The 144,179-nt window shown below is 42.6% G+C and overlaps 4 protein-coding genes across 8 annotated transcripts; 3 read left to right on the forward strand and 1 right to left on the reverse strand.

The window, feature by feature from the left end:
- Nucleotides 1–14,023: 14,023 nt before the first annotated feature.
- Nucleotides 14,024–75,371, forward strand: LOC118390833 (ubiquitin domain-containing protein 2). 2 transcript variants are annotated; one of them, XM_052457585.1, is made up of 3 exons: nt 14,024–14,141; nt 47,309–47,545; nt 73,326–75,371. In XM_052457585.1, the coding sequence occupies exons 2-3, from the start codon at nt 47,371–47,373 to the stop codon at nt 73,781–73,783; spliced, it is 633 nt and encodes a 210-aa protein (XP_052313545.1). In that variant the 5' UTR covers nt 14,024–14,141; nt 47,309–47,370; the 3' UTR covers nt 73,784–75,371. The 2 variants fall into 2 exon arrangements, with proteins under 2 accessions (XP_052313545.1, XP_035637408.1); XM_035781515.2 differs by lacking the exon at nt 14,024–14,141 and adding an exon at nt 14,631–14,892.
- A 3,783-nt stretch (nt 75,372–79,154) lies between these two features.
- Nucleotides 79,155–82,022, forward strand: LOC118390834 (interleukin-12 subunit beta-like). The gene is made up of 9 exons (XM_035781516.1): nt 79,155–79,266; nt 79,408–79,498; nt 79,812–80,090; nt 80,175–80,280; nt 80,512–80,678; nt 80,872–81,023; nt 81,319–81,449; nt 81,586–81,616; nt 81,720–82,022. Exons 2-8 carry the CDS (start codon nt 79,408–79,410, stop codon nt 81,611–81,613), a joined length of 954 nt encoding a protein of 317 aa, XP_035637409.1. The 5' UTR covers nt 79,155–79,266; the 3' UTR covers nt 81,614–81,616; nt 81,720–82,022.
- Nucleotides 82,023–82,170: 148 nt separating this feature from the next.
- On the reverse strand, nt 82,171–92,882 carry LOC118390835 (ubiquitin-like domain-containing CTD phosphatase 1). 3 transcript variants are annotated; one of them, XR_004827022.2, is made up of 12 exons: nt 92,693–92,882; nt 91,974–92,148; nt 91,620–91,711; nt 91,420–91,505; nt 91,138–91,253; nt 90,854–90,952; nt 90,729–90,766; nt 90,176–90,274; nt 89,947–90,063; nt 87,162–87,289; nt 86,770–87,014; nt 82,171–86,582 (listed from the first exon to the last, which is right to left on the reverse strand). XR_004827022.2 is itself a non-coding variant. In XM_035781518.2 (11 exons), exons 2-11 carry the CDS (start codon nt 92,125–92,127, stop codon nt 86,987–86,989), a joined length of 957 nt encoding a protein of 318 aa, XP_035637411.1. In that variant the 5' UTR covers nt 92,128–92,148; nt 92,693–92,882; the 3' UTR covers nt 82,171–86,986. The 3 variants fall into 3 exon arrangements, 2 of the variants coding, with proteins under 2 accessions (XP_035637411.1, XP_035637412.1); XM_035781518.2 differs by having other exon boundaries at nt 82,171–87,014; XM_035781519.2 differs by lacking the exon at nt 92,693–92,882 and adding an exon at nt 92,378–92,648 and having other exon boundaries at nt 82,171–87,014.
- Nucleotides 92,883–98,089: 5,207 nt separating this feature from the next.
- LOC118390836 (RING finger protein 145-like) lies at nt 98,090–123,731 on the forward strand. Of its 2 annotated transcripts, none has more exons than XM_035781521.2 (11): nt 98,090–98,232; nt 106,579–106,795; nt 112,034–112,142; nt 113,744–113,835; nt 117,877–118,112; nt 118,331–118,506; nt 118,778–118,918; nt 119,135–119,317; nt 119,909–120,056; nt 120,655–121,011; nt 121,430–123,731. In XM_035781521.2, the coding sequence occupies exons 2-11, from the start codon at nt 106,612–106,614 to the stop codon at nt 121,907–121,909; spliced, it is 2,106 nt and encodes a 701-aa protein (XP_035637414.1). In that variant the 5' UTR covers nt 98,090–98,232; nt 106,579–106,611; the 3' UTR covers nt 121,910–123,731. The 2 variants fall into 2 exon arrangements, with proteins under 2 accessions (XP_035637414.1, XP_035637413.1); XM_035781520.2 differs by lacking the exon at nt 98,090–98,232 and adding an exon at nt 98,353–98,576.
- The last annotated feature ends 20,448 nt before the right edge of the window (nt 123,732–144,179 follow it).

Raw genomic sequence — 144,179 nt, forward strand, 5'->3', positions numbered from 1 at the left:
TGGCAGCTCACAGTTGTGCTTCCCTTTCTACACTGTAATAGTTTTCAAGCCCTGCCACATCCGACGAGCATCGGAGCCGGTGTGGTACGATTAGATCTTAGTCCTGTACTGACGCTTTGCCTGTTTGATGGTTCATCGGAGGGAATAGCGGGACTTCTTATAAGCTTCCGGGTTAGAGTCTCGCTCCTTGAAAGCGGCAGCTCTACCTTTTAGCTCAGTGCCATAATCCATGGCTTTATGTTCCCTCCTCTGCTTCCTGATGTCAATAATCAACATTACCAAGGGAAATCTATCTAAATTCAGATTAAGTTTAAGTTTAGACATAATCAATAATGGTTAGTGTACACATTTAACATTCTGTTTTCCACAGAAATAGTACGTTAAAACTTAAATACATTGACAGGTTGTTAAATCAAATTAATTTCAAGATAATAATCAGAACCATTAAAATGTGACAGAAATAGAAATGTAATAGAAATTATGTTGAATTTTAAATTTGATTCGACATACTGTATGTTATTTGACATTGTTTCAATGTAGATATAATAAAATGGTATGTTTGAACCAACGTCATTGTTTCAACGTCATGCCATCAACCTAAATAAAGAGATTGGAGTAAAATGTGAAGCCACAGCCCAATGATTTCTGCTCTAACAGTGACTCCTACTGGTATATGAGGGGTAATGCACTTCATTGAGAATAAGTCTACCATCCAGAGTCGTATCGCTACAGTATGTACTCTGTTCAGTTCAGCTGAGCTATTATGTCAACCCATTTAGACATTGATCAGCTTCCATACCTATTTGAGTAGACTACCTAAATAACATTGAATAGTAGAAAGTAACTCCTCTAACTTTTCTTAAATCAAATAACATTTTATTGAATGCAACGGGTGTAGACTTTACAGTGAAATGCTTACAAGCCCATCCCCCATTCTAAGAGTAAGAAAATGTGACAAACATTTACTAAATAAAAAAGGAAATAGTAACACAATAAAAACAATAACGTGGCTTGATAAATAAATAAATAAATAATAATAAATTCTTATTTACAATGACGGCCTAGGAAGAGTGGGTTAACTGCCTTGTTCATGGGCAGAACAACATATGTTTACCTTGTCAGGTCAGTGATTCAATCTAGCAACCTTTCAGTTACTGGCACAAAGCTCTTGTAAAGCGGTGCGTAACTGGTGGCAGGGAAGCCAGGCGTAGGAGAGCAGAACTAGGTAGTAGCCGGAGCAGTTTAATCCAAAACCCAACGGCATAAAAATACAACAGAATATGGGTGCAAAAAACCCAACGTGCACCAGTAAACATGTGCATGCACTTACAACAAACAATTCCACAGAAAGACATTGGGGGAACAGAGGGTTAAATACACAACAAATAATGCGGGAAATGGAAACCAGGTGTGTAGGAAAACAAGACAAAACAAATGGAAAATGAAAAGTGGATCGACGATTGCTAGAAGACCGGCGACGCCGAACGCCGAACGAACAAGGAGAGGAAACGACTTTGGTGGAAGTCGTGACAGCTCTAACCACTAGGCTACCTACCACTCCAATTAAGGTCAATAAATAAATAATAAACGCGGTCAATGTAAATTGTCAGGGTAGCCATTTGATTAAATTTTCATCAGTCTTATGGTTTAGGGGTAGAAGCTGTTCAGGTGCTTTTTGGTTCCAGACTTGGTGCTCCGGTACCACGTGCCGTGCCGTAGCAGAGAGAACAGTCTATGGCTTGGGTGGCTGGAGTCTTTGACAATTGTTTGGGCCTTCCTCTGACACCTCCTGGTATAGAGGTCATGGATGGCAGGTGGCTCGGCCCCACTGATGTACTGGGCCGTACGCACGCCTCTCTGTAGTGCATTGCGGTCAGGATGCTGAGCAAATGGCATACCAAGCAGTGATGCAGCCAGTCAAGATGCTCTCAATGGTGCAGCAGTAGGAGCTGAGAATCTGAGGGCCCAACACTGAGGGCCCAACGCTGGTTGAAATTAAATGAAAACACTACTTGTTGATTACTTTTTTTCAAATCCAATGTGTTTTTCACATGGATTCCATGTCACAATATGTAGAAAAAATACATTGAAGCAACGTTGATTCAACCAATGGGTTGTACATCTTCTGACATAGTTATGGTGTTTGGATTGCTTGCTGCATCAACAGGGCAATTCAGGAAAAGCAGTGGGCGTCCACTAATGATGAATGTTTGGTCAGTGTGTTCAGATGCAAAGCTCTTCTCAATTACCTGACCACATATTTTTGTATCCATGGAAATGTGTCTTTGTTATGGTGGGTACACCGTGCAACAACACACTTCACTGTTGAACAGAAGTCCAAATATAACAGCCTTACTGCTAACCAATCAATGTGTTCAGCTACAAACAAGCTCTGTTCACAGTCCCCTTGTCAAAACGCTTGATGACAACATGGAAAGGACATGAGAAGGACCGTATGTTACTAGTTAAATGAGGATGATTTGGCCCACAAAGGAGACACATTATGTAACTAGAGATGGGGTTAAACTTGCTTCCCTTTAGCTGTCAAAAGAGGACATCGTCTCCTATCTGTCCTATCATGCTCCCATTGATTGCATTTCACAGATAAAGTAGCAAACCATTACAACAAAGACAGTACAGTATGAAGATACGCTAAAACGGCTTCTTCAATAGAAATCCCTGATCACACTTGTATGGGATGTCATGGCGGTGTTGGCTAGCTAAGCTCATGCATAGAAACACATCATCGGGTTTAACAGTTTTCTCTCGCCGAACTGCGCATGTGCAGGCCATCAAATCAAAGTCACTCCTTCGATATGAAATTGTTTTGATTCAAAACATTAAAACAGGTCAGTTTGTCACTTTCATAAGGTTAGAGTAATACAATGTTCAACTACTTAAGACATTGGCACACATCTAGGTTGTGCCTTTAGACATTGAGAAAATGAACAACTAAGGAAGAACTCTTGAATTCTTTCATTGACATCTCAAACCTCAAACCCTGGCCTGGTCTGTTTGGTCTGTTTCGCAAGCGTTCCCAGAAGTCTCGCAACGTTGCGCCTCTGAGTTTAGAAACTCTGTGATTACAGTGTTATCATCATAGAATTAGGAATTATATCATATTCTTAGCCTATATACAATGTTGCTTTCAGTCCTGTAAATAACTGACAATAAATGTATATTATAAAACAGATACATTAAATCCTTCCCGAACGATCTTAGACAGATATATCCATGAGGCAATGTCACTGTTTGTGTTTGGTCAATATACTGTATCTGACTTCTTGCAATGCAGTTGTGAAGCTTTTTTTCTGCATATGTTAGATAAAGTAGGGGAGTAATCTGCCCTCTCCAACTCTGCAGGATGAGAGTGAATTAATTAGATATAGAGCAGGAGATGTGAGGGCCTATTTTCGCCACCGGGGGACATTAGAACAGACAGCGAGCATCCTGGAGGTGCTGTTATTAAATCCTGGCTTCTTGTGTGAAAACAGCAGATTTATATGCACTGTTTGTGAGACAGGTGTTTTTTTGCTGCTGGGTGGCAGTGTGGAGCTTGTTTTGTACAACCAAACATAACTTGTATAAGATCAAGACCAACGATGGAAAAGGCAACAAAAAGATAAGAAACTCTAGGCCTAGTCTACATGGTCAGGGTTAATACACACAAAGTATTGGTTCACAGATTCACTACATAATTAAAACGCTTTGCTTTGCCCACCGTCGTTCACAGGGGATATGAGAGCAGAGCTAACAACACTCACTGACATCCCTGGCCATTTGGGTAGTAGTCTGACACAGGGTGTAGTCTGACGAGACCCTGTGGCTTCCCCAACTAGGCTACTTACTTCTCTTCTTCCTTCACGTCCTCCCTTGCTTTACGTAATGGATAGAATCTCTATTCAATTGGATGGATTTACTTCTTCTTTTTTTATACCCCTTTTGTTTCTCTAGTCCTCAAAATAATGTCATGGCTATTCACAGGCGACTATTATTTCCGCTCTTGCCTCAGGAGACATGTTTAAAAAAGCAGAAAATTCTCAGAGTGTAACAGAGACCCAGTCACATCAAATGCCATCTGAGTGGACATCACATTATCCACACTCATTCAGCCATTCATCATCAAACAGGAAGTGATTAACTGAAAGGAAACAATGGATGTGAGCCCTCAGCTCCTGTACCCAGGGGTCCTGGCACACGCTACTCACACTAATCTCTGTACAGCTGAATAGGTGCTTCCCATAATGTCCTTGGATATGACTATGCAATAAGAAGAATGACTGGCAGTGAGGATATGATAAGGATAAGCTTCTTACTGAATCAAAAACGGATTTTAAAGTACCAAGCATAAAGATTCAATCAAAGATCAAGCATGAGGCTTAGAAGATTGATTGTTGCTATCTGGTTCTGAGTGTCACAATAACGAGTGTCGTAGCGATAACTGCCTCCTTTTCTCTGATTGTCATGTGCGTCTTCTTTTCAGCTTGATATACAAGTGTCTCTTGCAATGCAGCCACGACAGATCATTCTACTCTACGCTCGCTGGTTTGGGGCTTGTTGACTGGGGTAACTGTAGTTACAACATAATCAAAAATGTACCACAACAGGAGTACATGACAATTACAACGCACAATATACTAATAATATTACAGATGTACCTGATATAAAAAAAACACATGTTTCCCTTTGTTCATTTCAGAGACAAATAATCCTGTTTAAAAAAAATAATGCTATACAGTATACGCCTCACTCTCAAAAAAATAAGTAGTACTACTAGGTTTTACTAATTTTGAATATTGAAATGTACAAATTATCCATTTTGTGATGTCAATATATTTATTTTGTATTTGTATTGTAATATGAGATCTGTATGTAAAACATGTACATTTGACATTTCAGTCATTCAGAAGATAATCTTATCCATTGCAACTTACAGTGAGTGCATTCATCTTAAGATAGACTACATGACCATAAGTATGTGGACACCTGCATGTTGAACGTCTCATTCCAAAATCGTGGGCATTAATATGATGTTGATCAGCCCCTTGCTGCAATAACAGCCTCCACTCTAGTAGAAGGCTTTCCACTAGATGCTGGAACATTGCTGCAGGGTCTTGTTTCCATTCAGCCACACGAGCATTATCAATCAATCAATCAAATGTATTTATATAGCCATTTTTACATCAGCCGATGTCACAAAGTGCTGTTCAGAAACACAGCCTAAAACCAATAACAGCAAGCAATGCAGATGTAGAAGCACAGTGGCTAGGAAAAACTCCCTGGGTCAGGCATTGATGTTGGGCGATTAGGCCTGGTTCAAAGTCGCCGTTCCAATTCATCCCAAAGGGGTTGAGGTCAGGGCTCTGTGCAGAACAGTCAAGTTCTTCCACACTCATCTCGACAAACCATTTCTGTATGGACCTCGCTTTGTGCATGATGGGGCCATTGTCATGCTAAAATAGGTAAAGGGCCTTCCCCAAACTGTTGCCACAAAGTTGGAAGTACAGAATCGTATAGAAAGTCATTGCATGCTGTTGCGTTAAGATTTCTCTTCACTGGAACAAAGGGGCCTAGCCGGAACCATGAAAAACAGCCACAGAACATTATTCGTCCTCCAGAAAACACATTATCCCTCCTCCACCAAACTTTACAGTTGCCACTATACATTGGGGCAGGTAGCATTCTTCTGGCATTCGCCAAACCCAATTTGAGGAACTGACTTGTTGGAAAGGTGGCAAAATGTAATTAAATAACTCAATCATGGACACTTACTGACAGTTGTGGCTGCTTTGTGTGATGTATTGTTGTCTTTACCTTCCTACCCTTTGTGCTGTTGTCTCTGCCCAATAATGTTTGTACCATGTGTGCTGCTAACATGTTGTGTTGCTACCATGTTGTTGCCATGTTGTGTTGCTGCCATGCTATGTTGTAGTCTTAGGTCTCTCTTTATGTAGTGTTGTGGTGTCTCTCTTGACGTGATATGTGTTTTGTCCTATTTCGTTTTTTTATTTTGAATCTCAGACCCTCGTCCCTGCATGAGGCCTTTTGGTAGGCTGTCATTGTAAATAAGAATTTGTTCTTAACTGACTTGCCTAATTAAATAAAGGTTAAATAAAAAAATACAAAATGACGGTGCCACGTTGAAAGTCATTGTGCTCTTCAGTAAGGCCATTCTACTGCCAATGTTATATGGAGATTGCATGGCTGTGTGCTCGGTTTTATACATCTGTCAGCAACGGGTGTGACTAAAATAGACGAATCCACTCATTTGAAGGGGTGTCCAAATACTTTTGTATACAGTGCACTCGGAAAGTATTCAGACCCCTTGACTTTTTCCACATTTTATTACGTTACAGACTTCCTCTTCTTTTTTTTCTCATCAATTTACACTCAATACCCCATCCTTTTTTGCCAATTTATCAAATAAAAAAAAACTGAAATATCACATTTACATAAGTATTCAGTCCCTTTACTCAGTACTTTGTTGAAGCACCTTTTGCAGCGATTACAGCCTTGAGTCTCTGGGTATGACGCTACAGGCTTGGCACACCTGTATAAGGGGAGTTTCTTCCATCCTTCTCTGAAGATCCTCTCAAGCTCTATCAAGTTGGATGGGGAGCGTTGCTGCACAGCTATTTTCAGGTCTCTCCAGAGATGTTTGATCGGGTTCAAGTCCAGGCTCTGGCTGGGCCACTCAATGACATTCAGAGACTTGCCCCGAAGCCACTCCTGCATTGTCTTGGCTGTGTGCTTAGGGTCGTTGTCCCGTTGGAAGGTGAACCTGCGCCCCAGTCTGAGGTCCTGAGCACTCTGGAGCAGGTTGTTATCAAGGATCTCTCTGTATTTAGCTCCATTCATCTTTCCCTTGATCCTGACTAGTTTCCCAGTCCCTGCCGCTGAAAAACATCCCCACAGCATGATCCTGCCACCACCGCGCTTAACTGTAGGGATGGTGCCAGGTTTCCTCTAGAAGTGACGCTTGGCATTCAGGCCAAAGAGTTTAATCTTGGCATCATCAGACCAAAGAATCTTGTTTCTCATGGTCTGAGAGTCCTTTAGGTGCCTTTTGGCAAACTCCACGCGGGCTGTCATGTGCCTTTTTGCTGTCTGGCCACTCTACCATAAAGGCCTGATTGGTTGTCCTTCTGGAAGGTTCTCCCATCTCCGCAGAGGCACTCAAGAGCTATGTCAGAGTGACCATCGGGTTCTTGGTCACCTCCCTGACCAAGGCCCTTCTCCCCCAATTGCTCAGTTTGGCCGGGTGGCCAACTCTAGGAAGAGCCTTGCTGATTACAAACATTGTCTATTTAGGAAGGATGGAGGCCACTGTGTTCTTGGGGACCTTCAATGCTGCAGATTGTTTTTGCTACCCTTCCCCAGATCTGTGCCTAGACACAATCCTGTCTCGGAGCTCTACGGACATTTCCTTTTACCTCATGGCTTGGTTTTTGCTCTGAGATGCACTGTCTACTGTGGGACCTTATATAGACAGGTGTGTGCTTTTCCAAATCATGTCCAATCAATTGAATTTACCACAGGTCGACTCCAATCAAGTTGTAGAAACATCTCAAGGATGATCAATGGAAACAGGATGCACCTGAGCTCAATTTCGAGTCTCATAGCAAAGGGTCTGAATATATTTAATAAATGTGCAAACATTTAGAATTTTTTTTTTTTTCATTTTGTCATTTTGGTATTGTGTGTAGATTGCTGAGAAAAAAACATCTATTTAATCCATTTTAGAACAAGATGTGGAAAATGCCAAGGGGTCTGAATACTTTCCGAAAGTACTGTATATAGTGTTCCTAGGTGACAAAACCACATATCACAGTCAAATATACAGGATACGAACATTCCATTCCAGCTAAACAGTGGATATATAGCTTTTGCCAGAAAATAACACATTTTCATACAAATCATAAATCTATTAATAAAAAAATCTGAGAACAGTAATATTTTACACACACATGAAGGTACTCATAAGCAATCAGTGCTGATGAAATAACATATGTGAAAGCGTTTTAGAAAGCGTTTTAAACTAGTCAAGTATCGACCAACTGATCAACAGCGGCAAAGATCCTCACGCGTCTCCTTAAACGCTAAGAGACCTCAAATAAATCAACACTTCCATTGATTGTGTTGATCATCAACTCTGTTCAAGCGGGAATGGGAGGATGAAGCCTGAGGGGTCTGTAGTTAATGTTTATCTTGAGATGTTGGTTAAAGGTGGAACAGATCAATTGAGTGACAGACTGTTTTTAATCTTCATCTCTCTGCCCCCACCGGGGATTGAACCACTGTCCATGAGCCCACAGCTTGTCAATGGTTTATGTATAGTTTCAGCCTAGCGGTTAACAGTGCTGGACCAGTAACTGAATGGTCACTGGTTTGAATCTCCAAGTCGACAAGGTGAAAGCTCTGTTGACGTGACCTTGAGCAAGACACTTAACCACAATTGCTCCTGTAAGTCGTTCTGGATAAGCATATCACTCTTAATGAAAATTAAATACATAAAATGTGAAACGTTTTTTTGTGTTTTATTTATCTGCTAAATTACTAAAATGTAGACCGCCTACAGAAATGATTCAGACCCCTTGATTTATTCCATATTTTGTTGTGCTAAAGCCTCAATTCTAAATGGATGACATTTGTTTTTTTTCTTTCTCACACATCAGCAGAAAGTGAAAATGTGTTTTTAGAAATGTAGCAAATTTGATTATGATGATACACAGAATATCTCACTGACATACTGTAAATACGTGATCTGTGAGTCTTTCTCAAGTAAGTCTGTAAGAACTCTGCACACCTGGATTGTACAATATTTGCACATTATTCTTTTAAAAATTCTCAGAGCTCAGACTAGTTGGTTGTTGATTATTGCTATTTCAAGTCTTGCATTAGATTTTATGTCAAAACTATAACTAGGCCACTCAGGAACATTCAATGTCATCTAGGTAAGCAACCAGTGTATATTTGGCCTTGTGTTTTAGGTTATTGTCATGCTGAAAGGTGAATTTGTCTCCCAGTGTCTCTAGGAAAGCAGACTGAACCAGATTTTCCTCTAGGATTTTGCCTGTGCTTACTTCTGTTCCTTTTCTTTTTTATCCTAAATAACTCCCTAGTCCTTGCCGATGACAAGCATACCCCTAACATGATGCAGCCACAACCATGCTTGAAAATATGAAGAGTGGGGTGTGAATATTTTCTGAAGGCACTATATATCCTCTGTAAATATCAGTGTCTAATCATGTAATCCATTAACTGATTGGGCTTTCTGGACTTGTCTGTGAAGTATTGTGAGTTATCCTTTGAGGGCAGGGTGCCAGGCTGTGGAGTTTTTACAACTTTTGTCCGTTGTTTTACATCTACTTCCACAATGATTACTTGGTATTCTTCAATGGGTTTCAGCTGACATACAAACATCTTGAGAAATGTTTGTTTTAAGCCCAGTGTTTGACACATTTCTATGATGAAAAGTTCTGCAATCCAGGTTTTTCTTTCAATAAATGGCAGACATGCAGGAGACTTTCTTGATCACCAATGTTTGCATCAGGACACCAACACAAGAGGGCGCCATATAACAAGTTCAGAATCCATTCCATGTATTGGTCTACTTTCTGTGGTAATGGAGAGTTTTCCTCAGTCAGTAATGAGTTATTGTTTAAATTGGGCAGAGGCATTGTCTCTGCAGCTGAAGGAATGCCAACCACACCCACAGCATGAGCAGACAACATTATGATTTATTATTTTCAAATTAATGTTTTCATGCCTGATGGATATGGCCCTCAATTACAGTGCACGTTCACTCTTTCATTGCTTTGACTGTAATAAGCAATGCAAGGGAAGACCTTGGGAACATATTTCTGTTGTCCGCTTTTCATTCTGAATGTTGCACCTCTGAGGAGAGTAAAATGTAGGTCACTTCAAGGAATTTGACATTATCCTGTCAGTTGTGTCAATTTTGGAGTGTTACCCACATTCCAACGTTTACACGGAATCTCCAAGTGAATTCAACAGTCTATTGTCTTTAGTTGCTATGGCAAATAATCAGGTGAACCTGGCTCAGAGAAGGTTGGAAAACTTTGAGCCAACATTCCAGGATTTTCCTGGAATTGTTGTAGATTATTCTAAATATTCTGATTTTCCAACCTCTGGCTGCTCTTTTGTAATTATGTTGCAATAACATCTGCCTCATCAGTATTTTCTCACATACATACTCACATACACACATACTGCTCTTTGTAAGGGACATATCTATATTTATGGGAAGGGGGTTGTGTGTGTTTTTTTTTTATGGGGCACAAGGGAGGGTAGTACATTTTTTCCCTGGTTTACATTCACCATTTTGCCGGTTTTACTATGTAATGTCTCCCATCGTAGCCAAATATCCTCATCTGCTTGCATGCACCTCCCCTGTCAAGGTGTTTTGGTAGATGTTTACTATACTGTCTATCCTACCCTCTGTACACCTATCATAGTGACAATAGTGGTAGGTGAATAGTTTGTCCAGATCTGCAATAGGCTAACTAGCAATCAGACCAAAGGTAAAAAATCATTCAAAGCTGCACCAATTTTCAATATAAATCCACAAGAACACAGAGGAATAGCTGATAGGCAGCGGAGAGGCCAGCTGCGTCGTTTGCGCATGAAAGAACAGTGAAGACATGAGACACGCAGATCATAAAGCTCCCCTATTGATCTTGTTCCGGAACAAATACATAGACTAGCCTACAACACCACAATGTAATGAATAATTGTATTTTTGTTTTTAAGTGAGTACAAAACTCTACTCTAGGCTGTAAACTGCAGTGAAAATGTCATTTGAATAATGGCACAAAAGCCCTGTTTCACTCCATTTGGATCAGTTATGTGGGTCTACTCTTAAACGTCTTTTGGACGCCATTTTCGGTGCTGCCCGGACCGGACATCTTTTTTTTTGGTGCAGTCCGGACCGGCCTTGATTTCCACACCAAAAGACATCGATTTTTTGTCTGTCCGTCCGGACGAATTCTGAACCAATCATAGACGTCTATGTTTGGTTCAGATTTGGTCCGGTCAGACAGGCCTTGATTTCAGCATCCACAGATATCAAGTCCGGACAGGCCTATATTTGGCCCAAACATAGACGTCTAAAGTTGGCAACGATTTGGTCCGTTCTGGACCAAATCTAAACCAATCACAGACAAGTTTGGACAGCACAGCACAGTACAGTACAGAAGAGCACAGAAAAGTTAAGTATAGTGTACCCTACTTTACTCTAATCTACTCTACTGAACTAAACTGTACTGTACTTCTACTTTATGGAATTAAACTCTACAGCACTGTACTCTACTAAATTAAACTATATTGTACTGTACTTTACTGAATAAACTCTAATGTACTGTACCACACTATACTGAAAAATCTGTACTCTACCGTACCATACTGTAGTCAGGAGTGGGTAGGTTACTTTCTATATGTAATCCAATACAATTACTAGTTACTTGTCCAAAATTGTAATCAGTAATGTAACTCTCCGCTTACATTCAGTTACTTTTAGATTACTTTCCTCTTAAGAGGAATTAGAAGAAGACAAAAATATATGTTTTCAACTGAACAACATCTATTGCAGGATAAATCAATGTTAAAGTTTACATAGCTGGTCATATATGGATGTTACATTTTCCTTTATGGGTTGGTTATGTAGTCTTCTTCTAATGCATCGCTTTCTACTACATATACATATACAATTAAATTATATTGTTACATTAAAAGCCCAAGTATATCAGAATTCCACTCATTCCAATAAATGTTATACCCCTTGATCTTCAAGAATAGGACTTGGAAATATGGAAGTATAGATTATCCAAATTGTTTTACCTGAGCATGACCCCAAAACGAAATACTTATTAGCCAGCCCTACTCCGTTGTTTATGATTTTGTTGTCATGGAGAACTGATTAGGATCATTGATTCAAGTTTAAAAATAAATGCTGTGCTCATGGAATGGCATGTTTTGAGCACTATAGAAAATAGCTATTTACATGTGAAAAATGAATGCCATATGCTGCATTTTCTATTGGCCCATTGTTTAACTTTTTGTTGGTGACACTTTTATATCTTGACAATATGCAGCTGTTTACAGGACAAATCCACAGGTGCAACAATAACAAAATGGTCTCTGTTTTGGTAAAATGCTGAGGGATGGGCATGGAGAAATGTAACCACTCTCAGATTAATAGGCAGAGCTATGGATGCAATGACTGACCATCCATGATATCAACATTGTTGTTTTAACCATGTTATGAGTCTATACAGTGTTTGTTTACATTTACAATGTTTACAAACATTGGAGAAATACATGCTTATATTTTGGGTTCTCATGGAGAGTGACAGTTGAACAGTTGAACTAAGTTATATTCTTCAAGAATCATAGTATATATAATTTATAAGTCCAAAAATGGATGTAGCAACTACAGATTGTGTCTTTAAGTGTATCAAAAATGTGCGAGTTTGGGCATGTGTCCATTAGACCTATGGATTTTTTGTGTTAATCTGCATGAATTAGATTAAAAGCCCCATTTATATCCCATAGGCTGGGATCCCCGCTATGCAGCTGTTGAAAGAGTGCGTTTGTCAGTGGCTGTCCACTGGTTTAAAAAACAATGATTGATAGGCAGCTTAAACTTCTTGAATTTAACCATTATTGGGTTCAAATACACATTTAGATGTGTGAACAGCCTACAAAAGCCTATTCCTGCTCTTTTCCATCAAACCCATTTGGTGTGTCATCATAGTGGTCTCTGATATGTGGTCAGACTTGCTCAGGTGGATCAAATTTACATGTTTCTTGTTTCAATGCTGATTTGAATGTCAATGAGAAAACAGAGAAGTGTCAAAAAAGATTTTTTCCAGCAAACATCCTTTCTGAATTTAAAAGTAATCCTCGAAATAATTATCTGGTTCTTCAAAAGTATCTGTAATCTGATTACAATATTTTTGCTGGTGACGTAACGGATTACAGTTACCGTTTTTTTGTAACCCATTACATGTAATCCGTTACTCCCCAACCCTGACTGTACTCTATACTGTGCTCTACCTTACTAAACTAAAATATGTATCTTTGCTTATTGGGCGGGAGTAGGACAGTCTGGTTGTATTTTTACTTCTGATGAGATGCGCTGTCAATTGTGTACCATCATTCTCTCAAATCGTTGTATAATAATGTGCCCCCATAGGCCCATGTTTACCAGCAGGCCCAGTTATTCAGGATGCGCAATCTGCGTCCTCTCAGACCGGAGCAGCTATTTCTCGCGCACCTAGAGCCATAAACGCCTCAATATAGTCCAACTATTTTTCCTTTAACCTTTAAAATGTACAATTCTACCATCCAAACTGTGCACCTGTCATTTGAGGAAAGAAAAGAGACATTAAGATCAAGATCACTTTATTGGTCGATTGCATGCAAGGTCCAACGGAAATGTGTACTTTCTGTTTGTTGAGATTGATACACTCTAGGCCTATTTGATTGTGGTGTTGAAAACTCAAACCATGACGTTGAAGTGCCCGAAGTCGGTAATCGGTATGGAGTTATTGTATTGCTTATTGGTTGTGTGTGGTGCATTGGCACAGAAACCTGTTAAAATAATAATTAGAAATATAGCATCAAAATGTTGAAAATCTGATTCACCCCGAGCTGATTATTTTCAGTCATCTCTGATTGTATTGTAATGAGACAGACAGGGAGAGTATTGTTGATGGTGGTCGGCGAACCTTCACCCTTCTGGCCCATAGCCTTGCGTAGCATCGACAGTGCCACAAAAGCAAGTTTACGTGGAAAATTCGATATCCACATTTAAACACAGTGTCGCTACAGTCAGGGGCGTCGTGTACTCATTATTTTAGATGGGGCACAATGTACATAAGGATGCATTTTTAAAACACCTGAAACTGTTTTTTTCTTGCAATATGGTGCCATAATCATTATGGCTAAACTGAAATTGAGAAAACAGTGTAGAATTTTAGAAACCAGGAAATTATAGAATGATTTCCACTAGATAACACTGCCACAAAGTAAGAACAGCTTTCCGATTTTGACAACAGATGCTGCACTGGCAGAAGAAATCAATAGGCGATTATCACAACCAATCACAACACTGGCGGGTAAAGTAATACTGTTTAACACTATCATAATGCCAAATATATTATGGACATTTTCTGAAATTACAATGCAAAAATGTAAATAAGCACCTTTAATTCAATGGGCTCCCATGTGGTGCAGGGGTCTAAGGCACTGCATCTCAGTGCAAGAGGCATCACTACAGTCCTTGGCTGAATCACATCTGGCAGTGATTGGGAGTCCCATAGGACGGTACACAATTGTTTGGCTGGGGTAGGCTGTCATTGTAAATAAGAATGTGTTCTTAATTGACTTGCCTAGTTAAATTTAAAAAAGTGGGGAGGGTGTGCAATTATTATTATTTTTTACAGTAGAGGGGGAGTTTCATGTGAAAATATGTTTTAAGGTGGGGAGGTGTTTTTTTTTAATGACACCTGGAGTTGGACCTTATAGATAGAACCTGTTCCCATCTCAGTTACACTATGCAATTCTCAGAGTCTTCTCCCTTTGTCCTCCCCTCTCACCCGCCCATTCCTTACCTATATTTCTCCCTTTCTCAGTCCCCCTCTTTTCTTCATGAGAAGCAGTCACCTTGTGATGTGTGCTCACTCCGCCTCTTCCCAGCGGATGCTCGCTCCCTGTCAATTTATTTTCTGAGATGAAGAGTTGAGGAAGGGGGAAAAGAAAACAAGAGGGTCTGCGGGGGTAGCGCAGTTAAAACATCCATGGGTGGTTGTGTGGGCAGTCACCATGATTCTTCAGGCAGTCTAAACGAAAACTCTGACGGAACTGGAGGTAGGAAATAAGTTACATAACGTCGGGGTGGTATTTTGGTCTGTAGTCGGTGCTTTTTGGTACATGCCAATTTCATGCGTCTTTGCCTCCGGGTGTCTTCCTTTATTACAGCCGCCTGGAACATCGTGGCGGCCACGACTTTTCAGCTCGATAGCCCACCTGGCCCCGTGCTAATAGCTTCATAGCTAGGCAACATTTTATGATCTTGAAGATGCCTACTGTTCGGTGTTAAACGACTGCCTTTGTCTGCTTTGAATGAAGGCGTTTGATGTTGTAGTTAGCCAGCCGGTTAGCATGCTAGCTAGCTATCTTGCTACATAATACGTCAAATGTGGGTCACCGTTTGGCTCAAGAATGTATAAAATCATAATGGTCAACACAAACAACAATAGTGCTTTGTTGTGTTCTCAGACGCATTTTTTTTGCAATCCTGTAGCCTAATTCTGTTTCAATTTCATGCGTCTTTCCTTGGGGGTCGACATTCTCTAAAGTGGGGGAGCGTACAATTTTTATTCTCAACTAACTGCAGGACTCAAGAGGATGGGGGAGTTGCACCAAAAACACCGGTGGTGGTGGGTCTAGATTTCGAGAGAACGCCACCGCTTGGCCCGTTCACGTCTCCATTAACTGTACTTTATCTCTGTATTCAACATTAACCAATATCTGCATATCTAAGTGACGCATAGTTAATGTTTTTTTTTTGTTGCCACTGTGTTCATTCGTGTAGCACACTGTATCCAAGGCTTTGTGAATGAGAGGCTGGTATGAATCTGCTGGTTGGTCTCCTATGACCCTCGGGTCCCCACTTCACGTTGTTGTTTCCTCACCTAGTCGGGATTTCCGGTGTCTAATGTTGCATATGTTGTTATTGTTATGATTGTAACGTGGTTTGATTGAGCTTGTGGTTGCGGGGATGAGGCTTGTACCGGCACAACAAAGAAGAAGTGTAAAGGTTGTCTCCTTGCATAGATAACCGGTATCTTCTTCATGTTTGCATGGCACACCGAGGCAATGCACTTGTCCCTGAGGTGGGCCTCCCAATGCAATAGTGTCTTGGGATCACTGTGTTACCACATGTTAGGCCCACTCTGTTATATTGCTATAACTTGGAAGCAAAGTTTTAGCCTGGGTACCTGTTAGTTTAGCTAACATTTCACTCCTTGCCATGAGGAGTTGGCAAGAGCGCAGAAACAGACTGGCATGCACCCAGGCTAGTGATGTTTGTGTTGTAACCAAATGTACACTGCTGAACATTTGTGGAGCTAATGTAACTTGCAACTGTCAAGATTCTACATAATAATGTAGAGCGAGATGAGGAGAGCAAGATAGGGATTCATCCAGGAAAAGGCTTAACCCAGGGGGGTTGTTCTATATGAATTCAATCACATTCTGACTGCACCCCTTTTGATTTGACAGAACTTTCCATACATGTTTGTCCATGGTAGAAGTGGTCAGAAAGTGACTTTTTGTACCTGAATGCCAAAACATTCAGGAGATAGAGGTGCTCAAAGTTGACCTATTTTTCCATATCCCACCCTACCATGAGACATCTGTCTTCGTCACTGAAAAATATAAACAGTTGAGTTTTATATAAATTAAAAGTTTACAGACAGGGTTGTCAAAATATTCTATGATTTTTTTTTTTTACCAAGTTTTTAAATAAATGTTGTGTTTTTTTTTATTTAAAGGGCCAATCCAGAGTTCGAACAACAACAAAGCCATCACTCCACCACTAGTTTTGGTAAATAGCTGAGGGAGGGACTTGAGAAATAAAACCACTCTCAAATTCATAGACAGAGTAATGGATGTAAGGACTGACCATCCATGAGATCAAAATGATAGTTTTAACCATGTAGCAGAATGAGCTCTATTTTAGTGGTACATTCTAATGCCTTGATTCCATCCGAAATACACAGCTAAATTATTGAATACTACTTTAACGACTTTATCTCCCAGATTGGTAAAAAAAAGTATTGAGTAGGAAGATGTGACTTTTATAATTTAAAATGACTGAATTCAGTGTGGTGTTTTGGATATCGTCTAGGCCTATTTGATAATATCATTTTTTAACATTAAACCTGTCTTCTCTTGAGATTAAAGCCATATTTAGAGTTTTACTGCAAGATATGAATTGTCACAATGATGTTTGTTCTTCAAATGATGTATTTTATTGACTCTGTGGCTGTGGACACTTAGGGTAAGGCAACCAATTTGTAATTTGGATGAACTATCCCTTTTAACACTTTGGCCTGTCAATCAATCACTGTGGGTGGGATTGTCAGTGAGGGGGCAGGATGTTTGAGTCAAAGTGGCAGGTCTGAAACCCTACCAAGTCAATCAATCACTTAATCTAGCCAGAAAAACTAGTCCAATCTATTCTTTGAATTTAATTTATTGCGGCAAAAACGTAAGAAGAAAGGTTGTGTTCTGTCAAGTACACATGGATTCCCTGTTGAGAACAATATAGAATTGCAGGAAAATGGTTTTAAAATTGCTAGAACAAGTCACTTTAGCAATCACTAGCAAGTCTCGACGTGGCCTTAAGAATCCTAGGACAATACAAACAAGATATTTGGTTTACTTGTCCCTATGCGATACAGTAACGGAGAAGGGCGACATCTTACGAGTTCCAACTTTGCTATATAGTTACTTTTGTGTTTATCGTTACTTTTTTTGTACAGTTCATACTATTATCACATATGACCGCCAAGCACGTCTCGACATCAGATCGACAGTTACTAACCTCAATTTCTACTTCCACTACAACTCGGCCTCAGCTGTTCCACTGTTCGTACCAGACCCTATTCCTTTCTTCCATGGGCTACCAAAACGCTACAGGGGTGGAGTCCTGGTGAAATTGAGGCGAAGAGAGAATCAAATGGCATTCCCCTCAGTTATATTGGCAAATGTCCAGTCACTCGAGAATAAGATGGGAGACTCTCGACCGACGCTTGTCCATCAGCGAGACTTGAAAAGTTGCAATATTATGTCTTACTGAGACGTGGCTGGTTGATAACGCTATGCACGTAGTACTCAGTAGATTCTTCATGCAGCGACGGAATTGAACGGCCCAGCTTCAGGGAAGTTAAAAGGAGGTAGTGTTTTTTTTTGTGTGGTGTTCTGCTTCAATTGTGAAGGAAATCTTGAGCTTTTGTTCACCTGATATAGAATACCTCATGGTAAGCTGCAGACCTTTTTTTTATCTACCAAGAGAGTTCTCATTTGTAATTATCACTGTTGTCTACATCCCTCCACAAGCCAACACCACGCTGGCACTCAACAAACTGTATGGAGCCATAAACAAACAAGAAACCGCTCACCCGGAGGCAATGTTTTGGTGGGCGGAGACTTTTAACACAGGGAGACTTAAAACCGCCCTACTTCACTTCTATCAACAAGTCTCCTGCGCCACTAGGGGCGCTAAATACCACTTTTATTCTACCGACAGAAGCGCATACAAGGTCTCTCTCCTCGTTCTCTCCTTGGAACATTTGACCATGACTCCATTTTCCTGCTTCCTATTTACAAACAAAAGCTCAAACAGGAAGTACCAGTGATATGCTCAATACGGAAGTGGTCGGATGAAGCAGACGCGTGGCTTCAAGACTGTTTTACTCGTACGGACTGAGATATGTTCCGGGATTCATCCGATTGCATTGAGGAGTTTACCACAATAGTCAGAGGCTTCATCAAAAAGTGCATAGACAATGTCATCCCCGCAGTGACTATAAGAACGTATCCTATCCAAAAACCATGGATTACAGGCAATATCCACACGGGGTTAAAGGCTAGAGCTACCGCTTACAAGGAATGGGACAAGGACGTATTCAAGACCTCTGACCTCCGAGACATCAAACGTGCAAAAGGACAATATAGGAGGAAGGTCAAATCCTATTACACCGGTTCCGACTTTCGTCGTATGTGGCTGGGCTTGCATTCGATAACTGATTACAAAGGGAAACCCAGCCACGAGTTCTGCGTCACTGGGCAACTCATAAATTCCTTTTATGCTCGCTTCGAGGAATATAATAGTCTGCCTTGCGTGGAATGCCCCTGTTTTTCCCGGATGACTATGAGCTCTCTCTCTGTGGCCGATTTGTGAGCAAACCGTTTACACAGGTTAACACACAAGGCTGAGACTGAATACCACAAGGCTGAGACTGAATACCACAAGGCTGAGACTGAATACCACAAGGCTGAGACTGAATACCACAAGGCTGAGACTGAATACCACAAGGCTGAGACTGAATACCACAAGGCTGAGACTGAATACCACAAGGCTGAGACTGAATACCACAGGGCTGAGACTGAATACCACAGGGCTGAGACTGAATACCAAGGCCCTTTCTCAAAGCATGCGCAGACCAGCTGGCAGGCGTCTTCATAGACATTTTCAATCTCTCCTTGTCTCAGTCTGGAATCCCAACGTTTCAAGCTGACCACCCTGTTCCCAAGAGGTCTAACATAACCTGCTTAAAGGACTATCGCCCTGTTGCACTCGCATATGTAATGATGAAGTGCTTTGAAAGGCTGGTCATGACACACATCAACACCATCATCCCAGACACCCTGGACCCACTCCAATTAGCATACCGTCCCAACAGATCCACAGATGACGCAATCTCAATTGCACTTCACACCACCCTCTCCCACCTGGACAAGAGAGGAAATAACTATGTGAGAATACTGTTCATAGACTACAGCTCAGCGTTCAACACCATACTCCCCACAAGCTCATCACCAAGCTAGGGACCCTGGGACTGAACTAACAGGCTCCGAGACTCTACCCTCAACCCATAAGACTACTAAAATAGCCAGACTACTAAATAGTCTATTAATGGTACCCAAACTATCTTGCACTGACCCTACACACACTCTCACTAGACTATATACATATACTGTACACACACTACATTGACACTGCCACACAACCCAGACACATTCACTACATACGCAAGCACACACACACGCATACCAACACAAACACACATGCATACACCATTTTTTTAATTTAACAAGGCAAGTCAGTCAAGAACAAATTCTCATTGACAATGACGGCCTACCAAAAGGCAAAATACATCCTACGGGGGCTGGGATTTAAAAAAAATTAAAAAGACAAAACACACATCACGTCAAGAGACAACACAACACTACATAAAGAGAGACCTAAGACAACAACTCACCAAGGCTGCAACACATGTCAATGCGGTAGTAGCACAAAACATCGTACAAACATTATTGGGCACAGACAACAGCACAAAGGGCAAGAAGGTATAGACAACAATACATCACACAAAGCAGCCACAACTGTCAGTGAGTAACCATGATTGTGTCTTTTGAATGAAGAGATTGAGATAAAACTGTCCAGTTTGAGTGTTTGTTGCAGCTCGTTCCAGTCGCTAGCTGCAGTGAAATGAAAAGACGAGCGACCCAGGGATGTGTGTGCTTTGGGGACCTTTAACAGAATGGGACTGGCAGAACGGGTGTCTCTGTAATCTAGCATGGGTAGGATGATCATTTGAATCAGGGTTAGTTTGGCAGCTGGGGTGAAAGAGGAGCTACTACGATAGAGGAAACCAAGTCTAGATTTAACTTTAGCCTGCAGCTTTGATATGTGCTGAGAGGACAGTGTACTGTCTAGCCATACTCCCAAGTACTTATCTGAGGTGACTACCTCAAGCTCTAAACCCTCAGAGGTAATAATCACACCTGTGGGGAGAGGAGCATTCTTCTTACCGTTCTTACCAAAATGTGTATATATATTTTTTTAAACAATAGCACATTTTACATAAGTATTCAGACCCCCTTTTTTCTTCTATCTTGTCACATCACTGCAACACACCAACGGGCTTGGGAGAGGCGAAGGTGGAGTCATGCAACCTCCGAAACATGACCAGCTAACTGCGCTCCTTAAAACCTGCCAGCTTAACCCGGAAGCCAGCGGCACCAATGTGTCGGAGGAAACACCGCCCTGGTCAGCCTGCAGGCACCTGGCCCACCACAAGGAGTCGCTAGGGCACGACGAGCCAAGTTAGGCCCAAACCCTCCCTTAACCCGGACGACGCTGGGCGAATTGTGCTCTGTCCTATGGGAGTCATGGCACAGTCCGGGAATGAACCCATGTCTGTAGTAATGCCTCTAGCACTGCTATGCTGTGCCTTAGACCGCTGCGCCACTCGGGAGGCCCTGATGCTGCAAGCTTGGCACACCTGTATATGGAGAGTTTCTCCCATTCTCTGCAGATCTTCTCAAGCTCTGTCAAGGTGGATGGGGAGCACCGCTATTTTCAGGTCTCTCCAGAGATGTTTGATCGGGCTCAAGTCCAGACTCTGGCTGGGCCACTCAATGACATTCAGAGACTTGTCCCGAAGCCACTCCTGTGTTGTCTTGGCTGTGTGCTTAGGGCCGTTGTCCTGTTGGTCCTGAGCACTCAGTCTGACCCAGTCTGAGGTCCTGAGCACTCTGTAGCAGGTTTTCATCAAGGATCTCTCTGTACTTTGCTCCGTTCATTTTTCTCTCTCCCAGTCGATGCCTCTGAAAAACATCCCCACTGGCTCATTATCCACCCTCCATCCCAGAAGCCCGGAAGGGATGACAGAGCCAAGCCAATGGGTTCGTAGCTGCTGAACTCTCAGCAGCACACACACTGCTGAATGTATATATTTTTTTCTCTTGCTTTGTTTTCTCTTTTCCATATTATGTCTATCTCTGATAAGCTACCCAGGAAAGGGCTTAAAATAGCCCATATGTAGCCTTAGAAATAAGGTTCATGAAATCAATAACTTTCTAACATCAGATACATTAATATATTAGCCATTTCTGAGACTTGGTTAGATAATTCATTTGATGCTACAGAAGTAGCAATATAACATCTATATAAGAGACATAAATGCTTATGGGGGAGGTGTTGCTGTATATATTCAGAGCCACATCCCTGTAATGCTTAGAGAAGATCATGTGTTATTGAAGTGTCGTGGTTGCAGGTTCACTTGGCACATCTAAAGCCTTTTCTTTTGGAGTGTTGCTATAGGCCACCAAGTGCTAACAGTCAGTATCGAAGTATCACATCCAAATCAAATCAAATTTTATTTGTCACATACACATGGTTAGCAGATGTTAATGCGAGTGTAGCGAAATGCTTGTGCTTCTAGTTCCGACAATGCAGTGATAACCAACAAGTAATCTAACTAACAATTCCAAAACTACTGTCTTATACACAGTGTAAGGGGATAAAGAATATGTACATAAGGATATATGAATGAGTGATGGTACAGGGCAGCATACAGTAGATGGTATCGAGTACAGTATATACATATGAGATGAGTATGTAGACAAAGTAAACAAAGTGGCATAGTTAAAGTGGCTAGTGATACATGTATTACATAAGGATGCAGTCGATGATATAGAGTACAGTATATACGTATGCATATGAGATGAATAATGTAGGGTAAGTAACATTATATAAGGTAGCATTGTTTAAAGTGGCTAGTGATATATTTACATCATTTCCCATCAATTCCCATTATTAAAGTGGCTGGAGTTGGGTCAGTGTCAATGACAGTGTGTTGGCAGCAGCCACTCAATGTTAGTGGTGGCTGTTTAACAGTCTGATGGCTTTGAGATAGAAGCTGTTTTTCAGTCTCTCGGTCCCAGCTTTGATGCACCTGTACTGACCTCACCTTCTGGATGATAGCGGGGTGAACAGGCAGTGGCTCGGGTGGTTGATGTCCTTGATGATCTTTATGGCCTTCCTGTAACATCGGGTGGTGTAGGTGTCCTGGAGGGCAGGTAGTTTGCCCCCGGTGATGCGTTGTGCAGACCTCACTACCCTCTGGAGAGCCTTACGGTTGTGGGCGGAGCAGTTGCCGTACCAGGCGGTGATACAGCCCGCCAGGATGCTCTCAATTGTGCATCTGTAGAAGTTTGTGAGTGCTTTTGGTGACATGCCGAATTTCTTCAGCCTCCTGAGGTTGAAAAGGCGCTGCTGCGCCTTCTTCACGACGCTGTCAGTGTGAGTGGACCAATTCAGTTTGTCTGTGATGTGTACTACTGTTCCATCGATGTGGATAGGGGGGTGTTCCCTCTGCTGTTTCCTGAAGTCCACAATCATCTCCTTAGTTTTGTTGACGTTGTTGTTGTAGGCCGTCTCGTCGTTGTTGGTAATCAAGCCTACCACTGTTGTGTCGTCCGCAAACTTGATGAATGAGTTGGAGGCGTGCGTGGCCACGGAGTCGTGGGTGAACAGGGAGTACAGGAGAGGGCTCAGAACGCACCCTTGTGGGGCCCCCGTGTTGAGGATCAGCGGGGAGGAGATGTTGTTGCCTACCCTCACCACCTGGGGGCGGCCCGTCAGGAAGTCCAGTACCCAGTTGCACAGGGTGGGGTCGAGACCCAGGGTCTCGAGCTTGATGACGAGCTTGGAGGGTACTATGGTGTTGAATGCCGAGCTGTAGTCCATGAACAGCATTCTCACATAGGTATTCCTCTTGTCCAGGTGGGTTAGGGCAGTGTGCAGTGTGGTTGAGATTGCATCGTCTGTGGACCTATTTGGGCGGTAAGCAAATTGGAGTGGGTCTAGGGTGTCAGGTAGGGTGGAGGTGATATGGTCCTTGACTAGTCTCTCAAAGCACTTCATGATGACGGAAGTGAGTGCTACGGGCGGTAGTCGTTTAGCTCAGTTACCTTAGCTTTCTTGGGAACAGGAACAATGGTGGCCCTCTTGAAGCATGTGGGAACAGCAGACTGGTATAGGGATTGATTGAATATGTCCGTAAACACACCGGCTAGCTGGTCTGCGCATGCTTTGAGGGCGCGGCTGGGGATGCCGTCTGGGCCTGCAGCCTTGCGAGGGTTAACACGTTTAAATGCCTTACTCACCTCGGCTGCAGTGAAGGAGAGACCGCATGTTTTCGTTGCAGGCCATGTCAGTGGCACTGTATTGTCCTCAAAGCGGGCAAAAAAGTTATTTAGTCTGCCTGGGAGCAAGACATCCTGGTCCGTGACTGGGCTGGGTTTCTTCTTGTAGTCCGTGATTGACTGTAATGTGTGAAATGCATGATAGTATGTGATGTAAACCAAGGGATCTACTTTCTTGGGGGCCTGAATATTGACTGGTTTTCATCAAGCTGTCTGCTCAAGAGGAAGCTTCTCACTGTAACCAGTGCTTGTAATCTGGTTCAGGTTATTAATAAAACTACCAGGGTGTTTACAAACACTACAGGAACAAGATCATCCACATGTATCGATCACATTTGTAGAACTTTGTTCTAAAGCTGTACCCATTGGATGCAGTTATCACAATGTAGTGACTATATCCAGGCAAGCCAAAGATAATACAAAATATTTTTGCCGTGACTTATGTGGATGATTTAAAATATTTGTTGCTCTGATGTGATTAATCAGGAGAATCCAGATGCTGCACTTGAGGGATTTATAAAATTCTTCTTCCAATTATTGAGAAACATGTTAGGAAACTGATTGTTAGAACTGGGTTGATGAGAAATTGAAAAACTGTTTGGTTGAAAGAGATGGGGCAAAAGGAGTGGCTGAGTCTGGCTGGCACTCTGACTGGCTGACTTACTGCAAATTGAGAAATGATGTGACTAAACTGGATTATGACTCCAAGATGAGTGATAGATAAACAACTTTGGAGTACTTTAAATGAAATTATTTGAAAATTCAAATTGAACTCCGTCGTTCATCGAATCAGATGGCTTATTCATCACCAAACCATTTGTTGTTACCAATTATCTTAATGATTGCGTCATTGGCAAAGTGGGCAAACATTGAGCTTTCGTATTCATGCATAAAAACGAAAAGCATTGCAAGTTTTAAAGTTAGTGTGGGAGAAGTGGGAAAAAGTGTTATCAATCAATAATAACAAACCTCCTGGCATTGACAACTTAGATGGAAAGCTACTGGGGATGGTAGGAATGGCTATAGAGTCTTATTCCTCGGGCATGGAGGGAAGCCAAAGTAATTCCGCTACCCAAGAGTGGTAAAGCGGCCTTTATTGGTTCTAACAGCAGACCTATAAGCTTGATGCCAGCTCTTGAAGAAGTTGTTTGTCCAAATACAATGCTATTTCTCTGTAAACAAATGAACAGACTTTCAGCATGCTTATAGAGAATGGCACTCAACATGACTGATGATTGGTTGAAATATATTTTTTAAAAGAAGATTGTGGGAGCTGTATTGTTAGATTATTATTTCAGTGCAGCCTTTGATATTATTGACTGTAACCTGTTGTTGAAAAAACATGTGTTATGGCTTTTCAACTTCTGCCATATCTTAGATTCAGAGTTATCCATCTAATAGAACGGAGGGTTTTCTTTAATGGATGCTTCTCTAATATCAAACATGTAAAGTGTGGTGTACTGCAGGGCAGCTCTCTAGGCCTTCCACTCTCTTTTTTTCTATTTTTACCAATGACCTGCCGCTGGCATTAAACAAAGCATGTGTTTCTATGTATGCTGATGATTCAAGCATATACCCATCAGCAACCACAGCTAATGAAGTCACTGAAACCCTTAACAAAGAGTTGCACTCTGTTTTGTAATGGGTGGCCAGTAATATACTGCGCCTGACCATCTCTAAAACTAAGAGCATTGTATTTGGTACAATCATCATTCCTTAAGTTCTAGGCCTCCGCTGAATCTGGTAATGAATGTTGTGGCTGTTGAACAAGTTGAGGAGACTAAATGACTTGGCGTTACCTTTAGATCGTAAACGGTCATGGTCAAAACATATAGATTCAACGGTTGTAAAGATGTGGAGAGGTCTGTCCGTAATAAAGAGATGCTCTGCTTTTTTGACACTACACTCCAAAAAGCAAGTCCAGCAGGCTCTAGTTTTGTCTTATCTTGATTATTGTCCAGTCATGTGGTCGAGTGCTGCAAGGAAAGACCTAGTTAAGCTGCAGCTGGCCCATAACAGAGCGGAACGTTTTGCTCTTCATTGTAATCAGAGGGCTGAATATAAATACTATGCATGCCAATCTCTCTTCTTTAAGAGTTGAGGAGAGACTGAATGCATCACTTCTTTTCAAAAGAAACATTGTTGAAAATCCCAAATTGTTTGCATAGTCAACTTACACACAGCTCTGACACACACTTACCCCACCAGACATGCCACCAGAGGTCTTTTCACAGTCCCCAAATCTAGATCAAGTTCAAGGAAGCATATAGTATTAGAAATTAATGCATGGAACTCCATTTCATCTCATATTGGTCAAGTAAACAGCAAACTTGGTTTAGAAAAACAGATAAAGCAACACCTCGTGGCACAATGCCTCATGGTAGACTGTGTTCCTTTTTGGAATAAAAAAATGTAGTTCTGTCCTTGAGCTGTTGTCTAGTAATGTTTTGTGTGGACCCCAGGAAGAGTAGCTGCTGCTTTTCCAACAGCTAATGGGGATCCTAATAAAATACCAAAATACAGCATGATGTTGCCACCACCGTTCTTCACCGTAGGGATGGTGCCAGGTGTCCTCCAGACGTGACGCTTGGCATTCAGGCCAAAGAGCTCATTCTGGTTTCATCAGACCAGAGAATCTTGTTTCTCATGGTCTGCGAGTCCTTTAGGTGCCTTTTGGCAAACTCCAAGCGGGCTGTCATGTGGCTTTTACTGAGGTGAGTGTCGTGTCTGTGACGATCATTAAATGTGTAGACTGTTATTTATATCATATCAGTTCTTTAGGTCTAATTATTACGTGATTAATCATGTAAACTTGAAGTCGACCGATTTTAATTAGGGCCGATTTCAACTTTTCATAACAATCGGAAATCTGTATTTTTGGACACCGATTTGGCCAGTTTATAATTTTTTACACCTTTTATTTTATCTTTATTTAACCAGGCAAGTCAGTTAAGAGACTGCCTGTTATGCGAATGCAGTACGCCAAGGTAAGTTGCCAGCTCGCTTTAAACTTATCTTATATAAACAATCAATCATAATCACTAGTTAACTACACATGGTTGATGATATTACTAGATATTATCTAGCGTGTCCTGCGTTGCATATAATCGATGCGGTGCGTATCGTTGCTCCAATGTGTACCTAACTATAAGTATCAATGCCTTTCTTAAAATCAATACACAGAAGTATATATTTTTATACCTGCATATTTAACTAAAAGAAATCCAGGTTAGCTGGCAATATTAACCAGGTGAAATTGTGTCACTTCTCTTGTGTTCATTGCACGCAGTGACAGTGTATATGCAGCAGTTTTTAGCCGCCTAATTTGCCCGAATTTTACGAAATGATGACATAACATTGAAGGTTGTGCAATGTAACAGGAATATTTAGACTTATGGATGCCACCCGTTAGATAAAATACGGAACGGTTCCGTATTTCACTGAAATAATAAACGTCTTGTTTTCGAGATGATAGTTTCCGGATTCGACCATATTAATGACCTAAGGCTCGTATTTCTGTGTGTTATCATGTTATAACTAAATCTATGGTTTGATAGAGCAGTCCGACTGAGCGATGGTAGGCAGCAGCATTCATTCAAACAGCACTTTAGTGCGTTTGCCAGCAGCTGTTTATGACTTCAAGCCTATCATCTCCCGAGATTAGGCTGGTGTAACCGATGTGAAATGGCTAGCTAGTTAGCGGGGTGCGCGCTAATAGCGTTTCAAAAGTCACCCGCTCTGAGACTTTGAGTAAGTTGTTCCACTTGCTCTGCATGGGTAACGCTGCTTTGAGGGTGGCTGTTGTCGATGTGTTCCTGGTTTGAGCCCAGGTAGGAGCGAGGAGAGGGATGGAAGCTATACTGTTACACTGGCAATACTAAAGTGCCTATAAGAACATCCAATAGTCAAAGGTAAATGGTATAGAGAGAAATAGGAATTATAGGACTATCATAACTACAACCTAAAACTTCTTACCTGGGAATATTGAAGACTCCTGTTAAAAGGAACCACCAGCTTTCATATGTTCTCATGTTCTGAGCAAGGAACTTAAACATTAGCTTTCTTACATGGCACATATTGCACTTTTACTTTCTTCTCCAACACTTTGTTTTTGCATTATTTAAACCAAATTGAACATGTTTTATTTATTTGAGGCTAAATTTGATTTTATTGATGTATAATATTAAGTTAAAATAAGTGTTCATTCAGTATTGTTGTAATTGCCATTATTACAAGTAAATAAATAAAAAAAATCGTCCGATTAATCGGCATCGACCCTTTTGGGTCCTCCAATAATCGGTATCGGTATCGTTGAAAAATCATAGTCGGTCGACCTCTAATGTAAATATTCGTTAACTAGGCACTCAGGGCACCACGGAAAATGTTAAGATTAACGTTATAATTTTCCGAATATAACTCTTCAGATACTTTAATATCTGATCAATGAGTCTTCTATTAATGAATTATTAATTGTTACCTCATTAGTCTCATTCCAAACGTCATAAAATAATTGGTTATCTGCACAAACCCTAGTTTCCATAATGAATCAGCAATAGACAAATTGGCTTATTTACTAACTAAAAAATCACAGAAATCATCACAAACAAACTGTAGATATTGGTTACTAACAATGATAAAAGTTCCTAGTGGGCTAAGCCAATATGATGGCTTGGTAGACAATGGAAAGGGGTGGGGACTGCGAGACAGTGGGAAAGACAAAACGGAAGCCCTACACACAGTCTATAATTATATGAATTGAAATGCTAATCCTTTGCACATGAATGGCCACTCAATCTGAAAGAAATTGCAATGTACATATTTATGCCTGGATGTCGTTGGTGTCTCTCCGCTAAACACTTGATCGTACTGTAGATTTCATCAGAGTCTCTGGTTAAGTCACAATGTCTTTCGTGGTTGTAGGTGGTTAGAATGGATACTTCAGAGTACCATTCGGAAATATTCTCATAGAATAGATGCTTCGGTGGATGTCGGTATTCTCTTTCTGCAGACTAGTAATTATACGTCTAAGATTTGCTCTTATTCTGTAGTGATCGAGTCTGAGTTTAACCATTTCCAGCTGTGTAGCCACACTACAGCTGTATGGTCTCCGTGGCCTATAGAATTGTAGCCATTCTAACGTGGGATCTCTGGTGAGTAAGGTGGTGAGGGTAGGTAACAACATCTCCACTCCGCTGATCCTCAACACTGGGGCCCCACAAAGATGCGTTCTGAGCCCTCTCCTGTACTCCCTGTTCACTCACGACCGCATGGCCATGCACGCCTCCAACTCAATGATCAAGTTTGCGGACGACACTACAGTGTTAGGCTTGATTACCAACAATGACGAGACGGCCTACAGTGAGGAGGTGAGGGCCCCCGGAGTGTGGTGTCAGGAAAATAACCTCACACTCAACGTCAACAAAACAAAGGAGATTATTGTGGGCTTCAGGAAACAGCAGAGGGAGCACCCTCCTATCCACATCGATGGGACAGTAGTGGAGAGGCTAGTATGTTTTAAGTTCCTCGGCGTACACATCACGGACAAACTGAATTGGTCCACCCACACAGACAGCGTCGTGAAGAAGGCGCAGCAGCGCCTCTTCAACCTCAGGAGGCTGAAGAAATTCGGCTTGTCACCAAAAGCACTCACAAACTTCTACAGATGCACAATCAAGAGCATCCTGTCGGGCTGTATCACCGCCTGGTACGGCAACTGCTCCGCCCACAACCGTAAGGCTCTCCAGAGGGTAGTGAGGTCTGCACAACGCATCACCGGGGGCAAACTACCTGCCCACCAGGACACCTACACCACCGATGTCACAGGAAGGCCATAAAGATCATCAAGGACAACAACCACCCGAGCCACTGCCTGTTCACCCTGTTACCATACAGAAGGCGAGGTCAGTACAGGTGCATCAAATCAGGGACCGAGAGACTTAAAAACAGCTTCTATCTCAAGGCCAGCAGACTGTTAAACAGCCACCACTAACATTGAGTGGCTGCTGCCAACACACTGACTCAACTCCAGCCACTTTAGTAATGGGAATTTATGGAATTTGACGTAAAATATATCACTAGCCACTTTAAACAATGCTACTTATACCCTACATTACTCATCTCATATGTATATGTATATACTGTACTCTATCATCTACTGCATCTTTATGTAATACATGTATCACTAGCCACTTTAAACTGCCACTTTGTTTACATACCCTACATTACTCAACTCATATGTACAGTGGGGCAAAAAAGTATTTAGTCAGCCACCAATTGTGCAAGTTCTCCCACTTAAAAAGATGAGAGAGGCCTGTAATTTTCATCATAGGTACACTTCAACTATGACAGACAAAATTAGAAAAAAAATCCAGAAAATCACATTGTAGGATTTGTGACTGTTTGAAGTTGTGGACAGGTCTTTTATAATGATAACAAGTTCAAACAGGTGCCATTAATACAGGTAAGGACTGGAGGACAGAGGAGCCTCTTAAAGAAGTTACAGGTCTGTGAGAGCCAGAAATCTTGCTTGTTTGTAGGTGACCAAATACTTATTTTCCACCATAATTTGCATAGAAATTCTTTAAAAATCCTACAATGTGATTTTCTGGATTTTTTTTTTCTTCTCATTTTGTCTGTCATAGGTGAAGTGTACCTATGATGAAAATTACAGGCCTCTCATCTTTATATCTCTGTATATACTGTACTCGATACCATCTACTGCATCTTGCCTATGCTGTTCTGTGCCATCACTCATTCATATATCTTTATGTACATATTCTTTATCCCTTTTTTAGGTAGTAGTTTTGGAATTGTTAGGTTAGATTACTCGTTGGTTATTACTGCATTGTCGGAACTAGAAGCACAAGCATTTTGCTACACTCGCATTAACATCTGCTAGCCACGTGTATGTGACAAATACATTTGATTTGATTTGTCCCATTCAAAACGTCCGGCTTACCGTGGGTCTCTTTGGCATGAAATGTATATTTCATCACGGGTGGTTACTTCAGAGTAGAGAAGGGCGGTTCCATGACCCTGACTTTATGTCTATGCTCACGTGGGCTTGGCCATTGATTTGGTTAACTTTATATGAAAGCCTTCTAAATGAGAGTATGGGTTAACATCACATGACATCTTTTCACAAATGGGTTCATGTTTAATCACATACGTTTCACAATATTTAGATGTAAACCTGACAGCTGGGAAATACAGAGATACAGTTGTGTGTTTCCTGTCCTTCATGAGATCACCAAATGAAACACACTTGTCGTAACTGTCCCTTAAGTCCTTAAGTGTCCACAGACCATTCTCACATTCTCAAAAGTAGGAGTATTGTTTAGTTCTCCCATTTTGGGGATTAGGAGTTTTGAACAAAATAAGGTCTTTGTTCTGGTAGACTCTCAGCACTGCATGGCAGTTTCTACCAAGTAGAAATGATCCTCCCTGCCAGGGCACGTCATGACATGAGGCTTCCGTCTGGCCACTCTACCATAAAGGCCTGATTGGTGGAGTGCTGCAGAGATGGGTGAACCTTCCAGAAGGACAACCATCTCAACAGAGAAACTCTGGAGCTAGGTCAGAGGGACCGTCGGGTTCCTGGTCACCTCCCTCGACCAAGGCCCTTCTTCCCTGATTCCTCAGTTTGGCTAGGCGGCCAGCTCTACGAAGAAAGAGTCTTGGTGGTTCCAAACTTCTTCCATTTAAGAATGATAGAGGCCACAGTGTTCTTGGGGACCTTCAATGCTTTAAACATTTGTTGGTACCCTTCCCCAGATCTGTGCCTCGACACAATCCTGTCTCTGAGCTCTACGGACAATTCCTTTTACCTCATGGCTTGGTTTTTGCTCTGACATGCACTGTCAACAGTGGCACCTTTTTATATAGTTGAGATGGAGAAATAAAAAATAGCTATTTTTAATTGTGGCCCAAAACAGTTTTGACTGCACAAAAGCAGGTTTCACTCAAGTGAGGAGCTGCTCTCGCGCTGTCTGACATTTGATAGGACATTCCTCTCCTCAAACTAGGCACTGTATGCTGTGTGCGTGTGATAAATAGGATACATGAAGACTAACGAAAATTAGCACGCGCCAATTTAATTCCTCTAAATTATGCAAATTTACCGATTGACCAGTCAAATGTATTTTCGGCGACTAACCGATTTTAACAGTTAACCGTTAACTTTTATTCACCCATGTTTAGGGATGTTAACTCAATCTTTAAAAAATGTTTTGCAGGAACTTAAGTGTTAAGGTAATGTGATAGATGTCCAGACTTTTTTTTTTTTACACAATAAATATTATAATTGAATGTAAATAACTATACTGAACAAAAATATAAACGCAACATGTAAAATGTTGGTCCCATGTTTCATGAGCTGAAATAAAAGGTCCCAAACATGTTCAATACTCACAAAAAGCTTATTTCTTTCAAATGTTGTGCATACATTTATTTATATCCCTGTTAGTGAGTATTTCTCCTTTGCCAAGATAATCCATCCACCTGACAGGTGTGGCATATCATGATCATTACACAGGTCCACCTTGTGCTGGGGACAATAAAAGGCCACTAAAATGTGCAGTTTTGTCACACAGCACAATGCCACAGATTTCTCAAGTTTTGAGGGAGCATGGAATTGCTGCTGACTGCAGGAATGCATGCTGACTGCAGGAATGTCCACCAGAGATGTTGCCAGATAAAATTATGTTAATGTCTCTACCATAAGCCGCCTCCAACGTTTTTAGGGAATTTGGTAGTACGTCCAACCGGCCTCACAACCGCAGACCACGTGTAACTACGCCAGTCCAGGACCTCCACATCCGGCTTCTTCACCTGCAGGATCGTCTGAGACCAGGCACCCGGACAGCTGATGAAACTGAGAAGTATTTCTGTCTGTAAGAACTCCCCTTTGTGGGGAAAAAAATATTATGATTGGTTGGGTCTGGCTCCCCAGTGGGTGGATCTATGGCTTTCCATGCCCACCAATGCCTACACCCCTGCCCAGTCATGTGAAATCCATAGATTATGGCCTAATTTCCTTATATGAACCATAACTCAGTAAAATCAATTAAATTGTTGCATGTTTTATTTTGTTTAGTATAGATTGTGATTATCCTCACACACACAGGAGCTGGGATTTAATTAGAGCTTATTCCAGATGCTTCTCAATTGGAATTTTGGTCAAAATTCAATTTGCATGTTCTAATCCTGCAAAAACATGTCTAATTCAGTGGGTCATGGCACAGTAACTATACAGCATATTCTTTAGTACTTTGTGTGTTTCAGTAATGATACATCCATTGCATATGTTCAAAAGCTGTTCTGTTGTTCAGGGTTTAGATGTCTGTGGTAGTGTCGGCATTTCTACTATTGAGCTGGCCATCTTGCATCCTCTAGGAGACTGTTCATTCCGTCCATGCTAGGGGGCACAGATGTTGGCCGGGTCCATTTTAAGTGGAACACAATGTATTTGGTCTAAACCACATGCTTTTATCTCCATGACACACTGGTGTCTAACAGTAATTGCTCTTTACTCCTGCCAGGCCCAATGTGAATGGTGGTTTACCCCATCTCTCTGATCTCTACAGCTCCCTTAGCCCTAGTACCTCCTTCACTACACCACCGCCAGTCAGTCAGTCTTACATCCCGTGGCCTCAGATACTCTTTACAGGGATGTTACGTCAGGGCCCTCTTAAGGTCACAGACTGTTCCCATATGGGCCCCTGCTGTGTATTAGAGGTGTTGTTAACCTGTGTTTTATTGAGTCCAGCCCATGCCCCATGGTTCTGTTGTGATCGGTACTCTATGTTCCAGCCTGGTGATCCGGGGAGGAGGGCTATGCCTGCTTTGCCCAGGGTGACTAACAGCTAGGGTTGCACATATTGGGCAATATTCAGAGGTGGAAACTTTCTGTGGGAATTAACGGGAACACATGGGAATTAATGTAAATATATGCAAATTAATAATAATACCATTTAAATGTAGATGTTTTTTTGCATTGGATATATTTACCATATCATATGGAGACAATCATAAACCTTTTACCTTATCATAAGTAGACATAATTGCAAATGATTAAATCCTTCCAATAGAAATTTTAAAAACGAATTAAATGAGTTGACTCTTCACATGGGATGATTTCACTGAACAACAAAAGAAAGAGAATATTGAATGATCCCCAATGATCCATCGCATCTCCCCCCCCCCCCAAAATGTTTTCAACATACACCTGTGAAATGATAGTCTAGAAACTAACATGCTGACCAGACAGGACACGTCGCGTGCGCGAGCGTCGCTAATTAAATTTAGAAATCTATGTTATTCAATTATTGCACCCACACTGCTCGCGTGCGCCAAAGAGCGTCTGCGACACCAAGGGCTAAAATAGAACTCATTCCTATTTCTGACGCAGATCGCGCTGAAAGTCCTGCCTCTCCCATCTCCTCATTGGTTTATAGAAGCAGGTAAATCTCCTCATTGGTTTAGAACTCATTCTCCTCATTTTTATAGACGCCCAGATCTCCTCATTGGTTTATAGAAGCGCTGAAAGTCCTGCCATCTCCCATCTCCTCATTGGTTTATAGAAGCAGGTACCCACGTGCCATCTCCTCATTGGAAGCAGGTACCCATGTGGGTGACTGAAAGACAAACTGTTTTGCCAGTAGTTGTGGTAATACAATGAAAGTTTAGATGCGATCACCATATAAGTTAAACGATGACGCGTGCCACCAATTTTTCAACCCTTGTATTGGTCAGCCTGTTTGTGTGTGTTGTTTGTTTGTTTGTTTCCAAACAAGGACCAGTTGCGCTCTGAGGTGGCTGATGTTGGTGGGATTTGGAGGATGATTGAGGCAACGGGGGAAAGAGCCTCAGATCCACAAAGTCCCTTCCACCAGGTGGCTGATGGGATATGTTGGCACGACTGCCATATTGCATCTCCATCCCAAAGCCTTTGCTTGGAATTGTACTTCGCCAGACTGCCAAGAACCTTGCCCTCATCCAGGCCAAGGTGGCGAGACACAGTAGTGATGACACCATAGGCCTTGTTGATCTCTGAACCAGACAGGATGCTCTTGCCAGCATATTTGGGGTCCAAAATGTACGCTGTGGCGTGTATGGGCTTCAGGCAGAAATCTGCGCGATTTGGATGTATTTCAGAACGGCAATTTCCTCTGCATGGAGCAACAGTGAAGTGGGCAGGGCAGTATGGATTTCTTATTTTACATTTGCAAGCAGAGTCTGAACATCAGACAGGATGGCATTGTCTCCCTCAATCCGTGCAATGGCTACTGCTATAGGTTTTAGGCTGCTTACCACTCTCTCCCAAAATACATCATCCAGGAGGATCCTCTTGATAGGGCTGTTGGCAGACTGTGCTCGGCACACTGATATGGCCATTTCTTGGAGAGACTCCTTCCCCTCCAGGAGACTGTCAAACATGATAATAACAACACTCCAACGGGTGTTGTTGGGCAACTTCAATGTGGCTTCTCACTTTGCTTGGTGAGGTAGATTGCTGCTGTAACTTGATGACCCTTCACATACCTAACCATTTCCTTGGCTCTCTTGTAGTGTGTATCCATTGTTTTCAGTGCCATGATGTCCTTCAGGAGCAAATTCAGTGCATGAGCAGCACAGCCGATGGTTGTGATGTGAGGGTAGGACTCCTCAACTTAAGACCAAGCAGCCTTCATGTTCGCAGCATTGTCTGTCACCAGTGCAAATACCTTCTGTGATCCAAGGTCACTGATTGCCTTCAGCTCATCTGCAATGTAGAGACCGGTGTGTCTGTTGTCGCTCGTGTCTGTGCTCTTGTAGAATACTGGTTGAGGGGTGGAGATGATGTAGTTAATTATTCCTTGCCCACGAATGTTTGACCACCCATCTGGGATGATTTCAATAGTCTGCTTTCTCATCATTTGCTTGACCTTCACTTGAACTCTTGTTGAACTCTGCATTCAGCAAATTAGTAGATAAAGCATGTTTGGTTGGAGGGGTGTATGCTGGGCGAAGAACATTCAGAAATCTCTTCCAATACACATTGCCTATGAGCATCAGAGGTGAACCAGTTGCATACACAGCTCAAGTAAGACATTCATCATCATTTCTCTGGCTACATTGCTTCATTGAGTCAAAACTTCTGATTCCAGGAGGACCATGAGCTGCTGATATCGATAAGGTGTCTGATTCATAATTTTCACCTCGAATAGAAGTAGAGGGACTTTTGTCAGATGTTGCTTGTTGTGAGTGCTGCGGGAACTTTATGCACTTGGCCAGATGATTCTGCATCTTTGTTGCATTCTTCACACAGATTTGGAACATGATTTGCAAATGTACACAGCTTTTAGATGCAGTGAAATGTCTCCACCCATCAGATGGTGCCCGTGGCATTTTCCTGTGAAGATTAGGAACATTTAGGAAAAAAACAACTACAATTACATGTACAGATTATTAGTTAAGCAGTTATATTAAACAACTCCTTTGTAAGATAAATGTTTTCAGATGAAACGCGTATGGAAACGGGGGAATAAACACTCCTTAGTTTTAGCTTGCTTGAGCCTGCTAACTAGCAGAAATTGTTAAGTTAGAAATGATTTAAGCACACTTTGCTGTAGAATACTATTTACTAGTTAACAAAAAAATAATGTATTTCATGTAAAAAAACATATTCACCCCACCCAATATTGTAATCAAAACCAGAAATCATGTATAGTTGAAGTCGCAAGTTTCCATGCTTAGGTTGGAGTCATTAACTCATTTTTCAACCACTCCACACATTTCTTGTTAACAAACTATAGTTTTGGCAAGTCGGATAGGACTTCTACTTTGCATGACACAAGTCATTTTTCCAACAATTGTTTACAGACAGATTATTTCACTTATAATTCACTGCATCACAATTCCATTGGGTCAGAAGTTTATATACACTATGTTGACTGTGCCTTTAAACAGCTTGGAAAATTCCAGAAAATATTATGGCTTTAGAAGCTTTTGATAGGCTAATTGACATCATTTGAGTCAATTGGAAGTGTACCAATGGAAGTATTTGAAGGCCTACCTTCAAACTCAATGCCTCTTTGCTTGACAGCATCATGTTGCCGCCCCAAATTATGTGGATATATTGAAGCAACATCTCAAGACATCAAGACATCAGTCAGGAAGATAAAGCTTGGTCGCAAATGAGTCTCCCAAATGGACAATGACCCCAAGCATACTTCCAAGGTTGTGGCAAAATGGCTTAAGGACAACAAAGTCAAGGTATTGGAGTGACCATCACAACGCCGTGACCTCAATCCTATAGAAAATGTGTGGGCAGAACGGAAAAAGTGTGTGCGAGCAAGGAGGCCTACAAACCTGACTTCGTTACACCAGCTCTGTCAGGAGGAATGGGCCAAAATTGTGAAACCGAGTTTAAATGTATTTGGCTAAGGTGTGTATGTAAACTTCTTACTTCAACTGTAGTCCTTGGCTCAGACAGTGTAGTAGTGTGGGCTCAATAGCATCTCATTAGTGTGCAAGATCTTGAGAATCAGCTGTACATGTGATGGAATAATGCACATGGGCATGCAGAGGGTAGCAATTCCATTGACTTGGGGATAGTTTAACCAAAATATGCTACAAGACCTGAAATTGCCTTGTGTATCCCACAAAAAAGGTTCACTGTTATAAGCTAACTTCTTTTGATGAATTCATGCAAAATTCCACAAATTCCCGGCTTAACTAACTACCCATGGAATTTACCAGAAAGTTTCACTACCCTTTGCAACCCTAGTAACAGCACTTGTAAATGCAACGGTGGCTCTGATAAATTAGATTAATGTGCCCGCCCATCTTATTTCAGTTCCAGTACATTAGTCACTGAACAGGAAATACGCCTGTGATGCTAATCAGAGCATGGATTTTGTGTCTGCAGCTGGAGTGTAAACCTGGCCTCTCTTTCGAATGAGGAATCACTTATCTACTGTTTTCATCTTAAAGCCCCGGTAGGCAGGGAACACAGCAGGCAGGCTCTCTCACACAACAAAGGAACTAATATTGAATGTGGAACTGGAGCAAAAGGTAGTGGTAGTAGGAGTCATGGTGGTAGTAGTTATTGTAGTGGTGGTGGTATTAGTTGTTATGATCGTGGTGGTACTAGTATCAATAGTAGTAGTAGCTGTGGTGGTGGTAGTAGGGTCATTCCATGAAATGAGTCCCTTTTGGCTACACATGAAATAAGTGATGATGAACTTCACAGGGTGGTGAATGTGCAAGGTGATGAGCTTGATTTCCAATAAATATTGAGTGTCTTATTCTGGTGACATGATAATTGATTCTTTTGCTGCCATTTGACAAATAAAAATAATCTCGCTCTTTTGTCCATAATAATAATCTTATCATGTAATAGTGCTGTTAGCTACAGCGCACGTGCCAATACCAGAGTGGGAGAACTCGCTATATAACCCAACAGTTATTGTGAATGTAGAGTTGAAAATGCAATGGAAGTATAACTGTTTTATTTTGTTAGGTACATAGAATTTATCCTCAAGGTATTTTTATGTGCACTACGTCATCACGCAGTACACCATATACAGCTCCTTCGGAAAGTATTCAGACCCCTTAACCTTTAACATATTTTGTTAGGTTACAGACTTACTCTAAAATTAATAAAATCGTTTTTTTCCCGTCATCCATCTATTTTTGCAAATGTATTTAAAAACAAACTGAAATCGCATATTATCCAGACCCTTTACTTAGTACTTGGCAGATCTATATTTGGAGAGTTTCTCCCATTCTTCTCTGCAGATCTACTCAAGCTCTCTCAGGTTGGAAGGGGAGCGTCGCTGCACAGCTATTTTCAGGTCTCTCCAGAAATGTTTGTCCGGGGTCTGTCTGGATCATTCAAGGACATTTGTCACAAAGCCACTTCTGCATCGTCTGTGTTCAGGATCATTGTCCTGTTGGAGGGTGAATCTTCTCCCCGGTCTGAGGTCCTGAGTGCTCTGGAGCAGGTTTTCATCAAGGATCTCTCAGCACTTTGCTCTGGTTATCTTTCCCTCAATCCTGACTATTCTGCCAGTCCCTGCCATTGAAAAACGTCCCCACAGCATGATGCTGCCACCACCATGCTTCACATTAGGGATTCTTCACACCAGGCTTCTTCCAGATGTGATGGTTGGCAATATCAAAAAAGGCCAAAGAGTTCAATCTTGTTTCTCATGGTCTGAGAGTGTTTAGGTGCCTTTTTGGCAAACTCCCAAGTGGGATTTCACTTTTTATTGATCAGGTGCTTCCGACTGGCCAATCTACCATAAAGGCCTGGTTTGGTGGAGTAGAGATGGTTGTCCTTCTGGAAGTTTCTTCCATCTCTACATAGGAACTCTAGAGTCACAACTATGACCAAGGCCCTTCTTCCCTGATTGCTGTGTGCCGCCCCATGGGTCTCCGCCTGCAACAGAGCCTGGACTCGAACCAGGATCTCTCGTGGTGCCTTAGACCACTGCGCCAATCAGGAGGTCTCTAGGGGACCTTCAATGCTGCAGACATTTTGGTAACCTTCCCCAGATCTGTGCCTTGACACAATCCTGTCTCGGCGCTCTACGCACAATTCCTTCGCCCCCATGGCTTGGTTTTTCCTCTGACATGCTCTGTCAACTGTGGGATTGTTGTGTGCCTTTCCAAATCATGTCCAATTTAATTTACCACAGGTGGACTCCAAATCAAGTTGTAGAAACGTCTCAAGGATGATCAATCGAAACAGGATGCAGCTGAGCTCAATTGAGTCTCATAGCAAAGGGTCTGAATACTTAAGTAAATAAGCTATTTCTGTTTTATTTTTCATACATTTTCAAGAATGTAAACCTATTTTCGCTTTGATATTATGGAGTATTGCGTGTCGATTGAGGATTTTTAAGGCTGTAACGTAACAAAATGTGAAAAAAGATCAGGGATATGAAAACTTTCCGAAGTCCCTGTGTACTGGGGTATTTGGAATTAGCCACTGGATGGTTTTTCAATACCGTTTTGAACTACATCTGAGGTTTTTAAGTATATTTTTAAAATTTGTAGCTACATTTTAAGTAAACGCCTGCAGTCAACTTGTGCAATACGTTAGGAGATACAGTAGATCACGTTCTTCATTTCACCTGTCACATTATGAAGCTTAGCATAGTTTGTAAGCAGCACACTGGGTGAAAGTGGGAGCAGGTCCATCTGTGTATTGACAGGGGTTGCATTTTATATTGAAAGCCAAGTGTTTATTTTTGGCTTCAATAGGGTGAACAGGCACATAAAGAAAATAGCTTAATTTTCATCCGATTTTCATCCGATGAAAACTCAAGACCACCTTTACTCCACACACAGATATGTGTACAAAGCTCGCCCTCCATTTGGCAAATCTGACCATAACTCTATCCTCCTGATTCCTGCTTACAAGCAAAAACTAAAGCAGGAAGTAACAGTTACTCGCTTAATACGGAAGTGGTCAGATGACGCAGATGCTACACTACAGGACTGTTTTGCTAGCACAGGCTGGAATATGTTCCGGGATTCTTCAGATGGCATTGAGGAGTTCACCATATCAGTCACTGGCTTCATCAATAAGTGCATCGATAACGTTGTCCCCACATTGACCGTACGTACAAGAATCGTACTACACCGACTCCGACGCTCGTCGGATGTGGCAGGGCTTGCAAGCTATTACAAACTACAAATGGAAGCACAGCCGTGAGCTTCCCAGTGACACAAGCCTACCAGACGAGTTAAATGACTTCTATGCGCGCTTTGAGAAAAGATCAGTTTCCACCTAATTTTGTGGGCAGCGTGCACACAGCCTGCGAGGTCTGGCTATGGTGGCCTCTCAATAGCAAGGCTATGCTCAGAGTCTGTACATAGTCAAAGCTTTGCTTAATTTTGTCAGGTGTTCTGCCACTGTGTACTCTCTGTTTAGGGCCAAATAGCATTTATAGATTGCTCTGTTTTTTTTTGTTAATTATTTCTAATATGTCAAGTAATTATATTTTAGTTTTCTCATGATTTGGTTGGGTCTAATTGTGTTGCTGTCCTCTCTCTCTGTCAATGTATAGACTAGTTGTTTCTGTGTCAACTAGAAGTAAGGGCAGAAAGGTGCATCGCCCATGGCTGAATTATTGATGCACAGCATGTGGAGTGGCCTGACAATGTATGACCCGGGGTCTCTGTCACTCACTCACTCACTCACTCTCTCACTGGGAATGCTGCAAACTGTGTTCAGACTTAGGGATACCCACCAACTCTCCTATTAGCACAGCAAAATATGTGTGCGTGTGTGCGCACACACTGTGCGTGCAGACGACTGTCTCCCAGCTCTAACCTCAGAGGCTGTGTGTTTTTGAGACCCTAAACCTATGGAGGCTGCTCTCTGATAATACCATAAGCTAAGTCCCCGTTAAACAACTCACATCAGCCTGCCTCTGTCTGTGGCTAGGTGCCCATGGCAACGATTATGGAACACATGTCTGCTGTGCTGTGAGGGAGACTATGTGAGACGATGTGCTGTTGGTACATGTGGCTGGAAGCAGCAGCAGCACCCAAGGAGAGCAGGTCTCTCTCTCTGTCAGGGCAGGGCTCTAGCTATTGTTTGTCAGTCCCAGAGCCGAGGTGTTGAATAATAGCAGACAGATGGTTTCCCCAGTATACCTTCCTCTCCCGACCTTCCCTCTATTTTCCACATGCTCTGGGGCGGGTCAGGCACAGCAGCCCGCTGATGTAAGGCTGCCTAAGATCTTGGCTTGGATGGCAACCCTGTCTGTCCGTGGAACAGGCCTAAAACCAGCCGTTTTTTAAGATGAAGTTCAATTTATTAGTCAGTTGTACACAAGGTCCAACCAAAATGTTATTTCTGCTTTATCCCAACCCCTCTAAAAGACACACATACAGTACACATACAGGTAGGAGAGGTTGGAGCCGGGGGCTGCCACAACCCTCCGGTTGCCAGCTCACTTCCCGTCATATTTTTCCGGTCAGACCCAAGATTGAACTGGCAACCCTCCTGTTTCTGGTTGGTCTCTCTAACCGGTAGGCTACCTGCCACCTTATTCACCCCCAGGGCTCTCACGGGTTCCATGTTTGACGAGGGCTCAGGCTCAGGCTCAGCCAGTGTGTGGGTCTGCTGATAGCACAGTGCTTAAGGGTGATCATGACTATTGGGATGGAGCTCTGTGTTTACAGTGTGCCTCCATGCATGAACATGTTGCAGGGGCTGAGCTGTGGGCTCTGAATGTTGACACACTGGCAGGTGAGCGCGCGTGTGTGACCACGTGTGTGTGTGTGTGCGTCTCCCAGCTCTAACTTCAGACAAACAGGCAGTGAGGGGGAGGGGAGGGATGGAATTATTTAAGTTCAGTCAGTCTCCAAAACCGGAGGGAGGGAGGGAGGGAGTGTCTCTGTCTGTCTCTACTCTCTTTGTTCTCTCTCACACAGCTTTACATGAATGCAAACAGCCAGGCAGGAGTTGTGCAACACAGTAGCCCACTCACTTTATGTGCACCAGATGCCTACTTCAGCAACATGATTGTAAAGATATTATGGATATAAATAGTCGTTTTTATAAACCATTAAATCGTGCTTTAGCTGACCTCAGTGGAATTTAAGCAAAATTGTAAAACAGGCAAAGTTGTAAATAGGCTGCAATTGCTATACTGAATGTTTCCAGAATGTTATGATGTCCAATTGTTACTACAATTTTCTTGTTACTACCATTTGTCTTTCTCGATTTCTCTCGCTCTCTTTTTCTAATTTTTTTTCTTTCTCTCCCTTTCTCAAATTCAAGTGTTAAAAAATTCATATAGCTTTATTGCCAAAGCAGTATAGTGGTACATTATTTCAGTAAATACAGTACAATGCAATGAAGTTAATGAAATACAGTTCCTTTCAGTAGTAGTAATAATAGTACATATATAATCATGTATACAGGTACAAAACTACTGCTGTTGTACTGTGTAGTCTTCTATTGACACATTCAATGAAGTAAAAAAAAAAGATAAAAAATTTAAAGAATGGCTAACAAATAAATAAACTGTACATGGATGATGGTTACACCATGTATTACTTGTAAGTTATATAAAATGTAAATACTTCAGTGAATTAATGGTCAAGGGATGTCCCTCAGGCTATGGCAATCATATACAGTTGGGCAAAAAAGTGTTTATTCAGCCACCAATTGTGCATGTTCTCCCACTTAAAAAGATGAGAGAGGCCTGTAATTTCCATCATATGTACACTTCAACTATGACAGACAAAATGAGGGAGAAAAAAATCCAGAAAATCACATTGTCACCTTTTTTTATATACATGTGGGTTACGAGCCCCTGGTTCCAAATATCAGGGAAGCAGCCACTCTCCAAAACCAGGTTGAATAGTTTTAATAAGGCATCCTGCAGCTCAGTAGTACTGTGTTGAAGCATTCCATTCCTGATGTTGTCAGGACCACATGCCTTTCCAGGCTTTGTATTTTCTTTGACAGTTCAGCCTGTGTAATTTGGTGTTCAATTTGGGTTCTTGATTTTTTTAAAATTGTGTGTTCAAAGGAGCTGAGATTTTCTCGCATATTTTTGGGGTCGTCTGATTGTATTATTCCATAGAGACTTTCAAAAATAAATCTTCCAAATGTTGCAATTTTGATTGGCTAGGTCATTCCTCTGTTTTCCATTTAGACCATTTCATTCAGAACTGGTTTCCATCAATGGGGTCTTCAATCTCTTTCAGAGTTCTCAAAATACTCCGAACGTCTCTATCCTGTGGTTGGTGACGTATTCTATTTGATCAAGGTCTGTTTTTTTCCCTTTATGAGATTACATTCAGCATCAAATAATTGTTCTTTTTTGAGGTTTCCAATTAGAACAGTTTATTTATTTTTTAAATGTTGCTTAAATGTGGTTTTGTGGCTGCTTTATGATCATCTAATTACATTTATTTACAGCCAAAGTTATGTTGGAGGTTTGGGCTGAATATAGTTGAATGGAAATCATTGATACAGGTTGTAATTTCTAGGCATGCTGTGTTTTAAGTGTGTTGAACTGTCAGGGGCCCATATGTATGTTTTATTTGCATGAATCAGTGTACCGGGCTCTGTTAGTCTGGTCTTTGGGTGGAGAAGTCTTTTCAAAAAGACTGGCAGTGGTCAGACAATAGTGTCGGTGGTCCGACAGTGGATGCCCTAACGGAGGAGGGGTCCAAGTCTGATATTGCTTAGTCAACAACACTGGTCCGAAGAGCTGAGCAGTAGCTGAACCTTCCCAAACAATCCCCTCTAATCATGCCATTAATAAAATACAGGACTAAGGCTCGACATACTGTAGCTGCACCAACTCCTTTCCATTTTTGTTCACTACCTGGTCAGGGCTATTTCTATTACTAGGGATGGGTATGTGGAGGAATGTCCAAATATATGTCTATAACCCTCAGGGTCTACACATTCAAGTTCAGAACCGGTTTTAGTATTGAAATATCTACACAAAAGCACATTTCGCTCAGCTTGAAAGGGGTTGTTCTCTCTTTGGACATGATCAGAGAAGCATACACTGCACCTATATAGAAATCATTGTCACTAAGGAATGTGTATTTGAGTTTTAACCAAATTTTCCCTTTTTGATTTGGCTCAGCGAAAGGACCTGTTAATACCATATGATCATTCCTCCCGAGACCCTGTTCGATTTGATATTTTACTGGTGGAAGTAAAATTTCCCTATAGCCTGAAAGACATTGAGTATCTATACTGAACAAAAATATAAACTCAACATGCAAACATTTCAAAGATTTCACGGTATTTTACAGTTTATATTCGGTCAATTGAGAAATTCATTAGACCCTAATCTATGGATTTCACAGGTACCAAAAAAAAGTAGGGGCGTGGATCAGAAAACCAGTGAGTATCTGGTGAGCCCACCATTTGCCTCATGCAGTGCGACACATCTCATTCGCTTAGAGTTCATCAGGCTGTTGATTGTGGCCAGTGGAATGTTGTCCCACTCCTCGTCAATGCCTGTGCGAAGATGCTGGATATTGGCTAAAACTAGAACACGCTGTCGCACACTTCGATCCAGAATATCGCAAACATGCTCAATGGGTGAGCATACACGTGGTCTGCGATTGAGAGGCCGGTTGGACGTACAGCCAAATTCTCTAAAATGACGTTGGAGGCGGCTTATGGTAGAGAGATTAACATTAAATTCACTGGCAACAGCGCTGGTAGACTTTATTGCAGTCAGCATGCCAATTGCACGCTCCCTCAACTTGAGATCTGTGGCATTGTGTTGTGACAAAACTGCACATTTTAGTGGCCTTTAACTGTCCCCGGCACAAGGTGCACCTGTGTAATGATCATGCTGTTAAATCAACTTCTTGATATACCACAACTGTCAGGTGGATGGAGAAATACTAACAGGGATGTGAACAAATTTGTGCAAAAACATTTGAGAGAAAAAAGCTTTTTGTGCATATGGAACGTTTCTGGGATCTTTTATTTTATCTCATGAAACATGGGACCAACACTTTACATGTTGCGTTTAAATTTTTGTTCAGTGTATGACACCATGTTTCTAGAAGTGTTATTATGTCTTAACCTTTGGTGTTAAGAAACTGTAATTGTGGTCGTAGGTCTTAAGGTGGAGAAGTACAAGCCCAGGATATTCCAATAGTTAATGATCTCATTTCATATAATATAATAATATAATAATATATGCCATTTAGCAGACGCTTTTATCCAAAGCGACTTACAGTCATGTGTGCATATATTCTACGTATGGGTGGTCCCGGGGATCGAACCCACTACCCTGGCGTTACAAGCGCCATGCTCTACCAACTGAGCTACAGAAGGACCACCCATATCAGTGTATATATAGTCATATATCACATGGTTAGAGTTAAAGTACAGATGAAGTTGGAAGTTTACATACACTTAGGTTGGAGTCATTAAAACTTGTTTTTCAACCACTCCACAAATGTTTTGTTAAACAAACTATAGTTTTGGCAAGTTGGTTAGGACATCTACTTTGTGCATGACACAATACATTTTCCCAACAATTGTTTAGACATTTTCCTTTTAGAATTCATTGTATCACAACTCCATTGGGTCAGAGGTTTACATACACCAAGTTGACTGAGCCTTTAAAAGGCTTGGAAAATTCCAGAAAATGATGTCATTGCTTTAGAAGCTTCTGATAGGCTAATTGACATCATTAGAGTGAATTGGAGATGTACCTGTGGAGGTATTTTGCCTCTGCTTGACATCATGGGAAAATCAAAAGAAATCAGCCAAGACCTCAGAAAGAAATTATAGACAAGTCTGGTTCGTCCTTGGGAGCAATGTCCAAACGCCTGAAGGTACCACGTTAATCTGTACAAACAATAGTACGCAAGTCTAAACACCATGGGACCACGCAGCTGTTATACCACTCAGGAAGGAGACGCGTTCTGTATCCTAGAGATTAATGTACTTTGATGTGAAAAGTGCAAATCAATCCCAGAACAGCAGCAAAGGACCTTGTGAAGATGCTGGAGGAAACGGGTACAAGTATCTATATCCACAGTAAAGAGTCCTATATTGACATAACATGAAAGACCGCTCAGCAAGAAAGAAGCCACTGCTCCAAAACCGCCATTAAAAAAGCCAGACTACGGTTTGCAACTGCACATGGGGACAAAGATCATACTTTTTGGAGAAATGTCCTCTGGTCTGATGAAGCAAAAATAGAACAGTTTGGCCATAATGACCATCGTTATGTTTGGAGGAAAAAGGGGCTTGCAAGCCAAAGAACACCATCTTAACCGTGAAGCACCGGGGTGGCAGCATCATGTTGTGGGGGTGCTTTGCTGCCAGAGGGACTGGTGCACTTCACAAAGATGGCATCATGAGAAGGAAAATGATGTGGATATATTGAAGCAACATCTCAATACATCAGTCAAAGTTCAAGCTTGGTCACAAATGGGTCTTCCAAATGGACAATGACCCCAAGCATACTTCCAAGGTTGTGGCAAAATAGCTTAAGGACAACAAAGTCCAAGGTATTGGAGTGACCATCACAGAGCCCTGACCTCAATCCTATAGAAACATTTCTGGGCAGAAGTGAAAAAGTGTGTGCAAGCAAAGAGGCCTACAAACCTGACTCAGTTACACCAGCTCTGTCAGGAGGAATGGGCCAAAATGTACCTAACTTATTGTGGGATGCTTGTGGAAGGCTACCCGAAATGTTTGACCCAAGTTAAACAATTTAAAGGCAATACACTCAATTAGTATTTGATAGCATGTGAACTTCTGACCCACTAGGAATGTGATGAAAGAAGGGTTGAAATAAATAATTTCACTTTCTTAAAATAAAGTGGTGATCCTAACTGACCTAAGACGGGGAATTTTTACTAGGATTAAATGTCAGAAATTGTGAAATACTGAGTTTAAATGTATTTGGCTAAGGTGTATGTAAACTTCCGACTTCAACTGTACATAAGAAATTAATACACAAACAAATTTAGAACTCTCTTTCTTTCTCAGTGGCTCTTGGGCGTAACCAGGCCTTGAAGAGAGAGAAGCCCAAATGGAAGAGTGACTATCCAATGACGGACGGCCAGCTGCGCAGTAAGCGGGATGAGTTCTGGGACACTGCGCCCGCCTTCGAGGGCCGCAAGGAGATCTGGGACGCGCTCAGGGCCGCCGCCCAGGCCTTCGAGAGCAACGACCATGAACTGGCCCAGGCCATCATCGACGGGGCCAGCATAACATTGCCACACGGTACGACACACACCAAACATATCTACTCCTTTATCAGCTCTGTCTATCTGCCCCCTCTCTTTGTTAGCCTGTAACATAACACTGCCACACGATACGTCACACATTCCATAGACCCCTGCCCTCTTTCAACTGTCCCCTCACTGTTATAGCATAACACTGCCTCACGTTATGAAACACACACACACCATCTCTCTACAGCAGACATGACACATCTATCAGCTCTCGCCCTCTATCTGTTCTACGTCTGTCATGATGATTCAACACACACACACACACACACACACACACACACACACACACACACACACACACACAGCCCTCTTTTTCTGCACACCATCCGTGTCATACTTTTCTGACTATTTTGAGGTAGTGTATACTGGCTACAGCTTCTCAAAATGAACAAACAGTACTATTGCTCCTTTTTTCTCTCGTTTTTCAAGTGAAGGCCCTTTCAGGGAATATGTAAGCACACTTGTTCGGCTAGCTGAAGCGTGCTGACGGCTTAACACACCTGGCTGATTCGTGGTGTCCATTTTGGAGAGAGAAATGCCGTGGGATCTTTTATGACCACAGGACCTCGGTTTAACATCTCATCCTAAGGACTCTGCAGGGCAGGGTCCCTGTCACTCCCCTGGGGCATTGGACTCTCCTTTAGAGCAGAGGAAAGAGTGTCCCCTACTGGTTCTCCAACCTTACTGTGTCTTCACGGGTGGTCTCTCGACCAGACCCAATCCTGTTTAACTTCAGAGGAAAGCTGGCTGGGTGGTATGCCGGTTGGCTTTCCTGAGTCTTTTTGAGGCCTTTTTGAGGCCTTCCTTTCTCTTATCTCGTCACACCATTACGTTGTCTCCGTCTTTGTTTTGCTTCAGTCAGTTCTGTCATCCAATTTCTCTGCATGCGAGGCAGCAGGCCCCCGCTTCCATATACTTCCCTACCAGCTGAAGCTGTCAGTCTATGGTCTGTGGAGAGGAATATTACATCATCTCTTTAATCCCTCCTCCCAGACACGCACACAGACAGACCAACACATCCATCCGTCCCCCTGCAGCCTTGCTGATTGTGAGGCCGGCTGTTGAACAGAACCAATTAGCTCTATGAAGATAGTCCAACTGTCCTGCTCTGAAGTTACACTGCCGCAAAGAGCAAGAGGCCGGCCGGCAGGCTGAGATACTGCAGAATAGATGGAACGAGCCATCAAGGTTAAGGTCAGCCTTGTGTTTGTCCATATTAGCCTGCCCTCTGCTCTCCTTCTCTTTTGACTTCTGCTTTGAAGTCAGGTTCCCCACCCTCTACTCATCTTTTTTGGTCTCTCACCAAAAACACTGCTAAAAGGTTTGTGTGGTGCCTGCCTTGGCGCTGCTCTGGGAGTGGTTTGAATCTGAGCCATAGAGACAGCAGGGGAGAGTGGTTTGATCTGTACAGTGGCAGACAGGGTGAGCTCACCTTTAAAAGTCCATGCACCAACACAGAGCCCAGAGAGAAAGAGAAGGAGAGCGAGAAAGAGTGCCTGTATCTCAAGAATGTTTTTTTATTTTTATTGTCCGTTTGTGGGAACAGCATATGTGGAAACTCCTTCAAGACTATTGGAAAAGCATTCCAGTTGAAGTTGATTGAGCAAATGCCAAGAGTGTGCAAAGCTGTCAAGGCCAAGGGTGGCTTCTTTGAAGAATCCCAAGTATAAAATATGGTTTGATTTGTTTAACACATTTGGTTACTACTGTACATGCTCCCATATGTGTTATTTCATAGTTTTGATGTCATTTCACTTGTTTTACAATGTAGAAAATAGTAAAAATAAAGAAACCCTGGAATGAGTAGGTGTGTCAACTTTTGACTGGCACTGTAAGTATTCAGACCCTTTGCTATGTGAATTGAAAATGAGCTCAGGTCCATCCTGTTTCCATTGATCATCCTTGTGATGTTTCTACAACTTGATTGGAGTCCACCTGTGGTAAATCAAATTGATTGGACATGATTTGGAAAGGCACACACCTGTCTATATAAGGTCCCACAGTTGACAGTGCATGTTAGAGCAAAAACAAAGACAGGATTGTCTTGAGGCACAGATCTGGGGAAGGGTACAACAAAAATTCTGCAGTAGTGAAGGTCCCCAAGAACACAGTGGCCATCATTCTTAAATGGAAGAAGTTTGGAACCACAAAGACTCTTCTTAGAGCTGGTTACCTGTCCAAATTGAGCAATCAGGGGAGAAGGGCTTTGGTCAGGGAGATGACCAAGAACCTGAAGGTCACACTGACATCTGTGGTGGTGGGAGAACCTTCCAGAAGGACAACCATCTCTGCAGCACTCCACCAATCAGGCCTTTATGGTAGAGTGGCCAGTCATGCCAAGCGTCACGTCTGGAGGAAACCTGGCACCATCCCTACGGTGAAACAGGGTGGTGGCAGTGGTATGTTTTTCAGCGTCAGGCACTGGGTGACTAGTCAGGATCGAGGCAAAGAACAGGGAGATGCTTGATTTAAAAAACCTGCTCAAGACTTCAGACTGGGGCGAAGGTTCACCTTCCAACAGGACAACAACCCTAATCGCACAGTCAAGACAGTGCAGGAGTGGCTTCAGGACAAGTCTCTGAATGTCCTTGAGTGGCCCAGCCAGAGCCCGAACTTGAACCCAGTTGAACATCTCTGGAGAGACCTGAAAATAGCTGTGCAGCGATGCTCCCCATCCATCCTAACAGAGCTTGAGAGGATCTGCAGAGAAGAATGGGAGAACTCCCAAAATACAGGTGTGCCAAGCATACCCAAGAAGACTCGAGGCTGTAATCTTTGCCAAAGGTCATTCAACAAAGTACTGAGTATAGGGTCTGAATATTTATGTAAATGTGATATTCCTCTTCTTTATGTTTTAATACATTTGCAAACATTTCTGAAAAACCTATTTTTGCTTTGTCATAATGGGGTATTGTCTAGATTAGGGATTTTTTGGTGTGGGGAATAAGTCTAACGTAACAAAATGTGTAAAAAGTTAAGTGGTCTGAACACTTTCCGAATGCACATTATTGTGAATTGCTCATAAATTAGAAAACTTTGATTATTAGGCCTTATCGGCCAGCCCTAATAAACACATACGCCCCTTCATGAGGTGGAAAAACACTGCCCCCACTTTGCCTGTTCTATATGTCCGGTTATATGACCAGTGACATGACATGGTTGAAGCTGTTAGATGGTGTCTGGGAAGCTCTCAGCAAGGTTACCAACAGAACAAAGTAGCAGAGTGCTGCCTCATCAGAACATGGATTTGGCCTGAGTTATTGTAAGACCTCTCCTGAGCCCATTCTCTCTCACGGCCACCGGTCGCTCCATAATACACTGAGACATCCTTATCTCCCCCGCCAATCGTCTGCCATTTTGTCTCAGACCGGGTGTAACTGTGTTGGTGTAAATTAGCCTTGTGTATCCCCCCCCGCCCCTGTCCAGATTAGAGGTAGATTAGCTGGGCTGGCTGGCTGCTTTAATGCGGTGCTGTGGAGCTGCAGCTGTGGATTCCTGAGGCCTGCGGTCAATGTCTCCTGAGAGAGCAGGGGAAAACACACCCCTCTAGTACATTGCAATCACTGGCAGACAGGCAGGGAGGGAGGAATCTCACAAACAGGCCTCTCTCCCTCTCGCTCTCCTCTCTCTCGGTCTCTCACACACAAAGGAAAATCAATCACCAGGGTTCAGTCAATATAGAATCTCTCCCTATCAGCACTCCACTGGCATTGCTGTCCGACTGCCAGGTTCATAGATTCAGGCCTCCTTTGTCTTGTCAGCATACTTCTATTACTACAGTAGCTATCAACATTTCTGACTGCTAGTTCATGAACATAATACGGGCGATGTGATCAGTTTGAGATATGGGTTACATGTTTGGTTATGAGAGGGTCAGTTGGCAGTGTTCCAGTGTCAGTTTTCTGCTACTGTGCATTCCTTTTAGACATGCCAGTCTTGGGCCTGTATCCACAAAGCGTCTCAGAGTAGGAGTGCAGGTTTTTAAAGTATAGATCATAATGAATTAGACCTATTAACAGGTGGGGACCTGATCCTAGATCAGCACTCCTACTCTGAGAGGCTTTATTGGTACGGACTCTGATCTACAATGAGTGGATGGATCTCAGCTGGAACTACAAAGTCTTGTGATATTATATGCCGGCCATGATTCTGAGTTACACCTGAGCAACCCCCCCTCCCCCCTCCATCCCTGCTGTCTGACACTGGTGCCAAAAGGAGGCCTAGCTATTTAGGGCATGCTCATGACTCCCAGAGAGAGAGACATGGTTATTTTGAAAGAGACTTCTCATGTGTCCTAGCAGGGAGACAGACGGCCAGACCGCTAGCTGTGTGTCATGTACAGTTGAAGTTGGAAGTTCACATACACTTAGGTTGAAGTCATTAGAACTTGTTTTGGTAAGTCGGTTAGGACTATTTCACTTATTCGCTGTATCACAATTCCAGTGGGTCAGAAGTTTTATATACACTAAGTTGACTGTGCCGTTAAACAGCTTGGAAAATTCCAGAAAATGATATCATGGCTTTAGAAGCTTCTGATAATTTTAGTCTGTCAATTAGCCTATTGGAGGTGTACCTCTGGACGTATTTCAAGACCTACCCTCAAACTCAGTGCATCTTTGCTTGACATCATGGGAAAATCTAAAGAAATCAGCCAAGCCCTCATAAAAAAAATTGTAGACCTCCACAAGTCTGGTTCTTCCTTGGGAGCAATTTCCAAAAGCCTGAAGGTTCCACGTTCATCTGTACAAACAATAGTACGCAAGTATAAACACCATGGGATCACTCAGACTTCACACTGCTCAGGAAGGAGATGCGTTCTGTCTCCTAGAGATATCACAGAACAACAGCAAAGGACCTTGTGAAGGTGGTGGAGCAAACCGGTAAAGAAGTGTCTATATCCACAGTAAAACAAGTCCTATATTGACATAACCTGAAACGCTGCTCAGCATGAAGGAAGCCACTGCTCCAAAACCGTCATAAAAAAAGGCAGACTACGATTTGCAACTCCACATGGGGACAAAGATCGTTCTTTTTTTGAGAAATGTCCTCTGGTCTGATGAAGCAGAAATAGAACTGTTTGGCCATAATGATCATCGTTATGTTTGGAGGATAAGGGGGAGGCTTGTATGGCGAAGAACACCATCCCAACCGTGAAGCACGGGGGTGGCAGTATCATGTTGTGGGGGTGCTTTGCAGCAGGAGGGACTGGTGCACTTCACAAAATAGATGGCATCATGAGAAGGAAAATGATGTGGATATATTGAAGCAACATCTCAAGACATCAGTCAGGAAGTTAAAGCTTGGTCGCAAATGTGTCTTCCAAATGGACAATGACCCCAAGCATACTTCCAAAGTTGTGGCAAAATGGCTTAAGGACAACAAAGTCAAGGTACTGGAGTGTCCATCACAAAGCCCTGACCTCAATCCTATAGACAATTTGTGGGCAGAACTGAAAAGGCGTGTGCAAGCAAGGAGGCCTATAAACCAGTTGCACCAGTTCTGTCAGGAGGAATGTACCAAAATTCACCCAACTTATTGTGGGAAGCTTGTGGAAGGCTACCCAAAATGTTTGACCCAAGTTAAACAATTGAAAGGCAATGCTACAAAATAGTAATTGACTGTATGTAAACTTCTGACCCACTGGGAATGTGATGTGATGAAATAAATAAAAGCTTAAATAAATAATTATCTGTACTATTATTCTGACATTTCACATTCTTAAAATAAAGTGCTGATCCTAACTGACCTAAGACAGGGATTTTTTTTACTAGGATTAAATGTCAGGAATTGTGAAAAACTGAGTTTAAATGTATTTGGCTAAATGTATTTGGCTAAGGTGTATGTAAACTTACAACTTCAGCTGTACATAAATACAAATGAGTCTTAAGAAGACAGTGATGGTAATTGCAATGAGGCCAAATATTGACATAAATACAGTCGTGTATAGGAGTCTATAGTGTTTCTCCTGTTGGAACACTTTTACAACCAAGTTGACGTCTGCAGGATTTTAAATGAACAAAATATGTTGGGTGGGTGACAACTCCATAACAAGTTATCATGTGCAATGGGTGAATAGAGTCTGCAGACTAGAGGTCGACCGATAATGATTTTTCAACGCCCATACCGATACCGATTATTGGAGGACTAAAAAAAGCCCATACCGATTTTAAAAAATAAATACAAAATACAAAAAATATTTGTAAATAATGACAATTACAACAATACTGAATGAACAATAATGAATGAAATATACATCAATAAAATCAATTTAGCCTCAAGTAAATAATGAAACATGTTCAATTTGGTCAAAATAATGCAAAAAGAAAGTGTTGGAAAAGAAAGTAAAAGTGCAATATGTGCCATGTACGAAAGCTAAACGTTTAAATTCCTTGCTCAGAACATGAGAACATGTGAAAGCTGGTGGTTCTTCAATATTCCCAGGTAAGAAGTTTTAGGTTGTAGTTATTATAGGAATTATAGGACTATTTCTCTCTATACCATTTGTATTTCATACACCTTTGACTATTGGATGTTCTTATAGCCACTTTAGTATTGCCAGTATAACAGTATAGCTTCCGTCCCTCTCCTCGCCGCTAACTGGGCTCGAACCAGGAACACAACAACAACAGCCACCCTCGAAGCAGCATTACCCATGCAGAGCAAGGGGAACAACTACTCCAAGTCTCAGAGCGAGTGACGTTTGAAATGCTATTAGCGCGCACCCCGCTAACTAGCTAGCCATTTCACATTGGTTACACCAGCCCAATCTCGGGAGTTGATAGGCTTGAAGTCATAAACAGAGCAATGCTTGAAGCATGGCGAAGAGCTGCTGTCAAACGCACGAAAGTGCTGTTTGAATGAATGCTTACGAGCCTGCTGGTGCCTACCGCCGCGAAGTCAGACTGCTCTATCAAATCATAGACTTAATTATAACATAACACACAGAAATACGAGCCTTAGGTCATTATTATGGTCGAATCAAGAAAACTAATTATGAAAAATAAACATGGTTAGGTACAGTCGTGCAACAATTGTTTTTTTTCTCGCAAATGCGCTTTTGTTAAATCATCCCCCGTTTGGCGAAGTTGGCTGTCTTTTGTTAGAAAGAAATAGTCTTCACACAGTTTGCAATGAGCCAGGCGGCCCAAACTGCTGCATATACCCTGACTCTGTTGCAAGAGAAGTGACACCATTTTTCCTAGTTAAAAGAAATTCATGTTAGCAGGCAATTTTAACTAAATATGCAGGTTTAAAAATATATACTTGTGTATTGATTTTAAGAAAGGCATTGATGTTTATGGTTAGGTACACGTTGGAGCAACGGCGGCCCTTTTTCCGCGAATGCGCACCGCATCGATTATATGCAACGCAGGACACGCTAGATAACTACACATGGTTGATGATATTACTAGTATATCTAGTGATTATGATTGATTGATTGATTTAAAAAAATATATATAAGATAAGTTTAATGCTAGCTAGCAACTTACCTTGGCTTCTTACTGCATTCGCGTAACAGGCAGGCTCCTCGTGGAGTGCAATGTAATCAGGTGGTTAGAGCGTTGGACTAGTTAACCGTAAGGTTGCAAGATTCAATCCCGAGCTGAAAAATCTTTTGTTCTGCCCCTGAACAAGGTAGTTAACCCACTGTTCCTAGGCCGTCATTGAAAATAAGAATGTGTTTTTAACTGACTTGCCTAGTTAAATAAAGGTGTAAAAAAAAAAAGTTAAATCGGTGTCCAAAAATACAGATTTCCGATTGTTATGAAAACTTGATTTCGGCCCTAATTAATCGGCCATTCCGATTAATCGGTCGACCTCTACTGCAGACACACAATGCATACAGCAGCAGAACGTGTAGTGTTTTTACAAGAGTAGGGAACACTGAAAGGTTCAGTTTACATATTTGACAAGCTATTAGCAAATTAGACCGACAAACCATGACATTTTCCCCCATTCTGAAGTCCCCACATCATGTATTGTGCTAAAAGTTAACGTACCTTACATTCGCTATAAAGTAGTGGGTGGTGGTCACGAAGATGACTCGAGATTTGAAGTGTTGCCCCCTTTCGCAGTGACTTTTTGTTTTTGGCATGTTCTGCAGACAGTGGGACCATCTTCAGTTATGTTTCCCTCAGCACTCTTGAAAAAAAATAAAAATACGACCACACTTCAGATTTGGTCCTTTTGGAAGGCTGAAAAATCTCCCGATCGCTGTCACTGCCTTCCGCCATGTTTTCACACAAAACAAAACCCAGGTTGCATGCTGCGTCTGCGTCAGACTGTTGCTAACTTTGGTTGATGCTGGACAGTATTTACCGTGAGTTTTTCAAACCGTGATAATCAAACATGGTTTTGATGATAATTAAAATTTGAAACTGTAATATTAACCGTTGGGAATTTTACTGTGGTTTATCGTGAATCTGGTAACCGTGTCTTCCCTACGCACTACCCTCTAGTAAAACTTGCAGTCGGAGGCCGAGCAGTTGCCATACCAGGCAGTGATGCAACCCGTCAGGATGCTCTCTGGTGCAGCTGTAAAACCTTTTGAGGATCTGAGGACCCATGCTAAATCTTTTCAGTCTCCTGAGGGGGAATATGTTTTGTCGTACCCTCTTCACGGCTGTCTTGGTGTGCTTGGACCATGTTAGTTTGCTGGTGATATGGACGCCGAGGAACTTAAAGCTCTCAACCTGCTCCACTACAGCCCCGTCGATGAGAATGGGGGCGTGCTCGGTCCTCTTCCTGTAGTCCACAATCATCTCCTTTGTCTTGATCACATTGAGGGATAGGTTGTTGTCCTGGCACCACACGGTCAGGTCTCTGACCACCTCCCTATAGGCTGCTTCATTGTTGTGATCAGGCCTACCACTGTTGTGTCATCAGCAAACTTAATGATGGTGTTGGAGCCGTGCAGTCATGAGTGAACAGGGAGTACAGGAGGGGACTGAACACGCAACCCTGAGGGGCCCCCCGTGTTGAGGATCAGCGTGGCAGATGTGTGGTTACCTACCCTTACCACCCAGCAGTGGCCCATCAGGAAGTCCAGGATCCAGTTGCAGAGGGTGGTGTTTAGTCCCAGGGTCCTTAGCTAAATGATGAGCTTTGAGGGCACTATGGTGTTGAACGCTGAGCTGTAATCAATGAACAGCATTCTCACATAGGTGTTCCTTTTGTCCAGGTGTGAAAGAGCAGTGTGGAGTGCAATAGAGAGTTGCATCATCTGTGGATCTGTTGGTGCGGTATGCAAATTGGAGTGGGTCTAGGGATTCTGGGATAATGGTGTTGATGTGAGCCATGACCAGCCTTTTAAAATTATTTCATGGCTACAGATGTGAGTACTACAGGTCGGTAGTCATTTAGGCAAGTTACCTTAGTGTTCTTGGGCACAGGGACTATTGTGGTCTGCTTGAAACATGTTGGTATTACAGACTCAGACAGGGAGAGGTTGAAAATGTCAGTGAAGACATTTTCCAGGTGGTCAGTGCATTCTCGGAGTACATCTCCTGGTATTCCGTATGGTCCTGCAGCCTTGTGAATGTTGATCTGTTTAAATGTCTTACTCACATCGACTGCGGAGAGCGTGATCACACGTATGTTTCAGTGTTACTTGCCTCGAAGCGAGCATAGATGTTATTTAGCTCGTCTGGTAGGCTTGTGTAACTGTGCAGCTCTCGGTTTTGCTTCCCTTTGTAGTCTGTAATAGTTTGCATGCCCTGCCACCTCCAACGTATCTGGGCCTGGTCGGGCATCTGTAGTATCTCCCTCCCGTCTGACTCATGAAGAAAAACTCTTTGTCTAATCTGAGGTGAGTAATCGCAGTTCTGATGTCCAGATGCTCTTTTTGGTTACAAGAGACGGTAGCAGCAACATTATGTACTAAACAAGTTACGAACAATGTGGAAAAACAAACAAAATAGCATGGTTGGTTAAGAGCCGATAAGACGGCAGCCATTCCCTCCGGCGCCATCTTCATGTCCAAGGGCGCGTTCTGAGAGCAGGCGCAGAACAGCTGGCTGGCATATTCACAGTAATTTTCAACCTCTCCTGGTCCCAGTCTGTAATCCCCACATGTTTTAATATGACCACAATCATTCTTGTCCCCAAGAACTCTTAAGGCTTCGTGACACAATGACTGCCGTCCTGTAGCTCTCACTTCTGTAATCATGAAGTGCTTTGAGAGGCTGGTTATGGCACACATTAACTCCACAATCCCAGACACCCTAGACCCACTCCAATTTGCATACCACACCATCATATCCATAGACGATGCAATCTCAATTGCTCTCCACACTGTCCTCGCCCACCTAGATAAGAGTGAATAAAACAGTAAATAAATAAATACCGCACAAGTGATACAAGTGATGCGTGCCGGCAGTCAGTCACGTAACCCCTCTCTCCCACTCTGAGCCATTCGGTGTTGTTGTTTATGTATGTAGCTAGTGAGCTAAGCTGTATCATTAGCAATGTCTTTCAAAGGGAGACGACTCACAAAGGTGGAAATTCTGGAGATTTTTATAAATGAGTATAAAAGTCAGGAATCAGATTCTGACAGTGAGGAGCTGCCCCACCAACCTTGTAGCCATTGAGAACCCTGAATCTGAGGACCCCTTGTCCACTGACGAAGTCCCAGGTCCCTTCTGAAGATGGTGGAGGCAGACCGACAGTTGATGAAGTACAGGAGGTCTGTGGTAGCTGGAAGGCCGCCGGCTATTTCAACCCTCCTGGCCCTGCAGTTTGCTTTGAGTCCCAGTCTGGAGTGCAAAGCCCCTTCTCATTTCCCTCTGGGGCAGAGGGCTTCAAGCTATTTCGGACAGAGGAGCTGGTGGGAGACATGGTAGAGGAGACCAATCGCTATGCCTTGCAGCTACATGAGAAGAGGGATCCAGGAGTGAGGGGGAAACTCGCTAAATGGGTGACAACCGCAATTAGTGAAATGTATATCTTCCTGGTGACAGAAAGAAGTACTTACCAGCCTGACATCAGAATTTTGTTGGGTCTTTGTGCCATACAAGGACCTATGGGTTAATGAGTCCCTGATGTTATGGAAGGGTAGGCTGGTGTTCCGTCAATATATTCCCTCCAAAAGGCACAGGTTTGGGGTCAAGTTCTTTGTCATGTGTGACGTGAAGACAGGATTAGTCCAGGACATTGTAGTTTACACGGGGTCCACCACTGACATCCAACATTATGAGGGGCTTGGGGTGTCCAGGTCTGTGATGACCACGCCGGCTCCTCATCTCGGCAAGGGACACACTTTGTATGTGAACAATTGGTACAGCAGTCCCACACTCTTCCAGAATCTGCCCTCCAACAGCACGGGGGCCTGTCAACAGGAAGGGGATGCCGGCATTCGGATGCAGAGAGGGGAGGTGGAGTTCAAGAAGAACGGTTGGCAGTAAAGCTGCATGACAAACGAGACGTCCATGTCCTCTCCACTGTCCATACAGCCACCATGTCGGCCACAGGGAAGGTGGACCACCTGACCGGAGAGAGAGATTAAACCAGACTGTGTGCTTGACTATAACCTCAACACGGGGGCAGTGGATAAGGCGGACATGATAACCAGCTTTGTGGAATGCGCTCGGGGAAAACTACCAAGTGGTATAAGAAGATATTTTTCCATCTGATCGACACGGCTGACCTCAATGGCCACACAGGTGAGATGATTTACTGAACAAGGTATTTTTTTGTAATTGGACATACAGTTCACATTCAAATCACATACAGTTCCATTATGCAATTATAGTGACAATATCTCACCCACCTACCACTGCCTCATCATCCTCTCCCTTCCCTCATCCTCCCCACTCCCTCATAGGTAAAGTAATTACCTACCAAAAGCCTCATGAGAGACCTGCTGGAGGAGCACCACACCCCTTGGTGTCCATCCACTGGGGACCGTCCTGCTGCAGACAATCCCCTACGCCTCACTGCGTGTAATTTTCCCTGCAAGTCCCTCCAAACTGCTTACTCAAGGTAGTCGCACACGGAGGCACTGCATAGTCTGCCGGTCTGGCACCGGAAGAAGGAAGCAGAGGAGGTTGACAAAGCACCCGCGTTTAGCTTATGGCACACATCTGTGTTTCACCATGCTTTGGGGAGTACCATATGCTCAAGTCCTATTGAGCTTATCTGTAGCGATTACTGACTGACTGACCTGACAGGTGACTTGACCGGTGATCTGTCATGATACTATGATACTGTGCCTTTTGAGGTGGGGGGTGGAAATGCAGTTGTTGTTCAGTCACCGCATGAATATGAAATATGGGTTATGCATATTCATAAGTTGCCAGTCTCTTCTTGCTGTTTTTTTCCCTCGAGTAAAACAAGTTTTTGTTGTTCAACCACCACCCAATACTTCAATAAAATGGATTACAATTCCATATAGTCCTGTGTGTTGAGAAACGGTAACTGTTAAGCTCCACAAGGGGGCAGGGCAGAGCTATGCTAAACAGGCAAAATGAAACATAAGGCCAATGTAGCTTCAAAAGACAACACAAGCTAATACCTCTCTAATGCAATTAGCATTGTTTTACAGCGCTAATAGAAGAATGTAGCTAGCTACATAAGCACGATTGAGTATAACATAAAGGCTATGGAATTAGTGATGTTACCTTGCGCGTCTGCGGTTATCAATCAACTTAAAATGTATATATATAGCCCTTCTTACATCAGCTGATGTCACAAAGTGCTGTACAGAAACCCAGCCTAAAACCCCAAACCGCAAAGCAATACAGGTGTAGAAGCACAGTGGCTAGGAAAAACTCCCTAGAAAGGCCACAACCTAGGAAGAAACCTAGAGAGGAACCAGGCTATGAGGGGTGGCCAGTCCTCTTCTGGCTGTGCCGGGTGGAGATTATAACAGAACGTGGCCAAGATGTTCAAATGTTCAAAGATAACGAGCAGGAGTAAATGTCAGTTGGCTTTTCATAGCCAATCACCTCTACCGTTCCTGCTGTCTCTAGAGAGTTAAAAACAGCAGGTCTGGGACAGGTAGCACGTCCGGTGAACAGGTTAGGGTTCCATAGCTGCAGGCAGAACAGTTGAAACTGGAGCAGTAGCACGGCCAGGTGGACTGGGGACAGCAAGGAGTCATCAGGCCAGGTAGTCCTGAGGCATAGTCCTAGGGTTCAGGTTCTCCAAAAGAAAGAAAGAGAGAGAGAATTAGAGAGAGCATACATAAATTCACACAGGACACTGGATAAGACAGGAGAAATACTCCAGATATAACATACTGACCCTAGCCCCCCTGACACATAAACTACTGCAGCACAAATATTGGAGACTGAGACAGGAGGGGTCGGGAGACACTGTGGCCCCGTCCGACAATACCTCCGGACAGGGCCAACCAGGCAGGATATAACCCCACCCACTTTGGGAGTACACACACACATTATGCTCCATACATACAGTGGGCACTTGCTTTGATAGAAACTCACCCATGTCCAAAGTTATTATCATGTAGTAATGAAAACAACAATGAAGGCAACGCGAGCACCAGCCAGAAAATGTGAAAACGTTTATGCAGGTCCTTTTCTAACTGTTTGGGGTCTTGCTGTCAAGTTGCAGTCTATAATTACTTGTAATTATCTTCCGGCACCCCGCCCATCCACTCAAGATAAAACTGTCCTGTGGCTGAATCTAGTTGATGATCCCTGCTCTGATGGGCCCTAGTGCACTAAATAGGGAATAGGTTGTCATTTGAGACATGGAGCTGGGTGGGAATGAGAAGGGTCAGTGATGCTATAGCTATAGCATAACCAGTCCATGGAGACTTCATTGCTTTACAGTACTGTAGCAACATGCAGCCATTAGGCCTGTACAAGCTGAACACTCCATTCAATAGCTCTGAAATATCACACATTACACTTGGCAAGGGCCAGTTTTCCTGCGTCATTTCATAAGCAACACCAATGTGTCTCTGAAGGGGGTTAATGTAACTCTTGTGTTCTGTCAGAGCTGATCTTGTTAAGTCAGTGGGCCTGTGCGAGAGAGAGAACACACTTTACCGTGGGCATCGTGTGCCCCTGAACGCTGCTCCTTTACACTCAGGTGAACATTAAAGGGGCATCTCAAAGACATGCCAGCACTGTCTGATGCATGGTGGTAATTGAGTGGGCCTGTCGTCTGGCCTTGGCTGGCGTTTTGATGGTCCAATTGTTCCCAGCCATCTGGTGTCATTGAGGAGCTGTTGTAGCGCTGAGTGTAATGGCTCTGGTGGGAGGCCAGACCCATCGCTCTTTAGGACGCTTTCGGGGGGGTGTATTAAAGAGAGGAGTGTGCGTTTGTTTACCAACTTGCAGAAGAAGAAAAAATTACATGGAGATGGTCTCAATGGCGCTGGCCATGCTCTCACAGATGCCATAATGGGACAGATCCAATGTTGCATCCTCTAACTAGATATTGACTACTATTCTCTCGCTAATATAATACACACATATATAGTATACACTCAAGGACATTCAGAGACTTGTCCCGAAGCCACTCCTGCGTTGTCTTGCCTGTGTGCTTAGGGTCGTTGTCCTGTAGGAAGGTGAACCTTCGCCCCCAGTCTGAGGTACTTAGCGCTCTGGAGCAGATTTTCATCAAGGATCTTTTCTCCAATCATCTTTCCCTCGATCCTGACTAGTCTCCCAGTCCCTGCCACTGAAAAACATCTCCACAGCATGATGCTGCCACCACTATGCCTCACTGTAGCGATGGTGCCCAGTTTCCTCCAGACATGACGCTTGGCATTCAGGCCAAAGAGTTCATTCTTGGTTTCATCAGACCAGAGGTCAGAGTCTTTAGGTGCCTTTTGGCAAATTCCAAGCAGGCTGTCATGTACCTTTTACTGAGGAGTGGCTTCTGTCTGGCCACTCTACCATAAAGATTGGTGGAGTGCTGATTGGTGGAGTGCTGATTGGTGGAGTGCTCCACAGAGTTCCTCTGTGGAGATGGAAGGCTCTCCCATCTCCACAGAGGAACTCTGGAGCTCTGACTGAGTGACCACAGGGTTCCTGGTCACCTCCCTGACCAAGGCCCTTCTCCCCTGATTGCTCAGTTTGGCTGGGTGGACAGCTCTTGGTGGTCCCAAACTTCTTCCATCTAAGAATGATGGAGGTTAATGTGCTCTTGGAGACCTTCAATGCTGAAGACATTTTTTGGTTCCCGCCGGATCTGTGCCTCAACACAATCCTGTCTCGGAGCTCTGACATGCACTGTCAACTGTGGGACATTGTATAGACAGGTGTGTGCCTTTTCCATATCATGTCCAATCAATTTAATTTACCGCAGGTGGACTCCAAGTTGTAGAAATATCAAGGATGATGGAAACAGGATGCACCTGAGCGCAGTTTTGAGTCTCATAGCAAAGGGTCTGAATACTTATGTAAAAACAACATTTTTTGAGAATCTTTTTCTCTTTGTCATTATGGGGTATTGTGTGTAGGTTGAATAATAATTGAATCAATTTTAGAATAAGGCTGTAACGTAACGAAATGTGGAAAAAGTCAAGGGGTCCGAATACTTTCCGAATACACTGTATATTCCAAAAAAACAAACGCAACAATTAACAATTTTACTGAGTTACAGTTCATAGGAGGAGATGAATGGAGAGAATTAGTCTCCAGTCCCGCCTAGTCTCAGCACGCACCGCACCGCCATGTCCTTCACAATCACTTACCTCATTCTCCCTGAGAACGCATTACATTTATATATAGGAAAGAAAAATGGTCTATTACCACATCCTGTTATGTTGCACACATAGAACATGTCCAGGAGTAAAACAGAGAAAGATGTTTGGCTGGCGCTACACTACCGTTCAAAAGTTTGGGGTCACTTAGAAATGCCCTTGTTTTTGAAAGAAAGCTTATTTTTTATCCATTTAAAATAACATAAAATTCAATCAGAAATACAGTGTAGACATTGTTAATGTTGTAAATTACTATTGTAGCTGGAAATGGCAGATTATTTTAGTGGAATATCTACATAGGCGTACAGAGGCCCATTATCAGCAACCATCACTCCTGTGTTCCAATGGTACGTTGTGTTAGCTAATCCAAGTTTATCATTTTAAAAGGCTATTTGATCACTAGAAAACCCTTTTGCAATTATGTTAGCACAGCTGAAAACTGTTGTTCTGATTGAAGAAGCAATAAAACTGTCCGCCTTTAGACTTGTTTAGTATCTGGAGTATCAGCATTTGTGGGTTCGATTACAGGCTCAAAATGGCCAGAAACTAAGATCTTTCTTCTGAAACTCGTCAGTCTATTCTTGTTCTGAGAAATGAAGGTTATTCCATGCAAGAAATTGGCAAGAAACTAAAGATCTCGTACAACGCTGTGTAATACTCCCTTCACCGGACAGCGCAAACTGGCTCTAATAGAAAGAGGAGTGGGAGGCACATTTGAGCAAGAGGACAAGTACATTAGTGTCTAGTTTGAGAAACAAACGCCTCACGAGTCCTCAACTGGCAGCTCCATTAAATATTACCCACAACACCAGTCTCAACGTCAACAGTGAAGAGGTGCCCCGGGATGCTGGCCTTCTAGGCAGAGTTGCAAAGAAAAAGCCATATCTCTGTCCAGTGTTTGTGTTCTTTTGCACATCTTAATCTTTTGTCTTTATTGGCCAGTCTGAGATATGGCTTTTTGGCGTTTCTGTGACATCAGGTTCTGTAGCGGCAGGTAGCCTAGTGGTTAAAGCGTTGGACTCTAACCACTTGGACTTGCAAGTTCAAATCCCTGAGCTGACAGGGTAAATATCTGTTGTTCTGCTCCTGAACAAGGCCCACTGTTCCTAGACTGTCATTGAAAATAAGAATTTGTTCTTAACTTGCCTAGTCAAATAAATGTTTTTTTTAAATGTAAAAAATAATCATAATATTGTCATGGAGGGCAGGTAGTTTGCATCCGGTGATGTGTTGTGCAGACCGCACCACCCTGTTGTGTCATCTGCAAACTTGATGATTGAGTTGGAGGCGTGCATAGCCATGCAGTCATGGATGAACAGGGAGTACAGGAGGGGGCTGAGCATGCACCCTTGTGGGTCCCCAGTGTTAAGGATCAGCGATGTGGAGGTGTTGTTTCCTACCTTCACCACCTGGGGGTGGCCTGTTAGGAAGTCCAGGACCCAATTGCACACGGCGGGGTTCAGTCCAAGGGGCCTCGGGCTTAATGATAGCTCGGAGGGTACTATGGTGTTAACTGCTGAGCTATAGTCAACGAACAGCATTCTTACATAGGTATTCATCTTGTCCCGATGGTTGTGGCCTTCAAGCTAAACTGATGTGATTTGATTGATGCCTGACAGTGAAGAGGCTGAAGTTAATCTCCATAACTGAACAGTAGCATACTACACACTCTGCATAGTGAAAAGGATCGCCTTTTTTTTACCCAATAAATTATTTGAAAAAAATTATATGTAGGTCGCTCCCCACTACCTGCTGGCTGTGTGGGACTGACTGACTGCACTGCAGTGACTGGTCTGGTCTAGAGAGGTTGACTGGGGCCAGATGGACTGTTTGCTGAGCCTCGGTAAAGACAGGGAGACGGTAATAATGATGGTAGTGTCTCCAGAGGCCAGACATCGCTCACTCTCTTTTTATACCATTACTACCATGTTGACATAGATCAAATAAGTCTTATATGTATGAGGTGGATGGGCTTTATGGTTTTCAACAGAGAGAAACGCTTAGCTGTTTTTAAATGATACTCAAGGTAAAATCAAGCCTTTTTTGTAATTGGCTGAGGAGAAATAGACTGGGGGGGATGTTGTACGAAAAAAAGTCATCAGCGATTGAGTCGTCTTTAACCAGTCAGAGTATCAAAGCCAATGACACATTTTCATTTTCACATTTTACCCACGTGCGTTCTGGCTCTGGTCTAATCCATCGGTTTCTGGACTAAGGGTCGGAAAGATACTCCGATCCAGACTCACTGCTGAGAAGGAACTAATGTCCGTAGCCGTGGGTTAGCGTTTGGCCGGAGCATGGAGTCTGGGTAGCATGTAGGTAAACGGATAGTATTTTTCTAACCTGTCTGTATCTCCATTTCAACCCCCTGAAGACTGTACAGTATATCAGTGACACCATTTGACTACCATATGTTTTCTCTTCACACAGTGATGCTGCAGCCCTACAACAGGCTACAGTCCAGTCATCATCTGTTCCACAGCCCAGGCTTTCTATAATGTAAGACCCTTGGTCGTGTCTTGAAGGTCGTGTCTACAATTGACACTTACGTACGACTTCTGCTATCAGGAAAAACAAGATCGCATTGAAAAGACGGGTCTGGGGCCTCCCAGGTGGCGCAGTGGTTAAGGGCGCTGTACTGCAGTGCCAGCTGTGCCACCAGAGACTCTGGGTTCGCGCCCAGGCACTGTCGTAACCGGCCGTGACCAGGAGATCCGTGGGGTGACGCACAATTGGTCTAGCGTCGTCTGGGATAGGGAGGGTTTGGCCGGTAGAACGCACGTGGGTAAAATGTGAAAATGAAAACTTGTTACATCGCGCACTGCGCCCGGCCCTCCTGTGGCGGGCCGGGCGCACTGCGCGCTAACCAAGGTTGCCAGGTGCACGGTGTTTCCTCCGACACATTGGTGTGGCTGGCTTCCGAGTTGGATGCGCGCTGTGTTAAGAAGCAGTGCGGCTTGGTTGGGTTGTGTATCGGAGGACGCATGACTTTCAACCTTCGTCTCTCCCCGTACGGGAGTTGTAGCGATGAGACAAGATAGTAGCTACTAAAAACAATTGGATACCACGAAATTGGAGAGAAAGGGGGGTAAAATTCTATTAAAAAAAAGACTGGTCTGGACTAGAGGTCGACCAATTATGATTTTTCAACGGCGATACCGATTATTGGAGGACCAAAAAAGACGATTAAAAAATAAATTTGTAATAATGAAAATTACAACAATACTGAATTAACACTTATTTTAACTTAATATAAAACATAAATAAAATAAAATTTAGCCTCAAATAAATAATGAAACATGTTCAATTTGGTTTAAATAATGCAAAAACAATGTGTTGAAGAAAGTAATATGTGCCATGTAAAATATGTGCCATGTAAAAAAGCTAACGTTTAAGTTCTTTGCTCAGAACATGAGGACATATGAAAGTTGGTGGTTCATTTTAACATGAGACTTCAATATTCCAAGATAAGAGGTTTTAGGTTGTAGTTAATATAGTATTTATAGGACTATTTATCTCTATACCATTGGTATTTCATATACCTTTGACTATTGGATGTTCTAGTTAAATAAAAGGTATAAAAAAAAATATTTAAAATTTAAAATTAAAATTAAAAAATCAGAAATCGGCGCCCAAAAATACCGATTTCCGATTTGTTATGAAAACTTGAAATCGGCCCTAATTAATCGGCCATTCTGATTAATCGGTCGACGCAAAAGTCTGGACGCACAAAAGTCGCCTTGTGGTCTGATTGTGTTCAGGTCTGGCTGACCACTTCAGGAGGTGGTCAGGAATGCATTGTGTTTGGATTTCTGCTCAGTCTGGACGCAATCAGGCTACCGAAAGCGCATACAGTTGGCGACGTCATCAGCACTCCTCCCACAAGTTTCCAGAGAACTTCTGATTTGGGACCAAGAGGCACCTTTTCATTATAATGTTGGAGGAATGCAGTTGCTGGCCTCATAAATGCTAGCCAGCTAGCTAATATTTAACAGCAGAGCTTTCTTTCCAACACCATGGAGTGAATCCTTACCACTGCTACACCTGGCTGTCAGCTGTGCCTTGTCTGGCAGCGAAACAGTTAATTCAGCCTCATTTACTGCCTTTTTGAAAAACATAGCTGATATGACTGACTTGCTTAAACAAATGTGGTTTCTACTGACAATTGAGGTGTACAAACTAAACTATCCCGTATAGCTCAGTTGGTAGAGCATGGTGCTTGCAATGCTAGGGGTTGTGGGTTTGATTTCAGTAATCGTCTGCTAAATTACTCAAATGTAAAAAAATGCATAAGAGAACAATGAGGGGGAAAAAGGCAAACTGTAATTTCGATTAAGACATTAATGAGCGAGCAAAGATGGACATAGTCATAACTATTTATTTAGCACTTTTGAAATGTACAGGGACAGAATTCAGAACATGGGCCATTCTTACATTATTCTCCCCGTAGGATAAATAAATGCAGCATACAATGAAAGCTCTTAAAATATTTGATGACATTTCTCTAAAACAGGCTATAGGCTACAAGTTATGGGGGAGAAAGTGACCAAATTATTACAGTGAGGCACATGGGTTACTAACAGCTAACTCCACAACATACACTTAGTATTACTTTCTTAGCTACAGTATAAATATCTCCCTGGCATATTACATCATTTATGCAGCAGCATACAAGACATTTCTGGACTCAGCATTATGCTAGCTAAGATTTTGAAAGTATAATGTTGACATGATCAGTCCAATCAAAGCCACGGTAGATATAACGTGATTTTGACGTCATTTTATCTGTGGCCAATGACCTTGAGCCTTCAAATGTAAATCTGTGGCAGCACCCAAGTGGGCTTGAACTTTCTAGCTTTCCCTGTAGATTTTGCGGCGACGTCGTGTCCCCATGAGTGACAGAACACTGAGCCAATCACGGCGCAACTAGAGAAAATTGCCAACCCCATACTCTCTGTATTTTCCACTGTCTGCTCCTCCACCACAGAAAGCACTGAGCTAGGCTGATTAACACCTGCATTTTGAGCTGCCTTACACAAGAAAGCAAAAAAAGAGACCATGTTTATATGCCGCTTTATTAACTCTGTTTATTTATTTTTACATAGTTTGCAAACTGATATGTGACAAAATGCCAAAATAACATGCAAAGCAGGCAACAACACTTTTAAAAAGCTAAACAGGTGGGGTTCAAAACAGGTGGGGCTCTGCCACTGCACAGCACAGAGACAGAGGCAGGCTGTTTGAATGTGATTTGCATCCAGAGTGAAAAGTGTTGTCAAAAAATCCGACCGGCGTGATAAAGAAACTGCTGAAAGCTGTATTGTTGTGCTTCTGCCCGTCATTGACTGCTCGCTGAGGAGAAAGCCATGCGTCACTCAATGCCCCCTCACTCAGCCACTCGCACAATCTTGAGTGACAGAACTGGGGTGCTAACTGTAACACACCCTCTCCAATCTCTGCGAACACAACTCCTTACAGACACTCTTCGCCCTCCTCAAGATTGCTCTTTCCTTATCAATCCTTTTTTCCTTTCATTCGTTCTCTCTCTTTCTACCTCTCTCCCCTCTCTGTCTCTCCCTCTCTCTCATTCACATGAAGTACTCCTGTGATGAGAGCCGTTGAGAGAGTAGAACGCCAGTACTTAATGATCCTCGTCAAATCAACATGCTTTGCAGAGAGGCTCGTGGTGCTTCTGAAGTGCTGTTACTGTTGTTTATTCTGGTGACATTATTGAGTGTGTCGTATTTGTCAAGTAGCCTCTGTATGACGAGTGGTGACTGGAGTATTGACATGGTCTGTCCCAACATAAAACAATGGTCAACTGAGACCCTGCTTGACTCCGTTGAGTCTTTTGTTATTCATTGGTATTTCCTTTATAGTCCTGTGTGCTGATGTGACAGAAAAGTGTGTGACATAAAAAGAGAGCTCCAGATAATCCCAGCTTTGATCGAGGGGATTGGGAAATAAAAGGTGACTCATATAATATTATGCCATTTTAGTAGACACCTTTATCCAAACAGGACTGGCTTTTATCTCTAAATGTACACTGTCTGCGAGGCATCTGTGAATCACCTCACCTCCACCGCACATTTGATCCTTTTATCATGAGGGTGCTGTTTCTCAGCCTTTGCACTAAAACCAGATTCTATGTGTGTGTGCTATTCAAAGGGGTGTGCGGAGGGTTGGGCTGTTTGTAGGGCTGGGCAATATGGCCCAAATATCACCGTTTCTTTACAATTTTGACGGTATTTTATGTTTTTTTTTAATAATACAAGTTCTAAATTTGCTTTGAGTAGCTTTTGGAATCGTTAGCTAGCGCATACAACTTTTTTCTGACATCACACTAATATTCGATTTACCTGATATCGTCGGATGGCTAACATTCGATGTCTGCGGATGCGTTGTCTTCTAGCCAAGATATGAAATGTGATCATAATTGACTGTAGTGCATATAAAGCACACAATAGCTACCGGTGGTTCCATGATGACTGAAAACACAACCACGAACGAGTGACACATTTCTGGGCAAGGGCTATCCATTTTAAAATGAATGAATTCATTCTTCCCTTGCCCTGCAAGTGTCAACTCATCATACCTCATCAGAAGTGTCCACCATATTTGAGGGCTGAGGGGAGAGGATGTCTTTTTATATGTTTGGAATGCAGCCAGTGTTGTTTGACATGAAAAATAATGAAAATGCCAGGGAGGAGTTATTGTGACGGGGGTAGGAACCAAAAGTGTTGGTCAGTGTTTCCTACGGGAACCTACAATCTTGAGCTACATTAAAAATATATATATTTTAATGTATTAAAACGTTAAATGTTTTCTTTTTTAGAACGAACGTCTAAAAATGTATGCTAGGCTGTTTTCTGGCAATTGTGCCCGATGTTAAGACTACAAACCGTTATAAATGGCCCATTTGCGAGATTCACTTGTCATTTCAATAGGCTCAGGCTACAGATCTGGGTTTATGATTGCAACTATGCCATGGTTTGCTTATATAATCCCAGGTAGCCTATACCCCCTGATAGGCCTAAATCTCATTTCAGATAGTCTACAGTAGCCTAGGCAATATTTCAACCAAACAATTTAGCAGCTTGCTTCGTTCCAATTAACAGACTAAGTTATTCAACATGAATAGTGAGTCAATTTCGAGATAAAAAGTGCTTGTGTTTCCCAATAGCCTGCTGGATTAGGCTACTGAGGAGTGGGTGATAATGTCAATCACTGAATTAAATATTAAGCATATTCAATTCATATAAATATTATTGTCAACAACAGCCAGTGTTTAATAAAAAACATTTGTTTTACCTGTAGCCTCTAATCTGACTAGTTACCGTCAATCTAATACGTTCTAATCGACAATTATGATAGAGCTTTGATAACTTCCAATTGAATTAACTAAACATGCCCATTTAATAATTGCATAATAACACAAGGCTACAACAATAAACTGAAGTTATGGGCTATTTATTTAATCCGTTTTCCATCTCCCGGTAGGCTACACAAGTGGCACCAATTGATTTGCAATGACTCCAGAGATATCTTCATTTCAACATATTTATTGTATCAGTAGCCTACAATGGCGTATAAATGAATAGGCTACATTATGCCCAATAGAAACAAATGTATCATTCTTCACATTTAATGTCCGTTTCATTGGAGACTTTAACCCCACCCACCTATAAAAAGATCCACGCGGGGGAATTCCTGAACTTCCCTTTCCAATTTCAACAAGAACTGAGCATGCGTTTTTCTTCTATCAGCTAAGTCTACATTGGAATGCAGTTTAAACCTAAATCGTTTTCCATTGCATTGTCTCCATTATTTCTTGATGTGCATCAGTTATAGCATGTTAATGTTTTATGGAAAGAGGGCTGGAAATAGGTTCCATAATGACAATCTACAGCGCAGTTGGAAAGTAGACCCCTTGACTTTTTCAACATTTTGTTACCTTACAGCCTTATTCTAAAATGGATTAAATAAAAAATAATGTACTCACCAATCTACACAATCTACACATAATAGCCCATAATGACAACACGAAAATTGTAGAAATGTTTTCATATGTCTTACAAATAAAAAACAGATACCTTATTTACACAAGTATTCAGACCCTTTGCTATGAGACTCGAAATTGAGCTCAGGTGCATCCTGTTTCCATTGATCATCCTTGAGATGTTTCTACAAATTCAATTGATTGGACATGATTTGGAAAGACACACCTGTCTATAGAAGGTCCCACAGTTGACAGTGCATGTCAGAGCAAAAACCAAGCCATGCGGTCAAATGAACTGTCCATAGAGCTCCAAGACAGGATTAAAGAGATCTGGGAAGGGTACCAAAACATGTATGCAGCATTGAAGGTCCCAAGAACACAGTGTGGCCTTCATCATTCTTAAAAGGAAGAAGTTTGGAACAACCAAGACTCTTCCCAGATGTGGCCGCCCGGCCAAACTGAGCAATCAGGGAACAAGGGCCTTGGTCAAGGAGGTGACCAAGTTTCTCTGTGGAGATGGGAGAACCTTCCAGAAGGACAACCATCTCTGCAGCACTCCACCAATCAGGCCTTTAAGGTAGAGTGGCCAGACGGAAGCCACTCCTCAGTAAAAGACAGCCCACCTGGAGTTTGCCAAAAGGCAAACACTATGAGAAACACGATTCTCTGGTCTGATGAAACCAAGATTGAACTCTTTGGCCTGAATGCCAAGCATCACATCTGGAGGAAACCTGGCACCATCCCTATGATGAAGCATGGTGGTGGCAGCATCATGCTGTGGGGATGTTTTTCAGTGGCAGGCACTGGGAGACTAGTCAGGCTGGAGGGAAAGATGAACGGAGCAAAGTACAGAGAGATCCTTGATGAAAACATGCTCCAGAGTGCTCAAGACCTCAGACTGGGGCGAAGGTTCACCTTCCATCAGGACAACACCCCTAAGCACACAGCCAAGACAATGCAGGACTGACTTTGGGACAAGTGGCCCAGGCAGAGCCCGGACTTGTACCCGATCGAACATCTCTGGAAAGACCTGAAAATAACTGAGCGACACTCCCCATCCAACCTGACAGAGCTTGAGAGGATCTGCAGGGAAGAATGGGAGAAACTCTCCAAATACAGGTGTGCCAAGCTTGTAGCATCATACCCAAGAAGACTCGGGCTGTAATCGCTGCCAAAGGTGTTCAACAAAGTACTTAGTAAAGGGTCTGAATACTTATGTAAATGTGATATTTCTGTTTTTTTTATATACATTGGCAAAAATCTCATCTGTTTTTGCTTTGTCATTATAGGGTATTGTGTGTGTGTGTGTGTGTGTGTGTGTGTGTGTGTGTGTGTGTGTGTGGATTGAGAGGAGAGAAAAAAAACGATTTAATCTGCACTGTAATATAAGAATATGAATATGTACTGTATTTATGAATAGTGTGTAAATAGTATTTTTGTTGTCTTTCCATTATGTAACTCTATAGAATTTATTTGGAATGTTATGTATGTCATGTTTTTCTTGTCTATCTATAACTGTTCTGTACTTTGTTGGGTATTTGTACGTTTTGTGTGGTCCCAATGAAGAGTAGCTACTGCATCTGCATTAACTAATGGGGATCCTAAACTAAACTCTAATTTCTCTCCATTCTCCCTCTCTCCAACTCTCACTCGCCACTCTCACTTCCCATGACAGGCCATTCACAAGGAGGAGCAGCCACAGTGTCACTACTACAGTTGACTGAGGGATACTTGTCTGTCTGTTTAGGCTGTATAGTCTTCCACTGGGTCACTCTGTCACATTCATCTATTTTGTCAAACTCCTCATTCCATCATGATCATCATGACATTCAAAAAAACACCCACACGGCATAATTGATCAAAAACGTGCAGAGGGCGAGAGATTGAGAGTACGGGAAACATCATTTCACTAGAAATGCAATAGCTAGAACGTTATCGAGCAAAACGGATGAAAAGACAATATTCACAGTCCTCTGAATATGAGGGAAGGATTTTGAACTGACGAAGTCAGACTGAGTGAATAATCAGAAGTCAATGGTCTGTCCTGTTCCTTGAGTGACTTTGTTCCTCTTGTCCTTCTGTGTCCCCCTGCAGGCGCGCTGACTGAGTGCTATGACGAGCTGGGGAACCGCTACCAGCTGCCAGTCTACTGCCTGTCTCCACCTGTCAACATGATCGAGGAGAAGAGTGACCTGGAGAGTCTGGAGGTCAGCGAGCCGCCACCCAGCGAGGGCCAGGAGTGCCAGCTGCGCCTGCGCTTGTCTACAGGCCGGGACCTGCGCCTGGCGGTGAGGACCACGGACACGGTGCAGCACATGAAGCGCCGGCTGCAGACGGTGGAGGGCGTGGCGGCGGCCACCCAGCGCTGGTTCTTCTCGGGCCGGCCACTCACGGACAAGATGAAGCTGGAGGAGTTGAAGATCTCCAGGGACTACGTGGTGCAGGTGATCGTCAGCCAGCCGCCCGCCCCCCTGCCCACCCAGGCACCGCCCACCCCCATACCAGCCACACCCGCCACACTACCCCAGGACCCCACACCCGTGGAAAACTAGTGCCTGGCACCCGGAGAGGGCTTGCAGGAGGAGAGAGGACCACAATGGGAGGACCAGCTTGTGTCTAAGAGAGCGAGAGAGGTGTGTGTGTGTGTGTGTGTGTGTGTGTGTGTGTGTGTGTGTGTGTGTGTGTGTGTGTGTGAAGGAGCTAAGCAGGTAGAAGATTAAACACGTGTCTGCAAATGGGCTGAAACAGGACTAGAGAGCCATTGAAAGGGTTTATTTACAGTTGAGTGTTTGTTAAGCTGTGTTACCTCCCTCCCTCTTCTCCCTCCTCGACGGGACGGCGAGGTTATTCTGCAAGGCATGCTAGGATAGCAGCAGGGGTGTGTCTGTGTCTCAGCTGGAACAGGAAGACTCCGCCTCCTCGATTGAAGACAACCAACCAGGAGCAGGAAGAGACTCAACCACAAGACAGGACCACCTGCCAACCTGACTTTTAACAAATCAACCTTTTATAAAAACTATTTTTAAAAACTTGTCTTGCTTTTAGTGGAAACTGAACAACCAAAAAAATAAAGATCTGGGGAAACTATAAGGAACGGGGAAGAATATACAATAACAACTTTTTCATTTTGCATTGTTTTTACTCTTGTTTTGATTTCACTGCTGTTGCATTTTAGTCCTTGTCTTTGTCAAGGATGATTCTGTATTGATTTGGAGGACTGGGTCAAAGTTCCAGAACCTCTTACCTGCCTGCCTGCTCTCCATCTCCTCTATAGCTTCTAGTCAGTCAGCTGTCTGTCCTTCTATTGCTCTCTTTGTTATGCATCCTACCTGTAACAGTCTTGACCTGTAGCTTCTTTCTGCAGACATTACATGTAGCTCTGCCAGTCAACTCTTAAGCGGACGAATCACATGCTCTGAACTATACCTTTTTAATTCCCGTCTTGGTTTGTGAAGTTAGTAGGCCGTCACTGCGTCAGATTAGTTCCCTTCTGTGTACATCCCATCGTGTAAACTCGACACTCTCACTCTACAGTTGTCTGTGTGCACCTGATATTTGCTTGAGATGGAAACACAGTAGGTTTCTAGTTATTACAGGTGCAGAACTAAAAAATAAAAGAAAGGAAAACATGCAAACTGAATGTGCTGGGATGAGGTGTCAGTCATCGCAAAGTGTTACTAGCACTGTGTATAGAAATTCTGCTTCACTATACTTTAAGATACTTATCAGCGCAGTGTGTATTCAATTTGTGTGTGTGTGTGTGTGATAGAGAGAGCGAGAGTAAATGCATGTTTGAGAGGTTGTCGAGGGAAAGTGTTGGATGTGCAGCTATGTTCACGTGCACAATATCTTCTGGTGACAAGAGCCAGACCTCAGAACATACCAAGAAGAGGTTACGACCTTAGCAGGTCTCGAGGGGTTGTACTGTGGAGTGTTGACAAAAGTCACACCAGAGGTCTTGTCCTGTACTCCTGTAGCTGTTAAGACTTTGAGTAACATTTTTCTGCTTCTCTCTTTGTGTGTATGAGTGTGCTAAGGCACATCAAGACTTATTCATGAAGAATGCATTTCAGAAACCTTAGTTGCATATTTTGAAATGGAATGTTTTTAATTAAATTGACCAACATTTGTACTCCACAATCTCTCTCTCTCATTTCATTGGACCATTTGTTGGAAATAGAAGAAGAGCCTCTGGGGGTTTCAGTTAGAAAGCAGAACTAAATGGAATTAGAGTCATGTTTGAAGAACAGAACCAGCCTATTTGGGATATGACCTTTCCTGTATAGAAGACGAGCTGTGGATTCTACTTCACACAGGTGTGAAGAATAGGGTTGCAAAGGGAGGGTATATTACTGGAAACCGTCTTAGGTTTATCAGTAAACTACCAGAATCATGGTATTTTACAAGGATTTGATGTAATCTATCACAAGACATCTAGTGGCTCTTTAGGGTACTTCAGATTATCACGTGTCCGTAATAATCCTGGCCCTCAGTGGGGCCTTATCACCAAAAAATATATGAAATATTAACATGATTTTAAAATAGAAAATAGAATGAGCTGTAAAATGTAGGTTTCTCCCATTACGTGCCTAATGACCCCGATAGAGGTTCAGAGTTTGAGTACACTGACGTTTTGTTGTGGGTTTAGAGGATGTTGACCTACGTCTGCAGCTGTGGAGGAAGAAATGTCCTCCACTTCCTCTGTGGGATTCCACCTATTGGAAAGACAATGAAAAACAGGGAAGCAGCTTTGTGATCGTGGTTCCATATTTCCTTTCATCTGCTGACAGAGAGTAAATCACTTGGTTTTATCACAGTGGAGAGAGAGAGATGAGACCTTATGGCCATGTTAGGAAGACGAGATATTCTGTGCATATACTCATTTGCCTGGCCACCCATGGCACGCAAACCACCATCCACTCCTGTCCATGAGGCAGCCCATGGCCCTAATCCTGTTTTTTCCTGCTTTCAGCCATAAATTATGAGTTGTTTAGCTTGTGGACTTTTGCCCTTGTAATATTTTCATACTTTACTACAAATTATGGGGAATTTCCCCTGCCCATGTGAAAGCCTGGTATGATGTATTTAGGGGAGGGAAACCCAGAGCTGATTTAGGAACATCAAAGATGTGTCTTTGCTTTTCACGTTATACAGCTAGCTACTTATATTCAGGGGTGTGGGGCTCACAATAATGCATTTTGTCTACTTCTCAGTAGACCCAAAACAGCACGTGCCATGACACATTCACCCTACGATATGATATGCAATCCTCTGCGACAATAACGTCCCTGAATCCAACTACAGGAAGCCAAACAATGTAACCCGTTATTATGAATTCATCAAATGAGTGACATTAATTGTAGTGTATGACATTGAGAGAGGCCCTCTGACAGCTGCAGCGCCACCCAAGAGGAAGTCATTGGGAAAGACTCTTATGCTCTCAGCTCGCCTCTCCTCTGCAATTCGTCTGATGGTGTGATCCATTCCTCTGTAAACGGATGCCGTATGGAATCAACATTCCAACGCTGGGCCATCGTATCTGGGGGAGGATGCTGCTGCTGCTGCTAATGAACTCTACCATGCATCCCAATGGTACGAACATATGAAGCCGACATGGCCGAGTCAAAGGAGCACACAGATTGAGATTCTGTCCCCCTCGTTTCATAAGGCAATCACAGTTTCATTTACCATAAAAACATACATTCTGATGAGGTTCATTTGCCCCTGAATTGGTTTGCACAGTGTCGGGGGATAAGCTATTCGAAAACAAATTGCACAATGATATGAAGTATATAAACGAAGAACACCTTTCATTAGCTTATTTGAGATAAACTCAGCAAAAAACAGAAACGTCCCTTTTTCAGGACCCTGTCTTTCAAAGATAATTGATCAAAATCGCAATAACTTCACAGAGCGGGACAAGTACAAAATGGCAACAACAATTGCCCAAGTTACACCAAGAAAGCACAATCCCTCCAAAAAGTGCTCTTCACTGACAAGTCGCTGTTTAGTCTCACCAGGGGTGATGGTCAGATTCACGTTTATCGTCGAAGGAATGAGCGTTACACTGAGGCCTGTACTCTGGAGCGGGATCGATTTGGAGGTGGAGGGTCCGTCATGGTCTGGGGCGGTGTGTCACAGCATCATCGGACTGAGCTTTGCAGTCAATCTCAATGCTGTGCGTTACAGGGAAGATATCCTCCCTCATGTGATACCCTTCCTGCAGGCTCATCCTGACATGACCCTCCAGCATGACAATGCCACCAGCCATGCTGCTCGTTCTGTGTGTGATTTCCTGCAAGACAGGACTGTCAGTGTTCTGCCACGGCCAGCGAAGAGTGCGGATCTCAATCCCATTGAGCATGACTGGGACCTGTTGGATCAGAGGGTGAGGGCTAGGGTCATTCCCCCCAGAAATGTCCGGGAACTTGCAGGTTCCTTGGTGGAAGAGTGGGGTAACATCTCACAGCAAGAACTGTCAAATCTGGTGCTGTCCATGAGGAGGAGATGCACTGCAGTACATAATGCAGCTGGTGGCCACACCAGCTACTGACTGTTACTTTTCATTTGGATCCCCCCTTTGTTCAGGGACACATTATTCAATTTCTGTTGTTCAGTTTACACATGTTACGTTTGCTGAAAATAAATGCAGTTGACAGTGAGAGGATGTTTCTTTTTTATTCAGTACATAGCTATTAGGTACACATTCAGGAACCCTCTGGAACCCTCAGAAACGTTCATATGTTTTACATCACAATGAACTTGAGGCGCTATGCTTGAACCTCAGACACAGTTCCCTGTTCCAGTTCCTTGATGACACGTCTCGAGCGTGGTTAGATACTAGGTAGGCAGTGTTACGTGATTCCCACCTCAGCCCAACTATTTCCAGTTCCCCTTCATCGCTGTGTCATCTTTAGTCTCAGCCTCCTACTGCACGTCCAGGATTCCTGTCCTCACGTCACTTCACACAAATGTCATCTAAAGTCTGGGTGCAAACCTGACTTGTCATATGATAGCACAGCCAGGATGGAGCCCACACAAAGTTAGAACAAAGTCACGCCCCTGCAAAAAAGAGAAACCAGTATGGGATCTTGAGATGCCTGGTCATTCGCTCTCATGGCAGATGAATGGATTGCATCACTGCTACGTCCCTCTCAGGTAGTGACATCAGTCACCATACCACAGAAGTTGCAAAAATAGAGCCCCCATCCATTCAGTAGTCGAGTTCTTAATTAAAGGCCCAGTGCAGTCAAAAACATGATTTTACTGTGTTTTATATATATTTCCACAATATGAGTTTGTAAAATGTGAAAATTCGAGTGGATAGCTTGTCTAACTATCTTAGCTGGCATGCCTGCTGGCAAGATTGGTCGACTTTAGAAAAGCAAGAGATTACTAAATAAGACACATAGAAGCATATTTAGTTTCATTAAAAAATAACCACCAGTCAAGAGGACAGAGGTATGCTTAGATATGCAGAAAAATAAACTTTTTATTTTTTTACATAGAATTAATCAAAATGATTATGGCTCTAGATTGCAGGAAAAATTTGTTTCAGGTGTTTGAGAAATGCAAAATTATCCAACTTCCGGACGGAGGGGCCTACCCCCTCCAGCCATCCTCATGCATTTTGTTCCCCCTCAGATTTTGCAGGTGCATGACGCCCCTGCTCCCAGACAGCCCTTTCAAAATGATTGCTTGAGAAAAAGCTCTTTGCCGGGAAGCTATTTTTGTTTCTTTTTGACCATTTTAATTGAAACCGATCACAGTAAGGTACTTAATTATTGCCCAGAAGTGATTTGATATAGAGATACAAACAGCTCCATTGGACCTTTCAACTGACCACACATTCTCAAATCCCATTTAAATAAATACCAATAGGTCAGTTCCTCTAACCTGACAGGCTGGACTTTTTTTTATTTTGAGCGTGTCTGTCTTTACTCCTTGTTCCACTGATATATAAATACTGGCTGGGTCCACATGACAGCACGCCACTCCAGCCAGGCTCACACTCTGCTTATATCTCATTATCAAGGTAAGATATGCACATACTACTACAGTATAGCTTATTGATTGGAGTATACTGACTTTTGTCTGGTTCAGGGGAACGTCCTTAGCATTTCGATCCAATAGATATCAATAGACTTGAAAGTGCTCTTGATTTTCTTTCTGCCAGATGAACGTGTTACTACTCAACGTCCTGTATCTCATCCTACATATGGCATCGAGCAGCCAACACGAGACCATTGTGACTCTCATGCCAAATGGTGACTGTTTTATCTGTTTATCTCTACCTATGTCTACTTCTCTTCTGTGGCTCAGTTGGTAGAGCATGGCGCTTGTAACGCCAGGGTAGTGGGTTCGATTCCCGGGACCACCCATACGTAGAATGTATGCACACATGACTGTAAGTCGCTTTGGATAAAAGCGTCAGCTAAATGGCATATATTATTATTATTATAGAACTTCTGCTGTCATAATATTCATATTTCGGAGACACCAAAGCAATGCAAACGTGTGTATAAAAGGTGTTTGAACATGGAGGCTATACTAAAACATTGGTGGTCATGTGGTTCCCAGTACTTGTCGTCAAGGTGGATGGAAAGGTCTTCACTGAGACGCAGGTCCCTCTGCGATGTGGGGACTACCAGGACACAGAGGTGATCTGGAGGAATGGCAAGGAGCGTCTAGAAAACAAAGGGAACCAGATAAATGTGGACGTGGTGGAGATGATGGGAGGGAACTACAGCTGCCACAACACTGCTGGAGACTACCTCAACCACACTCTGGTGTTGGTGCACGACATACCATCACCCAACAGAATGAGACGCGTCCTCCAGAAGTCACATGACACAGATGGTGTGTGTGTGTGTGTGTGTGTGTGTGTGTGAGAGAAAGATAGAATCAGATCATTTTTTTCATTGGGTTAACCTTTTTACACAGAGTACATCAGATGTTTGGCGAAAAATTATAGTGGAATATTTCATTGCTCTTGGAAGAAGACCGAATATCGGATGTCAGCAGCTGTTGTTTTTGTTCAAGTAGGACGGTAAGTCTTCAAACACACACAGTGGATAGTAAATAGAAACAATAGTCTGCTTTCATGTACTTGTGTTTACATCGTTTGATCTTGTCGCATGAAGTTGAAACGCAGCACAGATGCTCTCTTCATTGACTTCCTGTGGAAGAGCTTATGATCTGTTGTTATGTTTGGACCCGAGGCTTCTCTCAGCTAGAGAGGGCTCCAAGGCTAACCAGGAGATTTGTGTTCCTCATCTAGCACCATCTCTTGCTCCGAAGACAGTGATGGTGAAGGCATGACCTGTCAGGACCAGGATAGCTGCCCCTTTGCTGAGGAGTTGTCCCGCATCAAACTCACTGTATACTTCAGGACTAACTACCTCCTAGAGGACTACACCATCACACCCTTCTACATCCGAGAAATAGGTACAGTAAGGCCAGGATTCACGTGCTCCACACTCATTCACTGGAAACAGCAACAATCACAACATACAGGAATGAGTACATCTCATTTCATCCTAGCTGTATGTTGCTCAGTACATCATAGGATTCACAAGGCCCCCACTTCATCCAATTGAACCCTTCAGAAATATTGATTGTGTCTGGTCTCCCTCCTCAGTGAAACCAGACAAGATCGACATCACCAAGGTGGAGGGGAACACATTTCAGTGGGGGTACCCAGCGACATGGAGCCGCCCCTGCCCTTACTTCCCCCTCACATTCCGAGTCAAAGTGGTCCAACACGAGGCAAGCTGTGACTCTAAGGAAAAGGTATACGCACCTTCTTTTTTTTTGTACAATGATTTTATCCTTGGAATCCCCAATGTCTTGATTTACACTCTAGTCTGTGATACCTGGCCGGTCTGTCTAAGGTAGTGCGGCAGGTAGCCTAAGCGGTTAAGAGCGTTGAGCCAGTAACTGAAAGGTCGCTGACTATGTGAAATGTGCGATGTTCCCTTGAGAAAAAGGCACTTAACTTGAATTGCTCCTCTAAGTCGCTCTGGATAAGAGCATCTGCTAAATGATGTAAATATAAGGTGATGGTACCATCTCTCCTCTTTGATAGGTGTTTATAAGTGAAACCAACATAAATGCAACAGAATTCACTGTTCGTTCCAGCTACAAAAAATATTGTTTCTGCCTCGGGGCAAAGGATGACCTGGTTGACTCCCAATGGAGCCAGTGGACACGTTATGAGTGAGTCTAGACTTGTTCACTGTGTCCTGCCCTCTTAATACACAACTTCATTAGTAGTTAAGAGTGTAAAAAAATTCAACAGCACTAAACTGTGCAAAGATGAAAGATTTGTGACTGGCGTGTCTTTGTACAACAGGGTGAAGAATAAACCTAACAAACACTGACAGGTTTGATGGCTTCTTATCACCCATATATCAAAACATTCCAATACTTTAATTCAATTGTCATTTGTAGAAAAATGTCTAATTTCTGTCTCTTTATTGTAAAAAGGTAAGGAAACCCAGATTAAGACCGACAACATACCATCACTCAGCTTCAACCAAAACATCCAAATATGGATGGATGTACAGAAAATAATATTTGACATTATACTGAAGACAAGTTATGAAATGTAGCTCGTATACCATGTTTGTTGGGATTTTTATTTATTTATTTGTAAAAATTCTGAAATGTAACTACACCATTTATTTATGTTCCTCATCTCTTTTCCAAGACGGTTTTCATTGCTGTAGCACGAAGATGTTTGCTTAAATGATTAAATAGACGCAAAAATAAAAAGCTACTGCGCACCGACTCACGCTCATGTTCATTTGTTTGCATCGGAATCAACAAAGCAAATCATATTTAGACGACTTTAATACACTTGGAACAGGTGAGTATTTACAACGGGTACACTAATTAAAAACTGACGAGACGAGTGTGAAAAATTTGACTACAAAAGTTTATTTTCTAAAAAGTGTCATCTTTTATTTACAGTCGGGATATGTTCACAACAGGAAGCCGGTGTCCGCTTGTTAAAAACATGTTCACGCTGTCCGACCCCCCCCTACGTACTTGGACAGTGAAACTTAAAACTTCTAATTTGGCACTATATACTGAAGCGTTTTGTATTTCAGATCAAATGTTTTACATGAGGTGACAGTACAGAATGTCACCTTTTATTTTAAGGTGTTTTCTGTTTTACTGTTTAGGAATGAATGCACTTTATGCATCTATAGTCCCCCAATTTGAAGTATTTGGACAAATTCAACTAGTGTATTAAATTGTCAAACGTGTAGTATTTGGTGTACATTCCTAGCGTGCCATGACTACATCAAGCTAGACTGTACAGACGTTTTGGATGAATTTGATTCATTTCTATTGTGCACAACATAATGGAAACATAACCAAAACAACCAAAAGCATCCAACAGGTTTGTAGAGTCACAAGCTTGATGTAGTCATCGCGTGCCAGGAATATGGGACCAAATACTACACTTTTTACGACACGAGTGAATTTCTCCTTACTTATGACACCTTCAAATGGGTTGGGGGGGTAGAGGGCTAGATACATAAAGTGCTTTCATTTCTAAAAAGTAAAACAGATGTATAAAAATACCACAAAATAAAAAAAGGTGACATTACGGACTGTTGCGTCGTATAAAACATGATCTTAAATCCAAAATTCTGGAGTATAGAGCCAAATGAAACATTTTAGTTTCACTGTCCAAATATATACATAGGGGAGTGTACAACAGTCTGCAAATGACATCTCACAGGACAACAAATGTGATGGTTTCCTCATCTTTTACAAACCATGTGATTGTGAAGCAAACTTAACTGGAGGTAACAAATATGACAAGCTGAGAACTAAACAAATAATAGTTTGACAAGTGCTGCTTCAGCGACAGACATGAGTTACCATACATACTGAATGTCGGTTATCCAAGTGCTGCTTCAGCGACAGACATGAGTTACCATACATACTGAATGTCGGTTATCCAAGTGCTGCTTCAGCGACAGACATGAGTTACCATACATACTGAATGTCGGTTATCCAAGTGCTGCTTCAGCGACAGACATGAGTTACCATACATACTGAATGTCGGTTATCCAAGTGCTGCTTCAGCGACAGACATGAGTTACCATACATACTGAATGTCGGTTATCCAAGTGCTGCTTCAGCGACAGACATGAGTTACCATACATACTGAATGTCGGTTATCCAAGTGCTGCTTCAGCGACAGACATGAGTTACCATACATACTGAATGTCGGTTATCCAAGTGCTGCTTCAGCGACAGACATGAGTTACCATACATACTGAATGTCGGTTATCCAAGTGCTGCTTCAGCGACAGACATGAGTTACCATACATACTGAATGTCGGTTATCCAAGTGCTGCTTCAGCGACAGACATGAGTTACCATACATACTGAATGTCGGTTATCCAAGTGCTGCTTCAGCGACAGACATGAGTTACCATACATACTGAATGTCGGTTATCCAAGTGCTGCTTCAGCAACAGACATGAGTTACCATACATACTGAATGTCGGTTATACAAGTGTGTATTCAGTGCCTAAGATGCATGTAGACAGAGTACACACAGCTTGGTAAATGATAGTACCAAAGACAGTACAGTATGAAGACAGGCTAAAACAGCTTCTCCAACAGAAATCCCCAATCACACCCGTAGATGATGTCACGGCGACGTTGGCTAGCTTAAGCTAGGGTCTAAAGGCATTCAAATCAAAGGCACTCCTTTGATATAAAGTTTTGGACGAAAATTGAAAATGTGTCAGTTTGTCACAAGGTTGGAGTAATAGCATGTTCAACTACCTAAGACATTGTCTCGAATCTAGGTTGTGCCTTTAGATTGAGAAAACATTATTATAATAATTATTTAACTTCTCCCATTGACGTCTCAAACACCTAGTCTGTTTGGTCTGTTTCGCAAGCGTTTTCCGGAAGCTCGCGATGTTACGCCTCTGGGTTTAGAAACTCTGTGAGAGTACCTTCATTTAACAACTGAAATGCTTATTTAAAATTGACCTTTGCCACCTGACATGAAGGCGGCAAAACATGTCCTTTACAAGAAAACAAGAAGTTAATCTGTAAAATAAATATTTGACAATCCAAAACAGAAAATAACAGAGTAAATAAACCCTGACGTGTTCATATCCTCTGGTAGCAGTTGATCTTTAGATTATTGCATAACTTTGCGGGATGACGTGAGAGCATTTTGATGCTCTAGTGTTAGAGCCAATCAAGCAAAATGTTGGCAAATATTGAATTAACCTAAATACTGCCAAATACTGTTCAATTGCCTCTTAAAGAGAATACTAGTAACAGATACAAATGGGTTTGATTCCATGTTCAGAACCATATCCATTCTTCCAACTATCCAACTGAAAACAATACAATTCTATTTCCAAATGAAACCTCATACAAAATCTGAGAAGTTTAGTCTGAGAGGTTTAGTGTCTAGTGCTTGTGCTGAGTCTAACACAATGCCTTTCAAATTTCCCCACCCGCCTTCAAAAACATCATAGGTGCCAACTTATGTTCAGTCGTTCTACAGCAAGTATAGTTTGGTTCATTAACTTCAGTGGCCTTAACATTTGCCTGAGAATATGACAAAGGTGTTCAGCTCAAATCAAAATTCGGTCAAATGCATAATAATAATTAAAAACAATACTGTTTAGCCACACGCAAAGATACAGTGCCTTCAGAAAGTATTCACACCCTTAGAGACTTCCACATTTTGTTGTGACAAAATGGGATGAAAAATGTATTTAATTGTCATTTATTTTGTCAATGATCGACACAAGATACTCTAATGTCAAAGTGGAAGACAAATTGTAACATTTGAAGAAAAATAAGTATATATATATATATTTATATATTTTTTTTATTCTACATCAATTATATATATATAGTGATTACATAAGTATTCAACCCGTTGAGTCAATACATCCACACCTGGATCGTTCTTTTTAAAATTCTTCAATCTCTGCCAAGTTGGTTGTTGACAGTCATTTTCAAGTCTTGCCATAGATTTTGAAGCAGATTTAAAGTCAAAACTGTAACTAGGCCACTCAGGAACATGCAATGTCATCTTGGTAAGCAACTCCAGTGTATATTTGGCCTTGTGTTTGATGTAATTGTCCTAATTTGTCTCCATATGTCAGTTGAAAAGCAGACAGTCAGGGTTTCCTCTAGGATTTTGCCTGTGCTTAGCTCTATTCAGTTTCTTTTTATCTTAAAAAAAACTCCATAATCATTGCTGATGACAAGCATACCCATAACATGATGAAGCCACCACCATGCTTGGATTTGCCCCAAATATAACACTTTATATGCAGGACAGAGTTAATTTCTTTGCCACAGTTTTATTTTTGCAATGCCTTACTGCAAACAGGACGCATGTTTTTGAATATTTTTATTCTGTACAGGCTTCTTTCTTTTGACTCTGTCATTCAGGTTAGTATTGTAGATAACTACAATGTTGATCCATCCTCAGTTCTATCACAGCCATTAAACTCAAACTGTTTTAAAGTCATCTTTGGCCTCATGGTGAAATCCCTGAGTGGTTTCCTTCCTCTCTGGCAACTAAGTTATAAAAGACACCTGTATCTTAGTGCCTGGGTGTATTGATACACCATCCAAAGTGAAATTAATAACTTCGCCATGCTCAAAGGGAAATTCAATGTCTGCTTTTTTTTTACCCATCTACCAATCTTTGTGAGGCATTGGAAAACCTCCCTGGTCTTTGTGGTTGAATCTGTGTTTGAAATTCACTGCTCGACTGAGGGACCTTGTAGATAATTGTATGTGTGGGGTACAGCAATGAGGTAGTCATTCAAAAATAATGTTAAACACAGTCCATGCACCTTGTTAAGAACATTTTTACTCCTGAACTTTAGGCTTGCCATAAAAGGGGTTGAATACTTACTAATTCAAGACATTTCAGATATTATTTTTTATTTTTTTTAAATTAAAATTTAAATAAGATTTCCACTCAGACATTATCAGGTAATGTGTGTCGGCCAGTGACAAAATCTTTACGTAAATCCATTTTAAATTCAGACTGTAACAACAAAATGTGGAGGGTGTGAAGACTTTCTGAAGGCACTGTAGATGTTATTTCCAGGCAGGCATAGCTGATGTCAGTACACAATGACATAAACTAAACTGCCTGTTGGACAACATCTTCCCTCTCGTTCTGAAATGACCTCTGTGACAAGCAGCAGCATATGGACATCATCCAAATAGAGGCCTAATCCACCTCACTGGTTAGTTAAGTCTGATCAACTCTACCTCAGTGTCAGGTGTACTCAGTAAAAGTCCGTTCCTGTGCTAGCTTCACCATCTCTACTTGGTATGGTGCCATAAGGGAGAGAGCCGGGGGGAGAGAAAGAGAATATGCAACGGTATCAGTATAGAACATGTTCATATAGCTACAGATGATAAGAGTCACTACTTCTGAAAGAGCGATTGGATGAAACCTAACAAAAACCATTGAATGTAAACTGTGTACCGGTATGTGTACAGTACTTACCGTGTGTCTCCCGGGTTTATGGATAGGTGACAGAACTGTTATACTGAAGGTAAACAAAGGATTTCAGAGATGAGGGGGAAGAACAGAAATACAAGCCATACAATGGGAAACAGCTCCCAGTCAGAAACAGGCAGTAGTAGTTTGGTGAGGGCTTCAGTGTCCAGCACTGTTCCTGGTTGAGGAATGACCATCCCTTCACATATCCACAACACTGCTCTCACTGGCTTTGTTTCTTTGACAGATACCTGCAGACATACACCACGACAATGGTCACAAAGCCATCTTCATCTACCAACGACTCACTCAGATAACATTTTAAAAAGTCAGTATTGCAGCAGCAAAACAAACAGGAAACTGAATTAGTTACAGAACAATATTTAAGTAATGTTTACCTCTCCCAATGCTTGTGGTTGAGAAAAGAGAAGTCCTCCAGTTTGGCAATCTCTTTAAGATACTGAGACAGTTTGAAGAGCTCTTTGTCTTTCTCACGGTTTAAGTGCGCTTTCATGAATGGACGAATCTAAAGGGGGAACAAACATTGAAAATGGCTTCTATAAGAATTAACGCCATAATAACTGTCAACTCAAAAGCCTCAAGTAGGCTTTAATTGGGTAACTTACCGTAATATTGAGTCTCAAACAAACGCTGGTCTCTTAGAATTGGGCCGGCCATCACATTTTAGCAAATAAACGCCAGTCTGTAATAAGCGTTGGGTCCAATGAAAGTGTAATTACGCTTGCAATGCCATTTTGTTTGAAATTCTACCGGAACAGTCCAAGCATCAAATCCAATTTCATTGGTCGCATACACGTTTAGCAGATGTTATTTCGGGTGTAGGGAAATGCTTGTATCTCTACCATGTGCCGAATGATTGAGCTCTGCATGTCAAAACGCAATTCTGTTTATGTAAACAGCGAGGAGAACTTATTAGTTCACTCCTTTCGTAACATTTACAATGCACTCTAAAGCCAAAACAGCGTTATTCAGTTGTGATGTAATAGATTTTTTTTTTCTTTTACAAAATCGATGAGAAATATCGGTTTATATCGTTTTGACAATATTGCAAAATTATTTTTGCACTAGTTGACTGTTCCTGCACCAGAAATGTTTGCTAATTTATAAATTGAAATATTACATTTACATAAGTATTCAGATACTTTACTCAGTACTTTGTTGAAGCACCTTTGGCAGCGATTACAGCATCGATTCTGACACACGTGTATTTGGGGAGTTTCTCCAATTCTTCTCTGCAGATCCTCTTAAGCTGTCAGGTTGGATGGGGAGCATTGCTGCACAGCTATTTTCAGGTCTCTCCAGAGATGTCCGTTCGGTTCAAGTCTGCGTTCTGGCTGGGGTAGTCAAGGACATTCAGAGACTGCATCGTCTTGGCTGTGTGTTTGGGGTCGTTGTCCTGTTGGAAGGTGAACCTTTGCGCCAGTCTGAGGTACTGAACGCTCTGGAGGTTTTCATCAAGGGTCTCTGTACTTTTCTCCATTCAGCATTCCATTTAGCTTCGATTCGTCTCCCAATCCCTGCTGCTGAAAAACATCCCCACAGCATGATGCCACCACCACCATGCTTCACTGTAGGGATGGTGCCGGGTTTCATCCAGATGTGACGCTTGGCATTCAGGCCAAAGAGTTCAATCTTGGTTTCATCAGACAAGAGAATCTTGTTTTTCGCTGCCTTTTGGCAAACTCCAAGCGAGCTGCTATGTGCCTTTTACTGAGGAGTGGCTTCCGTCTGGCAATTCTACCATAAAGGCCTGATTTGTGGAGTGCTGCAGAGATGGTTGTCTTTCTGGAAGGTTCTCCCATCTCTACAGAGGAACTCTAGAGCTCTGTCAGAGTGACCATCGGGTTCTTGGTTATGTCCCTGACCAAGGCCCTTCTCCCCCTGATTGATCCGTTTGGCTGGGCAGCCAACTTTAGGAAGAGTCTTGATAGTTCCAAACTTTTTCCATTTTAGAATGATGGAGACCACGGTGTTCTTGGGGACCTTCAAAGCTGCAGACATGTTTTGGTACCCTTCCCCAGATCTGTGCCTCGACACAATGCTGTCTCTGAGCTCTATGGACAATTTCTTCGACCTCATGGCTTGGTTTTTACTCTGACATGCACTGTCAACTTGTGTGACCGTAGACAAGTGTGTGCCTTTCCAAATCCTGTCCAATCAATTGAATTGACCACAGGTGGACTCCAATCAAGTTGTAGAAACATCTCAAGGATGATCAATGGAAACAGGATGCACTCAATTTCGAATCTCATAATAAAGGGTCTGAATACTTATGTAAATATGGTATATAACTGTATTATTATTAATACATTTGTACAAATTTCTAAAAGCTGTTTATTGGTTTCTCATTATGGGGTATTGTGTGTAGATTTTTTTAGTTTTATTCAATCAATTTTATAAGGCTGTAACATAACAAAAAGTGGAAAAAGTCAAGGGGTCTGAATTCTTTACGAAGGCACTGTAGAATCGTAAGAATCCCAACACATGTTCTATCTAGAGGTCGACCGATTATTATTTTTCAACGCCGATACCGATAACAGGAGGACCAAAAAAGCCGATACCGATTAATCGGACGATTTTCTTAAAAATGTATTTGTAATAATGACAATTACAACAATACTGAATGAACACTTACTAAATATAATACATCAATAAAATCAATTTAGCCTCAAATAAATAATGAAACATGTTCAATTTGGTTTAAATAATGCAAAAACAAAGTGTCGGAGAAGAAAGTAAAAGTGCAATATGTGCAGCATCGGGTTTCCCATCCAGGGACTGACCAGGACCAACCCTGCTTAGCTTCAGAAGCAAGCCAGCAGTAGTATTGCAGGGTGGTATGCTGCTGGCATACAGCTAAATAACCTTTAGAACGGTGTTCAAAGTAGTGAGCAATGATTTTGCCATGGCGCACCGCCACAGCTAAATGAAGGCAGCGGATACACTCATTTTAAACTGGCTATAGAACTGATTGATGACAATAGCTGGTTCTTAGAAACATGTAGAGCTAAGAAAAGGAAATCATAATGCAGTGGGCTGGACTTTTCATACTTCGAATGGTAATAAATGCCAGTCTCCAATACGTGTCCGTCTCCAACAACCGCGGTTGAAGAAAATAAACACCCGGTCTATTAAATTAATGGACGTTTTACCATAACTTACCTTCAGTCCGTTCTGTGGGTTCATGAGGAAATTTCTGCCAATGTCGTCGAACATGATGGTGTTCCTCTTGCTGTAGAACTCACTGTACTTGCCCCATATCACCCCGAGAGGCTTCACCTGAAACACACCCAACATGACAGACTAACTGGAGACACAGTTACATCAGGCGAATGGGACATGAATCAGTGGGATTTATGAGGTTTGCATGCTCCAATGTAGGACAACTCACCTCCACTACACCCCTCTTAGGTGTGTGCACGGTGATCATGGCTGCACTGTCCAGCATGAAGGTGATCTTGTAGTTCGGGTTGTCTGTCACTCCTAGCTCCTGAGAAACCAGAGGGTACAGTGAGACAGTCACATACACAACAGGAAGGCAACATCTGATCTGATCTGATGCTCTACACTACAGGTCAACACAGGCTATTAAATCACTGATCCTCAATTTGTATAGTCTTGCTGTGAAAACATGCCGTGAAAACTATTTTGGAGAAACATTGCCCTCTTCTGGCCAAGAAAAGTGTCAACAAGCTAAAGGGAATTTTCAAAAATGTTCTGCTTCATTTTCATCATCTTCAGCACCACGTGAAAATTACACGTTTCTATGTTTTGTAGTAAAAAAATATGTTAACATTTCTCTTCCTCATAGAAACGTGCCATTTTCACATATGGTGATGTTGGGGTGATGCTGGAGCTGAAACATGAAGTTGAACATTTTGGAAAATTCCCTTTCACTGAGAAAGATTTTTTAAAAATAAAAATTTCAGAAGGGAATTACATACTTTCATTTTAGCATCAATCCACTTCATACTCGTGGCAGCTAGAACAAGAAAACTAATTAGGGCGAGTTAACTTGAACTTTCCATTGACTTTTCCAAAATCAAAAAACAAGGAGTTTGGTACTTACACCAAATTACAATGTCATAGTCTTCGAACGCAGAGGTCAAGAACTCATGGAGAAAAGGCCTCATGAGCTCTTGACCTGTCTCTGCACATGACTTGTGATCTGGAATGAAACAAATCACAGAGGAAAACAGTCAAAAGTTTGAAGAATCTTATCTTTCAATAATAATCAGAATTCTTAAACAAAATCAACAACAAAAAATGCACATTTTGAAATTGTGTAATTATGCATTTAACCAGGAAAAAAATAGAATTTCCCAGGACAGTTTTGATAGTCCTCCTACACACCAAACAATGTGTAGTCCACATCAAGTACTAGCAGCCTCTTTCCTTCCCTGGGTGGGTTCATCTCCTCCACTTTGTAGTCTTTGACACGGCGGGCTATCTTGGCCAAGTTCTCCTCTCTAAAGGAGCAAAGTGCATGGCACACAGTTAAAACAAGACCTTGAACCGACTATGAGACGTCTTAGAAAACGTACCATAGTGTCAAGCAACGTTTGAGCCAAATCAATTACTTGTATTACTGGAGCTACAGTATAAATGAGTTGTCTCTGCCATGTCCTACTATACCTGTTCTCTACTTCAATCACCTCCTCTTCAATGTCAAAGTCATTGACAACGTCATCATTCTCTGGGGGAGGTGCTAAAACGTCTTCCTTCGCAAAACAAAACACAAAGTGATTGAGTGTTACAGGTCTTTGACGTGCTAAATATAGGACGACATTGCTTCTGGTGTACTTCTGTCTGGAGTGGATGGAAGAGGAACCCACCAGACTCTCCTCTCTGCTGCCCATCATCATGATCTTGGTCTTGGGTTTGAGCTTCAGTGAGCCCAGCTTCATGTCATCCTCTGCTGGTTTACCTGGGATAGAGAGAAATATTAACACACAATGACTCAGCTGTCAAGACAACACAGACAGGCGCAGAGGTCCACAATGGTGACATTTTCCCAAAAAGAAATCACACGTTCCACTTGCAACTAGCGATGGGAGTTTAGGCGACACGGGTGTCTTCCAAGTCGAGAATGAATAAGGTATTGCCGTGCTTACGGCGAAATAGCAGCCTGTTATCGACGGCTATCACAGCGAATGACGAGACGTTTGAGTCCATCAGCTAGGTCTTACCTTTGACTTTTAATCCTAGGAGTTTCTGTCTCTCTGGAAGAACCCCAGTCAGGGACTTGATAGACTGCTTGAGGTCCAGCACAGTGTCCTCTTCAGAGAGTGTACTGATGGAGTACTCCTGTCCACCCCATTTAATGATCACAGACACAGACATGCTGGCGCAAACCTCAGACACCTGCACCAGAGCAGAATGAAATCCATCAGATAGCTAGCTTACCTACCTACATCTAGACACCATGACAGGATAGCAATCTAATGGAAATCGAATGCTTCCTTTACTTTGCAATGAAAATAAGTGATATATGAAGTTTAATAAAGCTCCCATGTGTTAGCTAGCTATATTTGGCCATCCCTAACCTAAATAGCGAACTAGATTATCTTGCAGAAATTAATCAGTGCAGTACCTTTGTAGTTGCAACATTCAGCCCATTCCATGCAGTAAGTAGGCTAGACGTTAGCTCGGTAGCTTGCAATTATCCGCAACTAATCAATCACTCAGACAAAATCGGATTAAATGATTATTGTATAAACGCACATACTGTCTGGCATGACTAACAAGCAGGCAGTAGTAACAAAACACAGCATTCGTGTCTCTCATTCATCCAACTCCAGCTAGCCACTCAAGCTAGCTAGCAAGCTAATTCAAGGGCCTGCCATACATGGACTGTTGTTAGCTAGGCTATTTGTAGAATAGCAGACAATCCGATGCGTATTCATACCTAAACAATTGCGCTGTGTCACAAAACCCTTGGTTTATGTGGTGTACAGGAACACGTACTAGCTACGATGGGGAATAAATTAATAAAGTAGGTGATTTCTGAAAACTCATTCAGCGTTGATTAATCAGCAATTCTTCCTGTCTCCCAATGATGCCCGGCCCGGTTTGTGACCAAGCACGCTTGGTTTGCGCCTTCCTGTGAGTGTTGTACTACTAAAATACCGACAGATGGAGACAACTAGCAAGGAATATTCTTCTGCTTCGGTGGGGTTTAACAGCGGGTGGAATCCAGTATCATGTTGCATTACCGCCACCAAATGGACTGGAGTATAAATCACTATACTTTGAAATAAAAATTAAAGAAAAAATGATGCTGCCAACTAACCCTACACTCAAAACCCAAAACACATTCTACTATTTTAACCCTATCTGATCCTACATCAGGCCAATGGCCTGGGAGGACAGGACACTACCATTCAACACCCCTCTTCTGCAGTATAATCTCGTAATCTCAAGTATTGTTTTCATTCACATTCTGTACACTTCTCATGTTTTGTTTATCTGTATTTCTCATGATTAAACTCATCTTCTGCACCTGCTTTCCGACTCCCGGCGTATACATAACTGAACCTAAACAGAACCTAACTTCAACGTCTGGAAAAAATATATATTTTCGACATCTTTTCTACGTCATTTTTTGGTCTCGCCAATAGCGGCAGAACGGCAAGGACCGGTATTAACTAGATCACTAACTCTAAATATAATACCCACTGCTTGTAGCCATGTATTCATCAAACAGTAAATATAATGTGAAAACAACTGTTGCAGCTGTAGGCTAATACCTATGAGACCTATGGGCCTATTCCCTCACTCAACTCCATATCTCAAAGCCATACCAAATATCTTGGTTGTATAGTTGCTATTGAGCTGAATATTGAGAGTTGTGAAATTTAAATTATACCTACAGAAAGCTGAGACCCTCGCCTCTTTGACAGGGATGAGGGAACTAAAGCTTCCAATGCTGTGTTCTTCCCACAATTGCATTTTGAAATGTTATACGATCAGAATTCATTTTTCACTCAAGTGACGCACCAGTGACTCAGACCCCTTAATAGGGTAAGAGGCAGAAAATCCCAGTGGAGAGAGGGGAACCGGCTAGGCAGAGACAGCAATGGTGGTTCGTCGCTCCAGTGCCTTTCCGTTCACCTTGACATCCCTGGGCCAGACAACACTCAATCATAGGACCTGAGAGATGAGTCTTCAATAAAGACTTAAAGGTCAAGACCGAGTCTGCGTCTCTCACATGGATAGGCAGACCATTCCATAAAAACTGATCTCTATAGGAGAAAGCCCTGCATCCAGCTGTTTGCTTAGAAATTCTAGGGCCAATAAGGAGGCCTGCATCTTGTGACCATAGCGTACTTGTAAGCATGTACGGCAGGACCAAATTGGATGTAATGCTAATGCTTTTTGTAATGCTAATGCCATGTAATGCTTTGTAGGTTAGCAGTAAAACCTTGAAATCAGCCCTAGCCTTAGCAGGAAACCAGCGTAGAGAGACTAGCACTGGAGTAATATGATCAAATGTTATGGTTCTAGTCAAGATTCTAGCAGCCGTGTTTAGCACTAACTGAATTTTATTTAGTGCTTTATCTGGGAAGCCGGAAAGTAGAGCATTGCAATAGTCTAATCTAGAAGTGACAAAAGACAAAATTGATACATTTTTCCACATCATTTTTGGACATAAAGTTTCAGATTTTTGTAAAATTATGTAGATGGAAAAAATCTGTCCTTGAAACAGTCTTGATATGTTCGTCAAAAGAGAGATCAGGGTCCAGAGTAACGCCGAGGTCATTCACAGTTTTATTTGAGATGACTGTACAATCATCAAGATTAATTGTCAGATCCAACAGAAGATCTCTTTGTTTCTTCGGACCGAGCACAAACATCTCTGTTTTGTCCGAGTTTAAAAGTAAACAATTTGCCGCCATCAAATTCCTTATGTCTGAAACAGAGGCTTCCAGCGAGGGCAATTTTGGGGTTTCACCATGTTTCATCAAAATGTACAGCATAGCAGTGAAAGTTAACATTATGTTTCCGAATGACATCACCAAGACGTAAAATATACAGTGAAAACAATAGTAGTCCTAAAACGGAACCTTGAGGAACTTCGAAATGTTTTCCTCTGTGGACAAACCATCCACAGAGGCAAACTGATATCTTTCTGACAGATAAGATCTAAACCAGAACTTGTCCATGTAGACCAATTTGGGTTTCCAATCTCTCCAAAAGACTATGGTGATCGATGGTATCAAAAGCAGCACTAAGGTTTAAGAGCATGAGGACAGATGCAGAGCCTTGGTCTGACGCCATTAAAAGGTCATTTACCTACCACCTTCACAAGTGCAGTCTCAGTGTTATGATGGGGTCTAAAACCAGACTGAAGCGCTTCGTATACATGGTTTGTCTTCAGGAAGGTAGTGAGTTGCTGGGCAACAGCTTTTTCAAAAATTTTGAGAGGAATGGGAGATTCGATATAAGCCAATAGTTTTTAATATTTTCTGGGTCAAGGTTTGGCTTTTTCAAGAGAGGCTTTATTACTGCCACTTTTAGTGAGTTTGGTACACATCCGGTGGATAGGGAGCCTTTTATTATGTTCAACATAGGAGGGCCAAGCACAGTAAGCAGCTCTTTCAGTAGTTTTGTTGGAATAATGTCCAGTATGCAGCTTGAAGGTTTTGAGGCCATGACTATTTTCATCATTGTGTCAAGAGATATACTGTAGTATTAAAAAACATGAGTGTCTCCCTTTATCCTGGGTTCTGGCAGGGTTGTGCAGACTCAGGACAACTGAGCTTTGGAGAAATACGCAGATTCAAAGAGGAGTCCATGATTTGCTTTCTAATGATCATGATCTTTCGTTAAAGAAGTTCATGAATTTATCACTGCTTAATTTAAAGCCATCCTCTCTTGGGGCATGCAGCTTTTTAGTTAGCTTGCAACAGTATCAAAAATACGTTTTCGATTGTTCTTATTCTCCCCAATTAAGTTGGAAAAATAGGATGATCGATACTGCACGGAAGACTTCCAGTTTGGTGTAGCACCATTTCCGTTCCAATTTTCTGGAAGCTTGCTTCAGGGCTCGGGTATTTTCTGTATACCAGGGAGCTAATTTCTTATGACAAATGTTTTTTGTTTTTAGCGGTGCGACTGCATCTAGGGTATTACGCAAGGTTCAATTTAGTTCCGCAGTTAGGTGGTTAACCGATTGTTGTACTCTGGTAGTCTTTTGGTAGGTGGAGGAAGTCTGGAAGGGCATCTAGGAATCTTTGGGTTGTCTGAGAATTTATAGCACGGCTTTTGATGATCGTTGGTTAGGGTCTGAGCAGATCATTTTTTGCGATTGCAAACGTAATAAAATGGTGGTCTGATAGTCCAGGATTATGAGGAAAAACAGTAAGATCCACAACATTTATTCCATAGGACAAAAGTAGGTCCAGAGTATGACTGTGGCAGTGAGTAGGTCCGGAGACATGTTGGACAAAACCCACTGAGTCGATGATGGCTCCGAAAGCCTTTTGGAGTGGTTCTGTGGACTTTTCCATGTGAATATTAAAGTCACCAAAAATTTGAATATTATCTGGCATGACTACAAGGTCCGATAGGAATTCAGGGAACTCAGTGAGGAATGCTGTATATGGCCTAGGAGGCCTGTAAACAGTAGCTATAAAAAGTGATTGAGTAGGCTGCATAGATTTCATGACTAGAATCTCAAAATATGAAAACTCAGTCTTTTTTGGGGGGGTGGGGTGGTAAAATTGAAATTTGGTATGGTAAATGTTAGCAACACCTCCGCCTTTATGTGATGCTCACGGTATATGGTCACTAGTGTAACCAGGAGGAGAGGCCTCATTTAACACAGTAAATTAATCTGGTTTAAGCCATGTTTCAGTCAGGCCAATCACATCAATATTATGATCAGTGATTAGTTCATTAACTATAACTGCCTGGAAGTGAGGGATCTAACATTAAGTAGCCATATTTTGAGATGTGAGATGTCACAATTTCTTTCAATAATGACAGGAATGGAGAAGGTCTTTATTCCAATGAGATTGCTAAAGCAAACACTGCCATGTTTAGTTTTGCCCAATCTAGATCGAGGCACAAACACGGTCTCAATGGAGACAGCTGAGCTGACTACACTGACTGTGCTAGTGGCAGACCCCACTACGCTGGCAACCTGGCTAACAGCCTGCTGCCTGGCCTGCACCCTATCGTCATTGTGGAGCTCCAGGAGTTAGAGCCCTGTCTATGTTCAAAGATAAAATGAGAGCACCCCTCCAGCTAGGATGGAGTCCGTTACTCCTCAGCAGGCCAGGCTTGGTCCGGTTTGTGGGTGAGTCCCAGAAGGATGGCCAATTATCTACAAATTCTATATTTTGGGAGGGGCAGAAAAAAAAAACGTTTTCAACCAGCGATTGAGTTGTGAGACTGCTGTAGAGCTCATCACTCCCCCTAACTGGGAGGGGGCCAGAGACAATTACTCGATGCCGAGACATCTTTCAAGCTGATTTACAGCTGAAGCTGTGTTTCGTTTGGTGACCTCTGACTGTTTCATCTAACATCATTGGTGCCCACGTGGATAACAATATCCCTATACTCGCTACAGTCGACAGTTTTAGCCATTGCCTTAGCTAAAACTGGTAAACAGTGTATGATCGCTGGATGATTCTTTTTAAGTCTAATACTGTGGGTAATGGAATCGCTAGTGACTAGGGTTTTCAATTTGTCAGAGCTAATGGCGGGCGGCTTAGGGCGTCTCAGACCCCGTAACGGGTGGAGAAACCTGAGAAGGCTCGGCCTCAGACTCATTACTTAATGGGGACAACCGGTTGAAAGTTTATGTCGGCTGAATGAGCGACACCGGTTGAGCATTCCTACAGCATTTCCTTCCAGAAGCCATGAGAAAATGGTCCAGCTGAGGGTACTGTGCGATGGGATTTATAATACTATCTGTACTTATTGGTGACACAGACGCAGTTTCATAATTTCCAACACTTAAATGACCCTTGCCTAACGATTGCGTCTGAAGCTGGGCTTGCAGCACGGTTATCCTCACCATAAGGCGATCGTTTTCCTGTATATTATGAGTACAGCTACTACAATTAGAAGGCATAATGCTTGGGCACGAAGGCACTTACAGGGTATTTCACAAATCCCAAATACATTTGAGAAGGGAGAGACTCTTCTTTAAAAAACGATATAATGGAAGGAGGGCGATTATTTTCTCCGTTGACCATGCGGGTCAGTCGGTGTGCACAAAACCACTTGATCCATTTCATCACCAGTAAAAAGTTTGGACACACCTACTCACTCATGGGTTTTGCAGCCAGTCAACGGCGTGTTAAAAGGTGGATTTTGGGTTTTTCGTTGCCACAGATATAAATGGTATGGTTCAAGTGTAAAATAAACTACATTATTGTGCTTGCGGCAGAAATGCTTTTTGGACTCCAGGAGTTTACATCGGAAGACTTGCAAAGGGTACGGCACCATAAGAATGCTCGCCCTCCCAGACTCTCCAGATCTGTTTAACTTTTTTTTTTTTTTAAACAGAAAAGTAGTTTGATTTAGCTTATTTATTTACACACACACACAGGCTCCGTTTTCATCCCTCACAGTAGGTGGCGGCATGCACACTAAATTGTGCGAACGCCAATATACCATAGAATAAGGAAAAGAAGCGGCGGCAGCAGAAGACGCGATCCATGGTGGACATCCCATCGTTTCAACCGTTAACTCGGGAGAAGCCGAGTTAAAATGGTTGATATTCGACCGGAGAAGCATCCTCAAACTCACTTTAAGGTCGTCAACGTCGCTCTTGCAATGTAGGTTCTTTGTTTTTCCGTGGGGCAATGTTGATAACGCGAACTTGGCTACTCAGCTAGCTTGCTAGCTAACCTGGATTGTTTTGACTCTCGAGGGGCTAGCTAGCTAGCACCTAGCATTACCTATTTAGCTGGCTGGTTAGCGACACAATACATGCAGTTCTGCGATAAGGCGTAGTTAGCTAGCAATGTTTCTAGCCAGCTGTTGCTAGATTAATTTAAATCGTGAGCAGCTGTTGATCTCGTGCTTTATTTTTTAGTTAGCTAAACTATGCATGGTGGTCGTTTCCATTATTAAAAACATCAGGTAACGTTATTGCTAACGTTACATTGATATAGGCGGGTCATCAATGCAGTTTTTCGCCCGTCCCGACTCTGCTCGTCTGCGTTTGCTAACATACGTGATGCATAGCTAGTTAGCTTAACCACTGACTTTTTTAGCATATTGTCTCGTTTTACGACCCTGTAAATGTACTTAGTTGTAGTTTGGTACATTTTGGAATATGAGATTGAGAGTATGTGACAATTCATCAACCTTCTTGCAGGGCACAACTAATTACGGTTAGCTAGCCGCTGCCAACGTTGGTTTGCCGAGGTTATTAAAGTTCATGTCATGAACGCTTGGAGCCCAACAAACCGTTAATATAGTGTAACTAGCTTGATGTCGGGCTAGACTTGAATAGCTGTGCTAACTTAACCCTCAACATAACGTAATTCGGTGCCTGTATAACCATAGTTCACACCATTTCGGTTATGTAATCATAATGCGAATTGGTCTTGTTAGCTAACGTTACGTTTCCAGTCATCATGGGCATTGCAAGATGGATGTGAATTACTAAGTGATGTAGCTAGAAAATTGTACTCTTGGTACAGTGGACCTGTATGTTTCATAATTGCATGTTCAAAAGGCCATCTGAAAATGAGGGCCAGGGGGATGGGATCTCAGAGCTCGTATGAATCAGTTCTATATGTAATTCAATGGATGGGATATCCACTCCGTCAGTGTCTGCCTGCAAATGGAGGACCGCACAGCCTCTCTCAGACCCATAGCAGGAAATGACTAAATCAAAAGTTATCCTCGCTGTCAAAAGAGAGGAGAAAACACATTTTTAACTTTGGGCTCGCAAAAGATTAAGACTGGCTCTTACTTCATAAACCACTGTGGCCTGCTTGAGTTCAAATTTCGTGCCCCCCCCCCACCCTCATCAAAGTTTCCCCATCCCTCTTATAGGGTGTCCACCTATTCTGCCCAGAGTGGGTGAAAACACACATTGGTGATAACATTTCACCTTATGTTATAAAATACATTTTTTACCAAGACATGATTATTAGTGTTCTAAATCATTCCGTGGGGTCTCTAACATTTCGTTAACATTCTATCCAAGAAGTTGGATTCCATAACCAAATCCATCCGACAAACTCCGACGTAGCAGTGCAGGTTTCTCGTAACAACTTTGGAGTATTTTACATTTTGTGGTCATCGTCTTCAAAGCAAAATTACCATGACGAGCTGTATTAAATGTAAAAGGTTTGGGAAAATCAAAAGCTTGGTATATGCCAGTGGAGGCTGCTGAGGGGAGGACGGCTGGAACGTATCGAATACCGTTCCACTTATTCCTTTTCATCCATTACCAAGTGCCCGTCCTCTCAAATTAAGGTGCTTACTAACCTGTTTTATGTGCTCTGTTGACATTTCAGAGATATGCTTGTTTTTGTGAGAAATCTTAAAAAATCTTTACATTTAAAAAAAAATAATAATATGAAAAGGATATATGAAAAGACGGCATGTCTCAAAATCGATATCAATCTTACCGCTAATATTGTTTAATGTCCTGCGATTCGAGAAGAAATATGAGTTCAACGGGAAAGTGAATGTTAGGTAGCCAGTAACCTTAATTCTTGTGCAGAATCCAGCCTAGCTGGTGTGATTTATTTAATATTTTCCACTTTTGTCTGGCCTCTTGATTTTAGTCACCCTAATTCCGTCTATCCTACAAGGGTAAAATCACCAATAATTGTTGAACGGATTATGATAGAGACATGAGGTTTGAACCTTTGGTTTTCTTTATAGGATTATCTACACAATTAACATTTTACCCATTGGTCAAAAGCTGCATTTTTGATTGGGCGCTAGTTATTAGCATTTTTGATTGGGCGCTAGTTATTAGCATGTTTTTCACATGGTAGGTTAAATATAACCAATCTGTCTTACAGATCATGTGAAAGGGCAAAGGCAAGCATCATGATCATACACCACTTAACTAACTCATCAATATGACATGAATGCTTACAGTATTTCAGGTCGATGCATGTACAAGTTGGGATGCTTGGCTGTGCGGCAAATAGATACATTGCTAGTTTTAAGAGTGGAATTGTATTTTTTTTTTTTATGTCAGCTAATTACTTTTACTACGTTTTTGATCGGAATAAGTTTTTGCCCTAGAAATACCGATCCGGAGCTCATTTTATTGCTATTTTGCATGTCTGTAACTCTTTTACCATGTAACTGTTACTGGACGTCTGTTTCCATTATCTCTATTTCCATTATGAAATATTGCATCAAATGATATAGGGATGTTAATGGGTATCCATTAATCGGTTAGCTGCCGAAAATACATTTGACCGGTCATGCTGTCGTTCTATAGGTTAATTTGCATAATGTAGTGGAATTAAATGAAGCGGAATAGCCTGTTAGACAGCGCGAGAGAACCTCAGAAAGCTGCTACTGGAGTGAAACGTGCTTTTATAAGCCCAGTCGTTGCGCATGGATGCAAAAAAGAGGTCAGTGGTCCGCAAACAGTAGGGAATAGATGGATGCGGTATTTTTATTTTATTTACCTAGGCAAGTCAGTTAAGAACAAATTCTTATTTACAATGACGGATTGGCTCACATTCAACGAATTTGATCTAACAAAGTGAATATTTGGCAAATCCGTCATGACTCATGTATTGTAATAGGCCCACAATGTGGTCAATAAAGTTCGATTTCGAAATATATTTTGCTGTTTTCAATGCATAACATTTAGAAGCTGTCCGGTTTCAGTGACTGCTAAATGCCGTTCGTATAAGCTGGTTAGTTAGCATATAGAAATCGGTGGTGTGGTAGTCAGTCATTTTTAACTGTAATGCAGTTGATTGATGACGAAAACATCAACATTTATTGTGGTTGACATCCATACAAGCATTATACTTAAGGCACGAGTGGGTGTGGTATATTGGCCATAAACCACAAACCCATGACGTGCCTTATAGCTATTATAAACCGGTTACGTTTATTAAAACAGTAAAAGCAATTGTTTCATCATACCTGTGGTATACAGTCTGGCTGAAAGCTGTGCTATATCAATCAGAATTCAGGGCTCGAACCACCCAGTTTATAATCCTATTTTTTTACCTCAACATATACTGAACAAAAATATAAACGCAACAATTTCAACAATTTTACTGAGTTACAGTTAATATAAGGAAGTCAGTCAATTGAAATGAATTTGTTAGGCCCTAATCTATGGATTTCACATGACTGGGCAAGGGGTGCAGTGTGGGCCTGGGAGGGAATAGGTCCACCCACTGGAGCGCAAAGCCCAGCCAATCGGAATATGTTTTTCCCCACAAAATGGCTTTATTACAAACATAAATACTCATCAGCACCCCCTCAGACGATGCCGCAGGTGAAGAAGCCAGATGTGAAGATCTTGGGATGGCGTGGTTACACGTGATCTGCGGTTGTGAGGCCGGTTGGCTGTACTGCCAAATTCTCTAAAATGACGGTGGTTTATGGTAGAGAAATTAACATTACATTTTCTGGCAACAGCTCTGGTGGACATTCCTACAGTCAGCATGCAAATTGCACACTCCCTCAATTTGAGACATCTGTGGTGTTGTCAAAACTGCACATTTTAGTGGCCTTTTGTCCCCAGCACAAGGTGCACCTGGGTAATCATGCTGTTTAATCTAATTCTTCTTGATATGCCACACCTGTCATGTGTATGGATTATCTTGGCAAAGGAGAAATGCTCACTAACAGGGATATAACCAAAATCGTGCTCCAAATTTGAGAGAAGCTTTTTGTGCATATGGAACATTTCTGGGATCTTTTATTTCAGCTCATGAAACACATGGGAGCAACACTTTACATGTTGCATTTTATATTTTTGTTCAGTATAGTTTGAAATACACAAACAATAGCCAAAATTTGGCAAATTATGTCGGGGGGGCAACAAGGACCCTCGTGATCTTAACCCCACAGAATATTTTCCCCATGCGTTTCCATGGTATTTCCATTGTTTTGGTTGAGTTCCATTGACCTCTTTGCCTAATCTATTTGCGCAACAAATAACAATTCTAAATGCAACGTTGTGTTAACTGTTTTTATGGCCACAATTTTTAAAAAGTTATCAGTCTTGCCATAGATTTTCCAGTAGATTTAAGTCAAAACTGTAACTCGGGAACATTCACTGTCTTCTTGGTAAGCAACTCCAGTGTAGATTTGGCCTTGTGTTTTAGGTTATTGTCCTGCTGAAAGGGGAATTAATTTCCCAGTGTCTGGTGGAATGCAGACTGAACCAGGTTCTCCTCTAGGCTTTTGCCAGTGGTTAGCTCTATTCTGTATTATTATTTTTTTATCCTGAAAAAATCCTCAGTCCTGAATGATTGCAAGGATACCCATAACATGGTACAGCCACCACTAGCTTGAACATTTTGGAGCGTGGTACTTTGTAATGTGTTTGGAGCGAATCCAATACAACATTTTTTTTCAGTACAAAAAGTGAATTGCTTTGCCACATTTTTAGCATTTTTTACTTTAGTGCCTTGTTGCAAACAGTATGCATGTTTTGGAATATTTGTATTCTGTATAAGCATTATTCTTTTCACTCTGTTATTAAGGTTAGTATTGTGGAGTAACTACAATGCTGTTGCTGCATCCTCAGTTTTCTCCTATCACAGCCATTAAACTCTGTAACTGTTTTAAAGTCACCAATGACCTCACGGGGAAATCCCTGAGCACTTTCCTTCCTCTCTGTCAACTGAGTTAGGAAGGAAGCCTGTATGTTTAGTGACGACTGGGTGTATTGATACACCATCCAAAGTGTAATGAATAACTTCACCATACACAAAGGGATATTCAATGTCTGCTTAGATTGTGAGGCATTGGAAAACCTCCCTGGTCTTTGTGGTTGAGTCTTTGTTTGAAATTCACTGCTCAACTGAGGAACCTTACAGATATTTTTATGTGGAGATGTAGTCATTAAAAAATGACTGTTAAACACTTATTGCACACAGTGAGTCCATGCAGATATTAATTTTAATTAACTAGTTAAGCCAGTTACAAACATATTCTTATTTACAATGACGGCCTACCCCGGACAATGCTGGGCCAATTATAAGCCGCTCTATGGGACTCCCAACAGCCTGAAATCGAACCAGGGTCTGTAGTGACACCTCTGTGCCTTAGACCGCTGTGCCACTTGGGAGCCCATGTGACTTGGCAAAGTTTTACTCCTGAACTTATTTTATGCTTGCCATAACAAAGGGGTTGAATACTTATTGACTCGAGACATTTCACCTTTTCATTTTTTTATTAATTTGTAAAAACATATCAAAGCATCATTCCACTTTGTCATTATGCCGGGGTGGCAGGTAGCCTAGTGGTTAAAGCGTTGGACTAGTAACCGAAAGGTTGCAAGATCAAATCCCTCTGCTGGCAAGGTAAAAATCTGTCGTTCCACCCCTGAACAAGACAGTTAACCCACTGTTCCTAGGCTGTCATTGAAATTAAGTATTTGTTCTTAACTGACTTGCCTAGTTAAATTGTGTGTTGGCCAGTGACTCTACATTTAATCCATTTTAAGTTCAGGCTGTAACACAACAAAATGTGGGAGAAGTCAAGAGTGAGTACTTTCTGAAGACACCGTAAATTAGTAGGCTATATGTAAAGGCCACATTAAATTGAGAATAGTCTGATGGGTGAGAATATTATCAAGTGCTTGTCAAATTATAGATCAGAGATTGATGACGTGTGTGCAGCCTGCGCAAAGAAACAGCAGAGCGCATGGATTTCATGCAACTTTTTTTCAAATCCTCATTTCTTGTTCATGCAGCCTTAGCCTAAATATATTGATTTATGATAGATTCTACGGTTTGTATCACAACCAAAGTTGCATAAATAACTATAAATTAACCATATAGGAGGACCTGTTTCAAATGGTCACTTTGTTAACCACTAAACACAGAATAGCCACATGAATGCACTCCCTTCTAAATCGTTTGGGGGAAAATATCAATTGTATTCTTACTAGAAATCTTGTCTGCTAAATGAACTAGTGTAGCCCACAGCTGTATGGCATAGCCAGATCAGGGCCTAACAAGGAAGACCCAGAATATGCTATTATGTTCTTCTGAAACAGGCAACATTTTCTTCATATAATGTTTCTGTGCATTTTACATTTACTGTACTTTTCACTGCATTTGATACATTCAACAACATGATAAGAATATTCCTTAAAATGTGAGACAAATAAATGGGTTGAGTGAGAGGACAAACTGGTGTCTCAAAGTGTGCACAGTTCCTACGTAATTTCAATGCACATTTGACTTAAAGACGAGTCTTCAACTATAGTGCTTTTTTTTAGCTCTCCTTAGTTGTGCCGTTAAGGAACTAGAGTAATAACACTTAGTTGTTTTGTTTGGAACACAGCCCTGCATCCCCGCCATCAAGCAATTACTGTTGTTTACACAATCAAAAAATGTGGCCATTTTTAAATCGCTTTCTGAGTCACTTGGGCATCATTTGAAAGCTTGTTCTATTCCCAACATGACTAGCTAAGTTATAAAATGCGATCTTACGGTGTTAGACTTTCAGTCTATTCCGAGAAACGGGATTGTAAATTTGTGCATTCAGGTGTGTGTTCTGTTGTGAATTTTCATCACACTAGACAAACCGGGCTTATTTAGTTCAAAAACAACCCCGGGTATGACGCCATGTCATCTTGTAAATGTACATCAAAAACGTTGACACTGTATATGACAAGCGTTTTATGATATGAAAATGTGAAGAACACATTTGGACTCTCGGGTGTTTGGCTGCTTGTATGACATCAACGCGGTATTTATTATAATCCTCAACTTCTTATCCTTCAAAATACGTAGTCTTCTTAATTTACAGCATTTCCCTAACTCGGGACAACAAAAAGTGACGAAGTTGCCCAATTAGCAGGAACGATGGGGGCAACTTCTTGTCGCGTGCGGGGCTCATGTTCAGCACGGCTATCCGTTTTAGCATGTTACTGTACAGCCACCGCGTTCCAATTACACAACTGTAACCAGTATCACTTTCATTGATTGGTATAGATATTGACCTTTATATTAGGGCTGGGAATTGCCAGGGACCTCACGATACAATATTATCACGATGCGCCGATACGATATGTATTCCGATTCTCACTATTCTTTATGTATTGTAATTTGATATTACAATTAGATTTTCCAAGCATTTTGCTCACTATGTCTGCTGCAGAGAGATGAGAGAGCATGAGAAAATGAGTTTTGATCAGTCATGGAAATTAAAAGCACTGAACATGTTGGCTCACTATTTAAAAAAAGAGAACAAGCTATAGGATGAAAAATACCAGCGTTTTGTCGCAGGTACAGCCCATTTGGCACTAGCTAACGCTATGTAGCAACAACAAAAAATGCCAAAGTATCTATATAATATAGTCCAAAAATAATATCACTTAGTGTATCGATTCCCCCTTCCCATCACTATTGTATATAATCTAGTGTATATTCTTGTGTATTTATTTTATTCTTGTGTACTTTTTTAATTTTTGTGTATTTATTTTATGACTGATTTGATTTAACCTATGAAGCTCTGAAAAAACAGCTAGTTGCATTAAAAAAATGTATATTTTTGCCAGTTTTCTTTGTCTGTGTGCTATCATTTTATAGCACCTCAGGCTCACTTTTTCTTCCTCTCTTCTCCCTATCTTTCTGTCCCCCTGTCCAGTCATATTAGTGTGTATCTTGCCGCGTCGGAGCCATGTTGGTGAAAGACAAGCTGGAGGCGGTGCTGAACGTGGGGCTGCGTGTCCCCAGCATCATGCTGCTGGAGGTACTTTACCGCTGGGATGTCAGCTCCTTCTTCCAGAAGATCCAGAGAAGCAGTCTCAACAACAACCCCCTCTTTCAGTACAAGTACCTGGCTCTCTACCTGCACTATGTTGGTCAGTACCACCCCGCTCCAGTGCTGCTCTTTGAGTGGTCATTTATAGCATTTGTACTTTTCAACAGCATATTTTGACAAAAGCACCCATCCACTTCTGAAAAATGTGAAAATTCATTTTTAAAAGCTCGCGTTTCATTCTATATTAGCCCATATAACATTTAAAGTCGCCTCTTCATTGTTGACTTTGAGACTGGTGTTTTGCGGGTACTATTTAATGAAGCTGCCAGTTGAGGACTTGTTTCTCAAACTACACACACTAATGTACTTGTCCTCTTGCTCATTTGTGCACCGGGGCCTCCCACTCCTCTTTCTGTTCTGGTTAGGGCCAGATTGCGCTGTTCTGTGAAGGGAGTAGTTCACAGCGCTGTACTGATCTTCAGTTTCTTGAAGGCCAGTTTTATTGCTTCTTCAATCAGAACAACCGTTTTCAGCTGTGCTAACATAATTGCAAAAGGGTTTTCTAATGATCAATTTGCCTTTTAAAACGATTAGCTAACACAATTTGCCATTGGAACACAGGAGTGATGGTGGATTGTAATGGGCACGCCTATGTAGATATTCCATAAAAAAAAGGTTTCCACATACAATAGTCATTGACAACATTAACAATGTCTGCACTGTATTTCTGATCAATTTGATGTTATTTTAAAGGACAAGGACAAGGGCTAACACGCCCACTCCTCTAAAGCTCTCTCCACAGACTCTGTCTGTGTGTGTGTGTGTGTGTGTGTGTGTGTGTGTGTGTGTGTGTGTGTGTGTGTGTGTGTGTGTGTGTGTGTGTGTGTGTGTGTGTGTGGGGAGAGATGATTTTGTTTTACCCTTCCATCTTTCCCCTAAACTAATTTACAACATCTCTTAGGCTTCTGCTTCCAGTTTATCCGTACTATATACATTTTACAGACACAGTGTAGTTTACAATAGTTATGTTTTGTTTGTTTTTAGTCCCATCCATCAGCTCCACTCAACCACTCTCATCTATCTCTGAACACCATCTATTTGCCATATATTTTTCAACTGTGCTGTGATGTTTCACAAAAGTTCCAAACTTTTGTACATATTGTCACTTAAAGAAATATTTTTGCTAAGAGTATTATTATATTATTAATCGATTGACTATGACTTTTAAAATCACTCAGCCATGCTATTTGCAGTAAATAACCCATCTTTAATGATGTTGTAATCGTCAGATTAGTTCTGTTTGCACTTTCCGTTTTGGAGTGGCCAAGAAAAGCTAGAAATGTTGTCAGCCAATAGGTTGTTTGGGCTGTAGTGCTGCAGTATCACTCGTGTGCCCTGACCAGGAAAAATACTGCAGTCAGTTTTTCATGGTTGGGTCTCATGCATATGAATGTAATTTATGGACTATTTAAGTGATAATGGAGGGGACTATGCATTCTATGGAAAATAATATAACACGATGTGGAAAGTGTGTAGCACGTCGTGACACTGAAACTTCACGATGTTGCATTGTTTTCTAGAGAACGCGTTGAGCCCCCGAGTTCATTATCCCGCTTTTACCATAGCTATAATTTTGAAATGTGTTTGGCATCCACTGAAATAGCTACTAGATAGTTACAGCTGGTAACCAGGCAGACTTGCTAGCTTAGCTAACCAAACCATCAGTCCTCGCTTACTATGAAAATCAAATGAAACAATTAAACCTTTAATTTCAAGAGCAGCTCGAACATAGAACACGTGAGAATGAACTACAGCCATTGAATTTTACAGTGCTCTATAGGGAAATAATTCACGCGTTAACTAGTATTCAACAATGCCATGGTATAAATCCATATCGTTTTAAGTTCAGCTAAGCATTTTTAAACCTACGACTTGAATAGCGATGCATTTGAAATGCGTTTAGGTTTGTCGTAGATTTAGCTCAGACAGGATAAGAGCAGTGACACGAGGATAAAGTCTGACAGTTTGTAGTCAGCGTTGACTGTAAGGGTGAACATGCTTCTGCTACGTTTTGTATTTCTAATGGCACGTCAACATGGGCACAGACAGTATTTCTGATTCAGTATGTCTATGCTCTGCTTGAGAGTGGGCCTGGCCCACTAAGAGATCAGTGAAGGCAGGGTGTTGGCTGAATGCTTGTTTCCTAATTAAAGCATGGCATGGCCTGACCTTAGACATCTGCTGCTGCAACTGTCTGCCTGCAGTCGGACACTTTTTTTTTTTTTTTTTAACGTTGTCGTCATGGTGAAACGTTGGCTCAGACACATTTTCCTCTCCTTTGTAATTTACCTCTGCTTTTTTTCCACCATCCGAGACCCAAGTATTTTAATGGGACTTTCCGTGATGCTCAAGGTGGTATAAATAACCTTGAAATGTGCACAGAAGAGTTAAAGGAAAGATTCACCCATTTTGAATGCATTCACCCATCGCTCCGAGATGCACAAATACGATACACCATTCAAAATGGGTGAATCTTTCCTTTAACCAATACCATGCACGAATTGTATACTGTTTTGCACGGGGGGCTGGGGGGCTGGCCCGTGCAGGGAGTAGGAGAACCCCTCAAGTCATCCCCTCCCCCCTCAAAGAAGCCGTTCTCTTTCCAGGGGAAAGGAGTGGACAAGGCAAAGGCCATGATAACCAGCTCACAGGCCTAGACTATAATGCAGGCACTAGATATGCTAATTATCAATGGGAAGGAATTACATATTTTTTAAATATATTTTTTTATAGTTTTGTATGTATACTGTGTGTGTACAAACTTTCCTTGACCTCACCAGTGGTCTTTTTAGTGGCTTTGCATACTTGGCTGAAGTTTGTGGGTGTGACAATGAGGCTGGTATTTGCTGACGAACACACTGGGCAGCAGAGAACCGTGGACTGGACTGAACCTCGGTGTGTGTGCTGCTGATGTCTCTCTTGGAAAGAGGGAGAGCAGGGTATTCTCAAATCTTTTAACTGTATTTCTAGGTTTCAGCAAATATCTCATATCTCATTTTATTAGCATTTTTCATCATTTTGGCTCTTGCTGTAGACTATTGCTGTAGTCTTTCTCTAACTGTGTTGCTTATGGACGATTAGGGGCAGTGTATTTATACTGCCAGCACTGATGATTCTTTCACATCGGTCCACTCTTTGTCCTGTCTGCATGACTTTGCATAGCAAATGGCTCTGGATCCATATGGCTGTGGATCAACAGCTCTGTTTTATTGCTGTCTCTGCTGTTAAACAAGTCCTTCTCATCTGTGATGTGTTGGCTTACCCAATGCAGGCCAAGGAACAGGATGTGCTCTTGCTAATACACATTGCTGCACCTGACCATGGCTGGAAGGCTTTTCTATGAGCACTATACAGATACTGTCAGGCCCATCCCTCCCCTATGGACCCATGAGTCAGTAAGCCTAGCTAGGCCAATATCACCAGGACGGCTATATTCATTTTGTGAAATAGTTTGCCCCAGGCACAGGATACATTTTTTTATTTTAATGTACCTTTTTATAGTCCGACTTCATTATTTTCACTATCTGCACACAGGGCTTAATGTTCCCTCAGCAGTGAGCGTGGCTGGGGAGCACGTGACTTGAGTTTGTCAGGTGGGCATAGGAACCTGTAAGTTGGGTCTGTTGGGAAACTGGGCCTCTACTTTTTCTATTCAGGCCCTGTTAAGATTTTTGGCCTGTACCAACGCAGCACACGTAAGGTGACAATGACTGAGTGGTCTAAGGCTGTGTTCCTGACTGGCCGTAGCATCCCTCCCTCGGGGGCGTGGGTTCTGAGAGTGCAACTGCGAGCAGGAGCCTCTCCAACCAAAGCACCCACACATTGTTAAACACACTGACTCATATTCACCACTGCAGGAAGGTGCTAGGCTACTAACCAAACAGCAGGCTCTGTAAAGTAAGAGCTTGCACTCTTGAGATTACAGTATGGACTTCTTCTTTCAGTCAAGGTTTTATCTGGTTCTGATTGTGTTCAAGGCATGTCGTCAGCAGAGCTTCCTCTCCCGTTGTACCGCCACACTTCTGTTTTCTGCTTTGTGATGGTTGTGACTGAGCATCCAGACCAGAACAGAGGCTCATAGATAAGCCTATTGACAGCAGTGACGTGACGCCCTGGCCGGCTTGTAGAATATAGCTCCATCTCCTCCTCTCAGGATTACATAAGCAGCATCCGGTGGTGGCCACAGGCCGAGGAGAGAGAGAGGGAGAGAGAGGGAGGGTAAAACTGCCCACACAAAGCTCTAATCTCCCATCCCCGTCACCCTGGCTGCCTGTCACAGTGAGGCTGGCTCACCCTGACTTGGCCACACACACACACCACTGGCTCGGAACACTGACTCCAGTCAGGGCCCGTGGCACTTAGACTTAGAGGATCATAATCGTTTTGGTTTTCATGGGAGGTAGAATCATATCAGTATCTTGTCTGTGTAGTTGTTGTCATGCCAGAATGATTCAGTCCACTGACCACACTTTCAAGCCTCAATGGCTAACTAGCCTCCTATCCCCCACTGTTGTTGTCATGCTCCCTGCCCTTTATTGATTGTTTGACCAGGTTAAGTTGCATGTTTGACACACACACACACACACACACGCGCACACACACTGTCTGTGCGCAGGATGGTGGAGAGAGCTTTAGAGGAGTGGGCATGTTAGCTGTCTGCTAATGGAATCCCCAGGATGGATTGGCTGGGTGGATATGTTGCACGCTGGGTCCAGGTCGGCCAATCGAGTCCCTGGCGTTTTGGTGCCTGTTGATTTGTCTGGAGGAGAATCTCAATGACCTACTCCTTGTATCCTCTCCCATCGCTGCCGCCTCAAAAGGAGGGACCTCTGACCCCCCCCCCCCCATCTAATGGATTTTGAGAAGTAGGTGAAGAGAGCGAGGACGCAAGGAGTATGCAATTGAGATTTTCCCGAGGACCGTTTTCTGCTGACTCCACTAAACCAGGCAAGCCACACTCAACCAAGATGGCGGAGGGCAGGCAGGGTTATTGGTTTCACTGTCCTCGTGATAATAGAACTCATCTGAGATGGTTGGAATAACAGTTAAGGATTATTCAAGTGGTGAATGCCAGTTAGACAGTAGTCGACGTCCGTGTTAATAAACTATTCCTTAATATGTGTGAGACCAACAGCAGCTGAAGCAAGCACATATATATTTTTGTCCCTTTAAAAAAAGCAGTGTTTGTGCATTGTTCCACTTCATGGCTGTACTGTACAGACCCCTCCTTCCTTCTGTAATTCACTGTCCTGACTGTCTCTGCTCTGCTGTGTGTCAGGTTACATCCTCAGCCTGGTGCTCCTGACTCTGCCTCGTCAGCACCTGGTGAAGCTCTACCTGTACGTGCTCACTGCCCTGCTGCTCTTCGCCGGACACCAAGTCTCCAGGTGAGAGAGACACACACACTACAGGAACTATAGCTAAAATAATCCTTGACACGTCAACTTGTTAGCTAGGAGCTACGTGTATTCAGAAAGATCATTTAAAAGCCGTTAAGTGTTGCGATTTGAAGTTCTGTTTTGTAGTTGTTCCATAAAACTAGAGGTCGACCGATTAATCGGAATGGCCAATCGGAAATCTGTATTTTTGGGCGCCGATTTGCCGATTTTTAAAAAATATAATATTTTTTATACCTTTTATTTAACTAGGCAAGTCAGTTAAGAACACATTCTTATTTTCAATGACTGCCTAGGAACGGTGGGTTAACTGCCTCGGGGCAGAACGACAGATTTTCACCTTGTCAGCCCGGGGGATCCAGTCTTGCAACCTTATAGTTAACGTTCCAACACAATAACGACCTGCCTCTCTCTCGTTGCACTCCACAAGGAGACTTGCCTGTTACGCGAATGCAGTAAGCCAAGGTAAGTTGCGAGCTTGCATTAAACTTATCTTATAAAAAACAATCAATCACAATCACTAGTTAACTACACATGGTTGATGATATTACTAGATATTATCTAGCCTGTCCTGCGTTGCATATAATCTGACTGAGCATACAAGTATCTAAGTATCTGACTGAGCGGTGGTAGGCAGAAGCAGGCGCGTAAACAATCATTCAAACAGCACTTTCGTGTGTTTCGCCAGCAGCTCTTCGTTATGCGTCAAGCATTGCACTGTTTATGACTTCAAGCCCATCAACTCCCGAGATGAGGCTGGTGTAACCGAAGTGAAATGGCTAGCTAGTTAGCGCGCACTAATGGCATTTCAAACGTCACTCGCTCTGAGCCTTCTAGTAGTTGTTCCCCTTGCTCTGCATGGGTAACGCTGCTTCGAGTGTAGCTGTTGTCGTTGTGTTCCTGGTTCGAGCCCAGGGAGGCGCGAGGAGAGGGACGGGAGCTATGCTGTTACACTGGCAATACTAAAGTGCCTATAAGAACATCTAATAGTCAAAGATAAATGAAATATAAATGGTATAGAGATAAATAGTCCTATAATTCCTATAATAACTACAACCTAAAACTTCTTACCTGTTAAAAGGAACTATCAGCTTTCATATGTTCTCATGTTCTGAGCAAGGAACTGAAACGTTAGCTTTCTTACATGGCACATATTGCACTTGTACTTTCTTCTCCAACACTTTGTTTTTGCATTATTTAGTCCAAATTGAACATGTTTCATTATTTACTTGAGGCTAAATTGATTTTATTGATGTATTATATTAAGTTAAATTTACAAATACATGTTTTTTTTTTTAAATCGTCCGATTAATCGGTACCGGGTTTTTTGTCCTCCAATAATCGGTATCGGCGTTGAAAAATCATAATCAGTCGACTTCTACATAAAACAGTTACCGGTATTACAGTAGTGACTTTCTGACCATATTATGATTCTGGCTCCGGACTATTGGTGGCTTCTATTGGCCTTGATTGTGCTTTAACTCTTGTTGAATTCTCTTGAGGCGTGGTTCTGTGTTTTAACCAGGGAGGACAGAAGACAGCAGGTGGGACTGCAAGAGCTGAGCTCTGACTGTGTTGTCTTCGTGTTTCAGGGATTATGTCCGCAGTGAGCTGGACTCCGGGTACGAGGGACCGCTCTACCTGGAGGCGCTGTCCATGAACCGTTTCTCCACCGCCCTCATAGGTAACTAACTAAACACAGTCCCACCTTCACCACCACCCTCACAGGCAGCTACAGGGCCTTTAGAAATAGACACATCCGTTCACATTTTGTTGTGTTACAGCATGGATTTAAAATAGTTTGTTTTTTGTCACTGGCCAAGACACACTATATCCCATAATGTCAAAGTGGAATTATGTTTTTAGAAATGTTTACAAATGCATATGAAAAGCTGAAATGTCTTGAGTATGAGTATTCAACTCCTTTATGGCAAGGAGTTCAGAAGCCAAGTTCAGAAGTAGTTCAGAAGTAAATATTTCCTTAACAAGTCACATAGTAAGTTGCATAGACTCACTCGTGTGCAGTAATAGTGTTTAACATGATTTTTGAATGACTACCTCATCTAACCCAAACATACACACACATCTGTAAGGTCCCTTACTACAAAGATACAGGCGTCCTTCCTAACTCAGTTGCCGTAGGAGGAAACCGCTCAGGGAATTCTAAACAAGAAATTGACAGTAAAAAGGAAGGAAGGCTGTATAGAATAGAAATATTCCAAAACATGCATCCTGTTAGCAGCAAGGCATTAAAGTAATACTGCAAAAACATGTAGCAAAGCAATTCACTTTTTGTCCTGAATACAAAGTATTATGTTTGTGGTAAATCCAATACAACACATTACTGAGTACCACTCTCCATATTTTCAAGCATAGTGGTGGCTGCATTATGTTATGGGTATGCTTGTAATCGTTAAGGACTGGGGAGTTTTTCAGGATAAAAAAATAAACGGAATAGAGCGAAGCACAGGCAAAATCCTAGAGGAGAATCTGGTTCTGCTTTCAACTAGACACTGGGAGATTAATTCAGATTTCAGCAGGACAACAACTTAAAACACAAGGCCAAATCTACACTGGAGTTGCTTACCAAGAAGACAGTGAATGTACCTGAGGGGCTGAGTTACAGTTTTGACTTAAATCTACTTGAAAATATATGGATGTCTAGCAATGATCAAACACCAATTTGACAGCGCTTGAAGAATTGTGAAAAATAATGGGCAAATGTTGCACAATCCAGGTGTGGAAAGCTCTTATACAATTACCCAGAAAGAATCAGCTGTAATCACTGCCACAGGTGCTTCTACTTAGTATTAACTCAGGGGTGTGAATACTTCTGTAAATGAGATTTCTGTATTTCATATGCAATAAATTAGCTACAATTACTAAAAACATGTTTTTCGCTTTGTCATTATGGGGTATTGTGTGTAGATGGGTGAGAAAATAATACATTTTATCCATTTTGAATTCAAGCTGTAAGACAACAAAATGTGGAATACTTCAATGGGTATAAGTACTGTAGGAAGGCACTGTAATTAAACAGTCCCACCTTCACTACCAACCTCATAGTTAACTCACTAAACAGTCCCACTGGGCCACAGTCTCACAGGTCCCATACCAGCCTCTTACCCCCCCCCCACACTTCTCTTACCCCACTTTCTGAGAATCTATGAGTCACTTTGTAGTCGCCCTAAAGTCTGCTTTTACTCGATAACATGGTGATTGTACACTTCATCACTCACAGTATTTTATATGTATTTTCTTCCACATCCTATTTTCTTCTACAGCCTTTTATCAATCCAACACCTATCTTTGTCTCCGAGTCTGCTCTGTTTTTCTTCTCCCTGTCTGGCCATTGTTCAATTCTAACGGTCTTCTGAGTGCTCGAGCTAGTTTTATTCGCCCTAGAACCTTTTCAGACAAAGGAAAAGGCCGTGTTTCCTTTGCTTTCATCCTGTCAGGCAGAAGGTAGGCGGCTGAGGAGCGAGGGGAGGAGAGTTCAGGAGGTTGGCAGCGGGTGCTGTATAATCTGACGATCTGAGGTGCCGTTTGCCGCAGAGCTCCTCGCTCTCTCTCGCTGCCAAAGGTGCTTCAACAGAGTGAGAGAGGGAGTGACCACAGTCTCCCGTACAATGGGAGCGCACACAACTCAGACAGGCCTCCGTCTTTCCCCGCGCTCTTGCTCTTTTTCTTGCTCACTCATTGACTTATTTCTTGTTGTGCTGCTTGTCGTAAGAGTGTCAGGTGTTCTGTAGTGCGACTAGTGTCTGTCAGGTTTTATGTTACCGAGGTGTGGGTTCTGCCTCTTCTGAAAATACAGCCGGCCCACAATAGTGTTAGCTTGAGAGCTCAGTGAAAACCCGAAAGCCCAAAAGGGGAAGAAGTGAGTGTCATTATGAATAAGGAAGCCTTCCTGTGAAATGACTGGCAGTTACGCAATGATCTGTTTCTGTTGCTGAGAAGATTCATCCTTCTCTGTTACTAAACACTGCTACTTGGACCATTTGAAAGCGGGAGCGCCCTTAGATGTCTTCCAGTGATTGTTTTCAAATGTACTTTTACTGTTGAAAAGTAATATCCCAAGTATAAATACAGTAAAGTACAGTCAAATACAGTAAGATGCTTGTGCGTCTAGTTCCGACAGTGCAGCAATATCTAACAAGTAATCTAACAGTTCCCCAACACAAGTCTAAAAGGGTGAATGAAAATATGTACATGTAAGTATATGGCTGAGGGATGGCCGAGCGGCATAGGCAAGGTGCGATAGATGGTATAAAATAGAGTATATACACATGATATGAGTAATAAGAAGATAAGATATGTAAACCTTATTAAAGTGGCATTATATCGAGTGTATTGTATAAAGTGACTAGTGATCCATTTATTTTGGCCAGTGATTGGGTCTCAATGCAGGCAGCAGCCTCTCTGAGTTGGTGATTGCTGTTTAGCAGTCTGATGACCTTGAGATAGAAGCTGTTTTTCAGTCTCTTGGTCCCAGCTTTGATGCACCTGTACTGTCCTCGCCTTCTGGATGGTAGCGTTGTGAACAGGCAGTGGCTCAGGTGGTTAATGTCCTTGATGATCTTTTTGGCCTTCCTGTGACGACGGGTGGTGTAGGTGTCATGGAGGGCAGGTAGTTTACCCCCGGTGATGCGTTGTGCAGACCACACCACCCTCTGGAGAGCCTTGCGGTTGAGGGCGGTGCAGTTGCCGTACAAGGCTGTGATACAGCCCGACAGGATGCTCTCGATTGTGCATCTGTAAAAGTTTGTCAGGGTTTTGGGTGACACGCCAAATTTCTTCAGCCTCCATAGCGCTGTTATGCCTTCACCACACTATCTGTGTGAGTGGACCATTTCAGTTTGTCTGTGATGTGTACGCCAAGGAACTTAAAACTTTCCACCTTCTCCACTGCTGGCCCTCCAATGTGGATAGGGGGCTGATCCCTCTGCTGTTTCCTGAAGTCCCCGATCATCTCCTTTGTTTTGTTGACGTTGAGTGAGAGGGTGTTTTCCTGACACCACACTCCGAGTGCACTCACCTCTTTGTAGGCTGTCTAGTCGTTGTTGATAATCAAGCCCACTACTGTTGTGTCGTCTGCAAACTTGATGATTGAGTTGGAGGTGTGGGTGAACAGGGAGTACAGGAGGGGGCTGAGCACTCACCCCATGCGGGTCCCCAGTATTGAGGGTCAGCGAAGTGGAGATGTTGTTTCCTACCTTCACCACCTGGGGGTGGGATGTGTGTTTTGTTAAGTAAATCAGGTGTTAAATGGGGTGAAAATGAGACTGGTGTGCCACTCCAAGTAACCCTTTCCCTAACATTTTACATAGAGTGAGGGACTGATCGATGATTCCCTTTGGCACAGGGTGCTGACTTGGCTTGGGACAGTTGTTGAACTTTGGCCTTTTTAGGTTCAATCACATAAGTACTTTGGGTAAGACTACTCTCGATGCACATTCAGCCATGAGTCCTGACTGCTGTACTGCACAGTTGCTTTCTAGGGACACTCGAATCTTCACGCATGTTCTGCAGGCGGGTCGCAATGAGGGTTCATGTTTTCCCAGTAACACAGAAGAGCAAGTCAGATCTTGGAACACTCGCCCTTTTAAGATTCAGCTGTTCCATGTTACTACACAGTTCAGATACGGTGTGTGTTCCTATAGACTGGGCGTTCACCTGCAGTGTGTTAACCCCGTCCCTCCTGTCCCCCCGCCTCTCTCTCTAGCTCAGCTGGTGGTGTGCACCCTGTGCTCCTGCGTCATGCAGACCAAGAGGATCTGGTTGTTCTCTGCTCACCTGCTCCCCCTGGTGGCGCGCCTCTGCCTGGTCCCCCTGGAGACCATCGTGTTCATCAACCGCTTCGCCATGATCTTCACGGGCCTCGAGGTCATCTACTTCCTGGCCTCCAACCTGCTGGTGCCCTACAACCTGGCCAAGACAGCCTACAGGGAGCTGGTGCAGGTAAAATAGTCTGCGTGGCACTGAATTATTTCCACGCCAGCTAAGTGTCTGCTGGCTCTAGACTGGAGGAGATTCAATGACTACTCGATCACCCGATTGTCACTTTTCTTTCACACACAAGACTGTAAATCTATCAGTTTGCTGCTGTCTCTGTGTTTTTATTTCTCATAGCTAACGATATCTGTGGCATCCTCTGTTCCATGTCCTCCTGTGCCCAGGTGGTGGAGGTGTATGGGCTGCTGGCTCTGGGGATGTCCCTGTGGAATCAGCTGGTTCTGCCCGTCCTCTTCATGTGCTTCTGGCTGGTGCTGTTTGCCCTGCAGATCTACACCTACTTCAGTAGCCGCGACAAGCCCACCTCCAGAGAGAGGTTGCTCTTCCTCTTCCTCACCAGGTGGGACAGGGCACTGCTTCCTAGAACAACTAGAAACCCTTTTCCCTTCTCTCGTGGAATCCGAGAAGTTGGAAACCCAAGTCGACCTGTTTTTGACGGAACTTTTGCGCGACATGATTTAATCTGAAGTTCTACAATTTCAGTCCTTTTATTATGTCTGTCTGTCGTAATCAAAGAGAATGTGACGTGCCATCTATTACAAATACATACATGATCTCTGAATTGGTTTAGTGTGTTTTCTTACGGTCCCCTTCTCTCCCTATCCCTTCAGTATTGCAGAGTGCTGCAGCACCCCCTACTCCCTGCTGGGCCTGGTCTTCACCGTGTCCTTTGTGGCGCTGGGCGTCCTCACCCTCTGCAAGTTCTACCTGCAGGGCTACCGGGCCTTCATGAATGACAACACCATGCATCGGTCAGTCAGACGCATTCTCATTCAGCCCATTTTATGTTGTGTGTTTATGCCTGTTAAGTGTGTTATTTGACCCATAGCTTGGAACAATGAGGAATCTTCTTCTTTTTTTTGACTGACTGACTGACTGACTGACTGACTGAAAGCACCACATTATTTATGAATCTCTCTTTCTCGCTCTCTCTCTTTTCCCCCCTGCTCTGTCTCTCACCATCTCAGGGGAATGACGGAGGGCATCACGCTACTGATCCTGGCTGTGCAGACGGGTCTGATTGAGCTGCAGGTCATCCACCGAGCCTTCCTCCTCAGTATCATCCTCTTCATCGTGGTGGCCTCCATCCTGCAGTCCATGCTGGAGATAGCTGACCCTATCGTACTGGCTCTGGGGGCCTCACGGGACAAGTAAGATTCTCGAGGCTGAGTTGGAAATGTCTCACTACTTTGACCAGGGCATAGGGTTGTGCGATTATCCAGATTCATAAGGTCCTTTAGTTTCTCTACCATACCGGGGTATACGGTATTACCAAATATGCACATTTTTTTAAATATATGTATATTTGACAAAAAATAAGCACAAAACCATTTAGGCAACGGGGATCTTGATCCAGGAGGGGATTGAATGTCTCTGCTGTAACCAAGAAGCTTGATCTTGACATCTAGCAAGTTAGCAAACCAAATGCATAGCTGAAGACCTGCGCTGGATATAAATAGATTTCTTATAACTTATAAGCGGTGGCGCAGCATGCAACCCCCGCGAGGCTTTGAAAATCACACGGTATTGAAAATGATATACGGTATATCGCCCAAGCTTACCAGGGCTTGTCATCCACAGCGAGAATGAAAAGATCACTAGCATAATATAAAAAGGCCTCACCTTTCACATGGAAGTCCGTCCAAAATGCCACGACTACATGATTCAGTGCAACACAACTTTATTACGCCACTCAGAGGCGTTGTCCTAGTAAAAGCTCTGTCGGTTGTCGCTCTGTTCAGGAGCCTGTGGAAGCACTTCCGGGCCGTGAGCCTGTGCCTCTTCCTGCTGGTCTTCCCAGCCTACATGGCCTACATGATCTGCCAGTTCTTCCACATGGACTTCTGGCTCCTCATCATCATCTCCTCCAGCATCCTCACCTCACTGCAGGTACACACACACACACACCTCAAGCTCTGTCGCCATGGACACACCCATACACACACATACACGCTGTAGTCTGTCCAATTCAAGAGTTCCTTTTAGCCGCTGGTGCACTGGATCCTTTGCCCGTTTGTTTGCAGTAATGACATAAGAACACGTCAACTATGTTTCATATGTAAGGTAAGAGGGCTTTTCCGTTAGTGCTGAGATGTATTGCACAGGTCCGTGATGGGGATGTGAAGGGCACGGTCAGGACTGTAAAGCTCCCGTATCTGTGCCTGCTATTCCCTGGCCACCTGTGAGTATTTATTCCCTGTGAAATATGGACAACCCTGTGGGGCTTCAGCAACCCAACATATCAGATTGTTCTGAAATGGTTTCTGTAGTAGAAACCGATAAGATCAGCATTCCAGCAACTTTGTTTGTTAAAATGGGGTTCTGGTGCGTTGACTATCTGTAATAGAAAAAAGGAAGGCCGCAGACCTTACTAGTTTTGTTCTATATATTACCTGTGATTCTAACCCTTGACCCCCAACGTGAGAGTGACCTTTTGTGTCGAAACAAGTGAAACGAAGCACCCACACTCAATGTCCTTCTCCCCTAGGTGCTGGGCACCCTGCTAATCTACATCCTGTTCATGGTGGAGGAGGTCCGTAAGGAGCCCGTACAGAACATGGACGACGTAATTTACTACGTGAACGGGACCTACCGGCTGCTGGAGTTCCTGGTGGCGCTCGTGGTGGTGGCCTACGGCGTGTCTGAGACGGTGTTCGGGGAGTGGACGGTGATGGGCTCCACCATCATCTTCATCCATTCCTACTACAACGTGTGGCTGCGCGCCCAGCTGGGCTGGCAGAGCTTCCTGATGCGCCGAGACGCCGTCAACAAGATCAAGAGCCTGCCCACCGCTTCCGACCTGCAGCTGGAGCAGTACAATGACATCTGTGCTATCTGCTATCAGGTGTGTGTGTGTGTGTGTGTGTGTGTGTGTGTGTGTGTGTGTGTGTGTGTGTGTGTGCGTGCTGTTTGATAGGTCACCAATATTGTTCTGATAAATGTGTTTTATAGCCCTCTTCTGGTACGAAGTGGTTCAATGCGACCTAAGGGGATGTGAAATTCTGGTAACTTCCTCGAAATTCCCAGGTTTTCCAGAAATCCTGGTGGGGGTATTCCATATGTTTTTCTTATTCCCTGCTAATTCTGACAATCCTCCAACTGGAATTTTAAGAAAATTACCTAAACATTAAAAAAATGATAGGTTAGTTTTAATGAGGATGTGTACTGTGATATATTTCCACAAAGCATCATCAGGCATTGGACTCTTCTGTGGTTGTCCGTAGCCCTTCAGTAGTTAACCAGTATTCTGTCTCCCTTTCCAGGACATGAAGTCTGCCGTCATCACCCCCTGCAGTCACTTCTTCCACGCTGGCTGCCTCAAGAAGTGGCTCTACGTACAGGAGACCTGCCCCCTCTGCCACAAACAGCTGAAGAGCCAATCACAGCCCGCCAATGCCACCGCTGCCCCCGCCCAGGACATTCTTCCAGCCAATCCCAACCCAGCAGAGGCTGGGCAAGGAGAGCCAGTGGCCAGTGTGGCCGGAGAGAACAAAACAGTGACTCGGAACGGTGTTCCGGTTGAAGAGAGCCAAGCCAGATCCTCTTCCTCCCATGCTAACCCTGACCCAGAGCCTGAGGGCCAGGCAGAGGAGGCAGGTCCGTCACAGGGCTCAGGAGAGTCATGTCTCAGGCATCGCCAGCCCCAGCAGTCTGCCACCTGCCCTGAAGCAGCATCATCCACAGCATGTGCAGCTGACCTCCAGTTAGAACTTCAACGGTCTGCCAGCCCCTGCTGCCTCTGAGCCTCGCTCATGCACGCCTCCTCACACACAGCTAAAGACTGTTCATCCTCAAGTGGCTAATACGTACGACTTCGCCATGACAGGTGAAATGTTGGACTTTCCCTATTGCCACTATCCAACACCTTCCCCTTAACAAACTCTTATCTATTTGTTGCCTGTTACTTAAAGTATGGTCTTAAATGTCATTCATTAACATTTCATGGTTAATTCATTTCATTCAAGTACATTTCATGGTTATTAATCCTATAGGATTTCATGTATGAAATCTGACGCAGACTTGAGTGATGCCATACTGAACCTCCATATAATTTCACTGAGAAATCTGCATCGATTTCTCTCAGTTAGCATCAAAATAAGTCAGTAGCCGTGCATGAGCCTTGGCTTGTGCTAGCCGGAACGGCTCATAGGAGCAGGAGCCTATCTCCTGTTTCTGAAGCGTGAGGTCGGCCGACGTACAAGTACACCCCCTGGACAGGACGCTAATAGTCTATCGCAGGGCTTTACCCTCAATCGATCTCTGAAACTCTTGAGTGCCAAGCAGAGACTAATTGGTGTTCCCATTTTTTAATCTTTATCGTATGACTCGGCCGGGGATCAAACTCACAACCTTCCAATCTCAGGGCGGGCAATAACAACACGGCCACTGAGTTAGATGAACAACAAAATGCAGCTATTTGACAGTTGACAGTCATTATACTGTACATCTATCTAGTGTAAGGCAAACAGTCCAAATGTAACATTTGAGATGTCATTAACTCTCGTTCAACATATTTCACACACCTTTCCCCCTCTTTAGGTCACTTAACGTTAGTTAGCTCACTATTTTGCCACTCCCAGGTGTTTTCCCTCCCTCACCGTGGTGATCTGTTGCACAACAACCAGGTAAGGGCACAGGGTGGGAAAGGCGCTGTGGAGGTCGGAGACACAAACACACACCGGATGTGTGGTTGACATTCATATACTGAAGAGAACAGACATAGCACTTGACGTAGAAGCTTTATACGCACGCTTAGGCTTGCACGCTGTCACCACCTGGTAGCCGTAGGAACGTTTATTTTCATGTTATGTAGCCCACGTGTTATGACATTTGCACTAATGTCATTTATATAGCGACGTTCCAAAGTAGTTTTTTTTTTGTCAGGTACTAAATATTTTTGGTTTGTACGAGGAAAGACCTATAAATGTGTGTGTGTGTATATAACCGTTCATATATTATATGAAAAGGACTTTTGATATGCCTCTGCCATAAAGTGTTAAAGCTGCACCGCCCAAATATGAAGTGATCTGAGGCTTGTGTGAACACTTCAGTGTCCTCTATAGGTATAAGTGTGAAGGGTTGAAGGTCACAGATTGAGAGAGGTTGTCAGCGCTGAATTTACCTTCAACAGTATTTTGTTGGGCATTTGTTACAGCTTTGAGAATGAATACATGTTATGTATGATCAAACTTGCAAATGCTCCATTTTTTTTTATTAAGTTGTAGCGAGTTGGTGGCTTTAGCACATTTTCTTGAAGGTAAATTGTGAGAAGCGGCTAAGAGTGTGAATAGTATTTTACATACATCATGATATTGGCATTTGAAGAGGACTTCTTTTAGCATTTGAAATGCTTTCCTGTTTGGGATTTTGTTTCTTTGTGTTGAAGACCTACAATTTAATTCTGTTTCGATTTTTGTTTTGTTTGTTTTTATACAAAAAGAACGACATGCTCTGTGAATGCTGAATTCCAGTCAAGTTTCTGTATTGTTTGGTGAGAAATTTGCCTGGTGTCGCCTTTTATTGTACAAAATTGAATGTCAAATAAATTCCACCATCCAATTTTAACCTGCAGTCTGAACTCGCTCTTAATGTTGTTCATTTGATTATTCAACATGGGGATGAATAAGCCACAACCTTAAGCATCACCAGGCAAGCACTATCGTGGCTGGAACCTAATCTTGCATAGCTAGACCTTAATGATTGCGGAAGTAAGCAGTCTGCCTCGAGACTAGCTGGAACCAATCATTTATATATACACTAGATGACTGATAGGGGGTGCTATGCCGCTGTGCCTTCATCTTGAAACACCCACAAAATATAAATATATACGTAATATATATATATATATATATATAACTCAGCAAAGAAAGAAACGTCCCTTTTTCAGGACCCTGTCTTTCAAAGATGATTCGTAATGATCCAAATAACGTCACAGATCTTCATTATAAAGGGTTTAAACTCTGTTTCCCATGCTTGTTCAATGAACCGTAAACAATTAAGGAACATGCACTTGTGGAATGGTCGTTCAAACACTAACAGCTTACAGACGGTAGGCAATTAAGGTATCAGTTGTGAAAATTTAGGACACTAAAGAGGCCTTTCTACTGACTGAAAAGCACCGAAAGAAAGCTGCCCAGGGTCCCTGCTCAGCTGTGTGAATGTGCCTTAGGCATACTGTAAAGGAAGCATGAGGACTACAGATGTGGCCAGGGCAATAAATTGCAATGTCCGTACTGCAAGGCGCCTAAGACGGCGCCACAGGGAGACATGACGGACAGCTGATCGTCCTCGCCGTGGCAGACCACGTGTAACAACACCTGCACAGGATCGGTACATCGGAGCATCACATCTGCGGGACAGGTACAGGATGGCAACAACTGCCCGAGTTACACCAGGAACACAATCCCTCCATCAGTGCTCAGACTGTCCGCAATAGGCTGAGAGAGGCTGGACTGAGGGCTTGTAGGCCTGTTGTAAGGCAGGTCCTCACCAGACATCACTGGCAACAACGTCGGCTATGGGCACAAACCCACCGTCGCTGGACCCGACAGTACTTGCAAAAAGTGCTCTTCACTGACCAGTCGCAATTTTGTCTCACCACGGGTGATGGTCGGATTCACATATATTGTCGAAGAATTGAGCGTTATACCGAGGCTTGAGCCTGCAGCAGGTTTGAGGTGGAGGGTCCGTCATGGTCTGGAGCGGTGTGTCACAGCATCATCGGACTGAGCTTGTTGTCATTGCAGGTAATCTCAATGCTGTGCATTACAGGGAAGACATCCTGACATGACCCTCCAGCATGACAATGCCACCAGACATACTGCTCGTTCTGAGCATGATTTCCTGCAAGACAGGAATGTCAGTGTTCTGCCATGGCCAGCGAAGAGCCCGGATCTCTATCCCATTGAGCACGTCTGGGACCTGTTGGATCGGAGGGTGAGGGCTAGGGCCATTCCCTCCAGAAATGTCTGGGAAATTGCAGGTGCCTTGGAAGAGTGGGGTAACATCTCACAGCAAGAACTGGCAAATCTGGTGCAGTACTTAGTATCTGGTGTGGCCACCAGCTGCATTGACTGTTACTTTTTGATTTTTACCGCCCCTTTGTTCAGAGACACATTATTCCATTTCTGTTAGTCATGTATGTCTGTGGAACTTGTTCAGTTGTTGAATCTAGGGTATGTTCATACAAATATTTACACGTTAAGATTCCTGAAAATAAACGCAGTTGACAGTGAGAGGAACTTTATATATATATATACACAGTGGGGAGAACAAGTATTTGATACACTGCCGATTTTGCAGGTTTTCCTACTTACAAAACATGGAGAGGTCTGTCATTTTTCTCATAGGTACACTTCAACTGTGAGAGACGGAATCTAAAGAATCCAGAAAATCACATTGTATGATTTTTAAGTAATTAATTAGCATTTTATTGCATGACATAAGTATTTGATACATCGGAAAAGCAGAACTAATATTTGGTACAGAAACCTTTGTTTGCAATTACAGAGATCATACGTTTCCTGTAGTTCTTGACAAGGTTTGCACACACTGCAGCAGGGATTTTGGCCCACTCCTCCATACAGACCTTCTCCAGATCCTTCAGGTTTCGGGGCTGTCGCTGGGCAATACGGACTTTCAGCTCCCTCCAAAGATTTTCTATTGGGTTCAGGTCTGGAGACTGGCTAGGCCACTCCAGGACCTTGAGATGCTTCTTACGGAGTCACTCCTTAGTTGCCCTGGCTGTGTGTTTTGGGTCGTTGTCATGCTGGAAGACCCAGCCACGACCCATCTTCAATGCTCTTACTGAGGGAAGGAGTTGTTGGCCAAGATCTCGCGATACATGGCTCCATCTATCCTCCCCTCAATACGGTGCAGTCGTCCTGTCCCTTTTGCAGAAAAGCATCCCCAAAGAATGATGTTTCCACCTCTATGCTTCACGGTTGGGATGGTGTTCTTGGGGTTGTACTCATCCTTCTTCCTCCAAACAGGGCGAGTGGAATTTAGACCAAAAAGCTCTATTTTTGTCTCATCAGACCACATGACCTTCTCCCATTCCTCCTCTGGATCATCCAGATCGTCATTGGCAAACTTGAGACGGGCCTGGACATGCGCTGGCTTGAACAGGGGGACCTTACATGCGCTGCAGGATTTTAATCCATGACAGGGTAGTGTGTTACTCATGGTTTTCATGAGACTCTGGTCCCAGCTCTCTTCAGGTCATTGACCAGGTCCTGCCGTGTAGTTCTGGGCTGATCCCTCACCTTCCTCATGATCATTGATGCCCCACGAGGTGAGATCTTGCATGGAGCCCCAGACCGAGGATGATTGACTGTCATCTTGAACTTCTTCCATTTTCTAATAATTGCGCCAACAGTTGCTGCCTTCTCAACAAGCTGCTTGCCTATTGTCCTGTAGCCCATCCCAGACTTGTGCAGGTCTACAATTTTATCCCTGATGTCCTTACATAGCTGTCTGGTCTTGGCCATTGTGGAGAGGTTGGAGTCTGTTTGATTGAGTGTGTGGACAGGTGTCTTTTATGCAGGTAACGAGTTCAAACAGGTGCAGTTAATACAGGTAATGAGTGGAGAACAGGAGGGCTTCTTAAAGAAAAACTAACAGGTCTGTGAGAGCTGGAATTCTTACTGGTTGGTAGGTGATCAAATACTTATTTCATGCAATAAAATGCAAATTAATTACTTAAAAATCATACAATGTGATTTTCTAGATTTTTGTTTTAGATTCCGTCTCTCAAAGTTGAAGTGTGCCTATGATCAAAAGTACAGACCTCTACATGCTTTGTAAGTTGGAAAACCTGCAAAATTGGGAGTGTATCAAATACTTGTTCTCCCCACTATATATATATATATATATATATATATATATATACACACTTCCGTTCAAAAGTTTGGGGTCACTTAGAAATTTTGGGCCCATTAAAATAACATCAAATTGATCAGTAATACAGTGTAGACATTGTTAATGTTGTAAATGACTATCGTAGCTGGATGGAATATTTACGGAATATTTACATAGGCGTACAGAGGCCCATTATCAGCAACCATCACTCCTGTGTTCCAATGGCACATTGTGTTAGTTAATCCAAGTTTATAATTTTAAATGGCAAATTGATCATTAGAAAACCATTTGCAATTATGTTAGCACAGCTGAACACTGTTGTTCTGATTAAAGGAGCAATAAAACTGGCCTTCTTTAGACTAGTTGAGTATCTGGAGCATCAGCATTTGTGGGTTTGATTACAGGTTCAAAATGGCCAGAAACAAAGAACTTAATTCTGAAATTTGTCAGTCTATTCTTGTTCTGAGAAATGAAGGCTATTCCATGTGAGAAATTGCCAAGAAACTGAAGATCTCGTACAACGCTGCAAATCAATTTATAACATTTTTGACATGCGTTTTTCTGGATTTTTGTTGTTGTTATTCTGTCTCTCACTGTTCAAATAAACCTACCATTAAAATTATAGTCTGATCATTTCTTTGTCAGTGGGCAAACGTACAAAATCAGTACTACAATCAAGTACTTTTTTCCCTCACTGTATAATGTCACACAGCTGACAGTTCATGTCAGAGCAAAAAACCAAGCCATGAGGTCAAATGAATTGAATCGAGGCACAGATCTGGGGAAGGGTACCAAAAAATATCTGCAACATTGAAGGTCCCCAAGAACACAGTCCAATCAAATGTATCTATGAAGCCCTTTTTACATCAGCAGTTGTCACAAAGTCCTGATGGTTAAAGATGTAAAATAATTATGTTGGTCTTATGTGTATGAGAAAGTGAAACCAGATTCAGCATTGGAAGTATTTGTCAAATGATTCATGCCAATCGTTGACAGTCATGCACCTGTTAAGAAATGAACTGTGATAACTGTTAGAGTCCTCTGGATTGATGATGGATTGATGCAAATGAGTTGGCAAACAAGTCAGGCTGCTCAGCTCTTTGGTTGACACACAGTACTGTAAACCCAGAAATGTGACCTAACAAAAATGTAAATAAACGACATCACCAAATCAAGAGAAATGACAAAACACAACGGGAAAATAATTTGGAGTACCCTAAATGATATATTGGGTAGAAAACCCAATTAGTCTCCATTGTTTATTGAAGTTAATGGGTCATGTATAACAAAAACGTTTGATATTGCAAATAAACTATTTCAATGGTAAAGTGGGAAAACTCAGAAGTGAAATTACATTGAACAGTGAACCATCACATTTTTGTATAAAAGTAATAATCAAAGAGAAGGATTGCTGTTTTGAATTTGGTCATGTGTGTGGCAGAGGTGGAAAAACTGTTATCCATCAAAAATAATAAGCCATCAGGTATATACAACCTAGATGGGAAACTATTGAGAATGGTAGCAGACTGTATTGCCACCCCTATCTGCTATATGTTTAACCAAAGCCTAAAGGATTGTGTGTCCACAGGTGTGGAAGGAAGCTAAAGTAATTCCACTGCCTAGACATTGCAAAGCACCCTTTGCTGGCTCTAACAGTCGCCCAATCAGTTTGCTGCCTGTTCTGAGTAAGATGATGGAGAGAATTGTGTTTGACCAAATGCAATGCTATTTTTCAGAGAACAACAACTTCCAGCATTGCGTATAGAGAAGGGCACTCAACGTGTACAGCACTGACTCAGCTGACACATGATTTGTTAGAAGAAATGGATAATAAGATGATAGTTGGAGCCTTCTTGTTAGATTTCAGTGCAGCCTTTGATGTTATTGATCATGAATTGTTATTGAAGAAACTCACTTGTGATGGCTTTACTTCACCTGCCATCACATGGTTGCAGAGTTACTTATCCAATAGAACCCAGAGATTTTTCTTCAATGGAAGCTTCTCTAACAACAAATATGTACAATGATGTGTCCCTCAGAGCCTTGGGTCATTACGCTTCTCTATTTTTACAAATTATTTGCCACTGGTCTTACACAAAGCTAGATTATTCCAAACTCCACATGTCAGCGCCCTATTGTGGAAAACTCGATCCAAAGATAAGGCAGAGACTCATTTATAATGACAATATTACATCTTTAAAACATACGAGTAGCTGCGAGGTAGATCCCTCTCTGGTCACAGTCAGGGAAGGAGCTCAAAGAGTAGATGGTTACATATATCTTATAGTAGGAGGGGATAATAGAATCATATTGTTCACACAACAATTATTTTATACAAGCAATTAGTTCCAGATGACAGATACAATGGCATTGTGTTAGGGTGCAGACAGTAGTCTAACATCACAGTTCAGAGCATAACACCTGAGAAGAGTGTTCAGAACAGTTCACCCCAAATCTGCCACAAGAAACACAAAGCCAGTGAATATGAACTCACTGAAATTCCAAATAAGGGGTTACAGTCAGTATCAGAATGGGTGATTAATAATAAACTGGTCTTAAATACTGTACATCTAAAACTAAAAGGTTTAAAAACCTTCTCTAAGAAGTACACCTCGGCTGGAAGCTGTGTATAAAGGGTGAGACCATTGAGGAAGTTAAACTCCTAGCTACAGTTGAAGTCGGAAGTTTAACAAACACCTTAGCCAAATACATTTCAACTCAGTTTTTCACAATCCCTGACATATAATCCTATAAAAAAAATTGAGGTCAGGGCTTTGTGATGGCCACTCCAATACCTTCAATTTGTTGTCCTTAAGCCATTTAGCCACAACTTTGGAAGTATGCTTGGGGTCATTGTCCATTTGGAAGACACATTTGCGACCAAGCTTTAACATCCTGATTGATGTCTTGAGATGTTGCTTCAATATATCCACATAATTTTCCAAACTCATGATGCCATCTATTTTGTAAAGAGCACCAGTCCCTCCTGCAGCAAAGCACCCCACAACATGATGCTGCCACCCTCGTGCTTCACGGTTGGGATGGTGTTCTACGGCCTGCAAGCCTCCCCCTTTTTCCTCCAAACATAATGATGGTCATTATGGCCAAACAGTTCTATTTTTGTTTCATCAGACCAAAGGACATTTCTCCAAAAAGTACGATCTTTGTCCCCATGTGCAGTTGCAAACCGTAGTCTGGCTTTTTTATGGCGGTTTTGGAGCAGTGGCTTCTTCCTTGCTGATGGGCCTTTCAGGTTATGTCGATATAGGACTAGTTTTACTGAGGATAAAGATACTTTTGTACCTGTTTCCTCCAGCATCTCCACAAGGTGCTTTGCTGCTGTTCTGGGATTGATTTGCACTTTTCACCACAAAGTACGTTCATCTCTAGGAGACAGAACGCGTCTCCTTCCTGAGCGGTATGACGGTTGCGTGGTCCCATGGTGTTTATACTCGCATACTATTGTTTGTACAAATGAACATGGTACCTTCAGGCATTTGGAAATTGCTCCCAAGGATGAACCAGGCTTGTGGATGTCTGCCATTTTTATCCTGAAGTCTTGGCTGCTTTCTTTTGATTTTCCCATGATGTCAAGCAAAGAGGCACTGAGTTTGAGGGTAGGTCTTGAAATACATCCAGAGGTACACCTCCAATTGACTCAACTGATGTCAATTAGCTTATCAGAAGCTTCTAAAGCCATAAACAGACTTTTCTGGAATTTTCCAAGCTGTTTAAAGGCACAGTCAACTTAGTGTATGTAAACTTCCGACCCACTGGAATTGTGATACAGTGAATTATAAGTGAAATAATCTTAATCGTAATGACTCCAACCTAAGTGTATGTAAACTTCCAACTGTGTTACATTGAACGGTCAATTATCATGGTCAAGTCATATTGACAAAGCTCCTGTGAGATGGGGAGGGGTATGTTATAAAAAAAGAAATCTGCGCTTTTTAAACGAAAACCTCGTCCCATCTTGATTACTGTCCGGTAATATGGTCAGGTGGAGCAAAGAAAGACCTAACAAATCTGCAGCTGGAACCAAAACAGAGCAGCACGCCTGGCCCTTAACGTCACATACAGAGCTAACATCAACAACATGGATGCTAGTCTCTCCTGGAACCAAAACAGAGCAGCACGCCTGGCCCTTAACGTCACATACAGAGCTTAACATCAACAACATGGATGCTAGTCTCTCCTGGAACCAAAACAGAGCAGCACGCCTGGCCCTAAACGTCACATACAGAGCTAACATCAACAACATGGATGCTAGTCTCTCCTGGAACCAAAACAGAGCAGCACGCCTGGCCCTTAACGTCACATACAGAGCTAACATCAACAACATGGATGCTAGTCTCTCCTGGAACCAAAACAGAGCAGCACGCCTGGCCCTTAACGTCACATACAGAACTAACATCAACAACATGGATGCTAGTCTCTCCTGGAACCAAAACAGAGCAACACACCTGGCCCTTAACGTCACATACAGAGCTAACATCAACAACATGGATGCTAGTCTCTCCTGGAACCAAAACAGAGCAACACGCCTGGCCCTTAACGTCACATACAGAGCTAACATCAACAACATGGATGCTAGTCTCTCCTGGAACCAAAACAGAGCAGCACGCCTGGCCCTAAACGTCACATACAGAGCTAACATCAACAACATGGATGCTAGTCTCTCCTGGAACCAAAACAGAGCAACACACCTGGCCCTAAACGTCACATACAGAGCTAACATCAACAACATGGATGCTAGTCTCTCCTGGAACCAAAACAGAGCAACACACCTGGCCCTTAACGTCACATACAGAGCTAACATCAACAACATGGATGCTAGTCTCTCCTGGAACCAAAACAGAGCAACACACCTGGCCCTAAACGTCACATACAGAGCTTAACATCAACAACATGGATGCTAGTCTCTCCTGGAACCAAAACAGAGCAGCACACCTGGCCCTTAACGTCACATACAGAGCTAACATCAACAACATGGATGCTAGTCTCTCCTGGAACCAAAACAGAGCAGCACGCCTGGCCCTTAACGTCACATACAGAGCTAACATCAACAACATGGATGCTAGTCTCTCCTGGAACCAAAACAGAGCAGCACGCCTGGCCCTAAACGTCACATACAGAGCTAACATCAACAACATGGATGCTAGTCTCTCCTGGAACCAAAACAGAGCAGCACGCCTGGCCCTAAACGTCACATACAGAGCTAACATCAACAACATGGATGCTAGTCTCTCCTGGAACCAAAACAGAGCAGCACGCCTGGCCCTTAACGTCACATACAGAGCTAACATCAACAACATGGATGCTAGTCTCTCCTGGAACCAAAACAGAGCAGCACGCCTGGCCCTAAACGTCACATACAGAGCTAACATCAACAACATGGATGCTAGTCTCTCCTGGAACCAAAACAGAGCAGAACGCCTGGCCCTTAACGTCACATACAGAGCTAACATCAACAACATGGATGCTAGTCTCTCCTGGAACCAAAACAGAGCAGCACGCCTGGCCCTTAACGTCACATACAGAGCTAACATCAACAACATGGATGCTAGTCTCTCCTGGAACCAAAACAGAGCAGCACGCCTGGCCCTTAACGTCACATACAGAGCTAACATCAACAACATGGATGCTAGTCTCTCCTGGAACCAAAACAGAGCATCACGCCTGGCCCTAAACGTCACATACAGAGCTAACATCAACAACATGGATGCTAGTCTCTCCTGGAACCAAAACAGAGCAGCACGCCTGGCCCTTAACGTCACATACAGAGCTAACATCAACAACATGGATGCTAGTCTCTCCTGGAACCAAAACAGAGCAGAACGCCTGGCCCTAAACGTCACATACAGAGCTAACATCAACAACATGGATGCTAGTCTCTCCTGGAACCAAAACAGAGCAGCACGCCTGGCCCTTAACGTCACATACAGAGCTAACATCAACAACATGAATGCTAGTCTCTCCTGGAACCAAAACAGAGCAGAACGCCTGGCCCTTAACGTCACATACAGAGCTAACATCAACAACATGGATGCTAGTCTCTCCTGGAACCAAAACAGAGCAGCACGCCTGGCCCTAAACGTCACATACAGAGCTAACATCAACAACATGGATGCTAGTCTCTCCTGGAACCAAAACAGAGCAGACGCCTGGCCCTTAACGTCACATACAGAGATAACATCAACAACATGGATGCTAGTCTCTCCTGGAACCAAAACAGAGCAGCACGCCTGGCCCTTAACGTCACATACAGAGCTTAACATCAACAACATGGATGCTAGTCTCTCCTGGAACCAAAACAGAGCAGCACGCCTGGCCCTTAACGTCACATACAGAGCTAACATCAACAACATGGATGCTAGTCTCTCCTGGAACCAAAACAGAGCAGCACGCCTGGCCCTTAACGTCACATACAGAGCTAACATCAACAACATGGATGCTAGTCTCTCCTGGAACCAAAACAGAGCAGCACGCCTGGCCCTTAACGTCACATACAGAGCTAACATCAACAACATGGATGCTAGTCTCTCCTGGAACCAAAACAGAGCAGCACGCCTGGCCCTTAACGTCACATACAGAGCTAACATCAACAACATGGATGCTAGTCTCTCCTGGAACCAAAACAGAGCAGCACGCCTGGCCCTTAACGTCACATACAGAGCTAACATCAACAACATGGATGCTAGTCTCTCCTGGAACCAAACAGAGCATCACGCCTGGCCCTTAACGTCACATACAGAGCTAACATCAACAACATGGATGCTAGTCTCTCCTGGAACCAAAACAGAGCAGAACGCCTGGCCCTAAACGTCACATACAGAGCTAACATCAACAACATGGATGCTAGTCTCTCCTGGAACCAAAACAGAGCAGCACGCCTGGCCCTTAACGTCACATACAGAACTAACATCAACAACATGGATGCTAGTCTCTCCTGGAACCAAAACAGAGCAACACACCTGGCCCTTAACGTCACATACAGAACTAACATCAACAACATGGATGCTAGTCTCTCCTGGAACCAAAACAGAGCAGATTGTCTGCATAATCAAATTACACTCAACTCAGACCCCCATACATAACCCACAAGACATGCCTTCAGGGGTCTCTTCACAGTACCCAAGTCCAGAAAAAATCCACGTTATCACACATTATACAGAGCCATGACATCAAACTGAAAAATTACCTTTAACAAAAGACATTACCTTTAAAAAACAACATTTCATGGAACAGTGACTATGAGAGGACACACACAAACACACTAACACACATCATGTTGTTGTTGTTGGTACAGTTATTATTGAATTTGTTGTTGAATTGTTTTTTATATCATTGTATATGAAATGTCCATGTCTATCAGTGTATCAGTGTTTTGTGTTTTTGTGGACCCCAGGTAGAATAGCTGCTGCTTCGGGAAAAAGCTCATGGGGATCCGAATAAGCCAATAAACCAGAGATACTGGAATATATTGACCTCCTTGGTGAAACTTAGCTAATGACGTTAGAATCTGTTATTGCTGGTTCTGTAGGTAGCTATCTTTTGATAAAGTGAGGCAGGCTAGCTAAAGTTTTAAGAAACGTTGGCGTAGATAGATAGATAGATAGATAGATAGATAGATAGATAGATAGATAGCTACCTCATTACAACTTAGTTGGGTCAAAATTCAAACACATTTCTTGTGTATTGTCTAGTGTACAAGTCAGATTTGAAAGTTAGTTTTAGTGCTCATACGAGTGTATTCTGTATTGTCCAGGGCTAAACTAAGTAATGTCCGCAGCATTGTGGTAACTACTCTGAGTCTGTCTGAGTCTGACTAATACAGTGAACGGGGAGCAACAAACCATAATGGCTTCACCAGCCTGAATCTAATCCAGCTACAGTCAGTCTACATCTGTAAAGCACGTAATTAGTGTTTCCACTAGTTACCACAGCCACAAAGTCAAGAATGACTATATCATAAAAAAATTAATGGAAACAAAAATGTACTTTTTGGGCATTAGGTTAGCAGTGTGGTTGAGGTTAGAGTTCAGTTTAAAATCATATTTTAACCCCCTAGAGTCAGTGGAAAGTGGAAATCTAATTGGCATAATACAAAAATACCTATAAAAATCCATTCAGTTTAAGCTAAAGATGTCTTTTTTTTTTTGCATTTTATGCAACTCAATCCACCAATGTTCCGCATCTGAGGTTAAAGCTGACATAGCTAGAGTGGTGTTCGTCAGACAATGAGACATCCCGAAAATCGGTCTTCTCACCAAATCGCCTGAAGCATCCGTTTTACTCTACGACCCCCACAATGGTCTTGGTGCTCATCTGGAGTCAGTACAGCCGATCTGCCAACTTCTGTCTGTAGCGTCCACAAAGTTCGGGCTACACACTAATATGAGGTCAGAACACGTACAGTAGATGTCAGTTGCTTTGCTCTAGGATGCCCACAGGCCTCACAAGACTCGTCTGAAGGTCCCCAGGTACCCGTTGAAAAAATGTACGGAAGTATACAGTGAGTATACAAAACATTTAGAAACACCTGCTCTTTCTATGTCACACTGTAGACTGATCAGGTAACTCCAGGTGAAAGCTATAACCTTATTGATGTCACTTGTTCAATCAATTTCAATCAGTATAGATGAAGGGGAGGAGACAGGTAAAAGAAGGATTTTTAAGCCTTGAGACAATTGAGACATGGATTGTGTATGTGTGCCATTCAGAGGGTGAATGGGCAAGACAAAATATTTAAGGGTTTGGTAGTAGGTGCCAGGTACACCGGTTTGTGTCAAGAACTGCAATGCTGCTAGTTTTTTTTTAAGTGTATCAAGAATGGTAAACCACCCAAAGGACATACAGTCAACTTGACACAACTGTGCGAAGCATTGGAGTCACCATGTGCCAGCAAAACTGTGGAACTCTTTGGACACCTTGTTGCGTCCATGCCCCAACCAATTTAGTCTGTTCTGAGGGCAAAAGTGGGGGGGGGACTCAATAGTAGGAAGGTGTTCCTAATGTTTGTTATACTCCGTGTATACAGAGACTGTTTAGTGCCAAAATAAGGGGTTCAATACATGTATTAAAATATATATATATATATATAGAGCTTAGTAACCCCCCAAAACAATAACCCCCCCAAAACAATACCCGGTTTGATAAACTAGTAGGTTATTTTACCAGCTAAGCAGATACAAGTAGTAGAGTCATTTCAGTTGTGAAGTGCATTATCAAAAGCTTTGTCCTTTCTTTATAACAAAATGCAATTTACCACTTGGCTGTCTATTGTATGACCCTGTAACAGGCCCTATTCTGGTTAGAGCCAGTTAGCGCTGTTCTGTGAAGGGAGTAGTACACAGCGTTGTACGAGATCTTCAGTTTCTTGCCAATTTCTCGCATGGAATAGCCTTCATTTCTCAAAACAAGAATAGGCTGATGAGTTTCAGAAGAAAGTGCTTTGTTTCTGGCCGTTTCAAGCATGTAATCGAACCCACAAATGCTCCAGATACTCAACGAGTCTAAAGAAGGCCAATTGTATTGCTTCTTTAATTAGAACAACAGTTTTCAGCTTTGCTAACATAATTGCAAAAGGGTTTTCTAATGATCAATTAGCCTTTTAAAATTATAAACTTGGATTAGTTAACACAACGTGCCATTGGAACACAGGAGTGATGGTTGCTGATAATGGGCCTCTGTACGCCTATGTAAATATTCCATAGAAAACGTTTCCAGCTACGATAGTCATTTACAACATTAACAATTTGCTTTTCTTTCAAAAACAAGGATATTTCTAAGTGACCCCAAACTTTTGAAGACGTGAGACGCAGAAAAAATGAAAAGATGCTGGAGGAGTGCTTGACGCCACCTGTCAAGCATGGTGGAGGCAATGTGATGGTCTGGGTGTCACGCCCTGACTTTAGTTATCTATGTTTTCAGTATTATTTTGGTCAGGTCAGGGTGTGACGAGGGTGGGTATATGTGTTTTTGTTCTGTCTAGGGTTTTTGTATGTTTATGGGGGTTTTCTAGGTTCTCAATCAGAGGCAGCTGTTTATCGTTGTCTCTGATTGGGGACCATATTTAGGTAGCCATATTCATTGGGTATTTTGTGGGTTATTGACTATGTGTAGTTGCATGTCAGCACTCGGTTTATCATAACGGCACGTTCGTTTTGTTGTTTTGTTAGTTTGTTTAAGTGTTCTTCGTTAATTAAAGAATGTATTCTTATCACGCTGCGCCTTGGTCTCATCATTACGATGAGGACCAAGCAGAGTGCCAAAAAGGAGTGGACATCTTGGACCCGGGAGAAAGAGGGGTGGAGGACATCCTGGACCTGGGAGAAAGAGGGTTGGAGGACATCCTGGACCTGGGAGAAAGAGGGGTGGAGGACATCCTGGACCTGGGAGAAAGCACAGGAGGAACGGCGACGATATGAGGGTACATGGCTAGCACGGAAGCCCGAGAGGCAGCCCCTCTCGGAGATTGGCTGAGTCAGGTAGGAGGAGATTGGCTGAGTCAGGTAGGAGACCTGAGCCAACTCCTCGTGCTTACCGTGGGGTGCGTGTTACTGGTCAGGCATCGTGTTATGCGGTGGAGCGCACGGTGTCTCCAGTGTGCTATTCTAGCCCGGTGCACTCTATTCCAGCTCCTCGCATTGGCCGGGCTAGAATGGGCATCCAGCCAGGAAGGAGGGTGCCGGCTCAGCGCTCCTGGTCTCCAGTGTACCTTCTTGGACCAGGATATCCTGCTCCGGCTTTGCGTACTGTGTCTCCGGTGAGTGCACAGCCCAGTGCGTCATGTGCCAGCGCCATGCATTTGCAGGGTGAAAATAAACATCCAGCCAGGACGGGTTGTGTCAGCTCTACACTCAAGACCTCCAGTACGCCTCCACAGTCCAGTACGTCCTGAGCCTGCTCCCCGTACTCTCCCTGAGGTGCGTGTCCTCAGCCCGGTACCACCAATTCCGGCACCACGCACCAGGCCTACAGTGTGCCTCGGCAGTACAGAGTAGCCGGCGACGGTGCCCAGTCCGGTGACGGTGCCCAGTCCGGAGCGTCCGGCGACAGTTCCCAGTCCGGAGCGTCCGGCGACAGTTCCCAGTCCGGAGCGTCCGGCGACAGTTCCCAGTCCGGAGCGTCCGGCGACAGTTCCCAGTCCGGAGCGTCCAGCGACGATGCCCAGCCCAGGGTCTCCAGCTTGTGGAAGGCTACCCAAAACATTTGACCCAAGTTAAACTATTTAAAGGCAATGCTACCAAATACTAATTGAGTGTATGTAAACTTCTGACCCACTGGGAATGTGATGAAAGAAATAAAGTCTGAAATAAATAATTCTTTCTACTATTATTCTGACATTTCACACAAGAAACCACTACTAAAGGACACCAATATTAAGAAGAGACTTGCTTGGGCCAAGAAACACGAGCGATAGTCATCAGATAAAGTGGTAATTGACCTAAGACAGGGAATTTTTACTAGGATTAAATGTCAGGAATTGTGAAACTGAGTTTAAATGTATTTGGCTAAGGTGTATGTAAACTTCCGACTTCAACTGTATATAAACGTTTGGACACACCTACTCCAAGTTCTTTTTACTATTTTTAAAAAACTATTTTCTACATTGTAGAATAATAGTGAAGACATCAAAACTATGAAATAACACAAATGGAATCATTGAGTAATCAAAGTTTTTATCAAATCAATAATGTTATATTCTTAAAATTCGCCAACCTTTGCCTTGACAGCTTTGCACACCCTTGGCATTCTCTCAACCAGCTTCATCACCTGGAACGCATTTCAATTAACAGGTGTGCCTTAAAATTTTATTTGTGGAATTTGTCACCTTAATACGTTTGAGTAAATCAGTTATGTTGTGACAAGGTTGGGGTGGTATACAAAAAACCCTATTTGGTAAAAGACCAAGTCCATATAATGGCAAGAACAGCTCAAATAAGCAAAGAGAAACGACAGTCCATCATTACTTTAAGACATGAAGGTCAGTCAATCCGAACCTTTTCAAGAACTTCAGTCACAAAAACCATCAAGCGCTATGAGGAAACTGGCTCTCACGAGGACCACCACAGGAAAGGAATAACCAGAGTTACATCTGCTACAGAGGATAAGTTCATTAGAGTTACCAGTCTCAGAAATTGTAATCATTAAAAATGCTTCACAGAGTTCAAGTAACAGACCCATCTCAACATCAACTGTTCAGAGGAGACTGCGTGAATAAGGCCTTCATGGTCGAATTAATGCAAAGAAAACCACTACTAAAGGACACCAATAATAAAAAGAGACTTGCTTGGGCAAGGAAACACGGGCGATAGACATCAGACCGGTGGAAATCTGTCCTTTGATCTGATTAGTCCAAATTTGAGATTTATGGTTCCAACTGCCGTGTCTTTGTGAGAAGAAGAGTAGGTGAACGGATGATCTCCGCATGTCTAGTTCCCACTGTGAAGCATGGAGGAGGAGGTGTGGGGGTGCTTTGCTGCTGACACTGTCTGTGATTTATTTAAAATACAAGGCACACAACCAGCGTGGCTACCACAGCATTCTGTAGCGATATGCCATCTCATCTGGTTTGTGCTTAGTGGCACTGTCATTTGTTTTTCAACAGGACAATTACCTAAAACTCCAGGCTGTGTAAGGGTTTTTTGACCAAGTAGGAGAGTAATGGAATGCTGCATCAGATGACCAGGCCTCCATAATCACCTGACCTCAACCCAATTGAGATGGTTTGGGATGAGTTGGACAGCAGACTGAAGGAAATGCAGCCAACAAGTGTTCAGCATATGTGGGAACCCCTTCAAGACTGTTGGAAAACCATTCCAGGTGAAGCTGGTTGAGAGAATCCCAAGAGTGTGCAGCTCTGTCATCAAGGCAAAGGGTGGCTACTTTGAAGAATGTAAAATATAAAAAATATATTTAGTTTTGTTTAACACTTTTTGGGTTACTACATGATAACCATATGTGTTATTTCATAGTTTTGATGTCTTCATTATTATTCTACAATGTAAAGAAAAACCCTTGAATGAGTAGGTGTGTCCAAACTTTTGATTGGTACTGTATATTTATATTGATGGTGCCTAATAAATTCAGCGCATCAATGTTATTGAGAGCAGTAGCAACATATTTGCAGTTCTCCATTGCTAACGTTATATCTTTAGAAAAAAAAGTGATATCTTTAGAAATTATTATCTATGCATAACGAGCAGCTCATGTTATAGATACACAATGCTACACTGCAGACCAATCTGAAACTCACCTCTCGGAATGTCCAGTCCACTCATTATCTCAGCCAATCATGGCTAGCGGGAAGGTTCCTGACTTTCTCTGTGGCTAAACCAACTAAGTTTGTTCGTATTTACAGATTGCTTACAAGTTTGTTATAAAGGCATATGAAAGTTATAATGTTCCAGAAGGCATTTCTGTTCAAAAATGCATTTTGATAAAACATTTAAAAAGACGTGCAAATGGCTCTCCTGTTATGTCGTGACTTGCGACATACGCCTAGTTTCCTGAAACGGGTCACAAATTGGTTTAAAATGAGCTTGATCCCCTCTGTTGAACCTTCTTTTCGTATCTTTTCGGTGGTATTGTTAACAAGCACGCCCCATAAAGAAAATGAGAATTAATAACAGGTTCAGTCACTGGTTCGACCGTGATCTGGCACTTGAGTTACTACTCAAGAAGGCCAAAGTTAGTTACTTTAAGGAACAGTTCTGTCTCTGTGGGTCTAACCCCAAGCTGTTCTGGAAAATGGTGAAAGACCTGGAGAATAAAGACTCCTACTCACAGCTGCCCATGTCCCTTAATGTTGATGTTTCGTTTGTTATAGACAAGGAGTATGGCTGAGCTCTTTAATCACCACTTCACTATTTGACTCAAATCCCCAAATTCGAATACAATTTTATTTGTCACACGCACCGAATACAATAGGTGTAGACCTTATTGTGACTGAATTACTTACAAGCCCTTAACCAACAATGCAGTTTCAAGAAAAATAAGAGTTAAGAACATTTTTACTAAATCAACTGAAGTAAAAAAATAAAAGAGCAACAATAAAGTAACTGTAACGAGGCTCTATATACAGCGGTAACGAGTCAATGTGCGGGGCTACAGGTTAGTTGTAACATCTGCTTCCAACTCACACCCTCAAACACATCGATCCCCTGAACGCAGCTCACTTTCCAGCCCACTTTCCAGCTCACACTCTCAAACACCTAGATCCCCTGAATGCAGCTCACTCTCCAGATCCCAATCACCTGAATTCTGATCACCTGTTCACACACCTGTATGTCATTATCACACACTATTTAGAACAGTTCTTTGCATCCCATCACTGTGAGTTACTGTCTGTTTTGTAACACACATCTTTTGGAATGCTGGGTTTCCTGTGAGTTACTCCTCCTGTGTATATGATAGTTTTTGCCTGCCTTTTTAATGACTACCTTTTGACTGTTCCCTGCATGTACTTTAGCCTATCACATTTCCTGTTATCTACCTGTTGCCTGATCTCCTGGACATGGTTACTAGCCTTTTCCCTACCTGTACTGTTGCCCTTTTGGACCCCCTGTGTATGACCTTCTGCCTGGACCCAGCTACCTGCCTCCTGTGTATGACCTTCTGCCTGGACCCAGCTACCTGCCTCCTCCTGTGGTCCTTTTCAATAAACACCTGCGCCCTGTGCTTGAAACCAGCTCTCTCCCCTCGTGTTCATTACATTACTAGAGGTAATATGTAAATGTAGTTATGGGTAAAGTGACCATGTATAGATAATATACAGAGAATAGCATTTGTGTTGAATTTGATTAGTTGTTCAGCAGTCCTATGGCTTGGGGGTAGAAGCTGTTAAGAAGCCTTTTGGACCTAGACTTGGCCCCCTGGTACCGCTTGCCGTGCAGTAGCAGAGAGAACAGTCTACTACTAGGGTGGCTGGAGTCTGGCATTTTTAGGGCCTTCCTCTGACACAGCCTGGTATAGAGGTCCTGGATGGCAGGAAGCTTGGCCCCAATGATGTACTGGGCTGTACTCACTACCTTTAGTGCTTGCCCAAGCAGTTGCCATACCAGGTGGTGATGCAACCAGGATGCTCTCGATGGTGCAACTGTAGAACTTTGAGAATCTGAAGACCCATGCCAAATCTTTTCAGTCTCCTGAGGGGGAATAGGTTTTGTCGTGCCCTCTTCGCGACTGTCTTGGTGTGTTTGGACCATGATAGTTTGTCAGTGATCTGGATGCCAAGGATCTTGAAGCTTTCAACCTGCTCTGCTACAGCCCTGTCAATGAGAATAGGGGCATGCTCAGCCCTTATTTTCCTGTAGTCCACGATCATCTCCTTTGCCTTGATCACTTGAGGGAGAGGTTGTTGTCCTGGCACCACACTGCCAGGTCTCTGACCTCCCTATAGGCTGTCTCATCGTTGTCGGTGATCAGGCCTACCACTGCTGTGTCGTCGGCAAACTTCAGGATGGTGTTGGAGTGGTGCTTGGCCACGCAGTCGTGGATGAACAGGGAGTTCAGGAGGGTACTAAGCATGCACCCCTGTGTTGAGTATCAGCGTGGCAGATGTGTTGTTACCTACCCTTACCACCTGGAGGGCAGACCATCAGGAAGTACAGGATCCAGTTGCAGACGGAGGTGTTTAGTCCCAGGGTCCTTAGCTTAGTGATAAGCTTTGAGGGCCCCATGGTGTTGAACGCTGAGCTGTAGTCAATGAACAGTATTCTCCTGTAGATGTTCCTTTTGTCCAGGTGGGAAAGGGAAGTGTTTAATGCAATAGAGACTGCATCATCTGTTGGGGCGGTATGCAAATCGGGGTACGTCTAAGGTTTCTTGGATGATGGTGTTGATGTGAGCCATGACCAGCCTTTCAAAGCACTTCGTAGTCATTTAGGGAGGTTACCTTGGTGTTTTTGGGCACAGGGACTATGGTGGTCTGCTTGAAACATGTAGGTTTTACAGACTCGGCCAGGGGCCGGTTGAAAATGTAGTCCCCACCATAGTCCCTGTGCCCAAGGAAGTGAAGGTAACATGCCTAAATGTGAGCAAGACAAAGGAGCTGATCGTGGACTACCATTAACATCAATGGGGCTGTAGTGGAGTGGGTTGAGAGTTTCAAGTAACTTGGTGTCCACATCACCAACAAATTATCATGGTCCAAACACACCAAGACAGTTGTGAAGAGGGCACAACAAAACCTTTTCCCTTCACGAGACTGAAAAGATTTGGCATGGGTCCCCAGATCCTCAAAAAGTTCTACAGCTGCACCATCGAGAGCATCCTGACCGGTTGCATCACCGCATGTTATGGAAACTGCTCGGGTAGTGTGTACGGCCCAGTACATCACTGGGGCCAAGCTTCCTGCCATCCAGGACCTATATAATAGGCGGTGTCAGAGGAGAGCCCATAAAATTGTCAGAGACTCCACTAACCCTAGTCATAGACTGTTTTCTCTGCTATCGCACAGCAAGCGCTACAGGAGAGCCAAGTCTAGGACCAAAAGGTTCCTCAACAGCTTCTACCCCCAAGCCATAAGACTGCTGAACAATTCATCAAATGGCCACCGGATTATTTACATTGACCCCCCCCTCCATTTGTTTTGTACTCTGCAGCTACTTGCTGTTTATTATCTATTCATAGTCACTTTACCCCTACCTACAAATACAAATGACCTCAACTAACCTGTACCCCTGCACACTGACTTGGTACTGTTACCCTCTGTATATAGCCTTGTTATGTTATTGTTATTTTTGACTTTTATTTATTTGGTAAATATTTTCTTAACTCTTCTTGAACTGCACTGTTGTTAAAGGGCTTGTAAGTAAGCATTTCACGGTAAGGTCTACACTTGTTGTATTCGGTGCATGTGACAAAGTTTGATTTGATTTGAATGTAGGCCTAAATTGAACACCATACATTGGCTGCTAGGATAAATGAACAGCTATTTCAATGTAAACATATTATGGGATACATTTTCTCCTTTGTTTTTGATGGTTGGCCACTCTGATATGCCTACATTATGATCAAATAGCCACAGTCGCCTACTTGGCCACTGTAATAACTATAACTTATAGCGGGTACAGCCTCAGTGCTCACAATAAACACACGCCAGAAGTTGCACAGAATATTCACAAAGTTTGCGCTCAGCTGACC

The sequence above is a fragment of the Oncorhynchus keta genome, chromosome 12, assembly GCF_023373465.1.
Source record: "Oncorhynchus keta strain PuntledgeMale-10-30-2019 chromosome 12, Oket_V2, whole genome shotgun sequence".
NCBI lineage: Eukaryota > Metazoa > Chordata > Actinopteri > Salmoniformes > Salmonidae > Oncorhynchus > Oncorhynchus keta.

Excerpts from the sequence above, each read along its gene's own strand:
- LOC118390833 (XM_035781515.2), top strand. The coding sequence starts at position 14,823 with ATGGGTGGTTGTGTGGGCAGTCACCATGATTCTTCAGGCAGTCTAAAC. Across the intron at positions 14,893-47,308 it reads AAACTCTGACGGAACTGGAG|TGGCTCTTGGGCGTAACCAG; the intron begins GTAGGAAATAAG and ends TTTCTTTCTCAG. Across the intron at positions 47,546-73,325 it reads CAGCATAACATTGCCACACG|GCGCGCTGACTGAGTGCTAT; the intron begins GTACGACACACA and ends GTCCCCCTGCAG.
- LOC118390834 (XM_035781516.1), top strand. The coding sequence starts at position 79,408 with ATGAACGTGTTACTACTCAACGTCCTGTATCTCATCCTACATATGGCA. Across the intron at positions 80,281-80,511 it reads GTTTTTGTTCAAGTAGGACG|CACCATCTCTTGCTCCGAAG; the intron begins GTAAGTCTTCAA and ends TTCCTCATCTAG. Across the intron at positions 80,679-80,871 it reads CTTCTACATCCGAGAAATAG|TGAAACCAGACAAGATCGAC; the intron begins GTACAGTAAGGC and ends CTCCCTCCTCAG.
- LOC118390835 (XM_035781518.2), bottom strand. The coding sequence starts at position 92,127 with ATGTCTGTGTCTGTGATCATTAAATGGGGTGGACAGGAGTACTCCATC. Across the intron at positions 91,712-91,973 it reads CCTAGGATTAAAAGTCAAAG|GTAAACCAGCAGAGGATGAC; the intron begins GTAAGACCTAGC and ends TCTCTATCCCAG. Across the intron at positions 90,953-91,137 it reads TGTGGACTACACATTGTTTG|ATCACAAGTCATGTGCAGAG; the intron begins GTGTGTAGGAGG and ends GTTTCATTCCAG.
- LOC118390836 (XM_035781521.2), top strand. The coding sequence starts at position 106,612 with ATGTTGGTGAAAGACAAGCTGGAGGCGGTGCTGAACGTGGGGCTGCGT. Across the intron at positions 112,143-113,743 it reads GCCGGACACCAAGTCTCCAG|GGATTATGTCCGCAGTGAGC; the intron begins GTGAGAGAGACA and ends TTCGTGTTTCAG. Across the intron at positions 113,836-117,876 it reads TTTCTCCACCGCCCTCATAG|CTCAGCTGGTGGTGTGCACC; the intron begins GTAACTAACTAA and ends CTCTCTCTCTAG.